This window comes from Mauremys reevesii, linkage group 2, assembly GCF_016161935.1.
Source record: "Mauremys reevesii isolate NIE-2019 linkage group 2, ASM1616193v1, whole genome shotgun sequence".
Taxonomy (NCBI): Eukaryota; Metazoa; Chordata; order Testudines; family Geoemydidae; genus Mauremys; species Mauremys reevesii.
Genome location: NC_052624.1, coordinates 115319699 through 115442970, shown reverse-complemented (window position 1 = coordinate 115442970; position 123272 = coordinate 115319699). Strand labels below are relative to the sequence as shown.

The window sequence follows — 123272 nt, the reverse complement described above, 5'->3', positions numbered from 1 at the left end:
CTACTCTTTTCAATACCTCCTCAAATGGAAGTTTTTCTCTTCAGCTAATAATTTTCATTGTCAGTTTGATCCCCTTTTATGTCTGATATTTTAGATGAGTCACCAAAACTGAACACCATATTCCACCTAAAAGGCATCCTGTTGATTTACAGAATGGTGTTTTAATATTTTTGTTTTTCTCATTTGTGCAGCTTACAATTTTCTGTACCAGTCACCTAGTTCCACTTTGGTTAAGTTTTTTTGGAATAAGTTCTGCTTCTCCCCAAACTCACTCACCACAGATGCCTTGCCTCATAAATTTATACCACCTTCTCAAAAAACTTTGGAACTTCTGAAGTTATCTGTTGAGGAGACCCTGTATTTCTCCAGTGCACTTCAGTGAGCACTACCCCAGCAGTCCTGACCCTAAATTTTTTCCTACTCTCCTCTACCTTTCTATGTGATTATTACTGATATGTAGCATGAGTGCAAACCCTTGCCTACCACTGGAAGTTTTGTGAGATCCTTCCCCTCCCTTGTAGTGAAGTCACCAAATGCTTCTCCTGGTTGCGACAGCCCTAGATATCACTACTGCTAACTAAATCCTCTGTCCCCTGGCTTCTGCTTTGGTATCACCGTCTCCTTTGTGAGGAATAATACAGATGGTCAGAAAGTAGATCCTAGCTAGGGGGAGTCTACCCTCCATTCACGGTTTCCACAATGTTCCGGTATGTTTTCTCTATATAATGGTTCTGGTGCTGTGCTACTGGCTGGGAGCTGCTGTACTGAGGTATGAGGCACATGAGCTACCTGCACTAAGTATGTGCTTGTGTCACTTCAGTATATAGCAACCCTGTAGTCCAACATCCTCTGTGCAGTAAACACAGTAGCCCAAACCCTCATGAATCTGGTTGAGTATTTTTTTTTAAACCTCTGTTGGCAATGCTGCTGTTATACTTTGGCTAGAAAATGCCACACAGGTCATAGGTGCTACCATAACCAAAGAAGAAGCAGAGAGCCTGCCTTCAAGAGCTCCTAACCCCAAGGTCAGGCACTCAGTGTTAAGGAGAAGGGGAAACAATACTGTCTGTACACATCAATTACATGGTCTATAAGCAACGTTGCACAAGTTGCTCTTCAGTGGATAGTTGAACATGGAGGTGGCTGAGCACAGGTAACATGCATAGAAGGCACCACATAGATGACACTAGTTATGCACACTTCTGAATTTCAACATTAATATAGAGCATAGTGTGGTGAGCCTCTATGCAGATACACAATGTGATGAAAAACACTTCAGACACTGTGTCCATCCACCATTACATTTCAGTGGTTTAGATATTTTCCTCAAGTGAGGACAATAGCAAATGATACTTTCCTAATTCAACAAAAGGTTGTTTTAAATATTAATACACAGACTATTGTTTTGCATTACTAAAATAATTACTTGAAAACAGTAGTAATCCATTAGCTTCTGTAAAGGAAATACACAATGCCACTCTAAATAAAAATAATACCCCTCTTCAGAAAACGAAGGCAAAAACGCTTATTTAGTCTGCGGGGGAAGTGCCTGGCTTGTATTCCAGATATTTCTTAGTGTCCATGGAAAATTAAATGTTTGTTTGGCTACTGCAAGGGAGCCCACTTTTTTCCTTCTACGCAAATAAACTCTTCCCCTCCCCCCCGTCAATGTTTATAATCCAATAGTGTTGCAGGTTTAACAGTATTCTAAGTTCTGCGTGCATACAAAATGTAATGAAAATACTTTGTTTACTGCATTTTGCTGCTTCTAAAAATATGAATAATTTTGGCCATAAAGTGAGAACCTATTAAACTGAGTTTGTATGCAACAGTACAATGAATAGTGTGGTGCAAAAAGACTACAGTTCTATAGCTACAGGCTGTTACGGTGCTACCACACCTTCATCAAATTTTCATCCCACGTAAAATAGTATGTAGTAGTTCCGTAGTGTACGGAAGGAAAGTATGTGTGTCCCATGACAGTCCTACAACAAACAATGGCTTTTAGTTAATTTAGGAAAAGTTTAAAGGTAAAGACTATTAGATAAGGAAGGAAACAGCCTAGTGTAACAGTTATTACAAGTCTACCAGCAGTGTTTAGAGGCACAGTTCATGCATTTAAAGAAAGTATTTGTGTCATGAGCAAATGAGCTAGATGACTCAGGAGGTCCTTTGCCCTCTGTCTGCCCTCTATAGATGTAGGCACTTTAGCTTCTACTATGCAGTTTTGTCAATTTATATTTTAGTGATTACTTGTGAAAACCATTCTTGTGTACACAGGCTCAGGGAAGCAAAGTCTTACTTAAGAGACATCTGAACAGCTGCACATTTGGGTTCACATTTTTATTTTACATGTAATTAATAAATTATGTAATTAAGAAAGAAATACCCTATACAGGAAACTTGTGCTCAAACGAACAGTTGCTTACAATATTTAGGCACCAAAACCCATAATCCCACCATTAGAAGACAATTATTTCCACAGACTGTGCCAAATCCTGGGTTGCAGCGGAGCTCCATTTTTTTTTTTTTGTTAAATGTGATGCAGTGGCAATTCCCTGCTGGGCTATGGAAAACCGAACAACATTGTGTAATAAAACTCCACTTAAGTAACCATTTTTTTAGAGGTTTATTTTGTACAGTCAAACAGGTCTCAGGAAGATGAGACCACTTGAGATCTTAAAGAAGCAATGGCATAGCCTGTGTTTTCCCACAAGACTCTAACAGCAGTGCTGGAATGGGGGTGGCAAACACAGATTGCCACTATTGACTATCCAGGGCTGGGTGAAATTAAAAACTTGTTAAAAGCCATATATTTAAAGATGGGAGGTGCAGAGAGGTCCAAGTGAAAATCAAGCAAACAGGATAAATGAATAGCAGATCTCCAGAGGAAGACAGTATCACAGGCTAGGAAAAGAGCTAACTACCCATACTGGCAGCTTGTGAGCAAGAACACTATGAAGAACACCAGCAAACCTTGAGTCCTGGAGGAATGCTATACTGAGCTAAAAGTCTACTAAGAGTAAAGAATTCAGCCTGGCAGAAGTTATCCAGTGGAAACTGAAGAAAGAACTAAACAGCTGTGTGGCTGGAGAGAGCAAGAAGCATACCTGACCAGGCCATACATAAGCATTAGGTGAACCCACCACATCTGAACTACATCAACATTACTGAAACTGTGATAAGATCACTTAATGATGTCACCACTTGACAAGTTACTGGTGAGTTCATCAAGATTGCCAACTTCACAGTCCTTTGTCTTCCAGATGTGATGGTTGTAGGTCACAAAGTGACATTAAATCCCCACTACAGCCTCGCTGAATAGGTGGAATGGGAATAAAGGACTGATGAGTTGACATTGCTATAAACAGCAGCCAATGTTTTTGTTGAATGATCTTCTGTCCTGTCCCACCACTGTTTTGATGGAGGCAGGCTGTGAACAAGACATGGAGGAAAAAGGGAGAAGAGCACCTGAGCAAGGTGCTTCTTAAACAGGAGGGGGGATTAACCCCACAAAGCAGCTTTCAATGCCAGGCTGGGAAGAGAACAGTCAAGGAATGCTACCTCTCCTAGCACAAACAATCCCCCGGAGTGTTGTTTTGTTTTTGGCTGTTTGAAGAGGGAGAGAAGGGCCTGGATTGGGGGGAGGCGGGGGAAGAAGTTGGATTTGGAAGACATGGATAAAAAAGAAAGAAAAAAAAAGACTTTTCTTTAAAAAGAGCAGAGTGAATGTAGTGCTCTGGAAAGGGAGGGCAGCAGCACCACGACTCTGGTTGAGTTCGATAATGCAAGCAGGAGCTGGGTTTACTTAAGCTTTCACCACAGCTGAAACAATGCGATTTAACCTTAACCCTCAGGCCCCATTGCCAGTCTGTGCATCTGTTTAGCTGAGCAAAGACAGCCACACCAGACTGTATGAGGGCTTGGGCATACAAACAAATGAAGAGTAAAACCAGGTCATTTTTAACTTTTGAACCAAAATGTGACGTTTAAAAGACAGAGAGGAGTACTAATAGTGTACTAATCTTTGAAATCACTTAATAAAAGTGCTCCAGACCTTAGGACCCCTCAGTTTTTCTAGTAAGAATGCTTCAAAGCCTTTCATTATTTGTTCTGGATTCTCAACTAAACCCACTCCAGTATCATCACACAAAATAAGGGGTGAATTTGGCACACAACCCATTATTCATTAGGGCTGCATATTTCTTGATGATGAAAATATATTCCTTACGGCTTTCAAAATTACAGGACTGACAGTACTTATCTCACCTTCCACTTCACCCCTCGACAGACTTATGTTCAAAGTGAAGATTGCATATTTGTTGTCATCACTGGAACTATTATTTCCAGTCCTAGTCATAGTGAAATCTTACTTCAGCTGGATTTTTTGTCACTTTGGCTAGGGAGGTCTGGACAGCTGGAAGAGAGCTCTTCAATCATTTTCTGTTTTCTTCTCTGTATCAATTTTCCACCTGTGAAGCCCAATACCCCACCACCAAGTGCAGCTGCAATTCCTGCCACTTTGAAGCCTGCGAGGAGACCAATAGGACCCCCCACCACTCCACCGATGAGTGCACCTGCCACAGGCAAAGCTGCCAGCTTATATTTTGCAGCCTGTAAAAAAAAAAAAGTCTGTTTAGAACACACACCTGTGGTGATGTGCATTTTCCCCTCATTACTCTTGGCAATACACCCCTAATTCTCGGTTCATAAATAAACCTTACAAATTACATTTTTTTTAAAATACACTATTCCACAGTAAGGGAGAATGTGCCCTAACTGCTTCAAACTTGAGCTATCCCATATGTGTAGTAGGAAAACAGATCATTTTAATTGCTATTGGTTGATAATATTTGCAATATAATATTCCACTGTCTGGCCTACATAATTAAAACAAATGTAAGAACTGTAATCTGCCCAGAAACTTTCCAGTAACGTGCTGATGCTATATTTGTGGGTTGTTAACAACTATTAGTGATATAAATGTGGTTTAGTATCACAGCAGCATGTGTCCCAGGTATCCTTTCATTTCACACTCATTTGACTCTTATGAGCCAATCATTTAACACTCTGCTGCCTGGTTTTGCAGGTATTCCATTGAAAGAAGCAGCAGAACAGCCTTATAATGAGGCTTTAGGCCAGAGCAATTCTTTTCTGGCAGACTGGATGTAATAGAACATTACAAGAGATTGATTTTTTTCACTACCTATGTGTCATTTCTTCCTTATTTCCTTAATTGCTGGTTCCCTCAGCATTAAAGACGGCAGATCAATTGGGTTAATACAGAAGATTGCTGGGAGGCAGAGTACCATTGATTCACCAGCGGGAATAGAGCCCTACCTTCCCCAAGTTTTTGGTTCCCTCTTCAACATTCACAGCAGCACTGTTGACATGGTCTTCAATCCTGTCAATCTTCTCCTGCTGAGACTAGATGCAAAGGAATTATGAGTGAGGTTACCTGCTGGGAAGCAGCAGTAAGCCAATACACACTATTTTAATGCCTGTAATCAGGGCCCCACAGCAGCTTTCATCTGCTACACACTGTAGCCATGCAGCCTTAATGGTAGTTCATTAATAGCATCTGATAAACCAAGCTAAAAGTACAAAACCACTTACAAAAAGGAATTTAACTATTAGGTAATAAAATGGAGTGCTATTATACAGAGTATTGATACGGTTAAAGAAAGAGCAAACTAAAATGTATTCTTATTTAATCTACTGTTATATGAATGGATGAATTTGCATCTCAGGGAAAAATCCAATAAATCCAAACAAGCATTTATGCTTCATGCCGAGTTTCATACTCAAAACAATTCCTTTTCTAATAAAAGAGGGTACAAGGCATTTCATTGATGGATTAAAGAAATCCCAAAAGCCATGTTTTACCTATGAAACTATATTACGTTAACATAACTCTACAGATCTATTCTCACGACTTTGCTGAAAACACTGAAATTGCACACCCATCCTATGCTTTATGTTTGTTTAACTTATGCAAAAATGCTCCACTTTCCCCAGTCAGTCACACTCTGACTGTGAGCCCCCTTGAGCTTTCGGTGAGCAGCCTCCCTCAGCTGCTGTTTGGAAATGAGATACTTCTTCCCCTCATTTGTAAACCGCAGCAGGACCCCAGCCTCATTCCGTCACAAAGCACAACGGGCTGTCCAGCATACAGTTTTAAATGTTCTGAATTTAAGATCTCTGTTCAGAACAAGCTTTGTTTTACTCTTTCTAGTGCGATAGCTGAGCACAGTTCTGTCAGACGTGGGGTAATGAATGTCTGTGGCAAACACCCATGCCTTTCCAGCCTCCGTAGCACTAGACACCACAGAAATTCATTTTTCTTAATTACGGTTTAACAAAACAGCAGGTACAGGAATAGGTAGATTCTTACAACATATGACATAATTCACGTAATAAGCCATGTGTATAATGGGAATTGATGGTCTTGTGATTAAGTGGGAATCAGGCGCCGAGTTTATAGTCCAAGCTCTGTCACAGGCTTCGAGACCCTGGGAAACTTCTGTGACTCGGTATGTCTACACTACAAAATTAGGTCAATTTAATAGAAGTCGATTTTTCAGAAATCAATTTGATACAGTCGATTGTGTGGGTCCCCACTAAGCGCATTAAGTCGCTGGTGTGCGTCCACAGTACCGAGGCTAGCATCGAATTTCAGAGCATTGCACTGTGGTAGCTATCCCAAAGTTCCCGCAGTCTCCGCTGCCCATTGGAATTCTGGGTTGATCTCCCAATGCCTGATGGGGCAAAAACATTGTCTCAGGTGGTTCTGGGTACATGTCGTCAGGCCCTCCCCTTCCTCCTTCCATGAAAGCAACGGCAAAAAATCATTTCTCGCCTTTTTTCCTGGGTTACCTGTGCAGATGACATACCACAGCAAACATGGCGCCCGCTCAGCTCACTGTCACCACATGTCTCCTGGGTGCTGCTGGCAGACGCAGTACTGCAGTACTACACAGCAGCATCCCCTTGCCTTGCCTTGCGGATGGCAGACAGTGGAATACACCTGCTAACCGTTGTCGTTGTCCCATGGGTGCTCCTGGCCGACCTCGATTAGATTGGTCAGAGGCGCCCGGGCAGACATGGGTGCTCCTGGCCGACCTCAGTGAGGTCGGTTGGGGGCACCTGGACAAAAATGGAAATGACTCCAGGTCATTCTCTTCTTTAAGTTTTGTCTAATGGCGATTCAGTCCTGCCTGGAATATCATGCCAGCTTCTGCCTCAGGCTGTTCTCCCAGTCAGCAGCGCTGTGTGGTTGCACCTACCCTAGCCTACCCCTTGCTCCCATGGTTCATGAAGCCTGGGCAGTAGTAAGGAGCAGTTCAACTATAAGCTGAGCAAGTGCAGAATGGTGATAGAATGTGCCTTTGGATGTTTAAAAGTTCACTGGCACAGTTTACTGACTTGATTAGACCTCAGCAAAACCAATATTTGCATCATTATTACTGCTTGCTGTGTGCTCCACACTATCTGTGAGAGTAAGGGGGAGACATTTATGGCGGGTGGGAGGTTGAGGCAAATCGCCTGGCTGCTGATTATGCGCAGCCAGACACCAGGGCGGTTAGAAGAGCACAGCAGGGTGCACTGTGCATCAGAGAAGCTTTGAAAACCAGTTTCATGACTGGCCAGGCTACCGTGTGAAAGTTCTGTTTGTTTCTCCTCAATGAAAACCCATCCCCTTGGTTCACTACTTCCCTGTAAGCCAACCGCCCTCCCCTCCCACCTTTGATCTCCGCTTGCAGAGGCAATAAAATCGTTGTTGTTTCAAATTCATGCATTCTTTATTAATTCATCACACAAATGGGGGGATAACTGCCAAGGTAGGCCAGGAGGGGTGGGGGAGGAGGGAAGTACAGGGGTGGGGTAGTTGTAGGGGCACCCCCTAGAATGGCATGCAGCTCATCATAGAAGCAGTATGTCTGGGGCTCTGACCCAGAGTGGCCATTTGCCTCTCCGGTTCTTTGGTAGGCTTGCCTGAGCTCCTTAAATTTCACGCAGCACTGCTGCAGGTCCCTGTTACAACTTTCACGCCCTTGGAGATTTTTTCAAATATTCAGCATTTCATCTTTTGGAATGGAGTTCAGAGAGCACGGATTTGTCTCCCCATACAGCGATCAGATGCCTCCCATTCGGTCCATGCTGGAGCTCTTTTGCAATTCTGGGACTCCATGGTCACCTGTGCTGATGAGCTCTGCCTGGTCACCTGTGCTGATCAGCTTGCCACGCTGGCCAAACAGGAAATGAAATTCAAAAGTTCGCGGGGCTTTTCCTGTCTACCTAGCCAGTGCATCTGAGTTGCTGTCCAGAGCGGTCACAATGGAGCACTCTGGGATAGCTCCCGGAGGCCAATACCGTCGAATTGCGTCCACACTACCCCAAATTCGACCCAGCAGGGTCAATTTCAGTGCTAATCCCCTCATAGTGGAGGAGTACAGAAATTGATTTTAAGAGCCCTTTACGTTGACAAAAATGGCTTTGTCGTGTGGACGGGTGCAGGGTTAAATCGATCTAATGCTGCGCAATTCGACCTAAATTTGTAGTGTAGACCAAGGCTGTTTCCCTGTTTTAAGGAATAGAGATAATACTTTCTCTTCTCTCAAGGGTATTGTGAGTCTTCAGACATCATAAAGTGCTTTGAGATCCTTGGATGGAACACATAATAAAACAGCAAGGTACTGTCAATATGTATTTCACTCCACAGCAGTATCTCAGCCACATTCAAGGTTCATATTTCTCTGCCACTTTTAACAGAAGAGCAACAACAGTCCTGAGAAGATGGTGTTCTGTCTCCACCTCCTCCTGCTCTCTCGCCATCTCCCACCTTGTTTCTCTTACTTTGACTGCTTTCCCAGAAAATATCACAGCATCACATATGCACAGTTATGGCTCAAGTCCTGGTTTAGAAATAATGAAGTTACAGATTAAGTGTCTGAAAATCCTATAGGTATCAATCCTCCAAAGGTGCTGAGCCCGCTAACCTCCACTGAAGTCACTGTATGGAGGTCAGCCCATTTTGTGCATGAGCAGTGCATAATTTTCCACTTAAAAAAAAAACCCTGTGTATTGAGATGTGCACCCAATAACGATAGTTTTAATCACTGATAACTGACTAGGATGCCATGTTTGGAGGGCACCCAAACAGTGTTTCCACTCGTGTTTTTACACATACAGCCAGATGGAAAGAGATGCTGACCATTAACTGACTTAACCTATACTTAACCTAAATTGTTATAAGACACTCAAACCAATTTAAGCATCCTCATAAGGGAGTTGAACCAATTTAACCAAGCAATTTCTAAAAAACATGTAAATTAAATCAGTACAATTTCTGTGTATATACAATCTATTATGAGGCAGGTGGGAGATAGAATAGATGGCACATTTGTGCACATACAGAGTTTCTTTCTTCTCTTCTATGAGATGTTGTGGTGGAATGTGGGTGAAACTTCAGATCCTTTCCTGAAGTCCTGACTAAGTAAGCAAAAACACAAATCTTGTTCAGTGGAGTCTCTCTTGTCCTTCTCACCACAACCTGAAATGCTGAGAATGTGTGGAAACCCAGTAGGAAAACTGTTGTACCTCCTGCTCTAATGTTCACGCTCTCTAATGGTTAGTATGATGCAAAGGGAACCTAACAAAGGAATTTGGATTGAAAACTATCCCCATCAGCAGCTTCTGTGTTGGCAAAAATTAAAGACTATGGAGCAGCTAGCAATAGTTTCTTTGAAGTAAGAGGACTCAAGATATAAAGAAAAATTGCCTAGACAGGATCAGAATCAACAGGGCTCAATGGTCAAGATCCATGCAGCATGGAAGCTGTTGATACACAGAGAGAATAGCATTAGTGTCTGTTATTCCTCAGCAAGCTTCACAGACCTCCTCATGGTGAGGCAATTAAGCATGTTAAGCCAGTGCTATTGAATGCTCCTAATTGCTGCAACATGGTGCTTGGAAACCAAGGGTAAAGAGGGGGCCTACCTTAAAACTCACTCAAGAATGTAATGTAAATCTTTATCCTGAAAACCTCATGAGGGCTTTCAATACAGTAATGCAGTGTAACATGACAACATTCTTAAATGGTCACTGTCAAGATAGACAGCGGATAGTAAAGCAAATTCCTTACCCCTGTTATTAATAGCTTAGATGATTAAAGGTCATTTAGCTCCAATAAATTAGCACATGTTCCTGTTCCTCACTTAACAAAATGGAAGTTTTATCTATTGACCTCAGGGGCCTGATCCTCACACTACTGATTTTTCTTCTTCTTCAAAGGTTATTCTTAAACTAGATTTCCAAAAAAGGGGGAATCTGACTTTAGTGGGGGTTTAGATGTAAAAGGAATGCAGAACCAAGCCCAAGAGTTTGGGTCTAGCTTTTGTACTGTTATCTCCCCCATGCACCTATATTTTAGTGAAATGCATGAGGATGTGTGCGCGTATGTGTACATATTATTTAAGACTGGTGGAAAGTGCCAGATTGACGGACTTGGAAACATGAGTTCTCTACAGTATTTATCCATACATGAGATACAGCACAGAGATCAAGAGTGCAAACTTCCCTCACAGCCTTGAAATCTTGATTAGGAAGGACCATTCTATGACTCCATTCAGTCACTGTCATTTTCCAGAAGCTACTAACAGGGGCAAAATGTGATACAACTTCTGTGCCCTAATAAGTGGGCTGAGACAATTTCATATTAGGCTGCTGAACAGCCATTAAATAGTAGCAACTTAGTCTGACTTCAAATCAGTGACAAAAGTCTCCACTATCTCTTTACCAATTATTTGAGCCACCCAGTCCCCCAGCCTTTGTCTTTATCAATTCTTTATCTAGAGTTTTAGATTAATACTTACATTGACTAGTAAAGAGAAGTCAGTCACCAGCTGGCTGAGTTGAATTAAGTCCTACAAATAAAAAATGATTTCTTATGTATTTGCTTAAAGAAAATGAACTTAAATGGTAATATAAGGGAGCTCAAATGTACCTCTTCTAAAGTTTCCCATGATTCAGCAGCATTTTCATCCTGAGGAATTTCAGGGAGTGGGGAGTACATCTGGATAAAACTCTGAGAAGTGTCCACAGCTCCAGTGTTATACAAAGGCTCTGAGTGAAAACATGGTATTTATAAACGCATGTATTCAATTAGAAAACAGGCTGCAAAAAAGTATTTGTCTTCTCATATCTTAATATTACTTGAGGATAACATGACAATTGACCCAGTTCAAGCCAGACAATAGCCCTAAAAAGTTTATACAAGCAAAGTTCTATTCTGAACACCACAGATCTTATTTAAAAAATGTTCTTCTCCCAAAAAATATTAAAAATATAAGAAATATTAAAAATAGTTCTTAGAACAGACACACTCTCCAGATTTGTTCTGAAAACAACTATCAAATTATACTGCTTAATTCAGGTTTAATTAATTTTGTATAGATTATGTATTTTAAAAATTAGCAAAAAAAAGCCTAGGATAAGCACTTTTAATTTATCTGTGATAGATATAAACAAATCATGCATGAAATGAGAGCGATGGTGCACACAGTTATGGTTAAGTGCACCATTTCTAGTCCATCTTTCCCACTCTGAGCCAACAGGAGCTAGGAAAGGATGGCTGCTGCAGAAGAAGAGCAATAAAACCCTGCTAATGCTAATAAGAGAGTAATAGAGTGTTGCTCAATTCTAAACCCTAAGACCAGGTAGATAACAGCACCATGATAACAACAATGGGCTTTTAAAAGGTTGGAAGTATGGAAGAGGGTTCCTCAAATACAGATATTGCACCCCTCCCTCCCCCCCGTCCTCTCCATATACACACACACACATACAAAGGAACACATATGTGTGGCAGAAGGAGACATGGGATGGTATTGCAAGGAACAGCTAGAAAGGTCACTTTATAAAGTAAAGTAATCGACCAGAACCCTGTGTATTTCTCTTATGTCAACAGTACTTTGTAAGTGATACAACGGAGGCTGAACACAATATGCTTCCAAAACCTTAATAACAAATTCAGGTTTTATTCAAAGCAATGATAATAGTGAACTCTAGTTCTTTTATTCCCCTAATGTTAAGTTTTTTACCCTTCTCTCAATAATTCCATATTAAGTCTTTTATATAACGTAACTGTGGAAATAAAACTAAATTAATACTTAGTTTTAGAAGGAGGCATGGCCTAGTGATCTGAGCACAAGGCAGGGAGCTAGGAAGCAGTCTGGGATCCAACACTGGATACCTTTCCCTTTGTCGCCATGGGAAAGTCACTTAGGGCTCAATTTTTCAAAGATGCTGATCACTAAGTTCTCATTGGCTTTACCTGGAGTTGTGAATAACCAGCTCTTCTGAAAAAAATCAAGCCATTTAACCTTTTGGTCACAGTTTCCCTAATCATACAACTTGTGTGGCACGTCTGAAGTAGCGCACTGTACAGCAGAAGAATTTCTGTGCTGTAATAAAAATCTCCAACAAATACACATCAAACAATAAATAGGGGCTCCCGAGATCTGTAAGATGACTAGCTCTGCCGTATTATCTGCTTCAGACACCTCTGCAATAATATCAAGTCATATTGGAAGGGATGAAGTGTCAATTTTAAACTCTAAATTTTCTTGCTTTTGAAGGATTAAAGAGAAGTATCAGAGATTATATGAAGTTGGAGGCAGTTTATTTACATTCTGATTAACATGCATATTGCTCTGGAAGCCTTAAAGCACTCTCTCTTCCTTCCACACATTAAAGAACAGTTAGATAGAGCAGCCTTATTGATTACATGCCTTTCCCATAGCTCCTCGGGCATGGACTGCCATTTACTGTATTTTGCAGAGCACCTAGGACAATGAAGTTCTGACTTGGCTGAGAACACTAGGTACTACAGTAATATAAAAGTCTTAAATCATAATACAAAACCACACAAGGGTGGATAAAAACGGGGGAGGGGGAGAGGGAATGTTTGTAAAAAAAATTAAAAAATCAGATCTTTTATTTTAATTAGATTTTTGCTGATTATCTTTTTTATTTACATGATTTTAAACAATAAACCTATTTGAAATTTAATTTTAAATTATGACAACCGACATGTACTATAACCATTAGAATAATTTAAATTTAAATAAAAGCCTGTTGTATCAATGAGCCTTCCTCAGATTTTAATGAGTTAAAGGGTGCTGCTTTTTTAATTATCTACAGAATCAGGAGGAAACCATCTAACTTTTGAGGTTAGATTTTAATTAGATTTTTGCTGATTATCTTTTTTATTTACATGATTTTAAACAATAAACCTATTTGAAATTTAATTTTAAATTATGACAACCGACATGTACTATAACCATTAGAATAATTTAAATTTAAATAAAAGCCTGTTGTATCAATCAGCCTTCCTCAGATTTTAATGAGTTAAAGGGTGCTGCTTTTTTAATTATCTACAGAATCAGGAGGAAACCATCTAACTTTTGAGGTCAACTCAAGGTTCATAAGGCATGTGCTGCATTAAGAATCTATATTATTTTCACTCTTTACAATGGAGCATGTTATTTACTTTTTTCCAAACGTGTAAGAAGTTCCAGTTTCTGTCGTGCAGAAAAGCTTTTGTCTCAGTCATTTTTTGTTTCAATTTAAGTAGCAGGTGCACAAAGAAAATTATCTTCCTTTGGACTAGTTCATTCAAAACTGAGAAACGAATAGTGAGTTGAAAAAGCAGGAAGGCTTGTTTTCCTCTGCCATTCTATGAATAAAAACCAGGTGGGAGATGAAGGACATGGGCCAGATTTTCAAAGGTATTTAGGTACCAAAAGATGCAGCTAGGTCTAGTCAGATTTTCAAAACTACCTAGGCAGGTTAGGCACCTGACTCCTATTGCTTTCAAGGCCCACTGATTTCAATGGTAGTTAGGGGCCTAATGGGATTTTTGAAAGTGTGTGAATAGATTAGGTGCCTATCTGTTCTTTAGACACCCAAATGCATTTGAAAATCTGGCCTATGGTGACCAGAAACAATCTGTCAGTTCATCAACTACAGTTCAAACTTCCTTTGATAAATCAGATCCTTTTAAATGCAAAACATGTTTTAATACACTTTCTTTTTTTCTTATGTATCCAATACTTTTAAGGTGGTTTTATTTAACTCAAAAAAACAATTTTAAAATGTACATTCTAACTGAATTCCAATTTCCATCCAAATGCAGCTTGACAGGAATCCCAAATAAAAATTTATTACCCGGTATATAAGAAACATGTCTCTCAACATTTTCTAACATTAAAAAAAAGTCAAAATTAAGAAGCTGAATAGATGTATGGCAAACTATAGAATTGCTTTAATGTGTACAGATATGGTGTGTCCTGCTGGTGAGCAAAACATTACCAAATTTTGTGTAAAGGCTGTATTTGCTTACAAATCAGAATGTTTAAATGGTTATCAACCAATGAGAATAAACCCTTCATTAGGAAAATAACTAAAACGTACACATCCAAAACAATCAATTATTTAAATTAAAGTTTGCTGCTTGGTGATTTAAATTATTCCATCTTGAAGGCAACCATCACTGAAATAAGAGTTGTCAAGGCTGAATCCCCACTCTGTCACTCTGAATCCAGGAAGTGGGGGCCCGCAAGGATGTTAAAAATTAATACTGGCCACTCGAGGCTTGTATTAAACTCCCAAGGTAACAGCTTTTCTCTGACCTTGGCTTGGTAAACGCTGCCACCACCCAAATGCAAAAAAGCCTCTTTGAACCCAGGAAGGAGCACTTGGGAATTCCTCCGTGTGGGGTGTCCTAAAGCCCTTTCACCACCCACCACCCCCCTAGGGGAAGAGCTGACAAAGAAAAACAAAGGAAATTAGCTGTGGCTCCAGCTAATCAAACAACATGCACAAACCTCTTAGGACACCAAAAATATAATCCTGTTTTTTAAAAAAGGTAAATTTTATTAAAAACAAAAAGGAAAAAAATATATCTGGAACTTAGGCTTTTTGTTAGATCTTAAAACAACAACAAAAATTAAACACCCAAAATAGCTTTCTTGGGGATTCAGCTTAAAGGTTAAAAGCATCAGAGGTTAGCACAGAGATCCACAAGCCAAAATAAGAAATAAACCTGATAGCATCTAAGTAAACATTCCCTAATTTTACTTACATATCTGAGGCTCCAGATAAGTAGATTCGAGGTATGAACTGATAATCTATAATCATACCTGGCTTAAAGCTGGTTACAGCATTACTGCTCCGTGTCCCTGCAGGCCAGAGAACAACAGACAAAGGGAAAGTTTCTTTCCCAATTTAAAAAAGTTCTACCTTCTCATTGGCTCTTTTGGCCAGGTGCCCACTCCTTTTCTTTTACCTGTGGGCTTGTTAACCCTTTACAGGTAAAGCAAGCACAGAACAGACCAAGGGGGATTTTACAGCTAACTGGCAGGCTGGGTGTCCATCAAAGGGAGCTACTCCCCCCGTCCCCGTCCCCCCGCCTTCATGTGTCACAAGAGTCTTTCAAAAACAGCTTTTACGAATTGCACAAATATACATATCCCATCGTATACACGGTACTGGGGGGAAAAGGTGGTTCAAAATAGTGCAAATCTTGGGCCTAACAACCTTGAATGTTTAAATGTTTGCCCAGTAGCAAACAGTGTGGTTATTCCCTGTGATTCAGACCTTAATGTTATTTAAATGTACTTTGATTGCTTATACTAGGCTTGATCTCAGGCAGAGCTCTGTGAAGCTTAAAAACTTGTTTCTTCTACCAACAGAAGTCGGTGCCATAAGAGATATTACCTCACCCACCTTACCTCTGTCTCATGCTTGGCAGAATTAATTTTTTTTTAATATAATTTCAACAGATAATATCAATGGTTATTGTTAAGCCTTCCTTTCTATTTTTATCAATCTAAATGTTCACAGTTACAGGAAATTATGGGGGTGGGGGAACAGACAATTATTTAATGACAGTAGTTGTTGAGATTCAAAAAGTTAAAGCTTTATAATTGTTACATAAGAAGGGCCATACTGGGTCATACCAAGGTCCATCCAGACCAGTATCCTGTCTTCTGACAGTGACCAATGCCAGGTTGTTTCAGAGGGAATGAACAGAACAGGTAATCATCAAGTGATCCATCCCCCTGTCACCCATAACCAGCTTCTGGTAAACAGAGGCTAGGGACACCATCCCTGTCCATCCTGGCTAATAGCCATTGATGGACCTATCCTCCATGAACTTATCTAGTTCTTTTTTCAACCCTGTTATAGTCTTGGCCTTCACAACATCCTCTGGCAAAGAGTTCCACAGGTTGACTGTGCGATGTGTGAAGAAATACTTCCTTTTGTTTGTTTTAAATCTACTGCCTATTAATTGCATTGAGTGACCCCTAGTTCTTGTCTTATGAGAAGGAGTAAATAACGCTTCCTTTTCACTTTCTCCACATCAGTCAAGATTTTATAGACCTCTATCATATCCCCCCTTAGTCGTCTCTGTTAAGGTAATAATTGGTAATATACCAATCTCCTAGAACTGGAAGGGACCTTGAAAGGTCATCAAGTCCAGCCCCCTGCCTTCACTAGCAAGACCAATTTTTTTTTTTGCCCCAGATCCCTAAGTGGCCCCCTCAAGGATTGAACTCACAACCCTGGGTTTAGTAGGCCAATGCTCAAACCACTGAGCTATCCCTCCCCCCTACATTAAATTAAAACAAATTAAAACACAATTTGTCAACATCACATTAAAATATGCAATGTAAATATCCTTAAACATTTCTCAAACAACTTTACCTATCTGTAAATTCTGAATATCCATGGAAATATTTTTCCATCGGTTTGAATGTACGATGAAATTGACACTTACCAATATTTCTCCAAAAAATCTAATCCTTCCAATAATCACCACCCCGTGCAGAGTGTCAGATGTACTACACGTACATACAAACACATTTGGTAAAAAAATATTCCTTTCAAGGAACAGCAGTATTAAATATCTGTTTGGGGAAAATGAGGAAAGTACCCCAGCTTTAAATAAAAGCACATATAACACATTAATGCCTCAGCAATACACAAAAATAGAAAAAACACAACTTCCCAATCATCTGTGACTTAGTTCACATTGGTGCAACAGACCAAAGTTGTCTGCTTTCTGCCACGGAAATACAGTAACTCCTTACTGAACGTTGTAGTTATGTTCCTGAAAAATGCGACTTTAAGTGAAACCATGTTAAGCAAATCCAATTTCCCCATAAGAATTAATGTAAATGGGGGGGGTTAGGTTCCAGGGAAATTTTTTTTTTGCCAGACAAAAGGCATTATATACATTTTAAACAAGCAATTTAATACTTCAATCATCATTGCTGAGCTCCGGCTGCTCCTCTTGCTGAACTTTCTGAACATTTCCTGCAGGGCCGTGCCCCTCTCTGCTGTGTGCATGCAGGAGCAGAGAGATGCAGCTGGCATTAAAGTGAATGGCAAAGCTCCTGTGCATTTCACAGACTTTCATGGGAGCAGGGCCAGGTTCTGTGCATCTCTACACTGCTTCTCCCCCTTGCTACAGCAAAGCAGTCGCTGGAACGCTATTCCTGTAACTTGCTTTGGGTGGACTGCCGCCTCCTGTGTTCTTACCTCCCTCCAGCGAAGGGGGGCAGCAGATAAAACATTATTTATTCTGTAGCAAGACAGCAAGGCAGGGCCTCTGCTGTGCACCACCCGCAGCTGCTTTGCAGGCAGTGGGTGGCCTCGCAAGCACTTGGTGTAGAGCCCTATTCCCAAGCAGGGCCGTTGGGCCATAAAGCAACAGTGAATCGCTGGGGGGTAAGCAACCCCCAGCATCAGGCACAGTCCAACAAAAAATATTAAATGACCAAATTCATCCCTGATGTCGCTCTCTTTGGAATTGTACCAGAAATTAATTTAGCCCTATAAAGACTGATCTTTTGCTAATCTGTTTACCATCAAAGAATGTCCTCAAAGAAATTATCATGTGCCCCTTTGCTGTGGTACTTCCTGCAGCTCTGCAAGTGCGGGAGGATTGTTTGTCCTGCATTTGCAGCATCAATGACAACAGTGCAGACCTGCGTGGGCTCCTGATAGAGATGATGGATAGCGACAAGTGCTGTGTGAGTTTGTGGGATTTTAAAAAGGCACAAAAATTATGGGTTAGTCATAACCATCTCATGGCATTATGAGATAGTGAAAGTTGCATGATGGGAACTTGACCTTTTGCTCCCAGCCCCCCGGCAGGAGTCGTGTGCACCCAACACCACATTGTGAAAATTCCCCAAAAGGCATTGCACTGGAGGGTGGCACACTGGGATACATACCCCTGGTGAACTGTACTTAGCATCAATGCAAGCAGCTAAGTATACTAACTGCAGTGGCTTTACACTGACATCAACTTTGGTCGACCAAAGTTTGTAATCTATACATGGCCTTAGCCAGCATTACATATTTTATACTTGTTAAATAAAACCGTTTATCAGTCATTCAAGAATAAAGACGATTCCTAAGCAGAACTGTGGGCAGAGGAAAAACCCCTTAAGTAAAATGGCCTGCCCCCATTTGCCTCCTCCATGCTGACCTATTCTGCACCAGATTAGGATGTCCCACCACTGCGTTTAAGTGACAAAAAGAGCCTTTAATGATTTCTCCACATTAAAGAGTATTTCACACCTCATAAGAAGGCTCTGTTATTACCTAACAGCTCTGTGTTCTTGGGGAACCAGGGCACAGTATCCAGCCTGTTTGACTCATGAAAGACCCCCCCCCCCCACGCCCACCTCTGAACCAAACCTGCATCAGAAGACAAAAAGCAATGAAAAGGCAGTGTGAGACACACCTAAACCCCTGGGATAAGGATGACAGAATTAAGGAAACTCCCCCAGTCTCATTTGATTGGAAGATGGGACAAGGAGGCATCTCCATTAGCATACAGCATGGAGAACAGAGATTCCAAGGCAAGAACCGCATGGAACTCTGGGACCAGAAAAGCAGGGAAGCATTGCATGATGGGGGATCTCTGCTCCAGATGTTAATGAACCCATGCCTGCACACACCCAGCTCAGCAGTTATCAGACCCATTCTAGTAATAAATCCTTTATTGGTATCCAAAATAGTGAAGCTCCCTAATTGCACTGTGAGCCCCCTCCAAGGAACACTGCCCAAAGCCAGGAATGATCAGCTGCCATTGTCTAGCCTGAACAAAACAACTTTGGTATTCTCCCTTGTTTACACATAAACAAATCTAGTGTTCTCCCTTGAACCATTGTTGTTTCTCTACAAAAACCCCTATCCATGCTCAAGTAAGTGTTCTGATGCCTGGATCCAAAATCTGCATCAGTTTATCTTCTCCTGACTGATCATGCTGGGGGCTCTGCCAGACTCCAGCACTCCAGACCCTCAGCTACCACTACCACCTGGGACCCCCAATCGATTCAAACTTCATGGAGTGGTGAGAACCCAGCTCTCTCTCGGTATAGCCTTCTGACCCTGCCTTGTGTGATCAGTTATAGTTTTCTAAACCTGACTTTTATAATCAAGTTTAAGCTAGATTTATTTTATAATTGTTTTGTTTGTTTGTCTCCCCTATGGTTATTACCTGGCAATAAATAACTTTCATGAGTAAGCTGGTTGCTTCTCTCTCTCTCTCTCTCCCCTCACCCACTCGTGGGTGTTTTTTTGGTTTCCTCATTCACTCTGCAGCAACACTCCTCGTATCTAAGCTAAAAGATCCCTGCAGCTCCCAAAAATGATGTGGGGTTTGCTCATCAAGTGGGTTACTGCCAGAACAATTGTAACGTGAAAGCGGGGCTAGAGACGTGCTGAACCTGGGACATATGAGGATGACAGCTTGGAGACGCTGCTCAACCCAGCCTACTGATTCCAGGGACATATAAGGGGTCAGCTTGGGAGCGCTGATTAACCCGGTCCTCTCAGACGCACTCTGTTAATATATGTGTGTGTGTGTGTGTGTTCGTCTGCTTCTGGGGCTGGAAGAACCGAGCCCTGGGGAACCTAGGTCCTGCAGGATAGCTTCACTGGGAGAGAACTTGCAGCATGGAGAAGTAGAGCTCGGTATAAGAACACAAGTGACACAAGCAGTACACTGATAGAAATACAGATTCTCCCCCTCCCCCACAGAAGAGTAACCCTAATAAATGAGCATACCCCAAAGTAACGGGCAAAGCCAGTGACACTGTTGTGTTATTCTAATTTTCTGATAACTTAAATGGCCAAAGTTGGGTTTTTTTCAATATTTCCCTTCCCACTTCAAAAAAAAAAAAAAAAAAAAGGGAGAGGAGGAGGAGGAAACACCTGCGAGCTGAAACTGAATGAGAAATTTACATTCAGAAGTTAGTATTTTAGGAAATTCTAACCCAATTGTGATAGGGCTTAGAATAGAAGTGCTTCCTCAACATCAACTACAACATCTCATCAGAACTGCAGTAACAAAAAAACACTTCTGCATACTTTACAAAGTACCTTCACACTTCATTACACTCAAGATAAAAATCTAGTTCTCTGGAAAATTCAATATGCTGGTTAAAAAGAATTTTAGTAATTTTAAAGTGGAGTCTCGCCTTTTGTTAACATTTGCTTAAAATGGAATTAAATTCAACTCCTATTGGACTTGAGATGGGGGGATGGTGGAAAGGGAAAGGGCTGTATCATTTCTTTGACATGCCTCCTAAATGGGCTATTTGAATTTGTAAACTCTTCATTTCTCTGCCAGATTGGAAGCAACATGCAAAAAAGAAGTGGGGTGTAAGGAAGTTTCTTTGATTGAGTAAGATCAGCAGCTAAGATCTGCTTTCAGATCTGCAGCCTTGAATCACAAAAGAACTGGCAATATGATATTACAGCTGCCCCATGAATTCAAAAAGCTGCTTTCATATTCATGCAAACTTTTTTTTAAAATCCTATATAATTATACTCAGTTGTCTGTGTGCTTATATGTTTCATTTTAGGTGAGGTGAACTACTCCATTCCTGAGCTGACTTGTGAGTGTATGTCATTCCCATAATATTTTCCTATGGTTATGCTTGCCATCCCAAAATTTCTAATTGGTTTCTTGGTTTTTAACCAATGACCCAAAATGACTCATTTTTTAAAAAACAGGAAGGTCATTCAGATCAAGATACTAATCCTGTTTTTTTAAAAAGAGATATTTTACAGTTTAGCATATATTTTTGTCTTCTTTTCTTAGTTGTGAAAAGACTTTCCCTCTTACTAATGACATTGCACACAATTCTCTGTGCAATTCTCTATCGAAGGAACTTCTATGACAACAAGGAGACATGAAGATTAGCACTTTATGAATACAACAGCCAGATTACATGGAATTTCCTGAAAGGAAAGATTTTCTGTGAGGCCACTAACTGAAAATATGTTTTTTAAATAAAAAATGTGAGACTTGCGAAGTATTTTAACCAATATTAAGCTTCAAACTTTTCTGTATGAGGATGTGTTGGTTTAACTCTAATGGTCAGTCCTTCTCAACTGCAATTCAGATGTTAGCAGCTAACTGCAGATTTGGCTTCAAGTGTAAGGGCAGGTGGGACAGAATGAGGGTGAAAAGAGACAAGAAGGTGCTCATAGGGGAAGGAAGGAAGGAAGAGTGAGAGGTGAAAGTATCAGAGGGGTAGCCGTGTTAGTCTGGATCTGTAAACGCAGCAAAGAATCCGGTGGCACCTTATAGACTAACAGACATTTTGCAGCATGAGCTTTCGTGGGTGAATACCCACTTCGTCGGATGCAAGAGAGGTGAAAGATACAGTTTTCATGAAAGCAGAGGTATCAGAGAAGAGCAGTAGCAACCAGGGCCATCCTTGGATGATCTATAAGGTAGTATAATGTGTTTTCAAAACCTCATATAATGGTCCGGTACTTTTACTGCTTTACTGCCAATCATGAAGATATACACCTCTACCCCGATATAACGCGACCCGATATAACATGGGTTCGCATATTGCGCAGTAAGCCAGGGGCTCCGGCAGCAGGGCTTGGGCGGCTGCTACGGGGAGCCCCAGGCCCTTTAAATCACCGCTGGAGCCCTGCCGCTGCTACTCCAGAGCTGTGGCAGCAGGGCTCGGCCGGCGATTTAAAGGGCCCAGGCTCCCCACAGTGGCTGGAGCCCGGGGCTCTTTAAATCACCGCTGGAGCCCTGCCACTGCTACCCCGCTATAATAGGGTTTCACCTATAACGTGGTAGGGATTTTTAGCTCCCGAGGACCGCATTATATCGGGGTAGAGGTGTATTTCTGTGTAAACTGACATTTTATACTCCACTTGCTCCTCCTGATTGAGGCTTTCGGTGATGATATAAGAATTGTTTTCATCATTTCACAGATAATGAATTAAGTAAAAATGTACTAAGTGATTACCATTACAGAGCAATGGAAAAAGAAAATGTAACTACAATAACCCCAAGATTGCTTGTACTGCACAATTTAGTGCTCTCATTACTTAACTACATTTATTAGCCTATCAATTTTTTCCTCTTCCTTGGATAGCTGATTGAAGCATTTATTAACTACATAAACTGTGCAGTAAAATAATCTGTATTCTACATATAGTGAGAAAACTGTGGTATCTGAAAATTATATTAAAATTCACCTCGTCATATAAGAATAATATTTTACCAAACTGAAGTCTCGTCTATTTATTTCCACAATATCTGGTCAGAAAACACTGGAAATATACTATCATAAAACAAATATAAAAATACCACAATACAGTACATAGAAAAATGAATTCTACTACCTCCTCCTACCGTCGCAGATCTGATTAGAGGAGACTTCAAAGAGGTGTCCTCCTGTTCATTAAACTGTCTTTTAAGTTCTTCTGCAGATTCCGAATGGAGTTGTAGAAATTCTTTTATGGCAAATGACGCTTCCTCTTTAACTGGATTTATCATTCTTTGGAGAATTTGTTTATCTTCCAGTCGGACCCGCAAACACAGTTTCTCCATCTCTCGGATATTGGCTCGCAGTTGCTGCAATAGTTTTAAAAGATTATTTGTAACTTTATGGCATGCTGCTACTCCTCTTTTTAGGGGGTGATGCAAATTAACTACAGTTATTTTAATTTTTAAATAATCAAAAAAATTACATTTCAATATTTTGTATAAGTTGAGAAAAATTAAAATTCCAAAAAGGTCTTGTTCTCAGACAACCAAATGCTTTAATTTTATTCTAGTTAAAATGAAAATATTCTAAACAAAAATCTGTTGCACCAAGGAGATAATGGGCATATTTTGCACAAGTAGTAAGAACTCACCTACAGTGAGAAAAATGTTCTTTCCCCACTGTTTTGTTCTTTCCTGGTTTATCTCTGCACAGTCTATTCCCACAGTATTTCATTTCCTATACCTGTGACAACTGGTACTTATAAGTTCTTTCCCTGGAACCAGTACAACCCACACAATCCACCAGATACCCAGCAGCTCAGTGCAGTCGCTAATTCTGTACCCTCTCACGCATTCTAATAAACTGGCTGTACACTGGGGAATAGCCACTGACATTTGGTACCTAAGTTGCCAACTACAGCCCTGATTACAGATGTCATATATAAGGTCTTGTCTTCACTATGAATGTGCCCCAATTACAGCCATCAATATAGCTTCACAAATGTAACTCTTAACACAGACAGGCAAAGCATGGTTCCTCCTCAGTATATTTAATCACCTGACCCACTGTGCCCATAGGGGCTGCAGCGTTCCAGTTCTTGCTGCCATATCAGTAATAGCAGAGAAATGTACTGATTACCAAAGGGAAAAATGATCTCAAAGTTTCCCATGTTCATCAACCAGACTGATCTAAACATCTCAAAAGCTAACCAGACCTGTAAGAGCAAACTTCAGTTCAGCCACAGCTAAACCACCACTCTCATCACAATGGGAGTTGCCCACAAGACTCTCCATTAAGATGTTGTCAACACTATGAATATGTTTCAGAACCCAACTCTAGTGGATGTAACAAACTTGACTGTTTGATACCTGATATATTTAGCATATTTTGCAAAGCAGTCACTGTACTCTACATTTACACAGGAACTCACAGGTAATGGAGAGCTGCTTTAGTTTACATAGACTCATTATGACGATCCTACACAGATAAAAGGGCCAAAAATCAGTGTAGTATAATTACATAATTACAACCCTTTCAGCCTCAGACATGACCCCACTGCAGCTTAGACCCAGCTCTGCTTTCCAAACCAACACATCTCTACCCTGCACAAGATTTGGACGGAGAAGGAATCATCTCACGGCTGTACTAGATACTGCTGGATAGCATTTTACAGACACTTGGCATAGGTGTCAGTGTCTACAGAGGGCACAAGTCTGTGAGAATGTGTCAGACTATTAGAATGTCAAGAGTTCTATAACACTACATATCAGAGCCTGATATGGGACTAACACAGGGGTGGGCAAACTATGGCCTGCAGACCGGATCCATTTTAAGCCGGCCCACAAGTCGCGCCGTGCAGCTCGGCCCCGCTCTCACGCTCCAGCCAGGGTGCTGGGTCGGAGGCCACACCACGCGTCTCCCAGAAGCCATGGCATGGCCCCGCTCCGGCTCCTACGCGCTCCAATGGGAGCTGCAGGGGCAGTGCCTGTGGATGGGGCAGCATGCTGAGCTGCCTTGCCGTGCCTCCACATAGGAACCAGAGCAGGGACACGACATTGCTTCCGGGGGAGGTAAACACCACTCGGAACCTGCACCTCCTGAGCCTCTCCCCCTGCCCCAACCCCCTGCCCCAGCCCTGATCCCCATCCTGCTCTCCAAACCCCTCGATCCCAACCCAGAGCACCCTCCTGCACCCCAAACCTCATCCCCAGCCCCATTCAGAGCCCTCACTCCCAGCCAGAACCTGCACCCCTGCCCGCACCCCTGCCCCAGCCCTGATCCCCCTCTCGCCCTCGGTCCCAGCCCAGAGCACCTTCCTACACCCCAAATGCCTCATCCCCAGCCCCACCCCAGAGCCCACACCCCCAACCAGAGCCCTCACCCCGACCCCAATTTTGTGAGCATTCCTGGCCCGCCATACAATTTCTATTCCCCAATGTGGCCCTTGGGCCAAAAAGTTTGCCCATCCCCAGTCTAACGCATTAAAGATTTACTTGAACTCTACAAGCTCTGAATAACCATGTGACTATGCACAGTTATTTCTTGTTAAGGACATTAATGTATTATAATTAAAGGTTGCAGGTTTACCACAAGATCACAGAAATCACAGAACCTATGATTTTATTGATTTTGCCCCTAGAGTGCCATGGACCACTGCTTGATGCTCCCTTGGAGAGGAAGGGGGGAGAATGTTCATCAAAGCATATTTGAATTCTAAGCTGTTGCACTGTGCCGTCTTGCTTTCTTTGTGCGAGCTTTCTTCTGTTGTGAGTACTACCCTCCTTCACTTCCTTTCACACAAAATAATCAGACTGGTGTGTGGAAGGGACCTGGAAGTGTAGGTTTGTTTTGTTTTTGTTTTTTTAAATGATTTCAGTTGGCTAACTGAGCGCTGTCAGACAAAATGGTGCATCCAAGATAACAATACTTTGCATTTATATAGAATATTTTCGTCCAAGGAACTTCAAGTGTGAAGGGGAGCTATATCCATTTTACTGATTGGGAAACAGGTACCAATCAGTTAAATGCCTTGCCAGTAGTCACATGTCGACATGATGAGTCATTGGCAGATTAGGAATAAAATATCAGGCATCCTGGTCTAACTGCTAAATGACTCTGCATCCATAATTGCAGCTGCATTGCTATTTCTGGGAAACATCTGAGTCAGCTAGCATCAGCACTCATGTCCTACAAACATTTTTGATCCCAAGAATCAAAAACTTTGTTGGTGGTAGAACAGACACAATTAGGGCTAAATTATGCCACTGCTTATGGGGATGCATTGAAGAAGCATAATGTAAGGAAGAAAGAGGACAGGAAAAGAGAGGGAAAGCTGGTATTGGCACAGAACAAGTGGCCTGGCGAGTGGATGGCTTTGCTAGGAAGGGTGCAGGCTACATCTGTTGAGCAGATATAGCAAGGGACATCACTTTCCATACATCTCCAGAAATACTAGGCCTTACAAAGGCATACTACTACTATCAACTACTCACTGCTGATTGAGTGAAGACCTACCTACCTACCTCCCTCTTCTCCCCAATGCAGCTTACACTCGTAAGAGCTATAATTGAACCCATATCAGGAGATGTGGAAGTCACAAAGTATTGTCTGTACATATACACTGTTCATGTTGCACCTTGTGGAAATACTAGTAACTTACAGTGTATGCCACCTGGAAAGCTATATGTATTTTTAAGTGTGCAAGGAGAATCTGGTGCCTGCTCATAGAAACGTTTTCCCTAGCATGACTGCAGCGTTAAGGAAACCTCTACTGCACCTGTGTTCCTTGAGGGTTCACGCTGAGGCAAAGGAATAATGCAGCAGAGGGCCTCGAAAAAGGATTACCTGTTTGTACATCTCCTTTAACCAAACAAAGTCTTTCAGAATTACTCATTTAAATGAAGCAGTGGGGATACCACCCATCAGGTTCAGATCCACAAAGATACTGAGGTGCCAAAACCCCACACTTGGGCACCTACGTCCCAGTTTTAAGCTCCACTGCAATTCACAAATTCCCACCAAACTCTGTAGGTACCTAAATTCACTTGGTGCCTAAGTTTTCAGGATAAAAGTTCCCACCTCTGAGCATGCACATCATTGTCTCCCTCTAGGCATCTGGAGGCCTATCTCCCACCTAAACCACAGAGCAATTCATAAACTGGGGGAACACAGGTGTTTGTCAGCCTAAATCGCAGTGTCCAATCCAGTAGGTGTTCTCAGAGCAGTCTACCAGATTGGGTCCCATACAAAATCTGGCCACCAGAGGAGGTGGAGTTGGAAGAGGTGGTGGTGGTACCACCTGCCTTGTAACTTTTAGCCCAGTGTTTAGAGTATTCACCTGGGATGTGGAAAGTCCAGGTTCAATTCCCCTACCCACCACCAGAGAGGGAGACAGGAGATCCCTGTTGAAATCCTACCTCTCAAGAGAAGGCTCTAAACACTGAGATATGGCATATTCTGAAACAAGGCTCCTTCAGTCTCTATTATTAAAGCTGTTCCACTGTGTAAAAATAATGAAGGAATGATTGGAGAAGGGGGACCGGACACAGGGTCTCCCACTCCCAGGTAGGCACCCTAACCACTGACCTACAGAGTGAGTTGTTCATATTGATTCATTCTCATTCTCTCTCTCTCCCCCCCCCACCCTCCACCCCCAACTGATTGTTCCACTGTGGATAAATACTTAAATAGTCATTGGATACGCAAGACAGAAAAGACAATTACCTTTCCGTAACTGGTGTTCTTCGAGATGTGTTGCTCATGTCTATTCCACAATAGGTGTGCATGCTCGCCACATGCACCGGTGCCGTACGTTTTTCCCCTAGCAGTACCCGTAGGGGACTGCCCCAGTGCCCCTGGAGTGGCGCCTCCATGGCACAGTATAAGGGGTGCTGCGTCTTCCCCCCCCCCTCCCTCAGCTCCTTCTTGCCAGACAACTCCGACAGAGGGGAAGGAGGGTAGGATGTGGAATAGACATAAGCAACACATCTCGAAGAACGCCAGTTATGGAACAGGTAACTGTCTTTTCTTCTTCGAGGGATTGCTCATGTGTATTCCACAGTAGGTGACTCCAAGCTATATCTGTTGGAGGTGCGTAGGAGTTCACAAGTTCCCAGGTTGGAGGACAGCCCTGCCAAACCCGGCGTCATCCCTGATCCGGGGGGGACAATCGCATAGTGCGAGGTGAACGTGTGAACTGAAGACCACGTGGCAGCCCTACAAATGTCCTGAATGGGGACGTGGGCCAAAAAGACAGCCGAGGCCTGTGCTCGAGTCGAGTGCACCTTCACAATTGGTGGCAGAGGGATTCCCACCAGGTCATAACAGGTACAGATGCACAAGGCGATCCAGTTGGAGAGCCGCTGAGTGGAGATTGGCCGACCTTTCATGCGCTCGGCCGAGGCAATGAACAGTTGTGAGGACTTTCTGAATGGCTTGGTCCACTCCAGGTAGAAAGCCAGAGCCCGTCTCACATCCAGCGTGTGGAGGCGGTGCTCCTCACTGGACGCATGGAGCTTGGGGAAGAGGACCAGCAGAAAAATGTCCTGACCCATGTGATAGGCGGAGACACCTTTGGGAGGAACAAGGGGTGTGGGTGGAGCTGGGGACCTTATCCTTATGAAATACCATGTACGGGGGCTCGGAGTTCAGGGCCCTGAGCTCCAAGACCCGCCTAGCCGACATGATCGCAACCAGGAAGGCCACTTACTACAAGAGGTGTGACTAGGAGCATGTGGCTAGCAGCTCAAACAGGAGCCCCGTGAGATGGACGTGAGTTTAGGTTCCACTGCGGGACTGGGGGCCTAACATATGGGAAGAGATTATCCAAACCCTTAAGGAATTGGCCACAGATAGCATGGGACAATACCGTGTGGCCCTGCACCAGCGGATGGAAGGCCGATATGGCCACCAGGTGCATCTTGACTGATGAGGGCACCAGGCCCTGGACTCTAACGTGAAGAAGGTAGTCCAGGATAAGCTGGATCAGGGAAGCCACTGGGGAAACGCCCCGCTCATCCGCCCATCTGGAAAACCGAGACCACTTTGCCAAGTAGGCTTGGGGCATGAAGGGCCGCCTGCTTTCTAGGAGGATGCGCAGAACCCCTTCTGAACACGTCCTTTCCTCTCTACTTAACCATTGAGCAGCCACACCATGAGGTGGAGTGCCGCTAGGTTGGGGTGGAGGTGGAGGCCCTGGTCCTGGGAGAGCAGGTCCGGGCGAGATGACAATGGCCACGGTGGGGCGACCACCAGGCCCATGAGAGTCCCATACCAATGCTGTCTGGACCATGCCAGAGCAATCAGAAGGACCTGGGCCTTGTCCATCTTTATCTTTTCCAGAACCTTGCTGATCAGCAGGAACGGGGGAAAGGCATAGAGAAACTGGTCTGACCAGGACAGGCATCGGAGATAGCGCCCTGTCCCAGCCTCCCCCGGAGCAGAACCAGGGACAGTGAGGGTTCTGCCAAGTCGCAAACAGGTCCAGCTGGGGAGTTCTCCACACTTGGAAAAGTCTGTGCACCACCTGTGGGTGGAAAGACCACTTGTGCTGAGAGAAGTCTCTGCTCAAGCAATCCACCCACCCGTTCCAGGCACCCGGCAGATGGAAGGCCTATAGGCAGATGTCGTGGGCTATATAAAAGTCCCACAGCCTGAGGGCTTCGCAGCAGAGGGAACAGGCTCAGGCCCCGCCTTGCCTGTTGATGTAGAACATCGAGGCCGTGTTGTCCGTGAGGACCCTGACCACCTGGCCCTCCAGGTGTGAGCAGAAGGCCATGCACGCCAGCCATACCGCCCTGAGCTCCTTGACGTTTATGTGGAGGGTCAGATCCCGAGCCGACCACACACCTTGGGTCTGAACATTCCCCACATGGGTCCCCCATCCCAGGTCCAACACGTCAGACACCAGCTCTAGCGATGGGGCCCTGCCCCTGAACAGGACCCCGCCCCTGAATGGGACCCCTTGGAGCATGTTTTTCGGGGAGGACCACCACTGTAGGGAGATGATCACTGGTTTGGGTACTGTGAAGACTTTGTCCATCCTGTCCCTTGCCTGGGAGAACTCCGAGGCCAAGCAGAGCTGGAGGGGCCTCACCCTGAGTCTGGCATGATGGACCACATATGTGCACACCAACATATGACCCAAGAGCTGGAGGCACACTCTGGCTGTTGTCACCGGAAACCTTATGACCGTGTCGATGAGACCCTTCAGGGTCTCGAACCTGTCCGGTAGGAGGGAGGCTTTGGCCGACGAGGCATCCAAGACTGCCCCGATAAACTCTATGCGTTGAACTGGGACTAACGTGGACTTGGTGTTGTTTACCAACAGGCCCAAAGTGGTGCACGTGGACAGAAGGAGCGCCACGTGATCCCACACCTTCAACCAGGAGCTGCCTTGACCAACCAGTTGTCCAGATAGGGGAAGATCTGGACCTCCCAGTGCCTGAGGTGGGCCATCACCACCAACATCCATTTCGTGAATACCCTGGGGGCAGTGGACAGGCCAAATGGGAGGACTGTAAATTGGTAGTGTTCCTGCCCCACCGTGAAATGGAGGAAGCGTCTGTGCCCCTCGAATATATGAATGTGGAAGTACACGTCCTGCAGATTGAGGGCAGCGTACCAGTCCCCGGGATCCAATGAGGGGATGACGGAGGCCAGGGAGACCACATGGAACTTGAGCTTCACCACGTACTGGTTCAGGCCTCGCAGGTCCAAGATGGGCCTGAGCCCCGCTTTGGCCTTCGGGATAAGGAAATAGCAGGAGTAGTACCCCTTGCCTTTGAACTCCCCTGGTACAGTTTCCCCTACTCCTAGGCCCAGGAGCCGCCCCACCTCCTGCTCGAGCAGGGCCTCGTACGAGGGGTCCCCCAGGAGGGACAGGGGTGGGAGGTGGGGAGGGGAGGAAGTAAACTGGAGGGTGTAACCCCAGGAGATGGTGTTGAGGACCCATCGATCCGACGTCAGCTGCAACCACTCCAGGAAAGGAAGCTTTATTGAGGGTGGATCCCTGATGAGAACTGGCAGGGCATCCCCCCCACCCCCCGCGTCCCATCAAAACCGCCTTTTCCCCACCTTCTTGCTCTTGGAGGACTCAGGCTTGGGGGCAGGGCAAGACTGCCTCTGTGGGCGCCTCTTATAATCCCGCAACTTCTTATAAGCGGTCTCATAAGGGTGGCCTGAGTGGGAGTCTGCTGCGGCTTTAACTTAGGTTTAGCTGGAGCTGGAACATAGAGACTCAGAGTCACCAGCCTCTGTGAATCTTTATTTTCAATGGTGGCAAGAAGGAACTTAGGCGGGGGGGGAGGTGGGGGGGAAGTGGGCATGGAGACCATGCCATGGAGGCACCACTCCAGGGGTCGCTTGGGCACTCCCCTATGGGTACTGCTAGGGGAAAAACTTTCAGCACCAGTGCACGTGGCAAGCACGCACACCTATTGCGGAATACACATGAGCAATCACTTGAAGAGGAATGAGTGTGTAGTCTACTGTTTAGGGCACCCCTCTGAGAGGTTGGAGACCCTGGGTCCAGCCCTCTGCTCCAAACACTCTTTCACTATCTATGTACAATGGAACAGCTTCAAATGTTTTGGTTTGGGAGTTTTAGCACAAAACATTGCCTAGACTTTTAAAAACTAAGAATGCATGACTGATTTTTACTAAAATCTAACATAAGAAATGTACAGTACAAATTATATTACTTGTTGATTTAGGATAGACTTTTCATTAAAGCATAAAAAAATAATCTTGCAATATAAAAATAATCATTGTATGACATTCTAAGCATGTATAATAAATCATTCTTCACTGAACTGTTTACCATTTGTTTTGAACATTATTCTTAGAGTGGAATGAGGGAACAAATAGTTTGGGAGGGGTGTTTTTAAGGTGAAAGTTTTATTCATTAATGTAAAGGAGCTAGAAGAGGCACACTGCTTGCTTGGAAAAAGTAGGGTGTAGAGCAGGCCTGCCCAACTCGTAAAGCGGTGAGGGCCATATTACTCCAAAGAAAACAGCTGAAGGCCAACCCCGCCCCGGCCCCACTGAACCCCCCCCCAGCGCCGCCAAGCCCCCCCGAAACACAACTCCCCCAGCACCGCCCGCCCTGCAAAAACAACTCCCCCCAGCGCCGCCCGACCAAACAGTGGTATTGAACCTTGGTAATATGTTATAGCGAGCCCCTAAGGTAGTATAATTAAGGTAAAAGACAAATGTTTTTTTGCTAGAAGTAGAATAAGATCTTCCCCCCACTTTGTAATCAATTGCCCTGTTGAATGAATGAAGTGTGACTGAGGAAGGTGTAGAAGACAGGCACCTCCAGACAGCTGCAATCCTTGGAGAGGGGATGGGAGCCAGACCAGATCAGTAGAACAGGTCAGCCACTGACTTGTAGCTTGTCTCCTCAGCCCCCCACTCGCTGCCTCCGCCCCTCTCCCCTGCTGCTGGCTCAACTGCCCCCGCTCACCTCCTCAGCCCCCCCTCCCCCACTGCCGACTCACCCGCCCCCCAGCCAGCCTTCTCAGCCCCCTGCGGATCACCTGCCCCCCCGCCAATGCCCGCCCACTCGCCTCCTCAGACCCCCAATTCCCCCAGCTCACCTGCCCCACCGCTTGCTTCTAAGCTCCCCCATCCCTGGCTCGCATACTCACCCCCCGCCACTGCCGGCCCCCGCGCCGCCTCAGCCTCCCACCCCCCTGGCCAGTGATGAGCTGCCAAAATCTTAACAACCGGTTCCCTCCTCACCCCACAAGGGGGTCGTGGCCCACTCCCATGACTCCTGTCCCATCCAACCCCCCGCATTCCTTGATGCCCCCCCTGGGACCCCTGCCCCATCCACCCCCCTTCCCTGTCCCCTGACTGCCCTCCGCCACCCCATCCAACCCCTCCTCTCATTCCTGATGGCCCCCCTGGAACCCCTGTCCCATCCAACCACCCCTTCTCCCTGTCCCCTGATCGCCCCTGGAACCCCTGTCCCTGACTGCCTCCCGCCGCCCCATCCACCCTCCCCCTCCTTCCTGATGCCCCCCCCAGGACCTTTGCCCCCATTCAACCCTCCTGTTCCCTGCCCTCTGACCGCCCTGACCCCTATTCACCCCTGCCCCAACCATCCCCCCAAACTCCCCTGCCCCCTATCCAACTCCCCTACTCCCTGCGCCCTCTCCAACCCCCTCCCCCCCGCCCACTTACCGCGCTGCCTGGAGGTGGCTGGCAGCACTACAGCTGCGCTGCTCGGCTGGAGCCGGGCCATGCTGCCGCCGCGCAGCACCTGGAGCACCAGGTCAGGCCGAGCTCGCAGCCCCCCTGCTTCCCGCGAATAGGCTGTTTGTGCGGGCTAAGAAGCAAGCGGTGGCTTCACGCTCAGGCCCAGGGAGGTGGAGGCGGAGGCAGAGTGGAGTGAGCTGTGGCGGGGAGCGGTTCCTGTGCCCCCCCCAGGTTACCTGCTGCGGCACGGGCAGCCCCCCCGCCTCAGCTCACCTCAGCTCCGTCTCCGCCTCGCTGGGCCTGAGCGCGAAGCCACTGCACTGCTTCTCCGCCCTCCCAGGCTTTCCGCGCAAACAGCTGATTCGCGGGAAGTGGGGGGGAGGGGGAGAAGCAGGGCGGAGCGGTGAGCTGGGGCCAGCCACCGGCTCACCTGCCCCCCCGGCCTCCTCAGCCCCCCTCCTTCACCTGCCGCTTGCCTACTCACCTCACCCACCCACCCCCCGCCCCGCGGGCCGCACAGTGAGCCCACGCGGGCCGCATGTTGTGCAGGCCTGGTGTAGAGGTTGTTTGTTTTAATTACACATCCTGAATACAATTAAATGTTTTTTTAAAATAAGTGAAGAAACCCCTCTACCCCCTCCCCCCCGATAGAAATATAACAACATACAAAGGAAATGAATCCAACCTCCATAAACACTCTACACACTGAGGGGAAGGTCACGGTAAAAGCTACTATTAAACAGCCAAAGACAGCGGAGAACTATTGATTCATAAAAATCAATTGTCAAATTAATCAAGACTATACTATACTGTATGTTTAAATTAATAGTATTACTAGCCAATCTTAGTCTGCAATATTTAAAATTAATCCCACATATAAACATTGATTACCAATAAAGGAAATATGGAAGACACAAAGTATGGTGTTATAAGATACTGAGTTGAAATAGAAGTCTGATATAATAATATTCCCCATAAATTCTTCATTTAAATCGAACAAGTTAAGCACTTCTTCCTAGGATTTCACTTTAATTATTGTTTTTAAGCAGCCACAAAAGTGATCATCATAAACACAATCCAGAAAACAAACTTCTCGTTTTTAGGAGATCTTTGGAATTTGGCAAGAAACAAAATGGAAGTATCTAGGCACAGATCTGTACTTACTTCTTCTGAGCATACATCAGTCTATCTAAAGAACAGTATGAACAGAAATGAGTGTGAAATTTACATGGATAATTATATCACACTGCTTTGTTTCCAGAACAAAGACCATTATCCTGTCTTTATTCTCAAATGAGACAGAAAACCATAATCCAGACAGAAACTTCTTTTGTAGTAGCCTAGAAGGAACAATATTAAGTATATATATACACACACTTATATGTATAAATGATGTTGGGAGTGGCTATTATTTTTTCCAAAAAAATTTCTGAACTGCTAGTAAACCTCCTGAATAGGAAGTCCCCACGGATCCTTGACAAATTAGGTAACTTTTGCTCAGGGCTTGTATTGGAGTAGTACACATGTACACAGCATACACCTACCGCCCCAAAACTTGCCTTCCAAAATCTAAACCAGTGGTTCTCAACCCATGGCCCAATCAGCACACAATTGTCAGAGCCATACAAGTAGTATATATATTGTGTGGATGCCAGGCACATAACATCTAGAGAGCTGCATATGCGGCCCACAATGGTAAATCAGTTGAGAATTACTGATCTAAACTCTCATTGTAAAAAAGTCTTAATCTCTCAATGCTGTGAAAAAAAACATTCAAAACAAGAACCAAGGCCTTGTCTACCCTGAGGGATTTTAGCCATTGGCAGCCAGCCACCAGTATAGCTGCAGCAGTGCAGTTGGACAAAGCCACTGTAAGACATAATTTGAACTGGTGTATCTTACCCCACTTGAAACAGGAGTAAAATGTACCACTATGCTAGGAGTCTGCACCATTACAACTACATTGATGGCTAGTCACAGACAGCTGTAACTGTAGCAAATTCCCAGTACAGATAAGGCCTGAATAGAAGCAATAGAATGACATCTGCCTGAGTTTGCAGAGAGGCTAAAACAGCTCCAAAAGATACAAACCACCCTGTTTCAAAGAGATAAATTCAAAATGTCACTATTTTATTGTTGATCTAAACTTGTAAACAAGGAGATGGAGGGTCACACGAAGATCTGCACAATCTACCATCAATTATATTTCATCCTAGTGCCACGATTTTTCCTCCTCCAATCAAGAAGCCAAACCCAAGCTGCAAAGGCAAGGCATCTGAATTTCAATGAAGGAAGCCAAGCCTGAAGAGCCCACCAAAATGCAGCACAGCATGCAAGATTGTATTTTGAATATCTGCAAAATCTATTTTAAGTGGCTTCTCATGGTGGTGTTAAATGAGTGGAGTTTAGTTTGTGGGCAGACAATGGAACCATACTTTTTACCCTTTTTGTTTTATCCTTTCCCTCAACAAATTTGATTCTGTTTTTTAAACAACCTATATCAAGTGATGTAGAAGCATGGTCTCCTTAATCCAAGCTACTTTAAATATTTTGAAGTTTGAAGCTTTAGTTTGTAAGCCCTGGAATGTCTCTTTATAATATCTGGAATTTTAATCTGCCCGTTTTCCCAAAGAATTTGACTACTGAAATGAATAAGACGCAATCTTTGTTTCAAGTGCTTGTATATCTCACTATATAATAAAACAGCAATATTACTTAGCTCTTATATAGTGCTTCCATCCCTAGATCTCAAAGTACTTTACCAGGGTGAATAACATGCATTATTCCCATTGTAAAGATACAGAAACTGAGGCATCGAGAATTTAGGCTCAAACTCTGTCTCTAAGTATCCACAAATTTTGGGTGCCAAAGTTAAAATGTCAAAGGCCTCATTTTCATAGGTACTGATCACCTGCAATTCCTACTGACTCCACCAACATATCACAATAAGAAAATTGTATAGAACTCTAAATGTAACAATGTACACAGACTATCTCCCTTTCCAAATCTTTACAACACATTTAATAAACAATATTTTTCCATCATAGAACAAAAAAAGAAGGTGCAAAGTTAAAATTGTGAAGGAGCATAAACTGGATGTGATGATAGTGAATGATGAGAGGTTGTTTGTCAAAAAGGAAATGGCTGGATCCTTTCACTGTTCATTTCCAGACCTTCTAACATTTAGGGTGAATGAGTGGTTTGCAGGTGTATGTTTCCTGTATAGAAAGTGTAATACTGTTTTGGGGCATAAGGATGAAAATGTTTTTCATTGGAATTCGGCTAAACTCTCTTTTAACAAAGCTTTTGTCTGGGAATTTCCCTGTTGTTTTACAGAGTACCAAACATTTTAAATTGGGCTAACATGTAATTTGGAAAAATGCCACATTTTTCTCTTAAAATGTTGTGCTGACAAGTAATATCTAAGATTACTAAAACTAAAAGAAATTTGCAGAATATTAATTGCTCTTTTTTTTCAGTTATGCATTTGACAATACTCTGTGTATAGTCAGTTTCATTGTTTCTCCTCCCCCCTTCTAAAAATATCCTTAAAAATATCAACAGTGAAATGGGAAAATATCTATACAAAGTAATTACATTTCAGGACATACTATTTAAAGTATGCCCTATCAGAACCTTAAATCTTTTGAATTAGTTTTTAACATTTAAGTTCCTGCAGCTAAATCCACTCGAAAGCATAACACTATTCACAAAAAAATCTTAACACAATGATTTGCTATTACCTTATTAAAAGGAAAACAATCATAAAAACAAAGAGCAGAGAGAAAACCTTAGTCTTCTAGTTTGTTCTTAGACACTGTAAAACTATCAAATGGTAGACAGTAAGCACAAAAACTGAAATGATGCAAAAAGCAACCATTTCCTTGATCATTATCAAGGGCATGACACAATATAGTTTTAGCAAAGCTAAGGGTAGGTTTACACTTACCTTCTGGGTCGATGCGGTGAGTTTGACTTCTCGGAGTTCGAACTATCGCGTCTGATTTAGATGCGATAGTTCGAACTCCGGAAGCGCTGCAGTCGACTCCGGTACTCCACCACTGCAAACGGCGGTGGCAGAGTCGACGGGGGAGCCGCGGAGTTCGACCCCGCCGCGTCTGGACGGGTGAGTAGGTCGAACTAGGGTACTTCGAATTCAGCTACGCTATTCACGTAGCTGAATTTGCGTACCCTAGTTCGACCCCCCTTCTTAGTGTAGACCAGGCCTAAGATACATAAAAGACTCATGGAGATCTTACAAATCATAAAAAAAAAAATCTTAAAATCTATCCAGGATTCTCCAAGAGATAGGGATTGTCAACTTCCAATGAAACAGATGCCATCCTAGAGCTAGCATAATTAATTTTATCTTGAACTGAAAAAACGCTGAGAATATAAAATTTAGACTTTTCCGCAAAAGCCAAATATATCAGAGACAATATAACAACTGTAAAATAGGTTAATATACTGACCTGATCTTGATAAGAAGGAAATATAACCTGATGATTAAACTAATTCACATGCTGATTTAGCAAGAATTCAGTGGGTAAGCAGTTACAACACTCAAGTCTAGATGTTATTACAATATGTGTCAGAACCTCCTTTTATTTTGATAGCAAAGGGTGCACGTTCTGACAAGGTAAAAGGAAAAATGTAGAAACATTCTTGTAATGTGTTCCAGTATAAAACCATCTTGAAGTCTAGTGCTGCAGAAACATTATCAGATTCTACAGATTCTAATATTAACTCCATTGAGTTAAACAGAAGACACAGAGCTCAACAGTTACTGTGGCCTGAGGAGAATTTCAATTTTATTAGTATTTAATATTTTTTACTTCTTAGACAGACACAAATCCACTGCCAATAGGCAGAATCATGTTCTCTGTATGCAGTGGGGTATTATCAGAGAAGGGGAAGTAGATCAAACTATCACATGCATAACAGTGATATGGCTGACCATACTAATTGAAAATCCCACCTAAAGGAAACATACACAAATCAAGGAAAATGAGATCCAGAACAGAGCTCAGGGAAATATCCAAAAGGGTCAACCTGCTATCACAGTTATGCTACCTAATCCTGCCATAGGAAACATTACAGGTCTGTCTCATCTTACGCGGGAGTTCTGTTCCGCGGTTAGCGCGTAAAGCAAAAACCACGTATAGTCAAAATTAGATTGAGTTGAATGGCGGGTGAAATCACCCGCACTACAGAAACAATATTTAAATTGTTATTTTTCTCTTTTTTTTTGCCAACCGCGTAAAGCTGAAATCGCGCATGTTAAATGCACGTAAGATGCGACAGACCTGTACTGCAAAAAGAAATAAAAGAGGTGTGACCAGAAGATATATAACCCTCCCATCAGGAGCTATGCTTGATAACTATCAGTAAGGTGACACAAACTTTTAGTCACTCTTCTGATTATTAAGAATGCAAGTTTGTCATGGAGGTCACAGAACAGATTCCATGACTTACGGGACTTCCATGACTTCTGCACCACCTGAGAATCTCGGGTAGCCCGTTCCAGGCGCACCGGCCACTGCTGGGGCAGTCTCGGGCCATCATCCCCCTCCCCACCTCAGCAGGAGTTTCAGTGTGTGTGGGAGGGGACTCAGGGCTGGTGACACGGGGGCGGGGGAATGAGGGCTATGGACAGTACTTACCTCAGGGGGTGCACCCCGGAAGCGTCGACATGTCTCTTCTTCTCAGTTCCTACCTTTGTGCACTGCCTCCACCCCCAGGCACTACCCTCGCAGCTCCCATTGGCAGCAGTTCTCAGCCAATCGGAGCTGAGGAGCCGATGCTTGGGGCGTGCGCAGGGGCAGCGTGTGGAGCTAGGAGCTGAGGGAGGGACATGTTGCCACTTCCAGGAAGTCGCAAGGAGCCAGGCAGGGAGCCTGCCAGCCCTGCCGACCCTCTCCCCAACACAAGTGAGGCTCCCAGGCCACGTGCCGCTGCCCGCCTCCCCCAGCACCAGTGGGGGTGCCAGGCTTCCCCACCCAGGCACCCACGGCATCCCCAGGCCACCCCCGATCCTCCCGATTTAGTCAGGGGTATATAGTACAAGTCATGGACCGGCCACGAATTTTTGTTTACTGCCCAGGACCTGTCCATTCATTTTACTAAAAATACCCATGACTAAAACATAGCCTTACTCATTATGTCCCAAACCCTGCAATAGGGTGACCAGGTGTCCGATTTTCAACCGGAACACTCAGTCGAAAAGGGACCCTGGTGGCTCCAGTCAGCACTGCCAACCAGGCCATTAAAAGTTTGGTCAGCGGTGCTGTGGGGCTAAGGCAGGCTAGTCCCTACCTGTCCTAGCACCACACCCTGGAAGTGACCAGCAGGTCCAGCTCCTAGGTTGAGGGACCATGGGACACTGCGCGCTGCCCCTGCCTTGAGCACTGGCTCCGCACTCCAACTGGTGGGTTCCCTGCCCCAGCCCAGAGCCCCCTCCCACACTCTAAACCCCTCATCCCCGGCCCCACCCCAGAGTCCTCATCTCCTCCTGCACCCCAACCCCCTGCCTCAACCCACAGCCCCCTCTCACACTCCAAATTCCTCAGCCCCACCCCACCCCCAGCCTGGAGCCACCTCCTGTACCCCTCATCCCCAGCCTCACCCCAGAGCCAGCACCTCCAGCCTAAAGCCCTCACCCTCTCCCACACCTCAACCCCCTGCCTTAACCTGGAGCCCCCTCCTGTACCCCCCATCCCCAGCCCCACTCCAGAGCCTGCACCACCAGCCCAGAGCCCATACTCCCTCCCACACCCCAACCTCCTGCCTCAATCCGAGGGAGGGGGAATGTAGTGAGCATGAGGTCAGGGCCTCGGGGAAGGGGCAGGGCTAGGGTGTTCAATTTTATGAAATTAAAAAGCTGGCAACCCTATCCTACAAACCCCTTGTCACCTGCATAATTTTAATCACAAGTGATTCCACTGACTGAAATGGGATTATTCACAAGCATAAGAATTTGTACAATTGGGGCCTGGTTCCTCATTCAAAGACACATACCCTGTGCTATTTACTTCTGGAGTGTCCCTTCATGAGGCTTTTAAGGACTGCAAATGCCAATTCAGAAATATTTACATCCTATTTGGATTGTAGGGAAACATAATGCAACCTAGATATGACATACTAACAACAATGAAAAACTTTAGATGATCCAGGATAATTAAGATACTAGAATATGTGGTGGAAATTTGGGGTATTTTGTGAAAAGCAATTATGGGCAAGAATACAAGTAAATATTTGTACAGACTGTTATATGGATATTACTGATTGTATGATTTCCTTGTTTCTTGCTCTTATGCATTTAATTTTAAAATTCACAATTTTTAAACTTTTTTCTTGGTAATTTTTTGTATTTTTCTTGTTCGGTCTATGTGTGAATTACCTTTCCTGTCACTTTACAATTTACTCTATTCACACTATTTACAGGTGGCCCTTACTGTCTATGATGTACGTTTTCTTATGTGTGTAAAGACCCTGGTTGGGGGGGGGGTGAGGGTGAAGGTTGTCAGAGAAGACACAGTGTCAAGTTTCTCGTCCCTTGGTTTTCACACCTCAACTGCTGGAACAGGGCCTCATCCTCCCTGATTGATCTAACCTCGTTATCTCTAGCTTGCTTCTTGCTTGCTTATATATACACCTGCCCCTGGAAATTTCCACTGCTTGCATCCGAAGAAGTGGGTATTCACCCACGAAAGCTCATGCTGCAAAACGTCTGTTAGTCTATAAGGTGCCACAGGATTCTTTGCTGCTTCTAGAGAAGACACAGATGAATAGGGAGAAGCCATCTAAACGGATTATGTGAGAAATACCAGCCAACTATCAAGGAGGTATACCCTTTTTTGGGTCTGTGTGACAAAGAATGATTGGGAAAAGTATAGTCCTAGAGGATCACGACATGTCAGCTGTGAACTATCAAAATTCCTGTGTTCAAATCAAGAGGAAGACACACAAAAGCTTGCCAGCTGAGCAAAGGAAAGTTGCTGATCATGAAACTTAAAGTACAAAATAATTTCCTCCTTTTGTTCATAATTCCCTATCTCGTACTATTTTAAAATGTTGTTTTATATATAGCATATGGAAAAAAAATGAGTGTATTTAATGCTAGTGAAAGGTGTTTTGGATTGACAGATTTAATTAACTACTGAGTCCTCTAGTTATCTACAGAATTTGCTTGGTACTTGGGCCAAAAACATAGTTCAGCCTCCAGGACCATACGATTCTTGTTTTCTCTGCTAAGGCTACCAAAAGTTGCAATTAGTGCCAGGCTCATATTTACTAAACTCCTGTGTGTTATTAATGAATGGAAAGGACCTGCCCGAGTGTTTCAGAACAAAGAACTAACCTTGTTAGAGTTGATAAAAGATAATGTAAACTCTGGAATAGACACCCATTTTAATGACGAAGCCAGCACTGGCTTCACTGTTCAGCTGAGGCAAATCCACTTCTCTGTGATCACAGACAGATTCTTTGCAACACAACGGATGCAGTTCCATTGCAGGAGGATGCAGAAAGTGGGTAAGGGTGAGGTATCGTATGTGGCAGCACACAGAAGCAGGAGGGGCTGGGGCATAGGACAGCTGTATGTGACGGGGTGGAGAAAAGGTCCAACACTGGCTACTTTGGCCTACTGAAGTAGTCTCCACAGAATGGCTCCTCACACATGCCCAACAGCTGACCCCATTACTCAGGACAGACAATGGGCACAGGATATGACCCCTCATGAACAAGACAGAGAGAGAGAGAACTATTGTTAAATATTGAAAAATATTAAATTTTTACATACACAATTTTTATATACACCTTCCCAGCTCTGCAGTTTCTAAGTGTTTAAGGAGAGGGGCTCTCTCTTGTACACTTCTTATGGTGTCTAGCACAGGGATTCTCAAACTGGGGGGTCGCGACCCCTAAGGGGGGCACAGGGTTTTTATGTGGGGGTCACAAGTACATGCATGAAACAGAGCAACTGCTATAAAATGTATCATTTAAATCTAGCGTTTTAGAAAATTACACGCACATTTCTGTCACACTGTAGTATGTTTAGTTCAAAAAGTACCGTAAACGTATAGTGCAGCGATCATTATTCCTAAATAAAATATATATTTGTATCATCGCCATTTTCAGGAAATTGGACTCTGTGGATTGTAGTATCGTGCGTGCAGGTTTGTTGTCTTGAGACTAAAAAGGTAGGACTGAGACAACATTAGAGGGCTTGATTGTTCAGCAGTTGAAGAGCTGTATTAAACTGCAGACCAATCAGAGCTCTGAGGCTGGCAAAAAAGGTAATTTATAATGTAACAGTCAGACACACAGGCAGGGGCAGTGCTAGGGGAGGACTGCAGGGGCAACAGCAACCCCAAAATTTGTCTTAGTCACTCCCTCCCATAGTCACCTCTTCCCAGCGCTAAGGTCAAACGTTACGCAGAAGTAAGGGAGGCATGGTATGACATTGCCACATATTTCTAAAAAAAGAACAGGAGTACTTGTGGCACCTTAGAGACTAACAAATTTATTTGAGCATAAGATTTTGTGAGCTACAGCCCACTTCATCAGATGCATAGAATGGAACATACAGTAAGAAGATATATATACATACAGAGAACATGAAAAGGTGGAAGTTGCCATACCAACTCTAAGAGGCTAATTAATTAAAATGAGCTATTATCAGCAGGAGAAAAAAAAACTTTTGTAGTGATAATCAAGATGCTCCATTTCAGACAGTTGACAAGAAGGTATGATATTTGCATGTTTGTTAATATCACTTTTACAACAGACTTACGAGTGCTCCATTGCCACCTTTACTTCTGTGCTGCTGCTAGCTGCAACGCTGCCTTTAGAGCTGGGAGGCTGTGAAAAGTGATATTAACAAATATAGAAATATCACTTTGCACAATACCATTTACATGCTAACAGCCCTGGATTCATCCTGGTAACATGTCACATCCACAGTTCCTGTGCTAAGCTATTCATTAGTTACTGCTCAAAGGGAAGGACATAAAGGGAATCAATTCAAAGGCATCAGGTTCTAGTGTGGGCTTCCACACAGCCCCCACCAACTGCTTCTTCCAGGTATCCTAGAAGTAGAGCTCCAAAGCTCCCTCAAAGGCCTCCAGAGACAGAAGGCACCATCACTGCTGATAGACCCTACGGATACTTAGCCTATCTGGCATCACAGCCTTCACTACAGCACCAGATATCCCAGGGCACGCAGCAACTCTACTGCCAATAGTCTACACTAGTGTTAATGCCATCAACTACTTCCACCTGCCTCATTACACCTCCTGTAATTGTCACTGATCCTCCCCATAGCCTTTCCCCTTTTCCTCTTCTCTCCAGTTTATTATATTCTTTAACTTCAAATATAATATCAAACACACTGGGTGTACTGGTTGATCACAGGATGACTGAGCTACCAATGTGATGCAGCCATGAAAAAGGCTAATGCAACCTTAGGATGCATCAGGCAAGGTATTTCTAGTAGAGATGGGGAAGTGTTACTACCATTATATAAGGCACTGCTGAGGCCTCATCTGGAATACCATGTGCAACTCTGGTCTCCCATGTTTAAGAAAGATGAACTCAAACTGGAACAGGTACAGAGAAGGGCTACTAGGATAATCAGAGGAACAGAATATCTATCTTATGAGAGGAGACTCAAAGGGCTGGATTTGTTTAGCCTAACCAAATGAAGGCTGAGAAGAGAGCTGATTGCTCTCTATAAAGACACCAGAGGAATAAATACCAGAGAGGGAGAGGAGTTATTTAAGTTAAGGGCCAATGTTGACACAAGAACAAATGGGTATAAAAAATTACTAAGAAAAAAGTTTTAAAATAGTGAATTTTAAAATTAAATGCATAAGAGCAAGAAACAAGGAAATCCTACAATCAGTAATATCCTTATAACAATCTGAACCAAATATGTATTTGTATTCTTGCCTGTAATTGCTTTTCACAAAAAAAACCCCACCTGCATCAACAAGTTCAGGCTTGAAATTAGATTAAGGTTTCTAACCATCAAAGGAGTGAAGTTCTGGAACAGCCTTCTAAGGGGAGGAGGGGGGAAAACAACCCAACCGGCTTCAAGACTGAACTTGATAAGTCTATGGAGGGGATGGTCTGATGAAACTTCCTATAGTGACATGTAGCTGATCTGCAACCGCTAATAACAAATAAAACCAACAGGCAGTGATGGGACAATAGATGGGGAAGGGCTCTGAGTTACTACATAGAATTCTTTCCCAGGTGTCTGCTTGTTGGGTCTTGCTGAAATGCTCAGGGTCTAACTGACTGCCATATTTGGAGTCAGGAAGGAATTTTCCCCAGGATCAGATTGACAGAGACCCTGGGGTTTTTCCACCTTCCCCTGCAGCGTGGGGCATGGGTCACTTGCAGCTTTAAACTATTGTAAATGATGGATTCTCCATAACTTGAAGTCCATAAATCACGATTTGAGGAATTCAGTACCTCAACCAGAGGTTATTGGTCTATAACAAGAGTGAATGGGCAAGATTCTGTGACCTGCAATGTGCAGGTGGTCAGGCTAGATGATCACGATGGTCCGTTCTGACCTTAAAGTCTATTTTCCAGTTTTGTTACATTTTAAATACATCATTTATTCATATTACAGTAGTACAGAGATCACAGTCATGTCCCCCCCTTACCTACCTACCCTGTGTCTCCTTTTCCCTCCATCATCATCTTTCGCTGCTCCCCTCCACAAGCTACATGCTTTTGTTTTGTTTTAAATCAAGATTTATACTGTACTTCTAAACCAGCTCATTGTCTTGTATTTGTCCCACTTATGCCATTGCGCTAATACTTCTCTTGATTCTGTCATGTCATTATTTGGGCCCCTATCCTCCAAAGCACTTACACATGCTTAACTTTAAGTACCTGAGCAAACCTACTGAAGTCAACAGAAACACTCACATGGGTAAAGTTAAGCACATACATAAGCTTTTTGCAGGATCAGGGTTCTAAACTTTCAACTCTTTGGGGCAGTGGCAATGTCTATTTTGTCTCTGTAACACCAAGCACACTTTTGGGCATTCAATGAATAATAAAAAAAATGAGTTAATATTGGCATATTTTGATCACCTGTGTTTGCAGCTAAAGGCTATCTTACACACTGAGTTCACAGGTTTAACTAAAGGTATTGTTTTTAAACTGATTTATTTAAACCAATGCAAAAGGCTGAGTGGACACACTTATTTTGGTTTAAGCCAGGCTTACTGTGGTTTGTCTAAGTCAATCATGAACAGATTTAAGATAAATCAAAATAAGCTTCTCTTAAATCAAAATAAGAGTATACACAATGGGCTGCACTGGTTTAACTAAATCAGTTTAACTAAACAGGTGCAAAATTCATGTGAATACACGACTATGGTTAAATATGAAGCTAATTCCCTCATTAAATGATTTGCACCTAGGAACACTATGCAATTGGTTGGGAAAAACAGATTATACATGATTGCTGCAAAAATATTACAATACATAGCTTTGAGAGAAGAGAATTTCTCATATAAAAAAATCCATGGGCTAAATTTAGAAGAGTAATTAAGAGACAGTGTAATTTACACCTTCTTCCATCCCCCTCAACATTCAAGTTGCATTAACTTAAACTCATGCCCATTTACCAAGGTGTAACTTGCATCTACTCTGGCAAGTTTCTGCACAGTAAAGCAGCTTTCTGCGCTGTAACTCCCGAGGTACACACACTTAGTGTGCAGAAACTGCACAGTTGTGGCACTTTAAAAAAAAACACCCCAATGAGAGGCATACAACTATCTGCACTGGGGCTACAGCACTGCAGAGCCAGTGTAGACACCGTGGCAACTACAGTGCTGCCATTGGAACTCCGGTAGGTGTCCCACAATGCCTGTTCTCACTTCTCTGGTCATTGGTTTGAACTCTACTGCTCTGCCCTCAGGTGACCAACCGTCACCCCCACCACATAAATTCCTTTGGAAATTTGAAAGTCCCCTTCCTGTTTGCTCGGTGATGCGTGCAGTGGTCTCAGCGCATTTTTCCAAGTGGCCATGCCTGCTCCACACACCAGGTGATCCCCCACTTGGAGCAATGATGAGCTGCTGGACCTCATCAGCATTTGGGGAAAGGAGGCTGTCCAGTCCCAGCTGCGCTCCAGCCATAGGAATGATGATATCTACGGACAGATTTCACGATGCATGACAAAAAGGGGCCATGACTAGGACACATTGCAGTGCAGGGTCAAAATGAAGGAGCTGCGGAACGCCTACCACAAGGCGCGGTGGGCAAACTGAAGCTCTGGTGCTGCGCCCATCAGCTGCCGGTTCTACAAAGAACTGGATGCGATACTAGGTGGCTACCTCACCTACACTGCGAAGGCCCCTGTGGATACTCTGTTGGCCCGCGTGTCAGTTGAGAGTGGACCAAGCCAGGAGGAGGAAATCTTGGATGAGAATGTGGAGGGGGGCCCATAGGCAGAGGATGACTCGGAGGTCAGTCTTGTCTTTTGCTATAGTTTTAAATTCAAAGAGCAAAAAAGGAATATTAACATTTGTGGTGATACTTGTGTGAAATAGTACTATTGGCTCTATGTCTCTTTGAAGGTTGTGGTAACCTGTATCTGAACTGTTTAATGGATAAATTACCCTGTGCCTAATTGCCAGGATGTTTGGAAGAAGGAGAGTTAGGCCTATTGTTTTCCCAGGCAGAAAGGCTGCTGGAAATGTATAAGAACCCTGGGACATGATCCTACTTCATCTCAGATCTGCTTTGGGTTTCAAGAGGGGGAAACCTTAAGTCACAAGGATTGAGATCCCCAGTCATTGACTGGAGCCACCCTGAATATGGATATTGGACTATAACCTATGAACTATAATCTGAAAGGACTTTTGGCAACTATAAGCTCACCTCTGCTGTGTATCTGAACCTCAAGAATTGAATTCAAGTCTGTATGTATATTGATCTTTTAACCAACACTCTCACTCTTTTCTTTTTTAATAAATTTTAGCTTAGTTAATAAGAATTGGCTGTAGCGTGTATTTTGGGTAAGATCTAAGTTATAATTGAACCTGGGTATGTGGCTGATCCTTTGGGATTGGAAGAACCTTTTCTTTTGTATGATGAGATAAGATTTTCAGGAATCATCATCATATCTGACAGGTGTGTCTGGATGGAGACCTGAGGCTGAGCACTTTAAGGGAACTGCGGTGTTTGGACCTCTGAGTAACCAGTGAGGTACTATAGAAGGTGTTTTATGCTGGTTGGTAAATCTAAATATTGGAATAACCACCAACGTTTGGGGTTTGTCTGCCCCGTTTGGTTTGCAGTTCACCCTGATTGAGTGACCTCAGCTGGCTCCCACGGGCAGCACCGTCACACCAAGGATCACAATGGGCATTTTGACTTCCCCTATGGTGACCTTTGGGTCCAGGAAGAAAGTCCCAGCTTGCAGCTTCCTGAACAGGCCAGTGTTCCAAAAGATGCGTCCATCATGCACCTTTCCAGACCGGCCTGAGTTAGTGTCTGTGAAACGCCCACGGTGATCCACAAGCACCTGGAGACCCGTTGAGAAATACCCCTTGCGATTAATGTACTTGGTGGCTAGATGGTCTGGTGCCAGACTTGAAATATGCATGCCATCTATCTCCCCTCCACAGTTAGGGAAGCCCATTTGTGCAAAGCCATCCACAATGTCACACCCGTTGCCCAGAGTCACGACCTTTCGGAGCAGGATGCGATTAATGGCCCTGCACTCTTCCATCAACATGACTCCAACAATTGACTTTCCCACTCCGAACTGGTTAGCGACTGATCGGTAGCAGTCTGGAGTAGCCAGCTTCCACAGTGCAATCACCACGTACTTCTGCAGTGACAGGGCAGCTCTCAGACAGCCGCAGTGCCACACAAGCCAGCAAGCTGAGCTGTAAACAGGGGAGTTTGAGTGGGAATTCTGTTGGAGGAGTTTGGGGGGAAGTCTAGGAGAGGCAGGCAGAGGAACAGACAGGCTAGTGAAGGGAGTGTGTGGTGGTCTGACAGTGTTTTGGTGCTCGTTGGGGGTTTGTTTTGCTGTGGGTGGTGGTGTTTTGGTTTGGTTTGTGTTACCCAGACGCACAGGATTTAGGAGGGAAGACTATGACAGATACAGAGGCAGCAGTGGTAGTGACCCAAGCAGTGGAAGACACAATGAAGATGACTGGATGTGGAAGTGGTGGCATGTACATGATCCTGGAGGGGATACCTGAAAAAAGTTTCGTCTGAATGAAGTGCTGCCTGATAGAGCTGATGGAAGAAAAGATCCAAGGATTGGAGATGCAGGTGGAAACTCTGGTTGAGTTTAGAAGGGAGTTCGAGCAGATGATGGAGCAAAGACATGAGGAGGCTGAAGGGAAAAGCTCAGACTTGCAGATGGAAGCAGGACCAAAGAACTCTGAGGGGAGACTGCTGAGTGAGGAAAGTGGACAGTGGAAGCATGTGACTAAGAGAACCATGCAGAGGAAAAGACGGGCTAGTGAAGGAGAAATAGAGCTCAGGAACAGGTTTGCAGAGTTGGAAGATGAAGAAGGGGCACAGCAGGTGGTCACTGAAGGTGAGAGGGCAAGGAAAAAGAGAAGAGCAGCTGACCAAAACTGTATAACAACCCCATCATATTATTGCTATGGGAATTTTATTGCTTGTATTGCTATTAATTAGCTTAGGGTTGTAAAAGACGTAATAATAGTAATACCTTTCATGTCCATGCTAATCATGCATTGTCATTACATCCAATGAAAACCCCTAAAGTTGAAACATCTGATGTAGAATCTGAAATCCATGGCTTAATGCAAATAGAGGTTTGAAAATATCTGTTGTACTAGAAGTACAAAAGGGGAGAGTGTGGAAGTAGGGAAAGAATTAACAAGGATTTGAAGGGGATCTTAATGCATGTCAGTCAGTTAGCAAGAGTCAGGCTTGTAGTTAGGCCACACTGTAACCCTAATGATGTGAGATTTGTAGAAGTGAGGATTGTGTGAGGCAAGCAGAAAAGAACTGTGTAAGAAGTTATTATGACCTTGCAACTGATAACCAAATATGTAGACTGGCGTCTCCTAGAAGTGAGAAAAATAAGATAGCAGGATGGCTTATGTATAAACAAAATGCAGTTGTTGCTCATTATTGTCTGTATTATTGCTTGTTATTGTCTGTAATAAAGGTATAAATGCTTGCTGTAATTGTTTACCTGTTGAGAGACCTGTCCGGGACAGGGGCAACCCTGTGTCCTAGGGCACTCCCTCCCTCTACTGTAATTACTGGAGAAATAATAAAGTATTTGATTTTGCTGCACCCAAAGAAAAAGCGAGAACTGAGTTTTTCTCCGACAATTAGGAAGAGGGAAGAGTCAATGGAGATAACACCACCAAATATGAGCCCCAGGAGGATATGGGATGAGTTGCAGAGGATTGCAAGGGAGAATAAGAATCGAGAGAACTTGCAGTCAGAGGGAACAGGGGATAGACCAGAGAATCACACCATCACTAGGAAAAAGCAAGTCTACATGATTGGGGACTCCTTACTGAGAAGGATAGACAGGCCTGTAACCAGAGCTGATCTGGAGAACAGACAGGTGTGCTGTCTGCCAGGTGCTAAGATACAGGATGTGGACCTGAGGATGAAGAGGATCCTAACGGGAGCAGGAAAAAATCCATTGATTGTCCTTCATGTGGGAACAAATGATACAGCTAAATTCTCGCTGGAACGTATCAAGGGAGACTATGCCAGGCTGGGGAAGATGCTTAAGGAAATCGAGGCTCCGGTGATCTTCAATGGGATTCTGCCTGTTCCTAGAGAAGGGCAACAAAGGTGTGACAAGATTATGACGATCAACAGATGGCGCAGGCAGTGGTGCTATAAGGAGGGCTTTGGGATGTATGGCCACTGGGAGGCATTCATGGACAGAGGACTGTTCTCTAGGGATGGACTTCACCTGAGTAGGGAGTGAAATAGACTTCTAGGATGGAGGCTGGCACAACTGATTGAGGCCTGGTCTACACTACGCGTTTAAACCGATTTTAGCAGCGTTAAACCGATTTAATGCCGCACCCATCCACACTACGAGGCTCTTTATATCGATATAAAGGGCTCTTTAAACCAGTTTCTGTACTCCTCCCCGACGAGAGGAGTAGCGCTGAAATCGGTATTACCATATCGGATTAGGGTTAGTGTGGCCGCAAATCGATGGTATTGGCCTCTGCGTGGTATCCCACAGTGCACCATTGTGACCGCTCTGGACAGCAATCTGAACTCTGATGCACTGGCCAGGTAGACAGGAAAAGCCCCGCGAACTTTTGAATTTAATTTCCTGCTTGCCCAGCGTGGAGAGCTCATCAGCACAGGTGACCACGCAGAGCTCATCAGCACAGGTAACAATGCAGTCTCCTGAGAATCATAAAAGAGCTCCAGCATGGACTGCACGGGAGGTACTGGATCTGATCGCTGTATGGGGAGAGGATTCAGTGCTAACAGAACTGCGTTCCAAAAGACGAAATGAAAAAGTATTTGAAAAAATTTCCAAGGCTATGATGGAAAAAGGCCACAGCAGGGACTCAGTGCAGTGCAGAGTGAAAGTTAAGGAGCTCAGACAAGCCTACCAGAAAACCAAAGAAGCAAACGGAAGGTCCGGTGCAGGGCCAAAAACATGCCGCTTCTACGCTGAGCTGCATGCAATTTTAGGGGGATCCGCCACCACTACCCCACCCTGTCCGTGGATTCTGCGGACGGGGAAGATGACGATGAAGAAGAGGAGGACAAGCTTGCAGAGAGCACACAGCACTCCGTTAGCCCCATCAGCCAGGAGCTTTTTCTGACCCAGACGGAATTACCCTCCCGGCCCTCCCAAGCCACTAGCCCAGACAGTGAAGCCATGGAAGGGACCTCTGGTGAGTGTACCTTAGTAAATATAAAACATGGTTTAAAAGCAAGCGTTTTTTTAATGATTGATTTGCCCTGAGGACTTGGGATGCATTCGCAGCCAGTAAAGTTACTTAGAAAAGTTTGTTAACATGTCTGGGGATTGAGCGGAAATCCTCCAGGGACATCTCCATGAAGCGCTCCTGGAGGTACTCCAAAAGCCTTTGCAGAAGGTTTCTGGGCAAGGCAGCCTTGTTCCGTCCACCATGGTAGGACACTTTACCATGCCATGCATGTAGCAAGTAATCGGGTATCATTGCATGACAAAGCATAGCTGTGTATGGTCCCGGTGATTGCTGGCATTCCAGAAACATCCGTTCTTTATCTCGCTGTGTTATCCTCAGCAGAGTGATATCGTTCAGGGTAACCTGGTTGAAAAATCAGGAATTTAATTAAGGGGACAGAGATGGCCATTTTCCTACTGGGTTCGTGGCCTGCTGCTTAAAAAAAATCCTTCCTTGCACGTGGCCAAGTGGGGGGAGGGGAGGAGTGAAACAGCGATGAGCTTTTTCGCGTTTGGCTAGCAGGGATCTTCCCAGCTACCAGCCATGTGGTGGGGGGAGGGGTAAAGCACTGTATATATGACGGCTGCAGAAGCCGAAAGACAGTGGCTTACCATGGCCGCATGCAAGCTGAATTCTGATGCCCGGACCTGCATCTGTGAGATCTGTAACACCAGAGCCGCAGGCACTCAATATTAAGATGCAAAATACGACCTTGTAGTGAAATCACATGTGCTATGTAAGGTGAATAGTGTTGTTCACGGTGAAAGAGTATAACCATTGTTCTGTAAAATGTATCTTTTTAAATACTTCTCTCCCTTTTTTCCCTCCGTCATGCAGCTGCAAATTTTTCAAGCCTCCCTACTCCATCCCAAAGGCTAGCTCAGATAAGGCGGAGGAAAAAGAAGACGCGAGATGAAATGTTCTCGGATATCATGGAAGTAACCCGCAAGGAAAGAGCTCATCTGAATGAGTGGAAGGAGGTGGTATCAAATTACAGGAAAGATGCCAGTGAACGTGAGGACAGGAGGGACGTCCGAGATGAGAGGTGGCGGCAGGAAGATCAGAGGTGGCGAGATGCAACTCTGGGGCTGCTGCGTGATCAAACTGACATGCTCCGGCGTCTGGTGGAACTTCAGGAACGGCAGCAGGATCACAGAGTGCCGCTGCAGCCCCTGTATAACCACCCTCACCCCTCACCATGTTCCACATCCCCCTCACCCAGACGTGTAAGAACGCGTGTGGGGAGGCTCCGTGCACCCGCCCATTCCACCCCCGTGGACAACCCAACCAAAAGGCTGTCGTTACTGTGAATTTTTTTTAGTGGCCTTTTCCTTACCTCCTATCCTCCTCCCAAACCACACCCGGGCTACCTTCTCAGTTCTCTCCCTCTTTTTATAATGAATTAATAAAGAATACATGATTTTTAAACGATAGTGACTTTATTTCCTTAAGCAAGCTGTAATCGAAGGGGGAGGGTGGGTTGCTTACAGGGAATGAGTCAATCAAGGGGGGTGGGGGTTCATCAAGGGGAAACAAACACAGCAGTCACACCCTACCCTGGCCAGTGATGAAGCTCGTTTTCAAAGCTTCTCTGATGCACACCGCTTCCTGGTGTGCTCTTCTAATCGCCCTGGTGTCTGGCTGTGCATAATCAGCGGCCAGGTGATTTGCCTCAGCCTCCCACCCCGCCATAAAGGTCTCCCTCTTACTCTCACAGAGACTGTGGAGAACACAGCAAGCAGCAATAACAAAGGGGACATTGGTTTGGCTGAGGTCTGAGCGAGTCAGTAATGTGCACCAGCGCGCCTTTAAACGGCCAAAGGCACATTCTACCACCATTCTGCACTTGCTCAGCCTGTAGTTGAACAGCTCCTGACCACTGTCCAGGCTACCTGTGTATGGCTTCATGAGCCATGGCATCAAGGGGTAGGCTGGGTCCCCCAGGATAACGACAGGCATTTCAACATCCCCAACTGTTATTTTCTGGTCTGGGAAGTAATTCCCTTGCTGTAGCCATTTAAACAGAGTAGTGCTTCTGAAGACGCGAGCGTCATGAACCCTTCCCGGCCATCCCACGTGGATGTTGGTGAAATGTCCCTTGCGGTTTACGTACTGGGTGCCCTGGTGCTCCGGTGCCAATATAGGGATATGGGTTCCATCTACCGCCCCCTCACAGTTAGGGAATCCCATTGCAGCAAAGCCATCCACTATGGCCTGCACGTTTCCCAGAGTCACAACCTTTCGTAGCAGCAGCTTAATGATTGCTTTGGCTACTTGCATCACAGCAGCCCCCACAGTAGATTTTCCAACTCCAAATTGATTCCCGACTGACCGGTAGCTGTCTGGCATTGCAAGCTTCCAGAGGGCTATTGCCACTCGCTTCTCCACTGTGAGGGCTGCTCTCATCTTGGTATTATGGCGTTTCAGGGCAGGGGAAAGCAAGTCACAAAATTCCATGAAAGTGCCCTTACGCATGCGAAAGTTTCACAGCCACTGCGAATCGTCCCACACCTGCAAAACTATGCGGTCCCACCAGTCTGTTCTTGTTTCCCAGGCCCAAAATAGGCGTTCAATGGCTAGAACCTGCCCCATTACCATGAGGATCTCCAAAGCGCAGGGGCCCGCGGTTTGAGAGAATTCTGTGTCCATGTCCTCATCACTCTCATCGCCGCGCTGCCGTAGCCGCCTCCTCCTCGGCTGGCTTTGCAGGTCCTGGTTCAGCATAGACTGCACGAGAATGCGCGAGGTGTTTAAAACGTCCACGATTGCGGTATTGAGCTGAGCAGGGTCCATGCTTGCTGTGCTATGGCGTCTGCACAGTTCACCCAGGAAAAAAGGCGCGAAATGGTTGTCTGCTGCTTTCACAGAGGGAGGGGTAAGGTTGTACTCAGAATCACCCGCGAGAATGATTTTTGCCTCATCAGGCACTGGCACCTCAACCCAGAATTCCAAGGGGTGGGGGAGACTGCAGGAACTATGGGATAGCTACGGGATAGCTACCCACAGTGCAACGCTCCGGAAATCGACGCTAGCCTCGGACCATGGACGCACACCGCCGAATTAATGTGCGTTGTGTGGCCGCGTGCACTCAACTTTATACAATCTGTTTTACAAAACCGGTTTCTGTAAAATCGGAATAATCCTGTAGTGCAGACGTACCCTAAGAGAGCTTTAAACTAGCAATTTGGGGGAGATGGTTGGGAGATGTCCAGGTAATCTCTACGCCAGATTTTAACAATGAAAGAGAAGAAAACAAAGAAAGAAAAGACACAGCTGTGGGTAGGAGAATGGACATAAGGAGGAAGGGTAGTGTAGATACCAGTCAAATAGGTGATACTGGCGGTAGAATGTCTGTGCCTAATCAGGTAAAGAAGTGATGGAATCAGACAGAGTCTGTCTGGGCAAAAATCACATTGGGGAAGAAATCTACTAGAGCGTCCCCTGAGACAGTGCTTGGAGTGTGCTATAGACCGCCAGGATCCGATTTGGATATGGATAGAGACCTCTTTAATGTTTTTAATGAAGTAAATACTAATGGGAATTGTGTGATTATGGGAGACTTTAACTTCCCAGATATAGACTTGAGGACAAGTGCTAGTAATAATAATAGGGCTCAGATTTTTCTGGATGCGATAGCTGATGGATTCCTTCACCAAGTAGTTGCTGAACCAACAAGAGGGGATGCCATTTTAGATTTGGTTTTGGTGAGTAGTGAAGACCTCATAGAAGAAATGGTTGTAGGGGACAACCTTGGTTCAAGCAATCATGAGCTAATTCAGTTCAAATTAAATGGAAGGATAAACAAAAATAGATCTGGGACTAGGGTTTTTTATTTCAAAAGGGCTAACTTTAAAGAATTAAGGAAATTAGTTAGGGAAATGGATTGGACTGAAGAACTTGTGGATCTAAAGGCGGATGAGGCCTGGAATTACTTCAAGTCAAAGTTGCAGAAACTATCAGAAGCCTGCATCCCAAGAAAGGGGAAAAAATTCATAGGGAGGAATTGTAGACCAAGCTGGATCAGCAAGCATCTCAGAGAAGTGATTAAGAAAAAGCAGAAAGCCTACAAGGAGTGGAAGATGGGAGTGATCAGCAAGGAAAGCTACCTTATTGAGGTCAGAACATGTAGGGATAAAGTGAGAAAGGCCAAAAACCATGTAGCGTTGGACCTTGCAAAGGGAATTAAAACCAATAGTAAAAGGTTCTATAGCCATATAAATAAGAAGAAAACAAAGAAAGAAGAAGTGGGACCGCTAAACACTGAGGATGGAGTGGAGGTTAAGGATAATCTAGGCACAGCCCAATATCTAAACAAATACTTTACCTCAGTCTTTAATGAGGCTACTGAGGAGCTTAGGGATAATGGTAGGATGACAAATAGGAATGAGGATACGGAGGTAGATATTACCATATCCAAGGTAGAAGCCAAACTCGAACAGCTTAATGGGACTAAATCGGGGGGCCCAGATAACCTTCATCCAAGAATATTAAAGGAACTGGCACATGAACTGGCACACGCCCATTAGCAAGAATTTTTAATCAATCTGTAAACTCACGGGTTGTACCGTATGACTGGAGAATTGCTAACATAGTTCCTATTTTTAAGAAAGGGGGAAAAAAGTGATCCGGATAACTATAGGCCTGTTAGTTTGACATCTGTAGTATGCAAGGTCTTGGAAAAATCTTTGAAGTAGATAGTAGTTAAGGACATTGAGGTCAATGGCAATTGGGACAAAATACAACATGGTTTTACAAAAGGTAGATCATGCCAAACCAATCTGATCTCCTTCTTTGAGAAGGTAACAGATTTCTTAGACAAAGGAAGCGCAGTGGGTCTAATTTACCTCAATTTCAGTAAGGCATCTGATACGGTTCCACATGGGCAATTATTAGCTAAATTGGAAAAGATGGGGATCAATATGAAAATTGAAAGATGGATAACGAACCGGTTAAAGGGGAGACTACAATAGGCCATACTGAAAGGTGAACTGTCAGGCTGGAGGGAGGTTACTAGTGGAGTTCCTCAGGGATCGGTTTTGGGACCAATCTTTTTATCACTGACCTTGGCACAAAAAGTGGGAATGTACTAATAAAGTTTGCGGATGACACAAAGTTGGGAGGTATTGCCAATACAGAGAAGGACCAGGATATCATACAGGAAGATCTGGATGACCTTGTAAACTGGAGTAATAGGATGAAATTTAATAGTGAAAAGTGCAAGGTCATGCATTTAGGGATTAACAACAAGAACTTTTGTTATAAGCTGGGGACACATCAGTTGGAAGTAACCGAGGAAGAGAAGGACCTCGGAGTATTGGCTGATCACAGGATGACTATGAGCCGCCAATGTGATATGGCTGTGAAGAAAGCTAATGCAGTCTTGGGATGCATCAGGCAAAGTATTTCCAGTAGAGATAAGGAGGTGTTAGTACCGTTATACAAGGCACTGGTGAGACCTCATCTGGAATACTGTGTGCAGTTCTGATCTCCCATGTTTAAGGAGGACGAATTCAAACTGGAACAGGTACAGAGAAGGGCTACCAGAATGATCCAAGGAATGGAAAACCTGTCTTATGAAAGGAGACTAAAAGAGCTTGGCTTGTTTAGCCTAACCAAAAGAAGGCTGAAGGGAGATATGATTGCTCTCTATAAATATATCAGAGGAATAAATACCAGAGAGGGAGAGGAATTATTTAAACTCAATACCGATGTGGACACAAGAACAAATGAATATAAACTGGCCATCAGGAAGTTTAGACTTGAAATTAGACGAAGGTTTCTAACTATCAGAAGAGTGAAGTTCTGGAACAGTCTTCCAAGGGGAGCAGTGGAGGCAAAAGACATATCTGGCTTCAAGACTAAGCTTGATAAGTTTATGGAGGAGATGGTATGATGGGATAGCCTAATTTTGGCAATTAATTGATCTTTGACTATTAACGGTAAATATGCCCGATGGCCTGTGATGGGATATTAGATGGGGTGGGATCTGAGTTACTACAGAGAATTCTTTCCTGGGTGTCTGGCTGGTGGGTCTTACCCACATGCTCAGGGTTTAGCTGATTGCCATATTTGGGGTCAGAAGGAATTTTCCTCCAGGGCAGACTGGCAGAGGCCCTGGGAGTTTTTCGCTTTCCTCTGCAGTATGGGGCACAGGTCACTTGCTGGAGGATTCTCTGCACCTTGTAGTCTTTAAAGCATGATTTGAGGACTTCAGTAGCTCAGACATAGGTTAGGGGTTTGATACAGGAGTGGGTGAATGAGATTTTGTGGCCTGCACTGTGCAGGAGGTCAGACTAGACGATCATAATGGTCCATTCTGACCTTAAAGTCTATGATTCTATGATTCTTGCGTCCCTGATCCACAGGACTGGGGCGAGCTCATCTCACAGTCCCATGAAAGTGGCTTTTCTCATCCAAAAGTTCTGCACCCACTGCTCATCATTCCAGATGTGCATCACGATGTGATACCACCACTCAGTGCTTGTTTCCCAAGCCCAAAAGGGGCGTTCCACTGTGGTCAGCACCTCCGTGAATGCCACAAGCAATCTCATGTTGTAGCTACTATGCGTGGCAAGATCAATGTTGCACTCCTCTTGCCTTTGTAGTTTAAGGAATAATTCCACTGTCATTTGTGACATGTTAGTCAGAGCGAGCAGCATATACTGGTCAGCAGTTCGGGATCCATTCCTGCAACCTGAAGAGGCAGGGCGCGCAGTACACAAACCATTGAAAGATGGCACCAAATGCAGATGGAAGCACAAGGATTTTTGGGATGTGAAGCAATGCGTCACGGGTCATTGAGACAGGACCCAGGATGCCACAAGTCTTACCGGCAGAAGAGAAAGAGATGTTCTATGGGATAGCTGCACAGAGTACACAGCTCCAAATACTGCTGCAAGTGCCACAAATGTGAAAACGCTATTGTGCAGGCAGCTGACAGTGTGAACACGACAGCGGTTTCCCTTCAGTGCTCTCTGAGCAGCACTGTAACTGCTGGCACTGTAACTTTGCCAACGTAGCTGTGCCCTTTGGAATTTGGCCCACAGAGTCTAAGGGAGTATAATCTGATGGAATTTACCTGTTGATGAGCCAGAGGAGAGGGGCGTATTTTAACCTACACCAGGGATCGGCAACCTTTGGCCCACCGGGCCGGTTTGTTTACCTGCTGCGTCTGCAGATTCGGCCGATCGCAGCTCCCTCTGGCCGCGGTTCGCCGTCCCAGGCCAATGGGGGTTGCGAGAAGCAGCGTGGGCCGAGGGATGTGCTGGCCGCCGCTTCCTGCCGCCCCCATTGGCCTGGAGCAGCGAACCGCGGCCAGTGGGAGCCAAAATCGGCCAAACCTGAGGACATGGCAGGTAAACAAAATGGCCCAGCCCGCCAGGGGGCTTGCCCTGGTGAGTCGCGTGCCAGAGGTTGCCGATCCCTAACCTACACACTGTCACATCCCTCTCTTCCTTTTGGGGGGGGGGGAGAAGGGGCGGGGGGGGGACAAATTCCACCAACATAGTCTTCCTTATACTTTCTAGTATAAAGTAGTAAAGTGATGCGTTAAGGGATACAAGTTACAAGATGATGTGAGTCTAAGGAAACCTGAATCTAACTCAGTATTGTTAACCACAAGCATCGAAAAAACAAGAGTCAGGCCTCCCAAAAGTCTTGAGACTGACTGAAAAAAATCATGATTTTTTTAAAAAATAATAAATTTGCGATTCCTTTTATTTCACTTCTGGTTTTATGCCTTTCAGGTTCATGTTTTCAAGCTTTTTTCTCTGCAGTCCTGAGGGCTGGAAACTTACTTTTATTGAAATAAAAGTTGAGATTATCACGTAATCATTTGACTCCAGGAACTGGTGCTTTAAGAAAAACCCCAAATATTATGAGACTCCCAATAAAATCATGGGAGTTTGCAACACTGATAACTGCCTTCAAGCTGATGTAACTTACATGTTAAAGAAGTTAGGGAAATGTTTAAGTTACACCAGATGACACTAACCTCTGAAACTGGCCTTAAATCAGTGAAGACCATTAAGACAATGAAAAGATAATGGGTGGGATTTTGAAGTCAAAGGGAGTTTTATTACTGACAACAATGGGAGTAAAGTAAAAACAACATTGAGTACTTTTGAAAATCCCACCCTCTAAACCAATGATTCTCAAAGTTTTGTACTGGTGACCCCTGTCACATAGCAAGCCTCTGAGTGCGACCCTCCTTATAAATTAAAAATACTTTTTATATATTTAACACCATTATAAATGCTGGAGGCAAAGCGGGGTTTGGGGTGGAGGTTGACAGCTCGCCACCACCCATGTAATAACCTCATGACCCCTGAGAGGTCCCAACCCACAGTTTGAGAACCTCTGCTCTAAACATACAATAATTTTTTAAAAAATAAAACACACAGTTGCTACTCACTTGTATCTAAAGTGTTAAAGGCAAAAAAAATGTACTTGACCTGTATAACCCAACTGAAGAATAATTTAAACTCCATTTGAAGACAAAGGCACTGTAAAGGTATAACAGAGGGCATAATTTGTCCTATAGAGTCTTTATTATTGTTGATGAAGATATATGAGAAACAAAGAGCCCAGTTTGAGTTTGCAGGGCTGACAGCCAGAAAAAAAAATCTCACTCATGATTTGCAACTCAGGTGTGTTCAGTTTATGAATGAAAAAGCATTAAACAAAAAATTTCAAGTTAGTTTTCTGATAAGAATTGCATTTTAAAGGACAGCATATCCCAGAACTATTTGGTATATTGTTCAAAATAGGCTCTCTCTTTTGCACATGTTCACTAAGCAGGACTTTTCTGTTGTGCAAGTCTAGGTTGGAAATGGACTGGAGCTAGACAGGGCATCCTTGGGATTTTTTCCTTTTATTCAACAACTTACATACTCTGTGATAGTGGTAATGTGTTTTACCTCCAACTGGGAGCATTAATTTATCTGTTGTAATAACATCTCACTGGGCTGTTGTACTGTTCCTTTTGAGTCCTCTTAAAGCTTATGATAGACTATTAATGATCTGTTGCATTGAACACATCTGGGGCAAACTCCTCAGCAAAATTTACCAAGTTATTACATGTGTGTTGCCCCTGTAGCTCTACAGAGTGACTAGGATATGTGTCACATGGTTGACTGATCCTTAAGGGGTAGCTGGGTTCAGTCACATCTGCTCCAGATTAGCTACGATTCCTTCCCTCCCACCCCCACCCCCCAAACTGGACTTGATCAGCTGGGTGATCTCTTTAAAAGGGATGAGAACTCAGTATGAAGAGTCTGGAACCAGAGAAACTTGGTAGGCTCCTGTAGAAGGCCCTGAATGAGGGTCTGCAGGAGACTGAGGGGACTCTAGGGAAAGAGCCTGGGAGTCAGGGCTCTGAGAGCCTGACAGTTAACCCAGAACAGATGAGGAACGGAGTCCAGGGTGGGTTGAAGAGGAGACCAAGTGGAGAGAAAGTACTTTGCATTGGTTGGGACTTTTGTTTGTACTTGTTACCCTGAAAGGGAACTGAACTCAAAATGACCCAGCCAGAGGGCTGAGCCCCACCTCAAATGAAGCAAAATTACGGCAGGGAGGGCACACAGCACAACACTGAGTCAACAGGGGGCACTATAGGGCAGGCATGGCCCTGTGACAGTATATTAGAAGGGGGAGGGGGAATCTATCAAAACTATTTCAGAAATTGAGGACACTGTATGCAAGAGCTACCTTCTTAATGTTCTGAAAGGAATGGCATAATTTTCTGCAAAATAATATTTCCCAAAATCTTTCACCCATTGGTGAAATTTTCTTTTAAAACTGTTTTTTTAATATCTCATTCGCTTTACCAGGAGTAAGAGGTATACATTTATACTTACCTATACTTCTATTATACTTTTGTCCAGCTTTAAAGTACAATAAAAGTAATTATTCTGTGTAAACTGAAAATTCAGAAAAATGGCTAATTATGCGTACATGGATTAAATGTAGAGTGGCTGTGCATATATTTGTCTAAAACCTGTGGCGGATGCCTTGGGTCAATATTGACTTAGGGATTCCTAATGTATTTTTACAACATCTAATTCTGAGAGCAAAGTGTGTGCAGCAGAGAACATTTGGTATCAAAATAATTAATCTGATTTCTTTGCAAACAAACAGAACACAAGTCCGTTGGTAAACATTTAAACAGCTTACAGCAAACACATTCTACATGTCATATAATTTATTATCAAGTACTCCAGACTCCTAACTATTTAATTAAAACAAAGTCCCAGTCTATTCTTTGCTTGCATGGATCCAAATACTTATTCTGGGCTGTTAATATCAGACTGTATATCAGTTTAATGCATAACTTATCCTTTCAGCATCAAAACATGAAAGCATAAAAGAATTAAATACAAAAGTAAGGACACTGGGTTAGCTTTAAGTGAAAATGGTACCCCTTCTGCTCAGCCCCAACATTACATAGTCGCAGATACAGTATAAAAAACTCTTTTGTATTACAGATTTTTATCTTTAAATATATTTCATATTTTATTAATACAGGTGTCATTTCTGAGTCTACAACTGATAGACGTCATCTTGCTAAAACTGTAACAGAGTGATATCGATAAAATTAGAACTCCACATAAAGCCCTATCTACCATCACTGTTCAACTGTCTATAAATAGCACAATTTTAACTCAGTTGTGGCTAACTAGGTGTCCACTTGTCAGGAGCCTAGGTTACAATATTGTTCTAACTGTTGTTCTAAGGGTCTGATTCTGCAACCACCTTCAGAAGAAACTTTGGAGTATACAAAGAACCAAGTGCTGTTATTTCATCTTCAAACATCAGAAACACGTCACGCAAAACATAATGCCAAACTCAAACCTCCCAAAACCTGAAAACACAAAATAAAACTACATTTCTACATATATCATCTCTCACATCTCTGCCCACAGACAATCATATACCTTCCATCACTTGCAAACCAAACCTACTCAGCCATGGACTCAAGATGACACCCACTCAACCTTAACTTTGCCCTTTGTTTGAGGCCATTTTTCCTTTGTGATTAACTTTTACTTCTGACTGTGGGTTTTAATCTTTTATTTTTCATAAAGGACAATGACCCATTTTAAGGTAAGGTTTGTTTGTAGTATTAGAAATGTGAACTTTAATATGATCTTAGCAGACATTTCTATCAATGAGGCTCCTTGGATGATGGGTTATTAGCTGGCTGGATGCTACTCTCTGGCATGTATATTACTTTGTATTGTTCTGTATCTAGGAGATGTGGGTTTGTTTTTTTTAAACTTTCATGACATTCCACACAGGGCCAAGTTAAGGTTGACTGGGCATGAAGTTAATTGACCTCCATATAGGCACAGGTGTCCATGCTACTGAATCACACTGCATGATCAGATCCTTTGACACCTATACAAGCAAAATGGGTATTTACGCATCTAAGAGTGGATCTGAACATCCAATGTGGATGATCCATTTAGGTCTATTTATGTTGGAAAGTTGAGCCCACGTCTGTTCCATTATAACAATTGCTATGTTCTAATTATAGTTATAACATAAGATAACCCAGTGTTCAAACTCTGCAACACACAAGACTGTATTAATAATTTGTCAGGTGCTAAGAGTCACACACAGCTGCAGATTTGCATGCATACGCACAGTATTTAAAAATAAAAAATAAGAGCACACAACCACAAAATTTACTTGCACTTGTACCTTGTTAGATTAATAGAAACATTCTGTGGTTTGAGTTTGCTGGCAATAAACACTGTAGATGATCATCTTTGTTCTCTTTCTGCACTTATAAAGGAAAGAAAACCTATGACTACATTTGCCCCTCAGGCCACATTTTAGGTAACCCTACCTTCAAGTAAAGCAGTAACAGGTGCCTATAAAATATTAATCCCTATCAAAATCCGTCCCCATCCCATCTAGCACTAGATAAAAAGCCATTTAATCCCATTAATTTCACATAACCACTTTAATATCCTTACCTGAACAGTACGTCCTGCATTGATGTGCTCTTCGTGTAATCTGTCCCACAGTCTGCATCTCTGATACTACATAAAGAAAAAATACTCTGTATAATTGCTAGAAAAGAAACTTTATCACTCAATAATTATTTGACATTTCTGTAGTTTACAGTAATAACAGGGCCAAACTCTTCCTGGTGCAAAGCCAGGGAAGTAAATGGATCTTCACAAGGGATTAATTTGGTTCACTATATTTTCATTCATTCTAACATAGCCAGAGACCTTGTATTAGTTCTCAACAACAAATAGACTTAATAGAGTTCTGGTAATGTTACAGTATATTTCCATTAATGGACAGCAGAGAGATGACAGCAAGCAGTGAAGAACATAGGGGGAGAGCTGTACCAGTCATGCCTGTTATGAAACAATAAGCTACCAGATGTTATTTTTATATAGAGAATTACGTTCCCCTCAAGAGACTGTACATGCCATTTAATTTTAATACTTTAAAACAGTTACAAACATGGGCCCCAATCCAAAAAAGACAATCACATGCACGGAGCCCCACTGACTTCAGCAGGGGCCATCCATGCAGCATTCTTTACCAGATTGGGGCCACAGCAATGATTCAAATGATAAATACCTCGGATATCAAAATCATCATACAAAGCTTTTCATCAGTTAAATAAATCAATCCCTGCTACTGACAGTTCACAAAAAGCTACCACAGAGACACTCCGACCACAAAAGCAAATCTCTTAACAAAAAATAATTTTACCAGCAAATAATACAAATTGGGATTCTTGGTATATACAATTAAAACATTAAATAATGTATTAAATGAAATAAGAGAAAATACAGGCTCACGTATGAAAATTTTTAGTCATTTAAATGACAGAGCAAAATAACAGCATAGGTTTTAATAAAAAAATATGAGTTGCCATTTTATGTAAGATTAATTCTTTCAATCTCTTCATAAATCATACTCTCAATAGCATATTTTATCTACCCTCTATCTTTTGTGTTATTTTTAATTTTTTAAATTTTTAATTTAAGATCAACTTAAAATATTCCAAGGTCCTGAGTCTCCTAACCATCATATAAGGAATCAGGAATTACTTCTCAATTTAGAGAGTATGTTAGAGAGAAAAGGTCCTTCATACTAAGATTTTACATAGTATTAAGAAAAAAAATAATAGTTTGAGGTCAATTAAATTAAGTCAGAAGGACCATTTAAAAAAAAAAGAGTATTAGGAACATCTGCATAACTCGTTATGCCAATAAAATCATTGTGATTGTTCTTTAATAAAAATTAGAGAAGGGACTGAACCAACACCCTAAATTTTGCAGTTTATGCCATCTATTAAATAATGACAAACCTGAGCTACACTATATTTTCTAAAAAAAATTATTCAGCTGATTGTAACATAATGTAATTTGCCACATCAATTCAATATCATTAAACCATGAGAAAACCTGTTCTCCGAATGTACACGATCACAGAATTTCTTCAAAAAGCACTTATTGTTCCTTATACTTCCCATAAGAAATGCTGAGACATCTTGCTTTGCCTTACACATTAAGAGTGCTATAATACTGTACGTTATAATATCTAAGATGCTAGTGGTGTCTCTAAAGGTACTTTGAAAGAACCCAGGTGGCTAATATGACCAGAGTAGTGAGCTTGATGAGGAGTGAAAGGATGTTGTCCCTGTATGTTGCCCACTCCAGGTCACCCCTCTGCTCATCATATATGAATCTATTCACAATGAGGTCAAGGTCAAGTTGGATCACAAACCTTAGATAAAGAATATTGTCACCACCTCTTTCTCTGAAAGAAAGGAAGACTAGTCTTTAGGGCTGTCGATTAATCACAGCTAACTCACAGCTAACTCAAAAAATCATGAATAAAAAAATTAATCATGATTAATTGCAGTTTTAATTGTATTGTTAAACAATAGAATACCAACTGAAATGTATTAAATATTTTGGATGTTTTTCTACATTTTCCAATATATTTTGATTTCAGTTACAACACAGAATACAAAGTGTACACTGCTCACTTTATATTATTATTTTTGATGACAAATATATGCACTGTAAAAATGATAAACAAAAGAAACAGTATTTTTCAAGTCACCTCATACAAGTACTGTACTGCAATCTCTTTATCGTTAAAGTGCAACTTAAATATGTTGATTTTTTTTGTTACATAACTGCACTCAAAAACAAAACAATACAAATCTTTAGAGCCTACAAGTCCACTCAGTCCTACTTCTCATTCAGCCAATCACTAAGACAAACAAGTTTGCTTATATTTACAGGAGATAATGCTGCCTACTTATTTACAGTGTCACCAGAAAGTGAGAACAGGCATTTGCATGGGGCATGTAGCCAGCATTGCAAGGTATTTACATGCCAGATATACTAAACATTGCCCCTTTGTACTTTGGCCACCATTCCAGAGGACCTTCTTCCATGCTGATGATACTCGTTAAAAAAATAATACATTAATTAAATTTGTGACTGAACTCCTTGTGGGAGAATTCTATGTCTCCAGCTCTATTTTACCTGCACTCTGCTATATATTTCAAGTTATAGTAGTCTCAGATGATGACTCAGCACATGTTTATTTTAAGAGCACTTTCACTGCAGATTTGACAAAACGCAAAGGAAGTACCAATGTGAGATTTCTAAAGATAGCAACAGCACTTGACCTAAGGTTTAAGAATCTGAAGTGCCTTCCAAAATCTGAGAGGGATGAGGTGTGGAGCATCCTTTCAGAAGTCTTAAAAGAGCAACACTCTGATGCAGAAACTACAGAAACCAAACCACCAAAAAAGAAAATCAACCTTCTGCTGGTGGCATCTGACTCACATGATGAAAATGAACATGCATCAGTCCGAACTGTTTTGGATTGTTATCGAGCAAACCAGTCATCAGCATGGATGCATGTCCTCTGGAATGGTGGTTAAAGCATGAAGAGACATATGAATCTTTAGCGCATCTGGCATGTAACTATCTTGCAACACCGGCTACAACAGTGCCATGAAAACATCTGTTCTCACTTTCAGGTGACATTGTGAAAAAGAAACAGGCAGCATTATCTCCTGCAAATATAAACAAACTTGTTTACCTGAGTGATTGGCTGAACAACAAATAGGACTGAGTGGGCTTGTAGGCTCTAAAGTTTTACATTGTTTTATTTTTAATGCAATTTTAATGTACATAATTCTACATTTGTAAGTTCAACTTTGATGATAAAGAGATTGCATTACAGTACTTGTATTAGGTGAACTGAAAAATACTATTTCTTTTGTTTTAAATAGTGCAAATATTTGTAATCAAATAAATATAAAGTGAGCACAGTACACTTTGTATTCTCTGTTATAATCGAAATCAATATATTTGAAAATGTAGAAAACATCCAAAAATATTTAAATAAATGGTATTCTATTATTCTTTAAACATACGATTAATCGTGATTAATCTTTTTAATCGCTTGACAGCTCTGCTAGTCTTTTTCCCTCACATCTCGACCTGTAGCATATTTAGATGGGTTCTGGGCTGTAACCAGCAACTGGTTCAGCCTCCACCTAGAAATACGACCTATGAGGACACCTCTCTAAGAATCTCCTGTCTCCATTCTGTCCTGTTCTATCTCATGCACTTTTGAAAATTCTACTTAACCATGGTGAGGTGCTGCTGCACCCCCTGGCTTGAAGTGGTTTCCATCATATATGCAGGGTTTACAGTTTGGTTCAATGGCTCTCAGCACCCCCACCATACAAATTGTTCCAGCACCTCTGCTCTAGATCTGCTCTCTGAGAGTGCAGTTCTGGAAAATGTACCTCATTGTTTAGCTTCCGGTCAGGAAGTTTAGAGGAGGTGCACTGCAGAAGACCATATTCTATTATGCAGAGGCTGCTGGAACTGTGTCACTGCCTAAAGAGGAACTTTTTCAAGCACATAGGGCCCAGAGTGATTACTGAATACCACTCAGAGTACTCACCCTCCAGAACACTCAGTGGACTTAGGCAGAACTAACATTCTGTTCTGAAAATCCCCTATAACCATAAACACGCCCTGAGCCCCAGATGGTGCATGCAGCAAGCCACTTGTGCCCACAAAACCTTTTGAAAATTCCACCATAAGTTACTTGCTCAAGGTCACACAAGAAGTCCATGGCTGAAAGAGAATTCAGATCTCCCAGTTCCCTATCCTGTGCCCTTACCACAAGAGCATGCTTCCTCTATATCAGGGGCTCCCAAATTTGGTTCGCGGATTGCTCTGTGGCCACTGGGAGCTGCGAGTGGCCATACCTGCGGACGCTCAAGTAAACAAAGCGTCTCGTGGCCTGCCAGGGGCTTACCCGGTACAAGCCACGAACCAAGTTTGGGAACCCCTGCTCTATATATACACACAGCGTATCATACTCTTCAACCTCTCCTACTGTTCTCACAGCAGCTGTGCTGATCTACCTGAGCCTTTCACAAATTTTGATATTTGTAAGGGTGTTGAATATTTCACACAGAACCTTTCAGTATGAATATTTCATACATGTTAAATATTACATTCAATACATGTTTTGGGGTAAGAGAGCTTCATATTCAAGCATCAGAGAGGTAGCCGTGTTAGTCTGGTTCTGTAAAAGCAGCAAAGAATCCTGTGGCACCTTATAGACTAACAGACGTTTTGCAGCATGAGCTTTCGTGGGTGAATGCCCACTTGGTCGGATGCAAGAGTGGAAATTTCCAGGGGCAGGTAAATATAAGCAAGCAAGAAGCAAGCTAGAGATAACGAGGTTAGATCAATCAGGGAGGATGAGGCCCTGTTCTAGCAGTTGAGGTGTGAAAACCAAGGGAGGAGAAACTGGTTCTGTAGTTGGCAAGCCATTCACAGTCTTTGTTTAATCCTAAACTGATGGTGTCAAATTTGCAAATGAACTGAAGCTCAGCAGTTTCTCTTAGAAGTCTGGTCCTAAAGTTTTTTTGCTGGAGGATGGCCACCTTAAGATCTGCTATTGTGTGGCCATGGAGGTTGAAGTGTTCTCCTACAGGTTTTTGTATATTGCCATTCCTAATATCTGATTTGTGTCCATTTATCCTTTTCCTTAGAGACTGTCCAGTTTGGCCGATGTACATAGCAGAAGGACATTGCTGGCATATGATGGCATATATTACATTGGTGGATGTGCAGGTGAATGAACCGGTGATGGTGTGGCTGATCTGGTTAGGTCCTGTGATGGTGTTGCTGGTGTAGATATGTGAGCAGAGTTGGCATCGAGGTTTGTTGCACGGATTGGCTCCTGAGTTAGAGTTACTATGGTGCGGTGTGCAGTTACTGGTGAGAATATGCTTCAGGTTGGCAGGTTGTCTGTGGGCAAGGACTGGCCTGCCACCCAAGGCCTGTGAAAGTGTGGGATCATTGTCCAGGATGGGTTGCAGATCCCTGATGATGCGTTGGAGGGGTTTTAGCTGGGGACTGTATGTGATGGCCAGTGGAGTCCTGTTGGTTTCTTTCTTGGGTTTGTCTTGCAGTAGGAGGCTTCTGGGTACACGTCTGGCTCTGTTGATCTGTTTCCTTATTTCCTCGTGCGGGTACTGTAGTTTTGAGAATGCTTGGTGGAGATTTTCTAGGTGTTGGTCTCTGTCTGCGGGGTTAGAGCAGATACGGTTGTACCTCAGTGCTTGGCTGTAGACAATGGATCTCGTGGTGTGTCCGGGATGGAAGATGGAGGCATGAAGGTAGGCATAGCGGTCGGTAGGTTTTCGGTATAGGGTGGTGTTAATGTGACCATCACTTATTAGCACCGTGGTGTCTAGGAAGTGGACCTCCCGTGGACCAATCTACACTTGGTCATCCTCCCTGATTGATCTAACCTCGTTATCTCTAGCTTGCTTCTTGCTTGCTTATATTTACCTGCCCCTGGAAATTTCCACTCTTGCATCCGATGAAGTGGGCATTCACCCACAAAAGCTCATGCTGCAAAACGTCTGTTAGTCTATAAGGTGCCACAGGATTCTTTGCTGCATATTCAAGCAGTGTGTTTTAGAAAACAGTGACCTTCAAGAAAGCCTGACAAAGAATAGAAAGACTGAGTGCTAATTTCTTAGGGAGCGCCCTCTCACACTCTTATTGGTTTAGATTCTCAGAACCCCTCACTATGAGGAGAATTCAAAATATTGTTTTATCATCTTTGAGAAGCAAGAGTCTAACAGGTGGTCTCAAGGTCAAATTTCATTATACATTGATTTTATATTTTCTTCAAACAAGTGATTTAGTAGATTAATTGTCTGGATTATCTCTGGAACCTAAGGTTTAAATCAATATTCATGAAATGAGGTTAGCGACATTGGCTTCATCATAAGTAAATAATGTTGCTGCTTTAAGCAATTTGGCATAATTAATGATTTTTGCTTAAAAGTAACCTGCAAAATAAATAAGACTAGATTCTACAAAGTTATCTTTTTACCCCAAGGGATGATGGGTTTATATGGTTAAAATGTAATTCAACAAGAAATACTTTATAGGAAACAGTTTAGTTGTTGGTTCTGACAGCCTGCAAGACTGCTGGCGCTAAAATTTATTTAAGTCAAAAAATTAGAGAGAGATATATAAAAATGTGATGATTAAAGAGCTATTCCAGCTAATGTATTATTGTTCTGATTGTCTAGTCCAGTGGTGCCCAGCCTTATTACACAGGAGGGACACACAAACCTAAGCACAACCTTGTGTGGGTGAAAGATTCTACACATTTTAATACGATTTAAAGTCACCTGTATTGATTTATATTTTAAGTTCAGCTTGTTTCATATGTATTTAAATAGAAACAACCTATGTACAGTATCGTCTATTTACACACTTGGTGTAAACTAAAATAATGTAAACATGACAAAACGTTAATGAATCAGCCATTAGTATATTGTGTTGAAGCAGGCCGTGGGCCTTATGAAATGCTCTAGTGGTCCTTGTATGGATCACAAGCTGTAGGTTGGGCACCCCGGTCTAGAACATATGGGATGAGATTACAAATCCAGAAGGGCCATATATGAAATCCAATTAACTCATAAAGCCTCCATCTACAGTAAGACCTTCTGAAAGTTTATAATTCTTCAAAGCCTTAGAAATCTTTTCTTAAATGGAAGGGTCAAAGTTTAACATTCGAGTGTGGGTGTACATTGAAAAGCAAAACTGTATAAATGACTCAGCACTTTTCAAAATCACGTAACACACACTTTTTTTTTTTTAATGTTGGCCTCAATTTTGTATATATTGCTATATTTTTCTGTCAACGTCCAAGAGTTATTCTATTCCTCCAGTGTTATTCAGAGTCCCCACCATGTTTTCCACATATTTTTTGTACTTACAGTTTTTGTTAAATTCATCACATCAGCAATTGCATTAAAATAACGAGTAACAAATTTGGTGATATCCAGTGCTTTTGACATTAAGTACTATATCCTGTTAGTTAAAGTTGCTGTATTCAGATGTCCGTAAATGCAGACATGTCAAGTCTCTCGCTCACTGGGTGCGTGACTCACTCATCAGCGTGCTATCTCACTCTCACACATTCCTAAGCTTATCACACATTTTGAATAAATATATAAAGATTTAATATATTTTCACTCGGGCGCTACAGAAGACAACAATACATCCGGGGCCTCAAGCATGGGGCTTAGAGCTTCCAAGCTTGTATACTGTGGTAACCATGGAGACTTCAGGCCCGCATTCTATATTGCATGCGAGAGAAGGCTACGCTGGGGGCAGAGGGATGTGTGTGAGAATACTTGACAGTCAAAAAAATGAGTTTGCCCACAAAACAAGCAAGACTTGTCCAAAAGTTTGCAGATTCTGCAAAATACAGTTCAAAATTTAAATCAAACTGGACAAATTCATGTCCTCAGGGATCTCCAAACATCCAGGTTTTTGCTCCAACCAGCAAATAATTGTTTTAATTAAAATCCAATAGTTTGCACAGAATATAGAATTCTCACGTGCCCTAGACTTTATGTATGAATTTGAACATTTACATGTTTTGTGTGCAATATTAAGCATTGTACATTTTAAAACAAACTATTAAGTGCTGGTTGGATTAAAAATCTGGACTACCAGATGTCGCCAAGGACCAAAGATGAGAGTCCCTGTCTTAAGCAATGACCTAACACACCACTTGGAAAGTCTCAGTCTTTGGGGCTGTAAATCTCACTGTTAAGGACAGCCAATCCTTGGCATCTATTTAAATGAGAATGACAATGTCATGAATAAAGGTACTGTAAAAAACAAGGAGAAGGTTTTTACATTAGAAACTTTTGGCTTTGTCTACATTATAGAATTTTAGCAAGTTCAACAATCAAGACACTGGAAAGTCACCAGATCCTTGTCTAGATGGCTTTAACAGATGCTAATACCTGTGGTGATTTTTTGCAAAACTTCCTAAGTGACTGACAAACTAGTGAAATTATGACATTTCAAAACTAGAGAATGAAAGCTGAGCTGAGAAGGGAAGGGATTTTGAGTCAGTGTTTACAACTCTGCTTTTTTTTGTTTAGGTTATGAAGGAAGAGGGTTTTCTAAGGGTTTGTTTGGGATAGGGAGTTTGCCTCGGGCCTATCAAGCAGAATTTATGTAATTCAATCATTTCAGAAGGTTCACTTTCTAGGATTGTAACGTTTTATGGTCTGATAATTAACAAGACCTAAACAAAACAAAACTCCCGAATTTCAGCTATGGGCTGTGTACAGTACGTGAAGTTGGTCAACCAATAATGTTCTGAAAACAGGAAGACAAACTTGTTCTAAATATTGCTACAAGTTCTTACATGTAGTATAAGAAACTAAGGTGATGTAGCTGGAATAAAAGGTATAGTCAATACCTGAAAAATAAGATTTGTGTTAAAAACTGGTTTAAAGAATTTTCTCTTCTGTAGTCACATTTAATTGCATCATTTAATAGTTTGCACACTACTGTTCTCTACCTAAAAAAAAAAAAGATACTTTTTCAAAATGCATAAGATTTTGCAATTAAAAACTTAAATTAAGCTCTAACCATAGATAAAGTAGAATGTTTCTACTATGTGGTCACAGAAGCCTGTCACAGAAACAATGTGCAGTTGTACTGTCTGTAATTAAGCTGTTGCTAAGCATGAGTTTCCCTGACAATGATCTTGGACAGAATTCTGGTCGTAGCTGCCTGCTTTGTACACAATAAAAGTTAAATCAGCACTGACCTACAGACTCATTTAATCTTAGAGGATATACTTTATATGCATGTTTTCACCAATCACAGAAAAAAAGCTTTTAAAAATATTCATATGTGAAAGAAACAGAATGGGGAGAAAGAGGAAGGGGGGGGGGAACCAAAAGAGACTGAAAATAATTGGTAAAAGCCCTTCAATGTGTGATTTCACTCAATGGGCATAAATACTAAGGGCACAATATATTGAACATTCTCAATCAACCAGGTAGTGACGCGATATAACTATATTAATAAATTAAACTACCTCATTCCTTCAGGAACTTTACGAACACATTTTGGAGGTGTCATTAACAAAGGGAGACACTGGAAGAAAGTGTGTAGTTCTGGTTATTAAGTCTATAAATAGTGGAAAGTCCAAGTGGCTTCCCTAATAATGCTACAGTGAATGGCTCTTAATTTACATTGTGCGTTTCAAGATTCTAGAAAACATATAGCCTGTAGTAGTAGAGATAATTTTCTCCTATCCCTAAAGAAAGCAAACTCCATGGGTGAATATACTGGTTCTCATCAGTTTTGACTGCTTAAACCTGAATATAAAGCTTTATGCTAAGTGCTTGGCCATTTGTTTGAAGCCTGTTATAAAGATGTTTATAAACTATAAACATCTTTATAACAGGTTTTTCCAGAACTGACATGGTATGGACAATATCTATAGGTTGACACTTTGTTCTATTTAGCTTTGTGAAGTAATACTTTTATGGCAACTAAGAAAATACAGAAAGCATATAAAATACCAGTTAAAATTTTTTAGCTGTATTTTAACCTTAGACTAATATCTAATACAGGGGTGGGCAAACTACAGCCCGTGGACTGGAGCCATTTTAAGCCAGCCCGTGAGCTCCTGCTGGGGAGCTGGGTCAGGGCCACACCACGCCTAGGAGCCAGAGAAGGGACATGTCACTGCTTCCAGGAGCCATTTAAGGTAAGCGCTGCTCAGAGCCTGCACCCCTGAGCCCCTCCCCACACCCCAACCCCCTGCTCCAGCCCTGATCCCTCTCCCGCTCTCCAAACCCCTCAATCCCAGCACGGGGCACCCTCCTGCACCTCAAATCTCTCATCTGCAGCCCCACCCCAGAGCCTGCACCCCCAGCCAGAACCTGCACCCCTTCCCACACCCCTGCCCCAGCCCTGATCCCCCTCCAAACCCCTTGGTCCCAGCCCAGAGCCTGCACCCCCAGCCAGAGCCCTCACCCCCTCCTGCACCCCAACCCCAATTTTCTGAGCATTCATGGCCCGCCATACAATTTATATTCCCTGATGTGGCCCTTGGGCCAAAACGTTTACCCACCTCTGACGTAATATGTAAGCCACAAATATTTAATTCTGCTTAAGTCTATTAGCAAGAGAAAGGGAATGGTGAAACTTAAGCCTTAGTTCTGCATTACTCTATTCAATAGGTGGTCTGTCCACCCTTGGCTTTTATTACAAGATAGTCTCTTCTATCTATGTATTTCTTTCAAATGGGAGGCAATGCTTTTTTAGTTTGTTTTGATGGGTGTTGGATGGTTGTTCTATTGAAAAAAATCCCATTCTAAACTTCCTTCCAGTGGAAACAGTTATGTCAATATCTGTTCACACACTGCACTTTCCATTATGCCATCACTGAAACACAGCTCACCAATAGCTTTAGAAGAGTTACATCACCTCCTGTAACCTCCAAATTTAACAATGGACACCAGCAATTCCTTTTTTAGGGCTTCTCCTTTCCTCAATTTTATTTATTATACAGGGAGCTGGTAGCACCACATAAGTTAAGGTTGCCCAAAACTTTGCATTACAAGACTTTGCCAGATTAACTGCTCAGACTGAAATTTTCCAGGTCTTTCAATGGGGCGTGCTGGTTAATGCTCCATAGGCCCACGTGTTAAACATGTGTATAAATCTTTGTAGGATTGGGGGCCTTGGTTTGCATTGCTTTGTGATCTGGTGTCAGATATAATTTCTTCCACTAAATACATTCTTTTTCAATCTTTTCACCGTTTCTGAATGAATGTCATCAATATTATGTTCCTTACACTCCTTACTTTACAATTCATACATCACCTGTTTTTCTCCACCCATTTCAATATTAACTTAAGTAAATCTCCTACAGAATTACTTTAAAAACACAGCGTCTCTTATGGTAGTTCCCAGAATACACTCAGTTATTTAAACTATAGGTTTATTTTTCTCAACGCTTTAAAAGAGCAATATTCAACCCTGTTCAAGTGGCTTTCCAGTTCAACAATCATATGCCAATATTCCCAATCGAAAACACACAATCAGGTATTAAGATTCAGATACAATTTTCAATAACCAATCATTAACGATTTTTCTATTTGCTTTAAGGAACACTAAATAATAGTTATTTCTCCCTCCTCATTTTAATTACTAATAACCTAATACTAGGACAAATCCCAAGTTCCTTACACAGTTTTTACTTGTAACAATCTTCCACTGAAGCAAAGAAGAGTTTTGCCTAAATAAGGATTGAGTTAAAACTAAGGACCTCAGGATTTGTCCTATTTCTGATAGAACAGGTCAACACACACTAACACAAAACAGAAGTTTTTCTAAATGTGTGGGTTTATCCATTGCTAGGTTAACCTTCTATGACTAATGTGTTTGCAGAGTAGATGAATAAAAGAACCACTAAATTACACTGTCAAATAAACAACAGCCACGTTTTTGTCAAAGCATCTCGTCTTATAGTCTACATTTGGCTGAAATCAGTATAAATTTTTTAAGTGTAACTGCTTCTGTACGTTAATAAGAGCTATATTAGTAAGAGGAAAAACTAACCTTCTTAATATTAATTTGGTGCTTTCTCAACCTTTCAAGATCCGTTGGAATTGCCACTTTAATGAATTTTTGGATGGCGGGTTCAAGACGACGAATATTCACCTTTTCTTCGTCTTCAGACATCCTAAAAATATCTATCAAGTCAGAACTTGACCAATAAGACTTTACTCATCTAGAAATCCCTAAAAAGAAAAAGATATTTAAATTTAAGCAAGATTTATTAATATTACTTGCTCTGATTACAGTTTAACTATATTAACCTTTTAAAAACAAAAAAGGTGTCAATATTTCACATAATGCCCCTCATACAAAAAAACAAAATTATTACAAATTAATCATTCAAAACCTGGATGATTCATTAGCTGAAATTAATGCCAGTGTTCAAAAACAAATTAAGAACATTATTCTTGGGGAATATTTTCAATGGACAATGTTTTCAATCCGACAACAAAACAGCTAAATGATTAAGGCATATGTTTAAGTACTTTGATGAATAGGGACGGACTTATGCACATAGTAAAGTTAAAATGGTGATTAAGAGCTTTGCAGACTCAGAACCCAAACTTTACGATTTTAAATTCTCTAAGCTTTGTACATATTTATAAAACTTAAGATATGCTGGAAAAGACACCAATACAAAATTGAGGGTGAAAGTTCACACACACACACACACACACACACTCTCTCTCTCTCTCTCTCTCTCTAATAATCAGGAAATCCTGAGTGAAGGTTCCCATAGCAAATGGACTCTACCTTCTTGCAAAAATGATTAAAGCCCCAATTCTACAAAGACTAAGCATATTGTTTAAGTTTTTATAGGATGTGGGGTTAAGTAACCTGACTCTGCATCTTTCTTTAAACTGTACTTTGGGTTTTTTTTTTCTTTTCCCTTAGATGAAGATATATAGAATTTTACATTGCTGCATATAAACGCACACTTGTGCACAAACACATACACCATGTGACTAATGAAAAAGATTCCTTCATACTGTGTATGCACAAGGGACAAGAAAAACTTCATGTGAGTTTGAAAATTAAAATGTCCCTTTATTCATGCAGTATTAGCACTGTATTAATACAATTTATTGAAACATGATTTTCTTTGATTTACTTTCCTGTAAAAAAATATACAAATTTGGGCAGATCGATACTAGAAAGTTTTGCCAACATAGCTATGTCAGTAAAAGGACTAGTGTTGACACAGATTAGTGTAAAAATGCTTTTGCACTGGGAGAGTTTTGCAGGTATAGTTAAACTAGCAGAACCCTCCGAGCAGAGCAGGCCTAAGATTGTAAACTTCCTGTCAAGTAGAGAAAAGCCTGCTGGACCTAGTACTTCCTGCCCAAGCCTATGGGAAAGGAGAAAGAACAACTTCTGGTGGGGGGAAATAGCAGTTTCCAGAGGAAAAAAATAGTTCAAGATTAATCAAATTTCAATACCATCCCCCTCTGATTTATCAATGTTGAGTCATTTTCTTTTATGAAGAAAATACTACCAAAGAATGTATTTTTTCCTGAACAAAAAAAAATCACGTGGACAAGCAGATTTTAAAAAACAGTAGGACAAGTTTAGAGCAAATCAGCTTTGGAGGCTTCCCTTCAAATATTTAAACTCAGCATTACCAATGATTTACCTTTTTCTGTTTCACAACCTCCAAAGAAAGGCATTTTAGTTAATCAGTTTTGCAATTGTTTATGAATCACTCCAAAATGCAAAGGAATAGATTAGGTGATCTCTTAGACATCCTTTTCCATTCCAACAAATTCTGCACTTATATATGCAATTCCTGAAATGAGTATGCATCAATCGCCTTTAATTTAAAATTTTGAAAAATTTGAAGTTTAATATTTCAATATATCTATTCCTTAAAGCCCTAGAAGATTCTACCATTACTGATGTTCAGTGTCAAGTGGTTAAAAAAAAAGTACATCAGTCCTTTTATCTGGTTTTACTGTACTACATCATATTAGAGAAGTCCTTAGTTAACAGTTATTATGAAGTCACCAGTCACAACTCCCCAGTTATAATGGAGTTCCATTTTGCATTTAAATACAGGAATTCAACTTTTTTATTATGAATAAAGAATACAGTGCATCATGCCCAAAATTTACAGCACTGATTCTGACAGTTTACAAGTAAATCCATAAATGAGTTTGAATTAAAATTAGTTACAAATAGGTTCCTTTAAGAAATTTAGCACATGTCTGTTTTTTCTTTGTCCTGAATTATCTTAATAACAGACTCTTAAAACTTACCATATAGTAAAAATTAATTGAAATCTACTACATAGGCTGTATTTGAATAAATTAGATTGTAATTAAGCTAAGCTAACAACACTGTTGTGTCTAATTGTTATTGTTATTTAGGATACACTCAGGATCACATCAACAGTTCAGGTAAATTATGTGGGGCCATTGTGACAGCAGAGCTAACCTACCTCTCCAGTTTTATGTAAATTTACTCCTGGGGGAATTCTGCGCAGAAATTACGTCCCTTGCAGATGTATTGATTCCCTGCAGAAAAATTACTTTCTGACAGGGAAGCCACAAGAGCGGTCATGCATCCCTCTCCAGCAATATGTTTCAGGGGCCCAGGGCAGCCAGCAGAGAGGTAAATCACTGTTGGACAGGAGGCAGGAGTGGGGAAGACCTTTCTGGTAGCTCCTACCCTGCGCCAGGCTCAGCTGCTAGTCCCAGCTGGGCTGGGGAGGACAGGACTTCCTCTTTCCTTGCACGGCATCTGGGGTCGGGTCAGAGCCACCCCCAGATTTCTCCCCTGGCTGAAGGAAGCTGTGCAAACTTCCCTACCTCCCTACCCCCGTGCTTACTGTACCCATCACTCCTCAGCAGCAGGGGGAGGGATCCTTGTACAGAGAGCTGCTCCCCCATCCACCCAAAACCTGTGCATCCAGACCCGCTTGTACCCAGACCCTCCTCAGCCTCACCACTCTGCACTCAGACCCCCCCCCCCCCCGATGAGCCCCCTTCCCCCAGCATCTGGACCACCCTGACTAGCCATCCACACTCAGATCCCCACTCCACCAAGCCCCAACCAGCTGCGTCTGGACCCCGCCACCGAACCCCCCCACACCCATACTCCCCTGCTGAGCTCTATCTCCCCACACCCAGACACACACACACACCCCACTGAGCCCCAACCACCTTCATCTGGACTCCTTGCAGAGTCCCATTACCGTTGCACCCAGAACCCCCCCAACAAGCCCCTGTGCATCCTGATCCCACACCCAGATTGCCCCACAGAGAACCCTCTTAACCCATACCTGGATCCCCCCACATTTGGATCCTGCCTTGCTGAGCCTACCTGCCCACACCTGATGCACCTGGCACAGAGGGGAAGGGCCCTGGGATGTTTCTGGGGCAGATCCAGTCTTTGCCCTGTGTCAGTATTGGGTGCAGCCTCATTGCTGAGTCCATGCCCCGGGGGGAGCTGCACAGTGATCTCCCACCTATGTGCAGCCAGTGGCCTGTGCTCCCCAATACCATGCTGGAGCCTCCACATTTATTTGACAAATAACATTTGAAGAATTTTAAAATATTGTGTCCAGAATTTGGGGGGGGGGGGGGGGGGCACAGAATGACCTCAGGAGTAACTGTGAATGCAGCAATTGTATTGGTTTCAGTGAGTGAGTGGTATGACGGAGATTAGACACACCATCATTTCTCAACAGCAAATTAGTCCTCCAAATTCTTACTCACTGCTCCTTAAAGGTTTCATGGCTTCATGCGAGCTTATACAAGTGTTGTAAGGCCCCTCATGGCACTGCTGTCTTGTCTCCACTGCACACTAAGACAGTACTATTAAGGGGAATTGAGAAGACAGGAGTACAAAGAGCCCTTAAAATGCAGAAACTTCTCTCTCCAAAGCCTACTGAAGTCAACAGGAGTCCTTTCCTTAGACTTCTCTGGGCTTTGGATCAACTCCTTAGTATCAGTCTCACTAGCACAGCCCTCTAAACCAGTGTTTCCCAAACTTGGGACGCCACTTGTGTAGGGAAAGCCCCTGGCGGGCCAGGCCGGTTTGTTTACCTGCCGCGTCCACAGGTTCGGCCGATCACGGCTCCTACTGGCTGCGGTTCGCTGCTCCAGGCCAATGGGAGCTGCTGGAAGTGGTGGCCAGTACGTCCCTTGGCCCGAGACGCTTCCCGCAGGCCCCATTGGCCTGGAGCAGCAAGCCACAGCCAGTGAGAGCAACGATCAGCTGGACCTGCAGACGCAGCAGGTAAACAAACCGGCTCAGCCCACCAGGGGCTTTCCCTACACAAGCGGCGTCCCAAGTTTGGGAAACACTGCTCTAAACCAGCAAGTCAATTGCAAATTAAGAACCAGACTAATCAATGAACATCAGCTGCTATGGACTGTTCTGGTAATGCAAAGTCATTGTAAGCCCAGCAAAATGGGTTGTGTGTTCTGTCTGGTTCACCAGTGACTCTGTCCTTGAAAATATTTTTTTTTAAATATCTAAGGTTAATACCACATATCTTCAAATCATTAGAAATATCATATGGCAGCATTCTTTTTAGGTTTCCCGCAGCTCTCATTGCTGCGAGCGGCCGTACCTGCGGACACTCAGGTAAACAAAAAGAACAAGGAGTACTTGTGGCACCTTAGAGACTAACAAATTTATTTAACCATAAGCTTTTGTGGGCTAAAACCAGGGCTTTGGAGCAGAGCACAGAGCTGGAGCACGGAGCAGGTCCAGAGCAGTGGAGCTGCAGGTTTTTGCCTGGAGCTGCAGCAGAGCCAGAGCACAGCTCCAAAGCCCTGGCTAAAAGCCACTTCATTGGATACATGCAATGTGCTTAAATTTGTTAGTCTCTAAGGTGCTACAAGTACTCCTCGTTCTTTTCGCTGATACAGACTAACACGGCTAGCACTCTGAAACCTCTCATCAGGTAAACAAAGTGTCTCACAGGGCTTACCCTGAACAAACTGTGAACCAAATTTGGTTCTAGACCACTCCTGACAGGTGTTTGTCTAACCTGTTCTTAAAAATCTCCAATGATGGAGATTCCACAAGCAATTTATTCAAGTACTTAATCACCCTCACACTTAGGAAGTTTTTCCTAATGTCCAACCTAAACGTCCCTTGCTGCAATTTAAGCCCATTGCTACTTGTCTTATCCTCAGAGGTTAAGAAAAACAATTTTTCTTCCTCCTCCTTGTAACAATCTTTTACATACTTGAAAACTGTTACCATGTCCCCCCTCAGTCTTCTCTTTTCCAGACTAAACAAACCCAATTTTTTCAATCTTCCCTCACAGGTCATGTTTTCTAGATCTTTAATCATTTTTGTCACTCTTCTCTGGACTCTCTCCAATTTGTCCACATCCTTCCAGAACTGGGCACAATAATCCAGTTGAGGCCTAATCAGCGCAGAGCATTGGAGAAGAATTACTTCTCGTGTCTTGCTTACAACACTCCTGCTAATACATCCCAGAATGATGTTCGCTTTTTTTGCAACAGCGTTACACTGTTGACTCATATTTAGCGTGTGATCCACTATGACCCCCGGATCCCTTTCCGCAGTACTCCTTCCTAGGCAGTCATTTCCCATTTTGTATGTATGCAACTGACTGTTCCTTCCTAAATGGAGTACTTTGCATTTGTCCTTATTGAATTTCATCCTCTTTACTTCAGACCATTTCTCCAGTTTGTCCAGATCATTTTGAATTTTAATGCTATCCTCCAAAGCACTTGCAACCCCTCCCAGCTTGGTATTGTCCGCAAACTTTATAAGTGTACACTCTATGCCATTATCTAAATCACTGATGAAGATATTGAACAGAACTGGACACAGAACTGATCCCTGCGGGACCCCACTCTTTATGTCCTTCCAGCATGATTGTGAACCACTGACAACTACTCTCTGGGAATGGTTTTCCAACCAGTTTTGCACCCACCTTACAATAGCTCCATCTAGGCTGCATTTCCCTACTTTGTCATGACATAATGCACTCTCCCACATTTACTAACTGTACTAGTTTTAATTCACATTTTTAAAGATGTGTTTGGAACACAGAATAAAAAAAACATACTTACAAGTATAGTACTGTTTAACTGACAGATAAAAAAACAGAAATATGTATATTAGGTTTCCACTGCTTTTTAACATTTACAAAATCTCTGTTAAATGACAGATTAAATTCCAAGAGAAAAAGGCTATTTTTGGAGGCAAAGTTTATTTATCAGTTACTAGCAGTATTCGAGAGAGTAGTCAAATCAGATGCAACTTGAAGACCCTGTCTGTTCCTAGTGAGTTAGAAAGGGACCAATTTCTGAAATCTAGCTCTGAAGATAACTTGAGCTGAAATCTGGAAAATATGTTTCATGCCTCAGAGATTTATTCACAGATGAACTCACAGGTTTATACTTTTTAAAATATATTCAAATTTGTTTGTAGTGCATACAGAATTGGGATTTGATCATAAGTACATAAGAAAATGTGTCATCTTATGATAAAGATTCTTAGAAATCAGTTGGACTACGTAGCTTTATTATACTTAATGTTATATAAGAATCTGTATTACTAAGAGCCTGTATACAATACCATCCACTCAAATGTAAATATTTTTAATGGTCTGAGGGCCTGAACCTGCAAAGAGGAAGGTCAGCTAGTTACTCCCAAAGAGAGTCTTAGTAATGTCAAACTTGGTCATAACCCTTTTCAAGATCAACCCATGAATAGATAAGTAGTTTATTTTTTCCCTTATTTTTCCTTCTCATGTTTTTTCTCAGGCCTTGAAACAGGAGATGAATGATGATTTAGAAGATATATATATATACACACTAAACATTAATAGAGTTCATTTGCACGTTTTCTCTCATTGAAAAACATTAATTGAAACAAGACTGAAATATCATTAGCCAATTAATCTGCATTAAAATAAAATATACATTGCTTCCTGTGGTCACTGTCATAAATTTTATCATTACCATCGAGCAACAATTATCTGAGAGCTTTTAGAAAAAAAATGCAAGCCATATTGTGTCCATCTTCCACTTCACAGGTGGACTGTCAATGTTTCCCACTCATTTGAGTACTGCCTTTACTGAAACTTTATTGTTCTGGAACTTCACATATGAAGAATACAGAACATAGTATGTTATTAATTAATAAGTTTGTTCAGCAGATAATTGAAGTTTACTGTATGATTAGATTTAAGGTAATACTATACAAGACATTGCACAAGTGACAAATTTGTAAGGTTGAAACTGTCAGATTAAAACCAACATTTTTAGAAGTCATTTTAACTTACTGTTGTTACTGAGAGTAAAACAGATATATATTTTCAAATCAAGTGCCTCTTCTGCTAAGCTACAGTCACTTCACAGAGAACTCTCTCTGCTCCTATTGACTGAGACACGGTGGAAGTTGAGGGCACTAGGAATTTTACAAGATTGGGCTCCAATTTTGCCAATTTTTGTACCTGTTAATTCTATTCTAAACTTTGTAAAAATGGAGGCAGTTTATCTGTAATGTACATGCTGGTGATTGCTATTAATATGCACCTGCAAAGTTTCATACTCAAGTACTTCTGCAGAAGCCTATCAGGACTCCTTTTCACTCATATACTGAAGTTACAAAGTGTAATAAACTTGAACAGCTGTTGTGTATACAGTGCTGTTTTCATGTTGTACATTCACAGGTATCTCTTATCAACTGTATTATGTCACCAAGTAAATAAGTATAAATGTATGTACTTACTATTTTTATTTAGTTTTATAGGGCCATATTTTTAAATTGGCCCCAAACCATCCTATATCTGCATCAACAATCAAATTAAAATACTGTTTACATGTTACTAATAGTGTTACTATACAGCAATGCTATAATACAACCCATGTCACACAACAGGGATCTTCCTCAGAGAAGTATAGGTCCAAAAATTTTAACCACAAGGCGTCCACATTACAACTTCAAACTGAGCGTGTAACCAGTTAGTGGCATGAAGGGCTCTAAACATGGGGGTCATATTCTCTGCTGGCGTAACTCCATTCAGCTATGCCAGCAAAGAAGTTGACCTCACGTACCACATGGTTAAAACACAGTAAGTGTGACAGCTAACAGTGTTTCAACCCTTACACAGTGATATCTTCTTGTAACCAGGGCCGGCTCCAGACCCCAGCGCGCTAAGCGCGCGCTTGGGGCAGCGTGCCGCAGGAGGGCGGCAGGCGGCTCCGGTGGACCTCCCGCAGACATGCCTGCAGACGGTCCGCTGGTCCTGCGGCTTCAGTGGAGCATCCACAGGCATGCCTGCGGGAGGTCCACCGGAGCCGTGGGACCGGCGACTGCCAGAGCGCCCCCCGCGGCGTGCCGTCCTGCTTGGGGCAGCGCAATTCCTAGAGCCGCCCCTGCTTGTAACCCAGCATTTCAAAAGTGGGGGAACTGGGCACTACCCTGAGGGGTGCAGGCAACCAATAAATGAAGAGGTGAAGGCCTTTAACAGCACATGCAAAGGCTCTGAAGGGACACAATTGGTTTCATTTTCCTGAAGTGAGGCTCAGCTTCTAGATTTGAGGAAGCACTGCTGTAACCCACTCATCGCACTGGGCTGGACTCCCAACTATTTCTTTGGAAGTACATTCCGAGGTCCTTCAGCTCAGCTCAGACCACCTTGCTCCTTGGCTGCTGCTGTGTGTGTGTCCCCCAAGCAGTATTCGCTGCTGAGGCCCTATGGACTTTCCCAGACTACCCCGATACAGCCATGGGTACGTGGCACGGCAGAGGCGCATATCCCGATAGGGCTGTGATGTTGGGCAGACACAGACTGAACTGTCTGACTGTGCCTCTAACTCCTCACAACAATCACTGCTGTGGTGAGGCCAAGCCGCCAAGACCCAGGCGAGGACGTGCCCTACCTGCACAGGGGGGCAAGTCACCACTCCAAGAGCCTCCAGCCCCAAGGCCCGGCTACACAGGAGCTACTGGGGGAGACACGTACTGCAGCAGCAGCCCACAGCGCTGAGACTAGGCAGGGGAGGCGGGGAAACGGGTCCCCCCCGCCTCGTCGCCACCACAACACATCACGCCCCCGTCTCACCCCCATGCCGCCCCCCGCCGCTGCTGGGCTCGGTCGCTCCCCGGCGCTGGGGGGCGCGTCCAGGGCCCCCAGGCGGAGCCTCACACGCAGCCCGGGCCCGCAGACCCCGCGGGATGGGGCCGCCCGGGGCACAACCGAACGCTAAACCGGGGCCGGGCGGGGCGGGGCGGGGGGGGGGGCTGGGAGGGGAGACACCGACCGGCCGCTCTCACCTCACAGCCGGGGAGGAGGCGCCGCCGCTGGGACCCGAGCGGGGGCGGCCCGGGGAGGGGCCGGAGCAGGCGCTGCGGAAAGGAAGGAAGCGGCGGCGGGACGGAGAGAGCGGCGAGCGCCCGCCCCCGGCCCGGCCCGGCCCGGCCCCACCACGTGCCGGGTGTTTCCTAAGCCAGGAGCGCCCAGCGCGTCCTCCCCGCCCGGCCGCCCGGCTTCCCGCAGCGCGCCCGGCCCCGAGAGACCCCGCGGCACTGCCCAGGCTGCCGCCCCCGGCCCTGCGGAGCCCAGCCCCTAGGCTCCCTGCGAGGCGTCACTCTGCTACCTGTACTTGGGAGAGGCTGGGCCCGATTCAACTGTTATAATTTCGCCCCCTCCTAGCGTGGTTTACAAATCAGCCTTTTTTCTAGTTAAAATGAGCACAATTGTGCAAAATTAGGGAGTTTAAACTTTTTATTGATCTACGTTTTCACAGTTGCAGGGAAACGATGGGGGGAGGGATCAGACAGTGCTCGTTTAATAACAGTAGATTTGAGATTCAAAAAGTTGTATAACCCTTAAAATGCAAACGGTCAACCCCGCATATGTCAAAATATACACAGTAAACATCTTTAAAACAAACAAACTCTATAAAGTTCCCAAACAGTGTTTTTCTTACTTTGCCTAGTTGTTTATTTCTGTTATCAAGGGAAATATGTGTAAGTAATTCCCTGATAAAATGTTGCTCCTGCAAGGCTTGCTGCTGGGCAGTCTGCTGCTGAAGCTGGTCCCTAACCCCTTCAACAGTTTGTCTAAGTGCATCTTTATCTCACACCCATTCTTTTCTAGGTTGCTCACATTCCCCCCCTTTTGTAGTGAGCTTCGCTTGGTGGGGCAGCAGGCCTAGGGGTCAGGCCACAGCCAGACAGTCTGAATCTTGGGATGATTCTGCCAGGCAGTCCAGGAGGCCTGGTGGCCAAGTCACATTTTGTTGTCCCAACCAGAGTCTAACGGGATCTGTCAGGCAGCCAGGGAAGGAGTGAAGGGTAGGCGGACCCAGACCTTCTCTCTCCACTGAGTCCTAGCCCAGGGCACATGGGGAGAAAGGGTGTCTCAGTCTCTTCTGACTGCCACTCCAGATCAGTCTCCCCTGGGCCACTTCCTGCCTTCCCTATGTTCCCTTCAGTTTGGGCCTAGCCTCATCTTTCTGCTTGCACAGCCTCAGTAGTTCAGAGCCTCAGCTGAGTGATAGTGGGGGGCTTCCCAGCTCACTCCTCTGCGTAGGGTAGCTACTTGGGCGTTCCCAGAATACCAGACATTCTGGAACATCTGGGAATGGCATGGGCCTGCCCCCACTTCTGCTGGTGTGTGACCTCACATACATGGTGTGTGCAAGGTCATGCCACACAGGTGATGCCATTTTTCAGAGTGCACCTTTTCCCCATCTCTGTATCCTTGATTCATGTCTTCCTCTGCCTCCATCCAATGGCTCTCCCACACCTAGCTAATGCGCAGGTGTCACACACTCATCACCTAATGGCCACTGCTGTCATCAGGTATCACCCCCGGAACAGCCTATTGGACATCCTCCCAAGTTCCACCCTGCCTCACAGCCATTGGCCACAGCTGTTGCTAACCACGGCACCCTCCCTATTTCCATTGGTCAATGTTTCTTCTCCACCTGTCTCTTTGAAAGACCCCATTGGCCCAGATGTCTTCGTCTTTGGTGACCATGACTGTTCTCCTGAGCCAATTTCTGTGCTATTACCTGTCAATCATGGCTGTTGCCTGTCATTATCTGGGGGGAGGGATATCTCAGTGGTTTGAGCATTGGCCTGCTAAACCCAGGATTGTGAGTTCAATCCCTGAGGGAGCCATTTAGGGATCTAGGGCAAAAATCTGTCTGGGGATTGGTCCTGCTTTGAGCAGGCGGTTGGATTAGATGACCTCCTGAGGTCCCTTCCAACCCTGATATTCTATGATTGGGTGACACTGGAGATGTGGGTTGAACAGCTGGAAGTGACCTTGCATGCTCTTCAAAATTGCATCATCCATAAGATACAGATACTAAACCAGATATGGTTTAGTCTCAGTACTGGATAGGGGACAAACCCTAGAAAAACAGGACTGTCCAGTTTAATACTGGACAAGTGGTCTGTCTGCTGCTAAGTCAGGGAGAAGCGGGGCAGGGATAGACCCCAGCCTGCTGGCTGAGTCCTACTCTCAGTTACAGTCCTTTCCCTGTAGAGTGCTCTAACTCAGTGGCTACAGCCTGGATGCCTTCTTGGAGCCAGTCTCTCCTTCACTCTTCCCTGGGCCTGACTGCCAGATCTTCCTTTTAAGCAGGTCCTCTATAGGGAGCATGCCCAGGAGCTGCTGAGGGGCAGGGCCTTCTTGGCCTAATTCTGCTCCACCACTCCTTTAACTTTTTGTGGGGGTCTAAAAATAGGTTTCTGTATAAAAAGAGATCTTGTTTAAACTACTTTTGAATTTATTAATAGCTAGATTAGAAACCTTCAATTGTATTTATATAAGCCATTGGGTAAACTGGCTCTATTGGGTTCCACTCAATCAGAAATCGACCATCAGTGGCACTATCATCCTTGGCAGTGCTCATTCCTGATGACCATTCCTGGTTCTGCTTCCTCTGTGTGGTTGAAGAGATGTTTAACAACTGTCACTAAGTATATTGGGAGTAGAAGCTCTGCTAGAAGAAAACAGAAAAGTTCTTCAAGTGAAAAAAATTAAAGTTTCCATTTCTAAATATAATCAAGAGATTCCAATTCTTCTGTCAACTTAAGAGATTTTCTGACGTGAACTCTTTGGCACCAACATTAATTATGCTTAAAAGTATCACCTAACTCATGCAAAGAACAATATAGTTAGGCTGTTCTAACTGACAAATTAGAAGATGGAGTACTAGTGTGGGATAGTTATAAACCACCAACTGAGACAGGAGAACAAGATGAGCTACTCTTAAACATCTATAATGTGTAGAAAGAAAATTGTTTTATGATGGAAGATTTCAATCTTGAGGACACATACTGGAGATAACTTGACACTAGGAAAACATCTCTGAAGTTTCAGAAAATTATAGATAACTTTCTAACAGAAAAGTATGGAAACCATCTTGGGGTAATTCTATATTAGACCTCATTCTGACTGAGAAAGATTTAAAAAAATGGTTGGCTACCTAGGTGCAAGTAATCATTATCTAATTCAATTTGTTATGCATGAACTGAATATAGTCCTGACCAGTAATATATAAACTTGGTGTTTTAAAATACCCAATCTCAAAGCTGGAAAAAATCATTAGCAAAGCTGAGTGGGAGGAAAATTTTAAGTATTAAAATGTGAATGATAATGGGTATTTATTCAAGAATGCTTTATTAGATGCTCCCCAAAAACCTATAATTCCACAGTCACATAAGAAAACTTCTTTGATTTAAAAACAATCCTGGTTAAGAGGGGAAGTAAAAATGGCAATTAAAATAATGTACAACAAATGGAAAAATGGGTAAATTGATAGCAATGAGTTCAAATGAGCAGTTAGGAAATGCAGACAATTGATAAGGGGAGCTAAAGGTATAAATGAAAAAAAATTCTATGGCTAGTAAGTTTAAGGACTACAAGAAGAAATTCTTTAAATACATCAGGAAAAAAATTAAATCCTAATAATGGCACATGTCTGTTTCTAGATACAGATAGTAGAGTTGTCAATCATAATGCTGAAAAGGCAGAAGTATTCAATAAATATTTGTTCTGTATTTAGAAAGAAGTAGGATAGGTTCATAGCTAACAGTGATCATGAAATATTTTCTATTTCAACAGAAACTGGAGAGGATGTTAAATTGTTAGAGTTAAGCATTTAAGTTAGTAGGACCAGATGATAAACACCAAAGAGAATTAAATAATGGCCAAGTAGTTCTCTGAACTATTAATATTGATTTTTAACAATTCTTGGAACACTGGGGAGGTTCCAGAGGATTGAAGTAAAGCTCATTTTGTACCAGTATTTCAAAAGGGTAATCAGGATGACACAAGTAGCTACAGGCTAGTCAGCCTGACATCATTCCTAGACAAAATCATGGTCGGTTAATATGGGTTACAATCAGTAAAGAAAATGTGATAGAGTGCACTCAACTTTCGAGTGCCTCCTGTCTGCTGGGTGTGGTGCTGCAATTTTTTCCCCTCCTGGCACCCCCTATATGGTGTTGACCTTGTCAGGTGGGTCTTCAGTGGCCTAGCCTTCTGGCTAAGTCACACCATCAACAATGGGGGAAAAGTTCAACAAATGGTTTGGCCTTTTCAGGGTCTTCAGCCTATTTAAACTCCAGCCTCTTTCTCTGGCTTTTAAATAAATCTTATCCCCTTCTAACGGCTTAGGACACTTCCCCAGTGGCCTTCGGAGGGACCTGGGCCCACCCACTACTCCAGGTCTCAACCCGGGGACCCTATGAACAGCACTCACACACTGGTCCCTTTAACCACATCAGTTAGCTGCTATGGCTTTCCCTGGGCTTTTTCTCACAGTCCTATCACCTTCCCCTGTTACCTTAGGGTTACAGACCTTGGGTTCTCTTTGTCTTATCCCTGCTTGAGCAGAGTCTTTCCCAGGCCTCCTTGCCTGGAGAGTTTCTCAGTCTTCCAGCCCTTCCTCACATTTCTGCTCCCAGCCAGCAACTGACCTAGTCAGGTTCTGCAGCTCCTTTTCTCTGAGCCTGCTGCACTCTGATTAGCTGCTTCCCTGCAGCCTTTCTAGACAGGTCTGGAGGACCCACCTTCACTGCTCCTTTCCTGGGGTATGGTGTAGTAAGAACATGAGGCCTCCACTAGGGGGCCTCAAAGGCCCTGGTATACCTCTTCACAGAATAGTAGCATAATAATACCAAAGCAACATGTTTTTATGGAAAATTGGATTTAAAAAAAAAAAAAAGATTACAAATGTGGTTGACATAATATACTAAGAAGCAGGAAGTAATGATCTTACTCTACTTGGCCCTGATGAGGCCTCAGCTGGAGTACTGTGTCCAATTCTGGGTGCCACACTTATGGAAAGATGTGAACATATTGCAGGGAGTCCAAAGGAGAGCAACAAAATTGATAAAAGATTTAGAAAACCTGAACTATCAGGAAGGGTTAAAAAGACTAGGCATGTTTAGTTTTGAAACAACAAGACTGAAGGGGAACATGACAACAGTCTTCAAATATGCTAAGGGCTGGTAAACAGTTCTTCTCCATGTCTGCTGAAGGTAGGACAAGTTGTAATGGGCTTAATCTGTAGCAAGGGAGATTTAGGTTACATATTAGGAAAAACTCTCTAACTTTATGGGTAGTTAAGTTCTGGAATAGGCTTCCAAGGCAGGTTGTGGAATCCCCATCATTGGAGGTTTTTAAGAACTGGTTGGACAAACACTTGTCAGGGATAGTCTAGGTTTACTTGGTCCTGCCACAGTGCAGGGGGCTGGACTCGATGACTTCTCAAGACTCTTCCATCCCTATATTTCTAGGATTCTATGACTATAATTGTAGATAACCAAATGGATGTGGGCTCCTATAGCCATGCTGTGTAGATGAGAAGGTGAACATGCTCCTTGCATACATAAACAGGGGAGTATCAAGTACAAGTGGAGAGGAGGTATTATCTCTGTATACAGATGAGAACTGTTACTGGAATATTGTACGCTGTTCTGTTGTCCACACTTCAAAATGATGTTGATAAATTGGAAAGAGTTCAGAAAAAAGCTACAAGCATGATTTAAATTCTAAAAATCATGCCTTATCATGAGAAGCTTAGAAATTGCAATTATTTAGTTTATCCAACAGAGGATTGTAAGATGGCTTGTTTATGGTGTTTGCATACGCCAGAAAAAGGCATAATAAGATCCCGTGTTTGGAAGCTGAAACTAGACAAATTCAGGCTAGAAATAAAGCACAGTTTTTAACAGTGAGGATAATTAACTGTGGAAATAACTTTCCTGAGGATGTGGTGGATTCTTCATCATTTGAAGTCTTTAAATCAAGATTGGAAGCGTTTCTAGAAGGACATTCTATAGCTCAAATAGAAGTTATGGGCCTGATGCAGAAGTGACTGGGCAAGCTACTGTGGCCCATGTTACACAGGAGGTCAGACTAGATTAGCATAATGGCCTCTTCTGGCCTTAAAATTTATGAATCTAGCAGAGGCGAAAGACCCAGAAGGCTAGCAGGAAAAGAGAGAGAGGGATCCAAAGTTTGCAACAATGATAGAAAAGTTGCAACAGCCACTGTACCAAAGACAACAAGGGGTTTTTGTGAGTGCTGCCAGGCAAATTTGAAGATCACCTGAACTATTTTAGAGCGAGCACATAAATTTCATACCTGACATTCAACTTTTCTACCACTGGTAAGGGAGATGATATAAACAATTATTTCAGAGTGCTCCAAATGTTGTCACCTATCTCCAGGTGGTCAAATTTTCCTGGATCCAATGCCAAGTGCTGTCACTCATGGTAAGGCTATGTAAGGAACAAGAGTTCCACCTTCAGATTTGGGCAGAAACTACCACTGATGGCAAAAGATACAGCAGACAAATTCTAAAGCTGGAGATGGGGTTGCACTTGCCGAATAAATCCTACCTGTTGCTGACAGATCTAGACTTGTGATAGATGTCCATAACCATTATTTGAATAGCCTCTTAGAGATCTGACAGATTTGGGTGTTCATGAAATTTACAAGGAAACTGGTCTCATCCATCACTGAAACTTGTATAGGAAAATCTCCACACTTCCTGTAAAGTGATAAAAACTGTTCTCTGTCTAATATGCCCACAGGAGGAAGAGAAGCAGCATTTTCTTTTGCATACCCTAAGCATTCATAGTTTCAGATGTATTGATACACAGTCCAGATGCCCAGTTCATTAAATTTGGTTGTTGTCTCTCATGTCATTGCTTTTTCTCCATATTCTTCAGTATGCAGGCTGTCAGATAACTCATTTTGGGTTCAATGTTTCAGCAAGTTTGTTTCTCATAGGATAAAGAACTTCCTACTGTGACTATAGTTCTTCCAGTGGAACATTTTAAGTTTCTATTGAGTATTTAACTGCAGGATTGTTATTGGCTTTACTAATTTCATAACTGGCAGAATCTGTATGGCAAAAACAGATAATGCTTCCGTTGTATAATCAGGAACAGATATTATACTCTGTTACATTGACCATTGTTCCTTCCAGCCTTTCAGATATACAGCATGATTTGCAATGTCATCTCATCTTACATTCTTGAAAAATCAATCTCATTCAATAATTTGTGAGTGATGTGTATTTGTGGATGTTTGGGCAACACTTTCAGTAGCTTCTTTCTTTACATGAGCAAGATATTTGTTGCAAGGTTTCTTTACTGATTTACATTCCACCAATACAACTCATGTTATACATTTTCAGGGCAGGGTGGAATTCTGATACTCTGCCTCTTGTTTAAATGTAGAACATTTCAAAGTGTGTTCAAACACAACAGTCCTTCAAATTGCATATGCCACAGCAATGCATGTCTTCTCCAACATCCTTTCACCCCCACTGGGTCTGAAGCGGACATATGACATTCAGTGAACTAATGATCAAATGTCTATGGATAATATTAGATTTATTTTTGTATGGATCAGAGTTAGTTACCAATATCCACTATGCTAGGTTTCAGACGTGAGGTCACACAGACTTATATGCGTGACTACACACAAAATTTGCACTCATTGATTAAAGTAGTTTTTGGTCTGATTCTCTTGTGAGGACACTCCTAGATTGGTTTGAGAGTGCCTTATTTAGGTTTTATTATTATATCAGTTTAGTTTAAATTGGAATCAGCATAAGCTAAATCAACCTAAGACACTCTTAAACTGAGGGCTTGTCTACACTTACATTTTATAACGTTCTAACTTGCTGGGTCAGGAGTATGAAAAATCACCCTCCTGAGCACAGCAAGTCTGAGTGCTTTAAAGCGCTAGTGTAGACAGGCTCCAAGCGCTGGGAGCCATGCTCCCAGCACTCGGAGCTAATCCCCTCATGGAGGTGGATTACCAGCTCTCCCAGTGCTCGCACATGACTGCACTCGCACTTCAAAGCGCTGCTACGAGAGCGTTCCCACGGTAGCAATTTGAAGTTTCTGGTGTAGATCTACCCTGAGATTTAGCGATTCCATTAAGGGCCATTGCATCAATTTAACTAAGCTGGTACAACTGTGTTTACATAAGGCCTTAGAAATTCTGGTTGAAACCTTAGCACCATTGTTAATGGCAACATTTCCATTGTCTACAATGGGGCCAGGATTTCACCTTCTGTCTGTACCTCTAGGGTTACTGAAAAAACTAAAACTGTAGCAAAGGGAAAGGGTGTAGCAATCAACCACCATTGAGCAAACAACATTCACTTATGCAAATCATTCATTACTCTTTTTCTGTAAGCTTTCATACTGCAAGACAATTCAGCCTTGAGAGAGGGATTCAGCATGCCTTCCAATAGCAAACAGGATAAGGGCATGTAAAAATCACAGCATCCCTTTGTAATCAGATTATATAAGAATGCTTTCAAAACTGTTCTCTTAATTTTTCTTGGCTAGATAGATAATTCTAGGCTACTTTTTTGTTGACCCACAGGGATCATCTTAAGCAACTGCCCATTAAATAAAAGATTTGTCTCAACTGAACTTCAATAACTTATTAAAATTAAGAAACTTCTTACACCATAGAGCTGGAGAACCTATATCAATTTTTTTAGGCTTTTTCACTGACTAGATGCTGGAACCCCTCTGAGTAAGAGACTCTTACAGGCTGTCTGCTTTTGTCATCCTCTTTCCCTCTTCTGGGAAAATCAGAACACTGGGAAAATCCTCAGCTCTCAATAACAGGTTCCTCCTCTGTGCAGTTGAGGTGAACAGAAGTGAAACTCTTTTCGCTGGCTAGCTTGGATGATGGATCATTTCTTCAGGTTTACTTTCAATGACTTCTTCTTGAAGAGTCTCTCAGCCAAAGTCCCTCTCACTCTCCAATGCAAGCAGCATTTTTTTTACTTGAATTTACAAGTCTAGACAGCTTAGCAGTTTCTTCTAGCCATGTGGTTACATAAAGGGTCGTTGACAGCCATTTCATGAAATTATGGCATAGTTCAAAGAAGAAGTTTAGTTCATCAATACACACTAGGACTGAGGCATGATCCACACCTAAAGCTTAGGCTCTGTCTACACTGGCAAGTTTCTGAGCAGTAAAGCAACTTTCTTCCCTTTAACTCCCGAGGTGTACACACTGCCAAGACACTTAGGGTATGTCTACACTACCAGAGTAGTTCGATTTAACTTAACTCGAATTTGTGGAATCGACCTTACAAAGTCGAACGTGTGTATCCACACTAAGGACAGTAATTCGACTTTGTGAGTCCACACTAATGGGGCAAGCGTCGACATTGGAAGTGGTGCACTGTGGGCAGCTATCCCACAGTTCCCACAGTCCCCTCTGCCCATTGGAATTCTGGGGCGAGCCCCCAATGCCTGCTGGGGGGAAAAAATGTGTCGAGGGTGGTTTTGGGTAACTGTCGTCATTCAACCGTCACTCCCGCCCTCCCTCCCTGAAAGCGCCGGCGGGAAATCTGTTCGCGCACTTTTCTGGTCAGTGACAGCGCGGACGCCACAGCACTGCGAGCATGGAGCCCGCTGCGATCATCGCCACACTTATGGCCGTTGTCAACTCCTCGCACCTTATCGTCCACCTCTTCCACTGTCAGATGCTGAGAAATCGGGCGAGGAGGCTCCGGCAGCGCAGTGAGGACATGAAGTGTGAGAGTGGCACAGACCTCTCACAGAGCACGGGACCCTGCGCCGTGGACATCATGGTGGCAATGGGTCATGTTCATGCTGTGGAACAGCGATTCTGGGCCCGGAAAACAAGCACGGACTGGTGGGACCACATAGTGCTGCAGGTCTGGGATGAATCACAGTGGCTGCGAAACTTTTGCATGCGTAAGGGCACTTTCCTTGAACTCTGTGAGTTGCTGTCCCCTGCCCTGAAGCACAAGGACACCCGGATGCGAGCAGCCCTGACTGTGCAGAAGCGAGTGGCCATAGCCCTCTGGAAACTTGCAACGCCAGACAGCTACCGGTCAGTAGCAAACCACTTTGGCGTGGGCAAATCTACCGTGGGGGTTGCTGTGATGCAAGTAGCCCACGCAATCGTTGAGCTATTGCTCTCAAAGGTGGTGACCCTGAGAAACGTCCAGGTCGTCATAGATGGCTTCGCCGCGATGGGATTCCCAAACTGCGGTGGGGCTATAGATGGAACTCACATCCCTATCCTGGGACCGGACCACCAGGCCAGCCAGTATATTAACCGAAAGGGCTACTTTTCAATGGTGCTGCAAGCACTGGTGGACCATAGGGGACGCTTTACCAACATCAACGTCGGGTGGCCGGGCAAGGTTCATGACACGTGTGTTTTCAGGAACTCTGGTCTGTTTAGACGCCTGCAGGAAGGTAGTTTCTTCCCGGACCACAAAATAACAGTTGGGGATGTGCAGATGCCTATAGTGATCCTCGGGGACCCAGCCTACCCGCTAATGCCCTGGCTCATGAAGCCCTATACAGGCGCCTTGGACAGTGACAAGGAGCTCTTCAACTACCGGCTGAGCAAGTGCAGAATGGTGGTGGAGTGTGCTTTCGGGCGTCTCAAGGGGAGATGGAGGAGCTTACTGACTCGCTCGGATCTCAGCGAAACCAATATCCCCATTGTTATTGCAGCTTGCTGTTTGCTCCACAATCTCTGCGAGAGCAAGGGGGAGACCTTTATGGCGGGATGGGAGGTTGAGTCAAATCGCCCGGCTGCTGATTACGCTCAGCCAGACAGCTGTGTAATTAGAAGAGCCCAGCGGGAAGCGCTGTGCATCCGGGAGGCTTTGAAAGCTAGGTTCCTCAGCGAGCAGCGTGACCTGTGACTGTTCAGTTTCTTTACAGAGAAGCTGAACCTGCCCCTGTTTCTTTACCCAGTTACTGTTGACTATCCTCTGCAGTTACATACCCCGTTCACCCCGTTTCCCCCCTTCCAACACACGTTTAAAAATAAAATACATGGAACATTGTTAATTAACAACGTTTTCTCTATTAATGACTTCGCGTTAAAGGGTTGAAACTGGGACGCAGACTGTGGTGGGTAGGGTGTGTAGTGATGTAAAGACTGCTTCTAAACTCGAGGAATGACAGGCTCCTGCTCCTAGAGCGGTCTGCAGTGCCGGACTGGTTGTTTCAACGGAGCCTGCCATCCCCCCTTTTCGGGACTCTGTGTGCGGGGGCTATGTGACCTTTTGGCGGGGAAGGACGGTTACAGATTCCACTGCTGCGTGGCTCTGTGGTCCAGGACAAGGACCGCTGCATAAGATCTGTAACCGCCCTCCCCCTCCACAAAGTCTCGTACCCCCCACCCACCCACACAGAACATGAAAACCACCTCCCAGACCGACCAAGGTGCCTACTGACTGCACTGTGTGTGTGACCTGCTGCTGATCCTGCCCCCGTGTCTGAACCCTGGTAAAGGTGACTGTCCTATGCAATTACCAACCCCCTTCCCCACCCCCTTCAAACACAGTCTTCTGTACAAGAACATGACGGAAACAGTAATTAACAGCAAAGTATTTTTAATAATCAACTAGACAGTTAGGGGATGAAACTGGGATGGGGGCTTGGGTGAGGGAGGAAGGAAAGGACTTCTCAAAATTTAGGGAATGAGAGCCTTCCTGTAATTGAGCACTCTGCAGGGGTGGAGTGACAGTTTTCACGGCCCCTGGCACCCCTCCTTCTTGTTACTTTGGGTGAGGGGGGTATGGGACTTTGTGGCGGGGGAGGGCGGTTGCAGATACACTGCAGGGGGACTCTGTCCTCCTGCCTGCGGTCCTGCAGAACATCCACAAGGCGCCAGAGCGTGTCCGTTTGCTCCCTCATTAGTCCAAGCAGCGTTTGAGTCGCCTGCTGGTCCTCTTGACGCCACCTGTCCTCCCGTTCTCTGTGTGAGCGCTGGTACAGAGAGAGGTTCTCCCTCCACTGGCTCTGCTGGGCCGCCTCGGCTCGGGAGAAACCCATAAGTTCAGCGAACATCTCATCCCGTGTCCTTTTCTTTCGCCGCCTAATCTGCGCCAGCCTCTGTGAGGGGGATGCTGGGGCAGGTCGGGAGACAGTTGCAGCTGTGTGATGGGAAAAAGGGAGTGAATTCCTTACAAAGATACATTTTTGCAAACAAAGAACATAGTCTAGTCTAGTATCAGAGAGGTAGCCGTGTTAGTCTGGTTCTGTAAAAGCAGCAAAGAATCCTGTGGCACCTTATAGACTAACAGACATTTTGCAGCATGAGCTTTCGTGGGTGAAATTCGTCTTGCATCCGACGAAGTGGGCATTCACCCACGAAAGCTCATGCTGCAAAACGTCTGTTAGTCTATAAGGTGCCACAGGATTCTTTGCTGCTTTTATAGTCTAGTCTGTCTCTGTGAACAAGACCATGCACAGCACCTATCTCATGCGCACTCAGGACAAGTTTGAATTTTCGGCCTTCACATTCATTGCCTGGGGTCTTGCACTGGAGATCAGACAAGCGGGGCAGGACAGCAGAATCCGTGGAGCAGGCAGGCATGGTAAGCCGTAGACTTTTGGCTGCTTAAAACTTAATGTATAGCAGTGCCCTCCTGCTGCAGGCAATCCGGAAAGCATGAACTCTGCCCCTGTTCCACCCCCTCGCGGCTGTCCCTGGGAAGGATCCCTGTATGCTGCCCCTCTGCAGCCTCCACCACGTGGCTGTAAACCGATGCTTACTGTTATGCAAAGGAAGAGTGAAGCATTCCCAATACTAACATTACCCTAATTCAATGCAGGAGTCGCCGAGCGAGATCACCCTGAGGAGGATCACTGACAGCGATAGAGAGCGCATGCTGCGTGAAAGCCAGCACAAACCAGGGGCCTATGCTGCCATGCTCGTGGAGGCAATGCTCCCAGAGTACCTGATGATAGCCTGGCACGGAAAAGTGTCCTACCACGGAGCACCCGATAAGGCAGCTCTCCCCAGGAACCTCATGCGTAGGCTTTTCGATTACCTCCAGGAGAGCTTCGTGGAGATCTCCCAAGAGGATTTCTGTTCTATCCCCATATATATTGACCTTCTTTTCACATAGTTCAGATTCCTGTTCCATTAAAAATAAATGTTTACATGTTTAAAGCACTTACCGACTGATCCTTCCCCTGATTCAGGGTCCGGGTTAACGGCCGGGGAGGGTTGGTAGGGGATCTCCATGAGGGTGATGAAGAGATCCTGGCTGTTGGGGAAATCAGCGTTGTAAGCGCTGTCGACTGCCTTGTCCTCCTCATCTCCTTCCTCATCTTCCCCGTCCGCGAACATTGCCGAGGAACCGGCCGTCGACACTATCCCATCGTCAGAGTCCACGCACACTGGTGGGGCAGTGGTGGCAGACCCACCGAGAATGGCATGCAGTGCCTCGTAGAAGCGGCATGTCTGGGGCTGGGATCCAGAGCGTCCGTTTGCCGCTTTGATTTTTTGGTAGCCTTGTCTCAGGTCCTTGATTTTCACACGGCACTGCGTTGTATCCCGGCTGTATCTTCGGTCTGCCATGGCTTTGGAGACCTTCTCGTAGGTCTTTGCATTCCGTTTTTTGGAGCGCAGCTCTGAAAGCACAGACTCATCGCCCCACACAGCGATCAGATCCAAGACTTCCCGGTCAGTCCATGCTGGGGCCCTCTTTCTATTCTGAGATTGCCTGGACTCCTCTGCTGGAGAGCTCTGCATCGCTGCCAGTGCTGCTGAGCTCGCCACGATGTCCAAACAGGAAATGAGATTCAAACTGGCCAGACAGGAAAAGGAATTCAAATTTTCCTGGGCCTTTTCCTGTGTGGCTGGTCAGAGCATCCGAGCTCGGACTACTGTCCAGAGCGTCAACAGAGTGGTGCAGTGTGGGATAGCTCCCGGAGCTATTAGCGTCGAATTCCATCCACACCTAGCCTAATTCGACATGGCCATGTCGAATTTAGTGCTACTCCCCTCGTTGGGGAGGAGTACAGAAATCGAACTAAAGGGACCTCTATGTCGAACTAAACAGCTTCGTTGTGTGGACGGGTGCAGGGTTAATTCGAATTAACGCTGCTAAATTTGACATAAACTCCTAGTGTAGACCTGGCCTTAGTGCACAGAAACTGTGCAGTTGTAGTGCTTTGAAAAAAAAATCCCAACAAGAGGCGTAGAGCTTTCTGCGCTGGGGTTAAAGCGCTGCGGTGACAGTGTAGACACCGGGGTCGATTACAGTGCTGCGATTGGCCTCCGGGAGATGTCTCACCTCTCTGGTCATCAGTTTGAACTCTACTGCCCTGCCCTCAGGTGACCAACCATCAGCCCCACCCACCCCGTAAATTCCTTTGGAATTTTGAAAGTCCTCTTCCTGTTTGCTCGGTGATGCGTGCAGTGGTCTCAGCGCATCTTTCCTGGTAGCCATGCCTGCTCCACACACCAGGTGACCCCCCCGCTTGGAGCAATACTGAGCTGCTGGACCTCATCAGCATTTGGGGAGAGGAGGCCGTCCAGTCCCAGCTGCGCTCCAGCCATAGGAATTATTATACCTACGGACAGATTTCATAATGCATGACAGAAAGGGGCCATGACTAGGACACACTGCAGTGCAGTGTCAAAGTGAAGGAGCTGCGGAATGCCTACCACAAGGCATGGGGAGCAAACCACTGCTCCGGTGCTGCACCCATCAGCTGCCGGTTCTACAAAGAACTGGATGCGATACTAGGTGGCTACCTCACCTACACTGCGAAGGCCCCTGTGGATACTCTGTTGGCCCGCGTGTCAGTTGAGAGTGGACCAAGCCAGGAGGAGGAAATCTTGGACGAGAATGTGGAGGGGGGCCCATAGGCAGAGGATGACTCGGAGGTCAGAGATGCATGTAGCCAAGAGCTCTTTTCTACCCCAGAGGAGGCTAGCCAGTCACAGCTGTCGGATCTTGGTGAAGCGCAAACAGGAGAGGAGGCCCCGGTAAGTGGATCTGATTTGGGGAATCACTGAAGCGAGTTGTTGGGGGCAGGAGGGTTGCAGAAAGCAGGCTTGTCTCCCACAACATACCTAGTCTGAGCGGTGGAACAGGCTGTTGATTGACTCCCATGCTTCATGGGAATCTCCCTTAGAGATCTCCAGGAAAGTCTCGTGGAGATACTGGGCAATCTGCTGCCGCAGGTTCTTTGGCAGAGCAGCTTTGTTTCTTGCCCCCTTGATTCCCTGCTCACCCTCAGCAGTGAGGCCTGGTCTACACTACGAGGTTATATCTTATTTAGCCGTGTTAGGTCAATTTTGTAATGAATGTGTCTACACAACCAATCCCATTCTGCTGACCTAAAGGGCTCTTAAAATCAACTGCTGTACTCCTCCCCAACGAGTGGAGTAGCGCTAAAATCAACCTTCCTGGGTCTAATTTGGGGTAGTGTATTGGCCTCCAGGAGCTATCCCAGAGTGCTCCAATGTGACCACTCCAGACAGCACTTTCAACTCCGATGCACTAGCCAGGTACACAGGAAAAGCACCAGGAACTCTTGAATTTCATTTCCTGTTTGGTCAGCATGGCAAGCTCAGCAGAACAGGTGACCATGCAGTCCCAGAATCTCAAACTAGGTCCAGAAATGGAGCGCATGGGAGACACTAGATCTGATTGCAGTATGGGGAGAAGGATCTGTGTAGGCAGAACTCCGATCCAGGAGAAGAAATGCTGATATATATGCCAAAATTGCATGGGGGATGGTGGAGAGAAGCTACAGCAGGGACACACAGCAGTGCCGGATGAAAATTAAGGAGCTCAGGCAAGCCTACCAAAAGACAAAGGAGGCAAACAGTCGCTCTGGGTCAGAGCCCCAGTCATGCCACTTGATCAGCTGCATGCCATTCTAGGGGGGGGACCAGTGATGAGCTGCCAAAATCTTAGGAACCGGTTCCCTACTGGGTCTTCGGTGGCACGGCTCCGGCGGCGGCTGAAGGACCCACCACCGAAGACCCGGTAGGGAACCGCCCAGTGAGTACACCCCCCACCCACGTCCTGCCCCCCCTCAGAAACCACACCCCAGCACCCCCCCGGCCCTGCTCCTTGTCCCCTGACCACTCCTTCCCACGACCCCAACCCTAACTCCCCCCCAGGACCCCACCCCCTGCCAAACTTGCCCCTCTCCCTGTCCCCTGACTGCCCCGACTCCATCCACCACCATCCCAACAGACCCCAGGAACTCCCACGCGGCGCCTACCCAACCCCTCCTTCCCCATCCCCTGTCTGCCCCCCCAGAACCTCTGCCCGATCCAACCCCTCCTCCCACGCCCCAGTCCCGGCCCTGGCCCTGGCCTCTTACCCCTTCCGGGGTCGGGGCCAGGGTCGGAGCCGCGCCGTGCGGCTGGAGTTGGGGCCGGGGCCGGGCAGTGGCTGGAGCAGGGCCGGGTGGTGCCTGAAGTCCTCATCGTGCCCCATCCTGCCCCAGCTCACCTGCAGGACCCGCGCCGCCCGGACCCGGCCAGAAACCACGCCGCCCGGACCCGGCCAGAAACCGTCCAGAAACCGCGCCGCCCGGACCCGGCCAGGACCTGGCCAGAAACCGCGCCGCCTGGACCCGGCCGGGCCCGGCCCGGACCCGCGCCACCCGGACCTGGCCAGGAACCGGCCAGGAACCGCGCCGCCCGGCCGGACCCGGGAGCAGACCCGGGCAGGAGCCGTGCTGCCCGGCCGAGGTCGCAGCTGGACCCTGGGGGCAGGAGCTGCGCCACCCGACCCCAGAGTCTCGCTACGACCTCCCCAGCGGCGCGCCGCCTGGAGCCCTCCTCCCGCTGGCACCCCCGCTCACCTGGTGGAAGCGCTGCTTGCTTCTCAGTCCTCCCAGCTTCCTGCGTGAACAGCTGATTCGCGGGAAGCTGGGGAGGGGGAGGAGAAGCCAGAGGAGCTTCAGCAGAGGAGGCGGAGTGAGGTGAGTTGGGGCTGGGGAAGGGTAGAGAGCTGCTAGAGCTTTAGTTAAATTTAAAAGCCCTTTTGGAACTAGTTGTCCTTCCAGGAACAACCAGTTCTAAAGGGGGCTTCTAAATTTAACAACCGGTTCGCGCGATCCGGTGCGAACCGGCTGCAGCTCACCACTTGGGAGGACCCTACCAGTACCCCAAAACTCTCTGTGGACACCTGCAAGGTGGCAGCCTCGCGCAACATGGATGAGGATTATGTGGATGAGGAAGAGGAGAAGGAGAATGCGCAGCAGGCAAGCAGAGAATCTGTTCTCTCCAGTAGCCAGGACCTTTTCCTCACCTGGAGCCAATACCTGTCCAGGGCCTATTGTTCCAGGATCCTGAAGGTGGAGAAGACACCTCTGGTGAGTGCACATTTGTAACAACACTACAGGGGTTAAAGGCAATTGTGTTTAATGTTTTATTTGCCCTGAACAATTGGGATGCATTCACGGCCACTGGAAAAGGCTGTTAACGTGTCTGGGGATGGAGCAGGAATCCTCCAGGGACATCTCCATCAAGCTCTCCTGGAGGTACTCTGAAAGTCTTTGCAGAAGGTTTCTGGAGAGAGCTGCCTTATTTCGTTCTCCATGGTAGGACACTTTACCACGCCAAGCCAGTAGCAAGTGGTCTGGAATCATTGCTGCACAAAGCATGGCAGTGAATAGTCCTGGGTTTTGGTTGCATTCATGCAACGCGTGGTCTTTATCTTTCTGTGTCAGCCTCAGGAGAGTGATATCATTCATGGTCACCTGGTTGAAATAGGGGAAGTTTTGTAAGGGAACAGTAATCCCCTCTGTTTGCTGATCCCTGACACATTAGACCCCAGGCATGCTTGGCTGTTTGCACTTGGCTAAAAGGGACCATCCCGGAGAATAGCCACGTGGGGGGAGGGAGGGAGGGGTGTGCTGCATATCCACCCCAAAACCTCAGTCCCTCCTTTTAAACGGCGACCGCAGCCCTTCCTTTTAAATGGCAAACACAACCGGCATTGGTTGCTATGGGAAAGAAGAGCGCTGCAGTTTGAAACCATTCCCACATGTTATGAACGCAGAAGAAGCCAACCCCACGTACCCTTTGGCTTACCATGGCTGCCTGCAAACCGAATTCTGTTGCCCAGCCATGTGTGATGTGTCACCATACCAGCAGGTGCTCAATATAAAAGGCAAAATGCGACCTCGTACCTAAAACATATGTGCTGTCTGCTGTGAATTGCTTGATTCACTGTGAAAGAATTTCCCTTTTGTTCTCAGAAATGTATCTTCTTAAAAGTCTACTCTCCCTTCCCCCCCCCTGCAGCTGCAAATGCTTCTATGCTCCCCGCATCAACTCCGTCCCTGAGGTATCACAGATTAGAAGGCGAAAAAAACGCACTCATGATTACATGTTTTCCGAGCTCATGCAATTCTCCCGCACTGATAGGGCACAGCTGAATGCATGGAGGCATTCAGTGGCAGAGGCCAGGAAAGCTTACAGTGAGCGTGATCGGAACACGCAGGAGGACATGCTGAGACTAATGAGAGAGCAAACAGACATGATGAGGCATCTGGTCGAGCAGCAGGAAAGGACACTCGAGTACAGACCCCTGCTGCAGCCATTGTGTAACTGCCTGCCCTCCTCACCAAGTTCCATATCCGCCTCACCCAGATGCCCAAGAACACGGACGGGAGGCTCCAGGAACCCTGCCACTCAACTCCAGGGGATGAGCCAAGCAACAGAAGGCTGTCATTCAAACAGCTTTGATTTGTAGTGTGGCTACAACAGGGCCGCCCGGGGGGGGGGGGGGGGAGGGGGAAGTGGGGCAATTTGGCCCAGGCCCCACAGGGGCCCCCACGAGAATATAGTATTCTATAGTATTGCAACTTTTTTGTATGGAAGGGGCCCCCAAAATTGCTTTGCCCCAGGCCCCCTGAATCCTCTGGGTGGCCCTGGGCTACAATAAGCAATGTGGCCTTGTACTTCCCTCCTCAGTCACCCCACCCTGTTATCAAACCCTTTGTACACCCAGGCTTCCTTTTACTAGTCAGTGTTGTCAGTGATCTCAAGTATTTTTTAATAAATAAAGAATTAATGGATTCAGAACAATAGGGACTTTATTTCCTGTGCCAGCTGTAGTCGAAGAGGGGAAAGGGATTGGCTTACAGGGAAGTACATTCACCAAAGGGGGTGGGTTTGAATCAAGGACAAACACATAGAACTGTCACACCATAGCCTGGTCAGTCATGAAACTGTTTTTCAAACCTCTCTGATGCACAGTGCACCTCGGTGTGCTTTTCTAATTGCCCTGGTGCCTGGCTGTTCAAAATTGACCACCAGGCGATCTGCCTCAACCTCCCACCCTGCCATAAACGTCTCCCGCTTACTCTCACAGATATTATGTAGCACACAGCAAGCAGCAATAACAATGAGAATATTGCTTTCGCTGAGGGTAAACCTACTCAGCAAACTGCGCCAGCGCCCCTTCAAACAGCCAAAGGCACATTCTACCACCATTCTGCACTTGCTCAGCCTATAGTTGAACGACTCCTTACTGCTGTCCAGGCTGTCTGTGTATGGCTTCATGAGCCATGGGAGCAAGGCGTAGGCTGGGTCCCCAAGGTTAACTATTGGCATTTCAGCATCCCCAACAGTAATTTTCTGGTCTGGGAAGAAAGTTCATTCTTGCAACTTTCCGAACAGCCCGGAGTTCTGAAAGATGCGAGCGTCATGAACCTTGCCCGACCATCCCATGTTGATGTTGATAAAACGGCCCTTGTGATCCACCAGTGCTTGCAACACCATTGAGAAGTACCCCTTGCGGTTTATGTACTCTGTGGCAAGGTGGTCCAGTACCAAGATAGGGATATGCATACCGTCTATTGCCCCACCACAGTTAGGGAACCCCATTGCAGCAAAGACATCCATTAGGACCTGCACATTTCCCAGAGTCACTGCCCTTCTTAGCAGAAGGGTATTGCTTGTCCTGGCTACTTGGATCACAGCAGCCCTCATGGTAGATTTGCCCACTCCGAATTGATTCCCGACTGACCAGCAGTCAGTCCTTGCAGGCTTCCAAAGGGCTATCGCCATTCGTTTCTCAACTGTCAGGGCAGGTCTCATATTGGTATTTCTGCACTTCAGGGTGGGGGAAAGCAACTCACAAAGTTCCATGAAAGTGACCTTATGCATGCGAAAGTTTCACAGCCACTGGGAATCATCCCATATGTGCAACACTATGTGGTCCCACCAGTCTGTGCTTGTTTGCCAGGCCCAGAATTGGTGTTCCACTCTATCAACATGCCCCAATGTTGCCACGATGTCCCAATTGCCACATCCCGTGCTTTCAGAAACATCTGTGACCATGTGCCCCTCACAATCTTCCTCGTGCTGGCAGCTCCTAGCTAGGATCCGCACAAACTGAAGGATAATGCGCAAGGTGTTTACAATGCTCACAAAAGCAGTGTGCAACTGAGCAGGCTCCATGCTTGTTGTGCTATGGCGTCTGCAAGGATAACCCAGGAAAAAAGGCGCAAAATGGTTGTTTGCCATTGCTTTCAAGGAGAGAGGGAGGGAGGGGAGAAGGACGACATGTACTCAAAACCACCTGCGACAATGGTTTTGCCCCATCAGGCACTGGCAGCTTAACCCAGAATTCCAATGGGCAGTGGGGACTGTGGAATAGTTACCCACAGTGCACCACACCATGAGTCGATGCGCTTAATGGGGACACGCACGATCAACTGTATAAAATTGGTTACTAAAGATCGACTTCTATCAAATCGACCTAATAGCGTAGTGTAGACATGCCCTGAGATATCTTCCATTATGATCACACCCTGTGGAAAGTGTGGGGACAGGAATGTTTATCAGGCCCACCCTACAGTGCTGACGCTCCCCAAGAGCCACGTGCCCTGTGTACAGCAGGGTCTGCGAAGAGTAATATACCCTGACTCTGCAGCTACTCACCATTTTGGGGGTCTTGTGGTTCATGTGTGCTTGCCTGGGGTCAGCCAGTTAGTGACAGGTGTGTGAGTACTGGCTGTGTTTTAAAGCACTGAATCAGTGATGTCTGTGTTGCAAACAATACTGCTTCTGTAAAATGTTGCATTTAACCTTCACAGAGATGACCTTGGGAGCCCAGCCTCCCTCTTTGTTATCAGAGGCTGAACAGCTGCACAAAATTAGAAAGCGACCAAGAAGAAGTAAGGAGGACTTTCTGCATGATGTTATGACACACTCCGCCATCAAGAAACAGGAATTGAAGGAGTGGTGAGACAGTGAGAAGAGGGACCGAAAGGAGAACACAGCATGCCAGAATGAAGCCACGGAGCGGCTCTTAAATGTTATGGAGCACCAAGCAGACACGCTCCAGGCGATACTAGCTCTTCAAACCAAGCAGCTCTGCACCCGCCCTCCCCTTCAGCCGCTGTCGCAAAACTCTTTCCCATGCACCGCCAACACACTTTTATCAACCTCCTGGCTGCAGTCTATACCCGCAGCATTGCACTCCTCCCCCTCACAGTCCAGCACTGAGGACTCCCACTACCCACTGCACTCAACACCCGTCCCTCTGCAGTTTGGCCCTGCTGAAGTACAGCACCCACTGCATTGTACTCCAAAGGAGAAGGCTGGATATGATCCCTGGACATACACAAATCTTTAGTTGTCCTAGGACCCCAACTCCTCCTGGACCTTCCCTTCCCTCATACCCCTCACTGCTGATGGGTTTTTTTGTTTGACTCTCTCCTCTGGTTGTTGTCTTTTAATAAAAGAAGTGTGTTGGATTGAAAGCAATCTTTATTCTATTAATTGAAAGAAAAAGAGCACTGCAAAGCAACATACAATTATGTTAAACCCACATATTGCATCATGTGCACCAATCACCACCTAGCATTACAAGCACTGCAATCCAGAGCATATCAACAAATATTAGTGGCTTTCAGCTTCAAATTGCTGCCTCAAGGCATCCCTGATCCTTATGGCCCCGTGCTGTGCCCCTCTAATAGCCCTGATCTCTGGCAGTTTGAACTCAGCCTCCAGATGCTGAGCCTCTGCGGTCCAGCCCTGAGTGAAGCTTTCACCCTTCCCTTCACAAATATTACGGAGCATACAGCACACAGTTATAAGCATAGGAATATTGTCATTGGCCAGGTCCAGCTTCCCATACAGGCATCGCCAGCGGGCTTTTAAATGACCAAAAGCACACTCAACAGTCATTCTGCACTTGCTCAGCCTGTTGTTGAATTGCTCCTTGCTTCTGTCAAGTTGCCCTGTGTATGGCTTCATAAGCCACGGCATTAAGGGGTAGGTGGGGTCTCCCAGGATCACAGTGGGCATTTTAACTTTCCCTACGGTGAGCTTCTGGTCCAGGAAGAAAGTCCCTGCTTCCAGCTTCCTGAAAAGGCCAGTGTTCCAAAAGATGTGTGCGTCATACACCTTTCTGGACCACCCCACGTTAAGGTCTGTGAAACGCCCACAGTGATCCACAAGCACCTGGAGAACCATTGAGAAATACCTCTTGCACTTAATGTACTTGGTGGCTAGGTGGTCTGGTGCCAGAATTGGAATATGCGTGGCATCTATTGCCCCTCCACAGTTAGGGAAGCCCATTTGTACAAAGCCATCTACAGTGTCACACACATTGTGTGTCTTGGTCTTTCGGTCATGGTCATGGTCTTTCGGAACAGGATGCAATTGGCCCTGCACACCTCCGTCAACATGAGTCCATCGGTAGACTTTCCCACTGCGAACTGATTAGCGACCAATTGGTAGCAGTCTGGAGTAGCCGGCTTCCACAGTGCAATTGCCACGCGCTTCTCCAATGGCAGGGCAGCTCTCATTCTCGTGTCCTTGTGCCGCTGGGCTGGGGCGAACTCATCACACAGTTCCATGAATGTGGCTTTCCTCGTCATCCCAGACATGCATCACAATGTGCTCCCACCACTCAGTGCTTGTTTCCCAAGCCCAAAAGCGGTGTTCCACTGTGGTCAGCACCTCCGTGAATGCCACAAGCAATCTCATGTCGTAGCTACTATGCGTAGTGAGATCAATGTCACACTTCTTTTGCCTCTGTAGTTTAAGGACGTGACGTGTTGGTCAGAGCAAGCAGCATACTGGTCAGCAGTTCGGGATCCATTCCTGCAGTCCAAAGAGGCAGGGCACGCAGTACACAAACCATTGAAAGATGGCGCCAAATGCAGACAGAAGCACAGGGACTGCTGGGATGCGAAGTAATGCACCACGGGTCATTGGGACAGCACCCAGGATGCCCCGTGACCCCATCTGCCTTCCCACAAGTCTTAGCGGCAGAAGAGAAAGAGGTGGATTTACTATAGCAATGGAAAAACTCCTTCCATCACTATAGCAAGTGTCTACAGTACAGTGCTACAGTGACAGAAGTGCAGTGCCAGAGAAATGCCAATGTAGTTCAGCCAAACGTTTAGTGTGCTCTTTTTTTGCTGTGAAGAGTCAGAAATGAAGGGGATAGCAGCTAACATAACCACATTTTTAATAGTATTTTGCAGACAGCCTATTTACAGCTTCCTCTATTTATAATGTTTTCTAAACAACCTGAGACCAGTTTGAAGCTGATTATAGCTTGCTGATTTTTTTTAAAATTCCAGATGAATGTTCAGTTTGGCCATATCCATTTTGCTCGTCATCCCAGATGTGCATCACAATATGATCCCACCAGTCAGTGCTTGTTTCCCGAGCCCAAAAGCAGTGTTCCACTGTGGTCAGCACCTCCGTGAATGCCACAAGCAATCTCGTGTCATAGCTATTATGCGTGGTGAGATCAATGTCACACTCCTTTTGCCTCTGTAGTTTAAAGATTAATTCCACTGCCACTCGTGACATGTTGGTCAGAGCGAACAGCATATTGGTCAACACTTCGGAATCCATTTGTAAACATTTGTGGAAACAATCTTTTGTTCATGCAAATGTTTGAGACCTGGCTGTTCTTTACCCAAATATTCCTATCAAACAACAGAATGCATGGGTGAAAGAGTCACTATTCTAATATTTGTGTCATTTTAGTGCTCTTGTGGCCAAAATGGAGTCTGCTCTGCAGGCAGCTCTGGCCAAGAGAAGGCGCGCACAGAAACGTAGCAGGGAAAGTCCCTTCCACCCCAGGGGCACCTGTTCCAAACCCCACAGTGTGAACACACACACACACTGGAAAAGTACAATGGATATAAGAAAGGGAAATATTTATTTACAGAGGGATGAGAGGAGAAAAACAACAAGGGGAAATACAGGGGGTGCGGTAAAACAGGGCTGCATTTAACTCCAGGCCCCCCAGGCCCAGTGGTACCACAGTCTGAAAGCGCAGACAGTGAGCAATGTTTCTGCACACAGCGCTCAGGAGTTCTGGGCAGAGTTCCAGTCTGGTGCTGAGTCCTGGGTGCTCCTGGTCATCTTTGGCGCCAGTAAAGTTTCCCCAACAAACCACACTGGTGCCCTCTTCTGCCACTTTCTACAGACCCACACAAAGCAACAACCTCCTCACTTAACTAGCTAACAGCCTCCCTCCTTATTCCCAATGCAAAGTCACAAGCCCAGTACTCACAGCCTCATGCAGCTCTGGGCAGCAATGATACTGGGTCCAGCTCCGGTGTGTCCTTCTCAGGCGATTTCTCCCTGGCACAGGGCTCCTCCTGGCTCCTGTCCTGGGGTGTCCCTGATTGGCTGCTCTGTCCCTCCCAGGCTTTAGGCAGGTTCTTGGCTGCTTCACTCTGTGAGGGCCTGCTTGCTGCAGCCCTTCTGTCTGGAGATCCGGACACACACGCCTGTTGTTTTTCCCTCTCTCCCTCTCCCTCCCACCAACAGCACTTCCTCTTTCTGGAACAATCAGCACTTCCCCTCTCAGGAAAAAGATTTAAAGGGGCCATACTCTCTAAACGCCGAAGGGGTTACATTTGAAAAGTTTCAGTTATTCAATTGCAGAGTAGAAACATCATGTGAGTTAGGTAACTAATCACTATGCCATGAGTAAAGAATAATCTTATTGAACAGTTTAGTGAAAATTGTCAGGATCCTGACAAGGGCCGTCAGTACTAATGATCAGAGTAGGGTCAAACCTGAGGCTGAGAGTAGCAGAAGAGTTTGTAGTCAAGTTCCAGGTGGGGATTAATACCAAGGATCACAGTCCAAGTTGGGTTTCAGAGTCCAAGGTCCACATCAAGCCAAGGTCAAAGCCAGGAAAGTTCAAGAGCAGGAATGGCCTGGGAAACTACACTGTTACCTGGGCACTTCTGGTAATGCCCAAACACTGAGTGGGTCATGACCCCATGAAATTGGATCGGCTCTGTGACATAATACACCCCTGTGTTCACACCAGGCGCTCTATTGTAAAAATCTTTGTACAAGGCATGCTTTGTGAGGTATCATTTGAAAACTCATAACTTGCTGATCAGTAACATCATGGTGAAATGTGTGTAGCAGCTTTGTGCATAGAGTTATACATTTCCCCTGTATAATGTCCCCAATGAAGTGATCAGACACCAGAGTGGAGTGCAGGACATCGTTGAGGAGAGCAGGCATAGTAAAATGTGATGGGCTGGGCATATAGCGAGGCTCACTGACAACTGATGAACTACAGCTGTCAACGAGTGGTACCCACAGGAATTGAAAAAACCACTCGGCCAATTTCCAAAGAGATGGGAAGATTTTATCATGAAAAAACATGGCTGCACGTGGAGAAGAAAGGCCAGGATACGAAAAGAATTGAAGATGTGTTGTGATCGGCACAATCTATACGAGGGACCAATCGATCAAGGTGATAATGTTAAAAATACACGTTCAGACTCACCAACCTGGTCAAACAGACCTGTCTTGAACAAAGAGTTTATGCTTGTCTTCCTTTTCATTTAAGCAGTAAACAGAGTCATCAAGTGGAAAGGCAAAGGGAAAAAACACAGGAAGTTCACACAGGTGAAAAAAACCAGCAGGGAACATCCTTCCACACAGACTTTTTGTAGCCTCGTTCTCAGCTGGAAATTCTTTTCAAGAGGGGGTATTAAAACTATAAAAAGGAGGAACAGACACCCTAAGGCATTCCTCTCTTTCTCCTTGCCCATCTCATTCTTCATACCTGAGAAGGCAAAGGAAACAGCCACTAGACTCTGGTTGGAGGAGTTCTGACCTGAAAGTTTGGTCCGTAATGCTGTTGGAAGCATGTGGTAAGAAACTTTGCTTTGAAGCTAATATAGTTTTAATAAACTTCAATAAACTTATTTTATTGTTTTATCTAATCCAGTATGTTTAAGTTAAATTACACTGGTCTACAATTTTTGAGAAGTCGTCTGCTTCAAAGATAAAATGTGCTATTTATTATGTATTTTGATGTGCTGAATTCAAATATGACAATTAAAACAACTGATTGGCTACTGTTTCTAAGTTATTTAAGTTTTTACATTTTATGTCTATGTATATTGTGTAGATAGTAGAGTTTTAATCATAAATTGTAAACCTAGGTCTTTTCATGTGTTTATGGTTGCTTTACATGATAATATTTCACCTGTCCTGTTTATGTAACACTTTTAAAATCAGCAAAAGGGTTATATAAATAAAATTTATTATGAAACAAAAGGCAAAAAACTATTATGTACATAGTTTAGTCCTATTCAGTGTCTACTCGGCACTTCTTGGCTTGTCTCTTGTATTCATTAAATGGAGCATCTCTTGTCACTGTCCAGCAATAGTCTGCAAGCATTGATGGGCTCCATTTGCCCTGATAGCGTTTCTCCATTGTTGCAATGTCATGGTGAAATCGCTCGCCGTGCTCGTCGCTCACTGCTCCGCAGTTCAGTGGAAAAAATCTAGATGAGAGTGCAAAAAATGTATCTTTAGTGAGATGTTGCAACCAAGGCTTTTGTATGCCTTGAGGAGGTTTTCCACCAACAACCTGTAGTTGTCTGCCTTGTTGTTTCTGACAAAATGTATTGCCACTAACTGGAAGGCTTTCCATGCCATCTTTTCCTTGCCACGCAGTGCATGGTCAAATGCATCATCTCGAAGAAGTTCACGAAACTGAGGACCAACAAAGACACCTTCCTTTATCTTAGTTTCACTTAAGCTTGGAAATTTTCCACGGAGGTACTTGAAAGCTGCTTGTGTTTTGTCAATGGCCTTGGCAAAGTTCTTCATCAGACCCAGCTTGATGTGTAAGGGTGGTAACAAAATCTTCCTTGATTCAACAAGTGGTGGATGCTGAACACTTTTCCTCCCAGGCTCCAATGACTGTCGGAGTGGCCAATCTTTCTTGATGTAGTGGGAATCTCTTGCACGACTATCCCATTCGCAGAGAAAACAGCAGTACTTTGTGTATCCAGTCTGCAGACCAAGCAAGAGAGCAACAACCTTCAAATCGCCACAAAGCTGCCACTGATGTTGGTCATAGTTTATGCACCTCAAAAGTTGTTTCATGTTGTCATAGGTTTCCTTCATATGGACTGCATGACCAACTGGAATTGATGGCAAAACATTGCCATTATGCAGTAAAACAGCTTTAAGACTCGTCTTCGATGAATCAATAAACAGTCTCCACTCATCTGGATCATGAACGATGTTGAGGGCTGCCATCACACCATCGATGTTGTTGCAGGCTGCAAGATCACCTTCCATGAAGAAGAATGGGACAAGATCCTTTTGACGGTCACGGAACATGGAAACCCTAACATCACCTGCCAGGAGATTCCACTGCTGTAGTCTGGAGCCCAACAGCTCTGCCTTACTCTTGGGTAGTTCCAAATCTCTGACAAGGTCATTCAGTTCACCTTGTGTTATGAGGTGTGGTTCAGAGGAGGAGGATGGGAGAAAATGTGGGTCCTGTGACATTGATGGTTCAGGACCAGAAGTTTCATCCTCTTCCTCTTCCTCGTCTGACTCAAGTGAGAATGATTCTGGTGCATCAGGAACCGGCAGTCCTTCTCCGTGGGGTACTGGGCGTATAGCTGATGGAATGTTTGGATAATGCACAGTCCACTTTTTCTTCTTTGATACACCTTTCCCAACTGGAGGCACCGTGCAGAAGTAACAATTGCTGGTATGATCTGTTGGCTCTCTCCAAATCATTGGCACTGCAAAAGGCCTAGATTTCCTTTTCCTGTTCAACCACTGGCGAAGATTTGTTGCACAAGTGTTGCAGCATATGTGTGGGGCCCACCTCTTGTCCTGATCTCCAATTTTGCAGCCAAAATAAAGGTGATAAGCTTTCTTAACCATAGTGGTTATACTGCGCTTTTGTGATGCAAAAGTCACTTCACCACAAAGATAGCAGAAGTTATCTGCACTGTTCACACAAGTACGAGGCATCTCTGCTCACTTTGGCTAAACAGAAATGTGTCCTTTTGCAAAATCAAACACTGACAAATAAGAGAGCACAACACTGTATGATTTCTAGAACTGATATAGGGCAATTTGTTCAGCAGAGTGATGTAAGCTTCGTTATGATTGCATCATCCATGACTTCTAGGAATAACATGATGCAATTCATATCATGTATGATGCAATGCCAGCTTCAGATTGCATCATTCATTGTTTTGCCTAAAAAGCAAGTACTGTCCAAACCCAGTCATAGATTTATTCATAGATCCAGTCAAAGATGTATTTTAGTCATTTCTGGTTTAAATTGAGATCCCTTCCCTTTATAACTCACTTATCCTCCGCCATTCCCAAGTCAAGGGTCGTATATACTGACCCAATAGCATAACTTGAAAACTAGAGCCAATCAACAATTTTAAGCATCATTTTCGTTCTCAGTGACCCAGAATTAGTAAAGTTTGACTACATTTATTTCAGAAGCATTTTGGCTGTAGAGCAGTGTAACAGTTGCCAGTGGAGAACGCAGCTTCTCCAAGCTGAAGTTAATAAAAACACATCTACACTCCACAATGACACAGGAGAGGCTGGTTGGCCTTGCAATCATCTCAATAGAGCATGAGCTGGCTCAGACTGTGGACCTTCAGCAGGAAGCAGTTCAAATCTTTGCAACCAAGAAGGCACGGAAAGCACCACTTTGATTATTCAAACAGATAAAAATGCCAGTGTTTGCTATGCAGACAAGAAAAGTTACATTTGCTGTTCAGGTGTTTGAAAGTTAAGTGTTACTTAAAATTTTTGAACAAGGCATTTTAAGTTGTTAGTTCTCCTTTACTGGGGTAGGTAGCAGAGCAGTACCATGAGAGGAGTAGAACAGGAAGAAGGCAGACTTGAGACCTTTCAAAGTTTTGGCCCAAGGGAGGGGCATGGAGGCGTCATTTGAGCTCCCTACCTCAGGTTCCAAAATGTTGTGGGCAAGCCCTGATTATAGACCGCAGTGGGGAAAATCATGTAGGTTAATGCTGACCAAGGCCAGATGCAGGAGCAGGAAAGACAACCAAGTAAGGCATGGATTTAGTAGCGGGGCAAAAGGAGCAATGACAAGAGCCTGGTAATAGAACTGCATTAAGAATTATCCTCAGCAGAAACTCCTCGAAGAGTTAAAGAAGCATCTACTTGCAAAAGAGCAGGCACTATAAAGAGGGTTGGAGTAGTGGGTCTTGCAGTCAGTTCCAGAGGATAAATTACCCAAATTTCTGAGAGGACCAGATACCTGAAGCGGTTGCACTGCATTTATAAGCTCCATTGCTTTGAGTTAGAGAGAGCCTCTAGGACAGTGAAACCAGGAAGCAGCCAGAGTGGCTGGAAATAGGGCCACAATCAGGTAGGCTTGAAGATGCCATGTAGAGAGTTGCCAGCCAGTGATACGCTTAGAGTAGGGGCCTTTTATTTAACTGTTGTCAATTCAGGAGAGGACTAGAAGCATAATATTGAAGGATTATTAGTGTGGTTAGCTAGCAAGGAAACAAAGCAGAGTGTGCCACTCACTCACAAAACTAGTGCACGACCCCCTGCATCATCCATGCACAGAGCTAGAACATTCATTCACTCTCTGTGACAATGTTGGCAGGGTTGTGTCCAAGGCTGGCAGTACTGGTTAGTGGCAATACTCCGGGCTATGTCACCCACGGGTGAGAGTCTGTGGCCACCTTGCTTAATGGCTAAAGCCAATGGCAACGTGGCCCCAGGACGTGAGTCTGTGGCTGCCTTAACTAGCATCTAGAATCAGCAGCAATGTCACCAAATGGCCAGGCAGCCACAGACTCCTACCTAGCAGCTAGAGTCAGTGCCAATGTCACCCAATGGTGAGAGTCCATGGCAGCCTGGTCCAGCAGCTAGAGCCAGTGGCAATGTGGCCCCATGGCGAGAGACCAGGGCAACATTGTCTAGCAGCTAGAGCCAGCGGCCGGGTCACCCAACAGCAAGAATCAGTGGCTGTGGATCGGAGAACCTGGGCTCCACCAGGTTCCAACCCAGGGACCTTAAAAATAATGGTCCCAATAGGTGGCCTAGAGGTGGCCACCCTTATACCTAATCCCTGGGTCACTTCTTACCCCTGCTTCTGTTCCTCCATCTCTGCCATGGGTGTGTCTTGGGTTCCCCCTTGGAGTCCTCTCAGGTCACACTCTGGAGTGTTCTCCCCTCTCTGCAGTGACTTGTTGCCCTTGGCCCCCTGTGGTTTGAAGGCCTATGGTGACTTGATTGTGAGGCCAAGCCCAAGCCACATGAAGCCCTGGCGGTTTCTCTGCAGGAGGCTGTAGCACCCAACTGCTCTCCTGCTCAGTAAGCCCAGATGAGCTGAGTTGCTCCCTTTTGAACTCTCCCTCCTCTGGCAGCAAGCCCAGCAGAGGTGAGGGGGCATGTCTTCCAGTGTCCAGAGCAACTCCCTAACCCTCGCCTCACCAGTGTCGAGTTGGTACACCCTGTCACCGACACCCAGAGCTAGCATGTTGATTCCCTCTGTCCCCTGATGGCACAAAACTGGTGCCACAAACCTTTTATTCAATGTATTAGTTCTTTGAGTACAGCTAAAACAAGTCCTTGGTAGGTTTTTTTCATATCGTTTCTGAAGAAATCATAAATCGAAATTTTAGATTTGGGTTCAAAATACCTTAACAATGATGTTTTTGAACAACACTAAAACATGTTTTAACTCCAAAATGTCCTTTTTAAACATTTTACAAATATTCCTATATGGCAGTTGATTTCAACAGTGAGAAAATGATATTTAAATTGGTAATTTAAACACTCAAACAAAGAAGTAAATATTCAGTCTGATGTGCAGGGAATGAATACTAATATTAGCAGTAAAGGGGTTTGCCTGGTGAATTCTCCACATAGCACGTTGAACATATACCTCCCAAAGTGCTTCTCAAGATCATCACACTTTCAATTACATTTTAAACTAAAACAGGCTTCAGAGTCATAGTGTCATAGGGCTTGTGTACACTTGAAATGCTACAGCGGCACAGCTGCAGCTGCATTGCTGTAGCGTTTCAGTGCGCACACTAGCTAAGCAGATGGGAAGGTTTCTCCTGTTGCCATACGTAATTCACCTCCCCAAGAGGTGGTAGCTAGGTTGATAGAGGAATTCTTCTGTCGACCAAGTATGTTCTACACTGGGACTTAGGCTGGCTTAACAACATTGCTCAGGGTGTGGATTTTTCACACTCCTAAGCAACATAGCTGGTGTAGACCAGCCCATAGAGTTCAATGCCAGAAGGGACCACCAAATCTTTGTCTGAGATAAAACTTGACAAGGCTGTGCTTAGCATTATTGCTGTCATACTAAAAACAAATAAAATATCATTTGAAAAAAATGCCACTCCTGATTGTGGAATATAACTCTTCCTGGAGGGACTATTGTCCTTATACAGACCCCCATTACCATAGTATCTGAGCAGCTCACTGTCTTTAATTCATGCACAATACCCCTGTGAGGTAGGGAAGTACTGTTATGTCCATTTTACAGGGGAAAACTGAGCGAGAGAGAAACTAAATGACTTGCCCAAGGTCACACAGGAAATCTGTGGCAGAGCTCAGATCGGACCCAGATCTCCCACATCCCAGACTAACATCCTAGCTACTGGACCATGCTTTCTTTTCTTGAGTGGTGAGTACCTCCTCTACTATACAACCACCAGGCAAGAGAGAAACAGACAAGTCTGAAATATGAGCTTGTGCCTCATTTAAAAGTGATTAATATTTACTCTATGCCTCTATCTCATTTGAGTGTCTAGATATATCCTACCACTTAGAAATAGATGGGGATATTAAAGGAGTTAATTGTTTGTGACCAGTTTTTCATTTTGTGCCATTCAGAGGTGGGGATCTGACTTACGCCAGCCGGTATTTGTTCTGTTCAAGAAAAGTCCCAGTAGGTATTAATAAAAGGATCCAGGTCACAATAGTCTCTCCATGGATAAAAAACTTGAAAGATTCAGAAAAATTTACAAGATAGAAATAACACTAATGACCATGACAGCATAATATCTGTGGAACCAATAATTTCCCTGTTTTGAGAAAGTGTATTTATAATGACTTTTTATTAAGGTTGTGTTTCAGTTACACTTCCTTACTTTATAAACAATCACTATAATTTGCAAGGTATTGGAAATGATGGGTGTTTGATTGTAATAGATGTTGAGCTGTGATTTAACATAGGGCCTGCTTTATTCCAGTTTCACACTGATATAACTCCATTGAAAACAGTGGAGTTACTGGCATGAAACTGGAGTAGTGCAACTGTAAGCCCCAAGCTAAAAGGCCTAAAGAGATGGAGCTCTCTGGAGCTGTCTGCTAGTGAGAAGGGGAAAAGGCAACTCTGTCAACTTCACTTCCATAATTATTTACCCACAATTCCATCTAACAGGTGTGGTGGTTTTGGCTGATTTTGTTTCAGTATATGTACATAACAATTATCTTGACAGTACTCCAAAAATGGCAAAGAGTGAAGGGTCACCCTAACTCTACCAGAATTGGGTCTTGGTGGGGTAGTGAAGCTTAGGGGGTGAAGAACAGGAGAAAAAGAATTGTCCTGCGTGAGGAGGCTGAATGTAAGAAACAGGAGTTCTGTGTCTACTTGGTTCTGTAATGGACTATCCAGCAGCTTGAGAAAGGAATTTGTGGACTCTAAACAGGTGGCAATAGAATGGACCAGACTCAACACCTTGACCAAACTGGTGGCATGGAAAGTACTTCCTGGCTAGATCAGTGGAATGGACTCTGGAGCAAACTCCTTGATGGGCAAGCAGCAGAGTTGAGTGGACTCAATTCCTTGAGTGGACTCCAGACTGGTGGTGGCAGAGCAGTCTCCTTGACTGGACTGGCAGAGAGTTGAGCAGACTGCATGACCAGCCAGCAGAGCTGAGTTTGTGACATACCAGGGCACAATCCAGACCAGTGGGGGGCTGTGTCAACCCTGTCCTGGAATCTTGGGTGCCTTACAATGCCTTGCTGAAGTAGTTCCCACCTGGGTTGCTCACAAACAGCCTTCCAGCATGCAAGCCACACCCTGAATGTCTGTACATAACTGCAACCTGCCAGCCACACTCTGGCTGTTACTTGGTTACTTCTGCATGGTGACCTCAACACACTCCCAGTCCTGGATTTTCCCCCAGAAATGTATGCCTTGTACTGCCCAGCCCACTCCTGGACGGTCCAAATGTATTAAGTCATCTATTCCTTTAAAGGAATAGTATACACTAGCCTGTTACCCTAAATAGAATTATCCACAGGAAGTGTTAGAAGTATGCGCAGAGTTGGAGTTGATCCTGCTGAAATGTATCTTGAAAGGGTTTTCAGTTCATCACCTAAATCACTCGCATCAATATCGCACGTCATCATGTGTCAACACTGTCTTCTTCAGGTATAGTGAGGAGTTTTGGAATATCATACAACATCCCAAATATACTGCTGTGTTCCTTGAGCTGCATGAAACGTTCTTCAACTGACTGTATTGCACAATCTAGCACCTGGTTAAAGAATTCAACTTTGAATTGTTTGGGGTCTCTTATGGGATTATCCCGTGCCTCGTAATCAAAATGTTTTCTTCTTCGGCGACCCTTGTATCCTTGAATGAGTGGGAAAATAGCTTCAGTGTGAAGTTCCTCTGCCAACTTCTGTGCACTCTTCAGAACATTTTGAAATCCCTCATCTGACTGGTAAAACTGTAGGTATGACTTTGCTTTGTCCAGTTGTTCCATTGCTCCAGATATATCAAGGTCAACACCTTGGAGTCTCTTGCTTACAACATTTATTTCAAACAGTATGTCATGCCACAACACTAAGCTTCACAGAAATTTGAAATTATGTATGTTCCTGGTGATTCCATTTCCCTCTGCCACTGTTCTCCCATGAACAGTTCCTATCATAGCATTATCTTCCATAATGGCAACTATGGCATCATCTAACTTCCCAATTTGGGGTTTGATAGGCTTTATCACCTCCAGTAGACTTTCCCATTGTGTGGCACTCAGTGGTTTCAGTGTGAGAGAGGATGTTCCCAGATGTTGCTTTAAAATTTGCCATTGATGAGTTGATGCAGAGAAAAATACATAGATGCTTTGAATTACGTTAAAAAATTCAGCAGCCTCACTAGAAGCTGAAGCTGCATCACTGACCACCAAGTTCAATGAATGAGAACTGCATGGGACAAAAAAAGCTCGAGGGTTTAACTCTCGGATCCATGTCTGCACTCCTCTGTTCTTTCCTCTCATGTTGGCACCATTATTGCAGCCCTGACCTCTCATGTCAGCTATCACAATTCCCGTATCTTCCAGCTTTTTAAGAAGCATATTTGTCATACCAGCTCCTGTAGTATCATCAAGGTCAATACAGTCTAGAAAATGCTCTCTGACAGTCACCATTGCAGGGACATTTTCACTGGGTTCTGTTGTTGTTACAAAATGCACCATTAAAGTAATTTGTGCCGTATGGCTGATGTCAGGTGTGCAGTCCAGAATAGCAGAGTAATATCTTGCTGACTTCAGATCTGCCACAATCTTCTGTTTGACTTTTGTTGCCAGTAACTGTGTGATCTCATTTGAATTGTTTTTCCAAGGTAGTGATGTGTGTATGTTTCTTGGGTGGCGACTCTTCTTAGATGATTCTGGAGTACAGCATCATACTCAGCCATCAGCTCCACAATTTTAAGGAAGTTTCCATTGTTTGGCACATACAGCTGATCTGAAGTGCCACACAGTGCTAGGTTTTGGGCAGCAAGCATTCTCACAATGGCAATGAGCTTTTTCAGAACATTTTGACAGTAAAGAGATTCCGATGCAATCTTCTCTTGATGCCAATCATCCATGGTGGCCTTTAACCTTAGTCTCATCTCAAGCTCTTTCCAGCTATGGAATGCTCTCTGGTGATTTCCTGCCGTCTCATGGCATGCCAGATTTCTAGCCAGATTTTTCCAGTCCTTTGTTCCTATAGAACCCAATGTGGCTGGAACATTAGACTGGAAGAGTTTGCAACAAAAACAGTATTCAGCATTCTGGGTTTTTGAGTACATAAGCCGTGGCCTCTCCACTTTGTCACCATTGGGGATTTCATGCCAGTAATGTGTTGGATGGAAACTTCCATTTTCATTGTCTTTGGGGAACATGAAGTTTTTCACTTGCTGTGGCCCACGCAATACAAGAAAGTCCCTCAGGCTACTGCTCAAGTGGGTCCACAGTCCTGGATCATCTAGACTTAAGGAACTAAACTCAGCAGCAGCTGTTTCTTGTGCCACCATCACATCTTCTCTGATCTACATTTTTCGTAAGGAATGTGCCTGGTTACATCCATTTGAGATGGAGATATGGATGCTGCAGTAGCTGCCAGGTCACCTGCACTCTGACTAACTGGAAGATCAGGCATCTCCTCACCACTCACATCCTCACTGGGGCCAGAATGCTCATCGTGAACATTTGTGTCTATGTATCTCAGGAGAGCTCCTTCCTGCTTAGATAGAAAAGCTTCCTTTGCTTTCTTTCTTTTTCTGAATGCTGCCCCAGAGGGGCGTTTTCTTCTTTCACTCATAATTACTGTTCTGTGCCAGCTATAGTAGCTCTCAACACTCAATTGAAGGGGACAAATAAGCAGGCTGGTAGCAGGGCCTGAGTGAGGGAAGATATCAGTGTCTTAAGGTCCTAACTGGTTCCTACTACTTCAGTTGACTGCCTGTTCTCCTCAAGTGGGTTCAGGGAAATAGCAGGATATAGGAAGCTCCCTGAGAAGCTGGCTAGAGAGGTACATAAGAGGCACCTCCTCCTCTCTCTCCCTGCAGCTCCTGCTGCTTTCTGTTATTCCTTCTCCCCTTTTCTCCTGCCTGCCTGTTATGTCTCTTGTGCCCTCCTTCCTCCAGCACAGCACTCCACCATCGCTGTGTATCTAGAGCAGAGAGAATACATATGCACCAGCAGCAGACACAATTTTCTACACTTTGGGTCCTGGTGGCGCCCCCCCCCCCCCAGTCTGGCATCTGAAGCAGCCGCCTCAGTTCGCCTCGTGGTAAGGCCAGCCCTGCTGTAATGGAGATGGTGGGAAGTAGCAGCCATCACACACCATGACAAGACAGCTCATCACCATTGTTATAGTGCCCAGCAGCCTCAGTCATGGACCCCATTGTGCTAGGTTCTGTACAAACACTGAACAACAAGACAGTCCCTGCCCCAAGTAGTTTACAATCTAAGTATAAGACAAGAGACAACATACGGATAGAGACAGACTGACAGGAGCATACAAGGAAACACTATGATAAGATTGGTCATGTTGAAGCTATTCTGCCACAAGAACTCAGAAGCCCTATGCTTCAAAGGAAGCACAGGGCCTCCATGCAAGAGGCACTACAACCCAAATCTCCAGAGATTGTATAGTTTTGGGGAGCTAACACAGTGACCCCAAAAAGCAGAAGAGGATAAACTCTGCAAGGCTGCTACTGAGGAGCAACCCACCTGAGAGACTGTGCAATGTTGCCAACTCTCAAAATCCTGAGTATCTATTTTGGTTGAGGCTGGAGCAGTCTCTGGTGAGACCAGAAGCGCCAACCCTCTCCCAAATTTTCAGCCCGGCAGGGGAGTGGAGAGGGAGGAACCCCCTCTGATTGGCTGCTTTACCCACTTGCTAGTGTAAGCGGGAGATTTGTCCCACTGTAGTAGGGGGGGGTTTCTATGTACACAGTACCCCAGCTGAGTGACGAAAGGATCTAAGTCCCTGCCCCGATTCACTTCACTCCAAGCCTGCCCCCCTTGACTTTCTCTCCCAGCCCTGTGTGAGCAGGACTCGCACCACTCAGGGAAGACTGAGCGCAGGGGTTCCTGGATGTTTACCTCAGTCTCTCCATGGGGGTCACAGAATTAATTCATTAGAATGCCGGGGTTTGGGGAGCAGCTGGAAGCGCCGCGCCATCAGGCAGCAGCAAGAGATGCAGTTGGGCCAGAATCACCTGACCCTGCACATTTGGGAGAGTGGGCAACACTGTAACTGTCACACACACACTCTGGGGTTAAAATATGAGGACAGACCAAAACCACATCGTGTAATTGTCTTCTTTTTTTATCATGACTTGGGGCCCAATCCTATGATTCTGGGGGGTCGGACTTTTGAACGTTTGAGGTTGGCAACACGGCCTCTGGTTCTTAGAAACTAGCTGAGTCAGCTGAAAGTATGCCTGGACTTTAAAAGTGACACGCTACATGGGACAGTTTCTCTGAATTGGATCTAATGAAATTTACTGGGGCCAGTTAACCCCAAGTGTAGCTCTACTGAAGTCAGCAGAGTTACTCCAAGGATAAATATGGACCATTAAGAATAAGAAACTTTGGATTAATTCAGAGATGATGAGCAAGGTGATGTAAATTAGACTCTCTGACATGCAGACTTAGTGAAACTCCTTTAGACTCCCCTCTGGATTTGCCCATTAGCTCTCTAATATTGAGCTTTTGTAAAAAGCTTCATTCTCATTTTCATTCTTATATATTTTCAGAATCTGAAAAGCAAAGTTGGAAGCAACAACATCTCAGTACAATACAAGATAGAATCTAAAGTAACTCAGCCAGCTCAAGAAGTGCTTTTCTCAGAAAAAATATTTAAAAAACATTAAATTACACCCATTTTCATTAAGAAAAGACATTGAAAAAACAGCCATGGTTTAAATCTATAGGCAAACTATGAAGAACACTTAACTATTGGCCACGATGGGTTTTACAATAACTTTGTTTTATTTGGATTTCTCGGGTGAAATTCTCACTCCATGGAAGTAAATGGGAGTTTTACCATTAACTTCAGTGAGGTCAGGATATCGCCTCTAAAAAGTTAAATATTATCTATTTATGTGTCTGAGACATTGAAAGTGACACAGAAATTTAAGAAAGGATAACCAGGAATTGCTGAACATATTCATAAGACAGAGAGGCACACGTAGAATTTTAGATTATTTTAGTTTGTAAACTGGGGTGGGGACTGTCACTTTTTTATGTTTCCACAGCACCTAGCACAACGGAGACCAGTCTGGCTGTGGCCCGGATGTGCTACCACAGTTGAAATGTAGTAATAATAATTAATGTCTATTGTTGTGGTTGTTGTCGTGGAGCTACTACACATTCATCTATGAATAATGACATGTAACAATGGTATGAATATTGAAAGTGACCTGGTCAATGAGGTAAAGTTGCTACTGTAACTGTGGAGGGATATTAGAATTTCCTATAGGGATGTACTGATCTAACAACTAATAGGGGACTGTGGAACCCAGCAAACAGGAAAGCCACACAATAGAGCCAGACAAGGGGGAAGGATAGCTCAGTGGTTTGAGCATTGCCTGCTAAACCCAGGGTTGTGAGTTAAATCCTTGAGGGGGCCATTTAGGGATCTGGGGCAAAAATCTGTCTTGGGATTGGTCCTGCTGTGAGTAGGGGGTTGAACTAGATGACCTCCTGAGGTCCCTTCCAACCCTGATATTCTATAAGCACACCCCCACATGCACCTGAAAGCCATTAGGTCAAGCTGTTGGCTTTAAGAATCCTGTCTCCAGTCTCTAATAGGTTGCAAGCCTTATTTTGCCAAAGCTGGGAAGTCAGAGGTAAAAAAACAACTACTAATGGATTAAAAAGCCTTTCGGCGGTGGGAGGTGGAGTGCCACTTAGCAGCAGCTGTCTAGGAAGACAGGCTGGCTGAGAGAGAGAGAGGGACTCTAAGCAGAATGCCCTTCCCAGATCCAGAGAGCTGTAACCTTAGGGGGAAAGTTATATATACAACCAGTCTGTTTCACGATCTGCTTTTCTCTGCACTGTTTTTGTTCTTAATAATTAGTACTTTGGTTTAAGTATCAGAGGGGTAGCTGTGTTAGTCTGGATGTGTAAAAAGCAACAAGGAGTCCTGTGGCACCTTATAGATG

The 123272-nt window shown here is 44.3% G+C and overlaps 1 protein-coding gene across 4 annotated transcripts; it reads right to left on the bottom strand.

The window, feature by feature from the left end:
* Nucleotides 1–2047: 2047 nt before the first annotated feature.
* On the bottom strand, nucleotides 2048–88704 carry STX17 (syntaxin 17). 4 transcript variants are annotated; one of them, XM_039526297.1, is made up of 8 exons: nucleotides 88578–88704; nucleotides 74758–74939; nucleotides 62740–62805; nucleotides 22744–22975; nucleotides 11006–11124; nucleotides 10875–10925; nucleotides 5341–5427; nucleotides 2048–4614 (listed from the first exon to the last, which is right to left on the bottom strand). In XM_039526297.1, exons 2-8 carry the CDS (start codon nucleotides 74878–74880, stop codon nucleotides 4375–4377), a joined length of 918 nt encoding a protein of 305 aa, XP_039382231.1. In that variant the 5' UTR covers nucleotides 74881–74939; nucleotides 88578–88704; the 3' UTR covers nucleotides 2048–4374. The 4 variants fall into 4 exon arrangements, with proteins under 4 accessions (XP_039382231.1, XP_039382232.1, XP_039382234.1 ...); XM_039526298.1 differs by lacking the exon at nucleotides 88578–88704 and adding an exon at nucleotides 84031–84256 and having other exon boundaries at nucleotides 74758–74940; XM_039526300.1 differs by lacking the exon at nucleotides 88578–88704 and adding an exon at nucleotides 83819–83943.
* Nucleotides 88705–123272: the final 34568 nt, after the last annotated feature.

Bases quoted from the DNA above. Each gene is read 5' to 3' on its own strand.
- STX17 (XM_039526297.1), bottom strand. From the start codon at position 74,880: ATGTCTGAAGACGAAGAAAAGGTGAATATTCGTCGTCTTGAACCCGCC. The intron at 11,125-22,743 runs GTAGTAGAATTC...GTTTTCACTCAG, and splicing joins ATCTGCGACGGTAGGAGGAG to AGCCTTTGTATAACACTGGA. The intron at 5,428-10,874 runs GTAAGTATTAAT...CTTTGCATCTAG, and splicing joins ACTTCTCTTTACTAGTCAAT to TCTCAGCAGGAGAAGATTGA.